This window comes from Grus americana, chromosome Z (genome assembly GCF_028858705.1).
Source record: "Grus americana isolate bGruAme1 chromosome Z, bGruAme1.mat, whole genome shotgun sequence".
NCBI lineage: Eukaryota > Metazoa > Chordata > Aves > Gruiformes > Gruidae > Grus > Grus americana.
The window spans coordinates 58,955,293-59,099,471 of record NC_072891.1 but is presented as its reverse complement, the minus strand read 5'-3'; the positions used below and the strand labels follow the sequence as shown (position 1 = coordinate 59,099,471).

At 38.3% G+C, this 144,179-nt stretch overlaps 1 protein-coding gene and 1 long non-coding RNA gene across 7 annotated transcripts; one reads left to right on the top strand and one right to left on the bottom strand.

Moving 5' to 3' along the window:
* Positions 1-26,342: 26,342 nt before the first annotated feature.
* Positions 26,343-79,098, bottom strand: LOC129199770 (uncharacterized). Of its 2 annotated transcripts, none has more exons than XR_008574738.1 (4): positions 78,934-79,098; positions 43,925-44,220; positions 29,553-29,599; positions 26,343-27,037 (listed from the first exon to the last, which is right to left on the bottom strand). It is a non-coding gene; the product is annotated as an uncharacterized LOC129199770 (long non-coding RNA). The 2 variants fall into 2 exon arrangements; XR_008574739.1 differs by lacking the exon at positions 78,934-79,098 and adding an exon at positions 47,812-47,925.
* A 505-nt stretch (positions 79,099-79,603) lies between these two features.
* On the top strand, positions 79,604-136,213 carry CHD1 (chromodomain helicase DNA binding protein 1). 5 transcript variants are annotated; one of them, XM_054810696.1, is made up of 38 exons: positions 79,604-79,906; positions 80,743-80,927; positions 81,882-82,087; positions 99,019-99,223; positions 100,206-100,310; positions 101,609-101,676; positions 103,747-103,896; positions 104,192-104,460; positions 106,005-106,230; positions 107,087-107,187; positions 107,448-107,626; positions 108,617-108,744; positions 109,294-109,510; positions 110,120-110,209; positions 111,052-111,242; positions 112,355-112,543; positions 112,862-113,024; positions 114,718-114,870; positions 115,339-115,410; positions 117,201-117,350; positions 117,944-118,092; positions 118,376-118,472; positions 118,550-118,645; positions 119,610-119,786; positions 119,994-120,154; positions 121,466-121,507; positions 122,210-122,340; positions 122,749-122,884; positions 123,615-123,765; positions 124,680-124,802; positions 125,218-125,355; positions 128,130-128,393; positions 128,817-128,957; positions 131,080-131,258; positions 132,970-133,066; positions 133,275-133,332; positions 134,239-134,449; positions 134,655-136,213. In XM_054810696.1, the coding sequence occupies exons 3-38, from the start codon at positions 82,035-82,037 to the stop codon at positions 135,013-135,015; spliced, it is 5,421 nt and encodes a 1,806-aa protein (XP_054666671.1). In that variant the 5' UTR covers positions 79,604-79,906; positions 80,743-80,927; positions 81,882-82,034; the 3' UTR covers positions 135,016-136,213. The 5 variants fall into 5 exon arrangements, with proteins under 5 accessions (XP_054666671.1, XP_054666668.1, XP_054666669.1 ...); XM_054810693.1 differs by having other exon boundaries at positions 122,746-122,884; XM_054810694.1 differs by lacking the exon at positions 80,743-80,927 and having other exon boundaries at positions 122,746-122,884.
* The last annotated feature ends 7,966 nt before the right edge of the window (positions 136,214-144,179 follow it).

The following is a 144,179-nucleotide window of genomic DNA, read 5'->3' as shown; positions in this document are numbered from 1 at the left end:
TCAGTACAGAGGTGCGGCGGTCTGTTTAGTTTTACCAAAGCAATGTCAAGCTGTGAAGGCTCCCGCTCACCCTAGGCGTCACTTAGTTGATTAAGGAGTAGACCCATCAGACACCACATCTTGTTAAGATGAACAAATCATCTTCTGCCCCTGATCAGGTCCGGTGCTTATCAGTGCAAGATAAGCAACTTGCTCAATCCCTGCTCTCGCCCAAGCTGGAATTCCCCCAGGACCCCTTCTGCTGGGTCATAATGGCCCTGTATTCGGCACCAACAAGCCTGGACTAGTCCATCATCCCACACAATGATAAGAATTTAATGTATTTCTGAGATACTAACACAAAATCCTGCAAATGAGATCTATCTGTGGCATATTGACTTAAGCTGCAACTCAGTGTATCTATCACATGCAAGAAAATATAGGCAATAACTCAAAATTAGCAACAGTCGATGAAGCTTTCAGTGTTTTGTCTAATGTGTACCTCTCAGCAGACATATAAATTATCTTTATTATGGAGCTACCTGGGATTGTATACTCATACAGATGTAAGTTGGTTCTTATGACCCGCAAATAAAATGTTAGCGCAGATATCAGAAAAGTCCTTGGAGTTCAAGTAATTTCAGATGAAATTTTGAATGATAACTGTTACATTTTCAATTTATGCTATTATGAGCTTGGGCAAGCATCCCACATTTTTAGGAAATTTACATTCATAAAATATGCATATGGCTATGTTCATCATATGTAAATTTACATAACTCTAAACCACAGTAATTTCAATAAGGTAGTCTAGTTAAGTCTAAAAAATGTGAATTTCGAAATGACATCTTTTTGTTAATCATAGAATCACAGAATCATAGAATGGTTTGGGTTGGAAGGGACCTCAAAGATCATCTAGTTCCAACCCCCCCGCTGCGGGCAGGGACACCCTCCACTAGACCACGTTGCCCAAAGCCTCATCCAACCTGGCCTTAAACACTTCCAGGGATGGAGCCTCCACAATCTCTCTGGGCAACCTGTTCCAGTACCTCACCACTCTAACAGTACAGAATTTCTTTCTAACATCTCATCTACATCGACCCTCCTTCAGCTTAAGGCCATTACCCCTTGTCCTGTCACTACACTCCCTCATAAACAGTCCCTCACCATCTTTCCCGTAGGCCCCCTTCAGGTACTGGAAGGCTGCAATTAGATCTCCCCAGAGCCTTCTTTTCTCCAGGCTGAACAATCCCAACTCTCTCAGCCTGTCCTCATAGGAGAGGTGCTCCAGCCCTCTGATCAGCTTCGTGGCCCTCCTCTGGACTCACTCCAAAAGCTCCATGTCTCTCCTGTGTACTGGGGCCCCCGGAGCTGGATGCAGTACTCCAGGTGGGGTCTCACCAGAGCAGAGTAGAGGGGCAGGATCACCTCCCTCGACCTGCTGGTCACCCTTCTTTTGATGCAGCCTGGGACACGGTTGGCTTTCTGGGCTGCAAGCGCACACTGCCGGCTCATGTTGAGCTTTTCATCAATCAATACCCCCAAGTCCTTCTCCTCAAGGCTGCTTTCAATCCATTCCTCGCCCAGTCTGTAGTTGTGCTTGGGATTGTGCCCCGACCCATGTGCAGGACCTTGCACTTGGCCTTGTTGAACTTCATGTAGTTCGCACGAGCCCACCTCTCCAGCCTGTCAAGGTCCCTCTGGATGGCATCCCTTCCCTCCAGCGTGTCGACCACAACACACAGCTTGGTGTCATCAGCAGACTTGCTGAGGGTGCACTCGATCCCACTGTATGGACTTTGTCACTGACAAAGATGTTGAACAGTGCCAGTCCCAGTACTCACCCCTGAGGAACGCCATTCATCACTGTTCTCCACTTGGACATTGAGCCGTTGACCACAACTCTTCGAGTGTGACCATCCAGCCAATTCCTTATCCACTGAGTGGTCCATCCGTCGAATCCATGTCTGTCCAATTTAGAGACAAGGATGTCATGCGGGACAGTGTCAAATGCCTTGCACAAGTCCAGGCAGATGATGTCAGTTGCCCTTCCCTTATCCACCAACGCTGTAACCCCATCATAAAAGGCCACCAAGTGTGTCTGGCACAATTTGCCCTTAGTGAAGCTGTGTTGGCTGTCACCAATCACCTCGTTATTTTCTGTGTGCCTGAGCATAGTCTCCAGGAGGGTCTGTTCCATGATCTTGCCAGGCACGGAAGTGAGACTGACCGGCCTGTAGTTCCCTGGGTCTTCCTTTTTGCAGTTCTTAAAAACGGAGGTTATGTTTCCCCTCTTCCAGTTGGTGGGAACTTTGCCGGACTGCCAGGACTTCTCAAATAAGATGGCCAGTGGCCTGGCCACTTCATCCGACAGTTCCCTCTAGACCCACTGATGCAACTCATCAGGTCCCATGGACTTGTGCACCGTCAGGTTCCTTAGATATTCTGGAACCTGATCTTCTCCTGCAGTGGGCGGTTCTGCATTCTCCCAGTCCCTGCCTTCTGTGACCTTGGCAGTGTGGCTCAAGCATTTGCCAGTGAAGACTGAGGCAAAGAGTAGTTGAGTATCTCAGCCTTCTCTATATCCTGCGTTATCAGGTTGCCCACTTCATTCCAGAGGGGACCCACATTTTCTCTTGTCGTCCTTTTATCACTAACATAACTACAGAAGCTTTTCTTGTTGTCCTTGACATCCCTGGCCTAATTTAATTCTGTCAGGGCTGTGGCTTTCCTAACCTGCCCCCTGGCTGCTCGGACAGTTTCTCTGTATTCTTCCCAGGCTGTCTGCCCTTGCTTCGACCCTCTGTAGGCTTCCTTTTTGTGTTTGACTTTGCCCAGGAGGTGCTTGTTCATCCACAGGGGCCTCTTGGTGGTTTTGCTTGACTTCCTCTTTGTTGGGATGCATCGCTCCTGAGCTTGAAGGAGGTGATCCCTGAATATTAGCCAGCTGTCTTGGGCCCCTCTTCCTTCCCGGGCTTTGTCCCATGGTATTCTACCAAGCAGATCCCTGATGAGGCCAAAGTCTGCTCTGCTGAAGTCCAGGGTAGTGAGCTTGTTGCTTGAAATAATTTCAACCATTTTCTCATATAAGTAAGTGCATGTTTTTAGTACTTTTTCTAAATTAAAATATAGTAAAAAAGTTCAGGTCTTCTTTCTAAATTATTAGTTATGTTTAGCTTGTTGCGTAAGTTAAGTTTCAAGGTAAATAGAAATTGGGCTGCATTACAAATGTCACAAAAAGAAGTGGTCTGATGGAAAAATACGTCATGGCCTGGGTAATACCAGCCAAGTTCGAAACAATGTTATAAATTGATGGTTTTTTTTAAAGACTGAAAGATATTTCAGCAGCAAAGCAAAATGACAACATAAAAAGTGTCATGTAGGATAAACATGAAGCAACTCTCCTTATGAGACAAATTATTTTTGGAATGTTATAATAATTCTCAGGGTTTTTTTTTTAACTCACATAGTGCGTAACTGGTAATTATTTAGAATAGTATGTTGTCCAATACATACTCACATAATATATTTCTCTTTTTCCTAAAAAAACTTGTGTTGTTCTCTGCATGCAATTTTCATTAACATGTAAACAGTCAGCTTAGCACCGCCCCTTCTCGTAGAGTTAAGAAACAAGGCAGAAGCAGGAAGTTTTCTCCGGTCTGGAGCAAAGGAACTATTTATATTTATATAGAAGCTAAACAACACATAGTTTCACTGTCGTGCACATGAAATGGAATAGATTGTCAAGAATTGATGTCATTCTGGAGGGAAATATAGACAATTCTAATTATCTAGTTACTTTTAAGAAACTTACATAAATTCTATATAACTATGTGATGCAGAAAAACACTGTTCATGGAAAAGGCCTAATTCAATACTTGTAGGTCAGAAACTATCAAAACATACCTTTTCCGTAATAAATATTATTTCAATGAATGTGCTCTGTCCTACAGTTTGGTCACAATAACTCCAGGCAATGTTAGAGCTTTGGGAAAGAGTGGAAGCAAAGCTGCCTAGTACCTAGGAGTATTTGTACGTAGCCAGCTGAATATTAGCCAGTGGCAAAGCTATGTAGACCAGAAGGCCAATGGCATCCTGGCTTGTATCAGAAACAGTGAGGGCAATAGGACTATGCAGTGATTGTTGTCATGTACTTGGTACTGTTGAGGGCAACTATCAAGTACTGTGTTCAGTTTTTGGCCCAAAACTACAAAAAAGATGTTCAGTTGCTGGAGCACGTGCGAACATCATTGAAAGTTCTAGAGCACAAGGCTTATGACGAGTGGCTGAGCAAAATGAGGCTGTTTAAACTGGAGAAGAGGATGTTGAGGGGAGAGCTTTGCCATAGCTATAATTACCTGAAACGAGGTTTTAGTGAGGTGGGAGTCAGTATCTCAAGTAACAACTCATAGTAAAAGGAGAAATAGTCTCAAGTTGCAGGAGGGGAGGTTTACATAGAGATTGAGGGAAAATTTCTTCACTGAAAGTATTAAACATTGCAACAGGCTGCCCAAGGAACTGCTTGAATCACCATCCCTGGAGGTATTTAAAAGACAGTTGGATATGGTACTTAGTTAAAAGCCTTAGTGGTTGGACTTGGCAGTACTAGGTTAACAGTTGGAGTCGATTTTACTTGTATTTTCCAACATAAACGATTCTGTGATTCTCTAATTGCACTAAAAATGAGAAATATCTTAATCTATATCGTCAGAGAAGGTTTGCTTTGCAGCAAGAAGACTGAGAATTTAAAATTATTTAAAATTTACAGGTGATACATTATGTGCGGAAGTTGGCCTTTGTCATTTTTTTGTTTCATTTACATAGGTTCTTCTTTCTATTCTATTCTTTCTACATATTCTATGACTTGTGTGAACTTACTTTTTTAGAGGTATATTTTTGCAGTTGTATTAAGTTCCTAACAATTGCCTCCACTACAAATCTGTTCACCACTTGCTTTGAGTTATCCATTAGATAACTGAAATTCTTACATGCCAGTTATGCTGGATCAGATTCACAGACTTTTTCTGAGTTACATCTGCAAAACCTCTGCTCCAATATTGCACAATATCATTGACTGAAAAATCTAGAAAAAACTGTAGTTAACTCAGTGTATTCAATATATTCTGAATGTCTTCTGATATCACTTTGGCTGAAAATAAATGTAAAGAAGATGATCCCTTTTGGCACATTTCACTCAGCCATTCATACAGAATAGAAAGTGTTAAAACCAATTTAAAATGCTGTCATTCCGCAACATGAATGAGAGCAAAACATTGTTGGCAAGAAAGGAAAAGTTATTGCATATAGTTTTGGTGTTAGACAATTTTGACTTTTAACTGACAAATTTTTTTGCTTCATCTCTGGCTTTTGAAATATTTTTTAGGTAGACTTTGAATTTATCATGTTCTATTTAGAGCCCATTTTAGAAAAGCTCTTTCCACTAACCTCCTACTAAAATAGCATAAATTGCATATCAGACAAAGCTGTCCTGGATTACTTTTCTGTATTGTTTCTCTTGAAATTGAAACAGGAGTCCTTATTTTATCTAAATATGACTTTTCAGGGAAGATTTTTGTGGTTTAGGAACAGTTAGATCGCTACAGTGATTTTATCTCCCTACTTCAAAAATATTAATTTAATGTCTTTCTGTCAGCCATAAATCATAATGCCTAGGAATAAAGGGAACAAAACTAAAACCAAAAAACGCAGCAACAGAAATGTGTCTCCAGTGTAAAAAAAAAAAATCCTTTCAGTTTCATGGTCTACAAAAAAGTTACTTATTCAGTGTAAAAAATAATTAAAACAAAAAAAACGAGTAAAAGAGAATCCAAAGCAAACAGAAGGACTCAAATTCTGATGTAGGAAAATGCTGCTTGTTGCCATTCATGTAAAGAAAATTGTTTCTCTTAGAAACTTTTCCTGCAAATCCAAAATAAATGTTTAATTTTTGCATATTAATGTGAACAGATCAAGCGTACATTAGTCCATTCTATATCTTCACTTTCAGTAAAACAATAACGTCCTTCTGAAACTTCCTACTTCCTCTAATATCAGTATCAGAATTGTGCATTGGCCATCACAGAACAAAGTAAGTGTTCTTTCCTCCTCTCTGCTACATAGTGTGTTTTGCTCTGCATTTCATACAACTCTTTTTCTGGAACCAGATTTTCTTTCATTGCACTGTAAGTAAGTACTCTACTCTTTGTCTCTCACCACTCTGACATAGGTATAAACTTTTAGCAAATGAATATCTGTGAGCTGATATGTACTCAGTATACCATAGCTTGATTGAGCTATTAAAATACACCATCACATCCTGGTTTTGGGCTAGAAGTGGATTTTGAGAGAAGTGAAAATGAAAAAAGGTAACTTTGCAGACTTTCTACATAGGTTCTAAAATTAACAGAGTCTGGTAAAATAATCCACTATTCCCTCATGTTTGGCCGTGACATAATTATAGTTACACCAAAAAAACCTCCCAAATTTTTAGCTGTCCTTCTGAAAGGTGGTTTTAGTGTACTAATGGAATTCTGCTTTGGAAAAATGACTTCACTAAAATTAGTAACATAAAATACCCTTTATTACGAAGCAATTGAACAATTTTTTTTGGCAAAAGTCTTCTTGTTTCATGAATAGTCATCCCAAATTTCTATTAACACATACTAAGACTATATGTTATACCAAAAACAGATATAAATACATTCCATATTTCAAAGTCTGTTCAACTGTTGTGGAAATTGTATCAAGACCATACAAATCTATTGCAGGATAGCTGAAGCAAACCAGAGAATGCCATATAGCATACTATATAATGTCAGACTCAGTACAAAAAGGGGCTCACTAGCGTGGTGGCATGGCATGCCAACTGTGTCCTGGGCTGCATCAAAAGACGTGTGACCAGCAGGTCGAGGGAGGTGATCTTGCCCCTCTACTCTGCTCTTGTGAAACTCCACCTGGAGTGCTGCATCCAGCTCTGGGGGCCCCAGAATAAGAAAGACATGGAGCTGTTGGAGAGAGTCCAGAAGAGGGCCACAAAGCTGATCAGAGGGCTGGAGCACCTCTCCTGTGAGGACAGGCTGAGAGAGTTGGGATTGTTCAGCCTGGAGAAAAGAAGGCTCCGGGGAGATATAATTGCGGCTTTCCAGTGCCTAAAGGGGGCCTACAGGAAAGCTGGAGAGGGACTGTTTATCAGGGAGTGTAGTGACAGGACAAGGGGTAATGGGTTTAAGCTGAAGGACGGTCGATTTAGATGAGATTTTAGGAAGAAATTCTTTACTGTGAGGGTGGTGAGGCACTGGAACAGCTTGCCCGGACAAGTTGTGGATTCCCCATCCCTGGAAGTGTTCAAGGCCAGGTTGGATGAGGCTTTGGGCAACGTGGTCTAGTGGAGGGTGTCCCTGCCCATGGCAGGGGAGTTGGAACTAGATCTTTGAGGTGTCTTCCAACCCAAACCGTTCTATGGTAGCTGCTCAGGGGCGGTCTAGGCGTTGGGCTCAAAGGCAGTGAAGAAATTGCTTTGCGCAACAGCTTCCTGTATATTTTTATAAAGTGTGCTGTTGTTGTTTTCCTTTTCCTTTGTTATGCTATTTATTTTCCTATGTTATGCTATTAAAGTGTCCTTATCCTAAAGCATGTCTTTATATTTTTTACCAATTCTCCAACAATTCCAGTGCACCGGGTGAGGTGGCATGAGAAAAGTGACTTTGTGCTGGCTGGAGTGAAACCACAACGAGGGCTTTCTGCCTTTCTGCATCCAACCTAGTGCTCAAAAGTTTGAAATAATGATGGATTTGACCACACTGTGTTTCCACAACGTTGTTATATGCATTCACGGAATTAGTCACTGCTTAGAAATGTGCTTTGTTCACCTAGTCTTATCACATTTGTTGACATCACTGGTCATAAAGTTAGACTGGTATTAGTATCTGGCACTGCTGTCATGCCAATACATTGGATGACATACCTTGGAATTTATTAATAATGGCACGAAATCTTGGGTAAGACTGGGAGATAATTTCTCCTCCCCTTTCAGGTGTGTTACAGCAGCATTTGAGAATTCTCAACTGGATTGTTCAAGTCAGCATGCTCCTGTTGCTATATCTCCTGAATGTATTTCACATCTTGTTTAGGGCTACACCAAATTGTTTTAAGAATGGCAACAATAGTCAAAAGTAGCATGGCATGTGCTAGAATATGGACAAGTATCTAGAGAATTTGTCACATCGGAAGCGTTGGAACGTCCCTGCCGAAGAACAAGTCTCTAACAAAGTGATAAATCTGAAAGCAACATGCTGTCACTTTTCCAAAGAGGTTCAAGTTTCTGCACTGTGCTTGGCAGTGGACACCATCTACCAAGCACTCACCAGTACTAGGAAGCACTCTCAGGGAAAGATAGACCAAGGAGTACTGTGGTATTCCAAGTCAGGCAACAGATACTATAGGTTATGAAAACGTTGAAACGGAACTGCAGCTGACCAAATAAAACAACTCATGTTGGTGTCACTTGTGGATATAAAGACGACAAAAATTCACGCATCCATCGCTTCCCTTACTAATGGAAGGCAACGACCAAGAGTCACAAGAATAGTAGAAACAGGCAGAACCAGAGCTACTCACATGGTGCCTGTGCCTGAGTGAGCTATGAGATAGGCAAGAAGATTTAATCCACCTTCCAGCTGAGTGTTCATTGCCTGGGTGCTCCGATGCTGACATAACAGACGAGAAACCTGGAACTAGAGGGTAGGGAGGACAAGCAGCTGGGATCCCTGTCTAGGGAAGAGTGCATTGACAAGTTGATGGGAAAAATACACATGCTGTCAGCTTCTGGACGCAATTTCTTTCAAGCATCAGGGAAAGATATACGTTCAGGGACTATATTTTCTGTTGTTCCAGCAAGAGAACAACCATGGAGAGTGGTGTCCAGTACATGAGGGTTTTATCTGTGGGGGCGATGATTGTTTCTTATGATACATACAATGCGCTCTTACCCACAGATCCTGATGAACTCCATTGTACCAGACCTGTGGTGTCCTTAGGAAGTCTTTGGCAGCAATGGACTGGAAAGCCAAAGAGGCATGAAGAGTGCATGAAGTGGCTGGCCAGCTCTAGCATAACAGAGTAACTCTGTCTTCCTCAGCTGTACAGGAATGACCTCAGAACGTCCAGCAATTTGAAAAAATCGTGTCCTTCGCCTCTATCACATAGACAATTATCTCAGCTATTAGGACTAAGTATTCCTCTGTTCTAGAGAGAGGATATAGAGATTAAACACCATGAGCCACACTGTAGTTTTACCTATGTAACCAGGAAGAACACATGGGAAAGTTGGATGGAAAAACCTACCTCAAACCTACAGGCAGGAGTAGATGGGTTGCAAGGCAAAGCAGTAACAAAAACAGATTGCTCCAGGAAAAATGATGCTGCAACTTCCAAAAGGCACTATCCCAGGCTAAGTCAAAGACCTGCTCGTACTTATGAGCCTCTCGAACGGAGTTATAATTAAGTCCTTTTGCAAGCAGTGAGGAGCAAATACGATGAGTCGGACTAGAGGAGCTCTTGCTCAATCCAGGTGGAGGAGAGGGAAAACTGTGATTACTGGACTGTGTAGATCCCACAGCCTGGCACAGCAGACTTACAGGAGTTTAAGGCTCTAGTGGATAGTGGTGCTAACGCCATCAAGCTTTGAAGTGTCTACACCCATCGGTATTTCTAGAGTGGCACAGCGAATCCCAAAAGGTCACTCTGCTGTAGGCTGAAGTGACAGGGACAATAGCGTATATTGGAGTGTGTATCCGATGGCCTGGCATATCAGACACACAGGAGTACAAGGTGCTAGTCGACAATGCTGCAGTGAACTTTAATGCCATCCAGCTATGAAAAGGTGGAACCCGTCTCTATTTCTGGTGTGAGACCTGCATGGTAAACAAAGTCGAATTGGGAATGACAGACTGCACCGTGACTGGCCCAGAGGCTCCGTGCATCATGGGCATAGAGTACAGCAGGAGATGGAATTTCAAGACCAAGAAGGATAACAGTGTGGTTTTAGTGTAGCAGCCTTTGTGTTGGAGGAAAGTGAAGAGTTACCTACTTTGCCTGATGCAGGACCCTTCTGTTGTTTGTTTGTTCAGGGTTTAAGAATAACAGGTTCCAATCAATAGGACAACAGTACACTGGCGATATATTTCACCAACCAAGACTCCTTGATTCCCATCCATAAGTTGTTTTACAAATTGGATCAGCCACGTCATTCTTAGATGTAGCCAGGCTGAAGCACAACAAAAGGACACCATGCTTGCAGTGGAGGAAGACTGTAAGGACACCTCCCCCTAAGGAGGAAGCAGAGATTGAAGTTGTGATGGACCAACTGCAACAACCGGTCCCCGTCCCCGGTGCAGTACAGGGAGGCGAGGTACAGAAAAACGGAACTTAACTTAAACATGGGAAGAAGCATGAGGTGCAGACGGTTTTATTTTTTGAAGTACTCTGATTTGATTGGTGATAAATTAATTTTTCCTCAAGTTGACTCTATTTTGTACATGATGGTAATTGGTGACTGATCTCCCAGTACTTATTTTGACCCACAGGCCATTCATTATGTTTTTCTCTCGCCTGTCCAGCTGAGAAGTTGGGGTGATAGAATGGCTTTGCTGTTTACCTGACATCTAGATAGGGTCAACTCCATTTATGCACTAACTTCCATTTGCCATAAGAAACAAAAGAGTCAGGATTCCCTTGTACTAGTGAGATTATTCACTAGTAATGCTACAAGTCTCACTCTTTCTCTGTTGTCACATGAAAGCACTATGACTTTCTGACAGACTTGATAGTGAGTTGAGGTTTTTGCATGGCTCTTGATGGAAACATAACTAATAAAGCTGGAATTAAGTGCCAATAGTCATGTGGATTGGATTTTCTCCTTCTCATAGTTTATTAGTATCTTATTGTCTATAGCAGACATGTAGTTTTGTTGTTACTGTACTGCATTTAAATTCTTTGATCATATGTATTACTACTTTGCCACGGTTTATGAAAGCTGCTATTCATTTTGGCCTACTTCGTTGATACAAAAGGGTGAATTCTATTATCCTGGCTTTAAAGAGGACTGTTAAAATAAAAACTTGCCAGTGTTCCTTGTTTTGGGAAAGACAAATCTTTATCACTAATCTTCGCATATTTTACTATTTAATCTTAAACTACTATTGATGTTTATATACTAGACATATTACTTTTCTGAGCTGAAACTTCTTTCTTTTTGAAGGAAGTTGCTCAAAATTACCAAATGTTTAAGAGGCTCAGGTTCAACTGATACAAAGACATTTTCAACTTGATAGTCATATTCCATGTCTAATAAAAGAATACAGGTTTTAAATAAGAAAACCACCCAGCTCCCGATACGTTTTGTACAGAGAAATTTCTACAAGATAGTCTTTTGTACTTTTCTGTTTAATTAGCAGCTGGATGATAATTTCTGATATATTGAATAAGACTAGATATCTTACACAATTGCACATGCAATGAGATTCTGCCTTTCAAAAATTCTATTCCTACTGGAAGAATATATTACTTCATTCCTTTCTAATCATAGTGCAGTCTCTGTAGAATCGCTATAGCTAACGATGTATAAAAATATGTACGTATATTTTCCTTGTAGCATGTCTCAGAATATACAACACTAATATTGCTAAACAGTTTCATGTCATTTTCAGCATTTTGACAACCTAAAAGGCTTGTGATTCAAGAAAAATAATAATTTTAAAAGCATTTCTTTTACATTTTTTCCTAAACAGTAGACCAAAAGATGAAGATGATCTTATGTCTTTGAAAATCATGGCAAAATTTCTGTCATCTATAGAAATGAATCCTACAGAGCCGGGAAGCAGCCCATCAGTGTATGTCAAAGTACTATAATGTGATCTGTGGCAAGGTCCTCAGAAACATCGCAGCTGAGAAAAAGATATATGTCTATCCGTTTCATGTGCATTGGAACTTGATACTGGTCACAGGAGGAAATGACTTTTCACACAGAGAAAACATATACGACCTTTCACTATGGAAGACCGAGTACAGCCAGATTAAGTAGCTACCTCATCCTCACAATAACAGTCATCTGCAAGCAACCCAAATCTCTTTGCCCGACAGTACTTAGGACAATAATAAGCATTAGGCTATTACACCTAAAATAAGGAGGCAGGGCCCCTCTAATCCTGCTCATCATATTCACTACTCACCTCTTGCAAAAGGGACTTAGAAGTTCCTTCAAGAGAATCACAAGTACGATCGGGCCTTTCACTTGGTTTGGGGGGGGCTTCCAGGTGGAAACTAGAGCAACATTTTTTCTGGAAGAGTCCCTTTGTCCAGCTGTCTTGCCTTGTAGCTCATGTACGCGTGCCCGCAGGGTTGAGGTAGGCTTCCCATCCCATTTCCTCATGTCTTCTCCATGGTCACGCAGATAAAACCACAGGATATCTCGTGGTGTGTATGCTCCCTATCTCCTCTCTGGAGCAGAAAAATGCTTACTTCTAACAGCTGAAATACAGGTCTGTGCAGGTGGGGAGTACGATATATCCTCTTTGAGTTGCCGGACTTCCTGGGAGGAAGAAAGGCTCTCTTCATATTGCCGGAGTCAGCCAGCCACTTTATCCATTGTGGGTGCCCCTTCACTTTTCCAGTCGATGACTGCCAGTGAGTTGGCGTATGATGATGGTGCACTTCGCACAAATTTTCGCCACATGGGTTGGGTCTGTGGGCAACTGTGCATTGTCCGGATCATAATAAACCATCTCCCACACAGCTAATTCCCTCAGATATTGGATACCTCTCTCCATGGTGGTCCACTTGCCTGGCCGGCATACGACATCTTCGCTGAAAGGATACCTTTCCCTCACACTTGACAGGAGTCGCCTCCAGAGGCTGAGGGCCTGTGCCTTCTTCCCAAAGGCCTTGTCAATGCCCCCTTCCCTAGACAAGGATCCCAGCTGTTTGGCCTCCCTGCCCTCCAGGTCCAGGCTACTGGCCCCGTTATCCCAGCAGCAGAGCAGCCAGGTAATAACGTGCTGCCCTGGAAGGCGGCTGAAGTCTTTCCGCATTATCTCGCGGCTCACTCAGGGACAGGGATCGGGTGATCACTTCTGGTTCTGGCTCTTCTTCTTGTTCTCATGATGGTCCCGATTCATCATCATCTTTCACTAGGCGAACCGATTTCCTTGTGTATTTCTTTTTGTGTATAGGGGCGACTGATACTGGTATGGGTTGATCTTTTGGCTCGGCTATAGTGCCTGTTGCAGGGGTTTGGGTAGCTGCAGTGCCTGTGGGTCTGCTCTCTCCCTCTGGATGGTGCTGTCTACTGTCAAGCAGTGTTTGATAGATTGTGGCCGGGGCCCAGCACAGCGCAGTAAGTTGTGTCTCCTTAGAATCCCCACAGCATTTTCCTTTCAAATATTCTACCATTTTATCAGGGTCTTGCAGGTGTTCGGGAGTGAAGCTCCCAAGTGTTCACGGAATCACAGGGTGATTCAGTAAATCAAAGATCTGCCAAAAAAAGGTAGAGAAAAGAAAAGGCAGGGGAAAGAAAAGGCAAGGGAAAGGGAAGGCGTGGGAAGGGAAGGGAAGGCGAGAGGCGAGAGGCGAGGCGCGAGGCACGGCAAGGCAAGGCAAGGCAAGGCAGGGCGCGGCGCGGCAAGGCGCGGCGCGGCGCGGCAAGGCAAGGCAAGGGAAGGCAAGGAAAGGCAAGGAAAGGCAAGGAAAGGCAAGGAAAGGCAAGGAAAGGCAAGGAAAGGAAAGGAAAGGAAAGGAAAGGAAAGGAAGCCTCAGGTTGGAAGCTACTGTTATTCAGCCATCTTAATCATAAAAACAATCTCATCTTTTTTTAGCCATCCCATGTTATTGGTAGAGACAGTATACTGCCCTGGGGTACATTACATTATAGTTCTCCCACTGCTAACTTTCAGCTATATGGCAGTTGGCAGTCCTTTCGTATGGAGAGTGTGGAGGCTCACTGAAGTCACTTAGTATCTTTATGATGATTTTATAACGTTCCTACCATTAAGCTCTCAGCAATGCACTCGTCTTCAAGTTACACTACAGCACCTTGAATACTTTGTTCTCTTCAAATGATATCTAGCTATGTAACCATTTGATTTCTAGATATAACAGATACTAAAGATTCATAATGCTGTTGCCATTTTAGAAGACAGCTACAGATCTTATCTGATGATTCAAATTCCTGTGAGCACTGCACAGAAGCATAAGTATAGTTCAGACTTTTTTCTCCCTTGCACGTGAGGATAATGTCATTATGCATATGATTCTAGACAGATATCCTCTGATGAAACATGGTCCCTTAAATTTCAGCTGGTTTGCTTTAGTTTCCTTCCTCTTGCTATTGCTATATTAAAAAAACACACAAAAAAAGTCTTAAGATAAAATGCAAGGATTATAAAAACACTATACAGAACAGTTAAAAACTTTCGGTTTCTCTTAGAGGAGAACAAAACTGGATGGCTTATTATCACCTTTTTATAATAAACTAAAAATCACTATTGTGTTAAATACAACATAGTTTTAGAGCAGTAATTCAGTATGTGCTATAATTAAACGCTATTGTTAATAGTCTTTAGAAATATTAATCTCAGTCTTGCCAGAAAATTTCTTGCCAACTAACAAACTTTTAATCTGCTGATGAAAAAATAAAAAGAACAATACACAGAGACTCAGCTCTCATCCACATTCGTCTCCTTCCTCTTTCTTTGTCTCCAGTCCCCTCATCACACACTGAACTCAGTCCCCTCACTGTGGTGATGCGTGGCACAGGGTACTGGGACCAGTGCTTAGTGACTCCTAGTGAATTCCATGGTCTCCTGCTCAGGTGGTTTCTTTTCTTGGGGCAGAGATTTTACATTCAGGCCTGCTGCGGCAGATAGTTTTGGTGGTGCCCTGCTCAAGCGGCTAGTTTTCTGAAAGGATTTTTTCCTGCTCTGCTGTTACTCCTGCCCTGGCATCCTTCTGGTTTCTCTGCCACTTCTTGTTGGTTTTCTCTGATTCTCTGGCATTGCTTCTTGTGTCTAGTCATCATTCCACATCGTTTGTCCTGAATCTCCCTTGTGACCCTCCTGCTCTGCCATTGCTTTCTCAGTGTTTAACACCCTTAACTAGGCGGTTTTGCAGAGGAGCTGTAAAGTGCTTTGATGCACTTTCTGTACACTATGCATTTTTTTTTTTCTCCTGTGGACCTTACCAGACAGGGTGTGACCAACTTGGGGGCACCCCGCACACTAGGTAGAGGCCACGCCTGAAGTCCCTGCTACATAAACAGTACCACTTATTACTGACACAACTTTGCCCTGAAGATTCATGCCCCAGCTATGCCCAGGAAGCCCTATAGGCACGCTGTTACTACTACTGAGCAGTCATTCGAATTGCTGTTAAGTACATAAATGCAGAGAATGGGGCAAACCATCCTGGGCTTTGCAATTGGACGGGGATGGACAGTATGCAACAGTGCTGAAGGAGAGCAAACATAAATTGCAGTTTTCCCCTAGAAATTTAAAATTGCAGTAATATTTTTTATAGAATACTTTTCTTTATACTTGTGAATAACTATTGAATAGTAGTGACTTTGATAGAAGTAATTAAACATTTTTGATTTTTATCCAAAACCCACACTTTTGTGGTAGTAGAACCTTTTAAACCTAAACTTTTGTTAATTAAAAACTTCTTAGAAGTCTCTAAATCTAAAGTAATAGAATACTATATTAAGTTGAGAGTATACATAAAATTTCATTGTCAGTTTTGTATATTTTTCTCAGTTCTGCTTAAATTAATTGCACAAAAATAAATTTTGAAAAATATCTTTTTGTGATGCTATTAATGAATTTTTTATTATTTTACTTGGGAAAAGGTTAATAAAAGTTTTATGAAAAACTTTCACAAAAGGGGAGCAAGGTGTACATTTCCGTACACAAGCTAGATGTACAGTTCTATTAAGAAATTATGAAAAGAAGTGTTATAACATAAAATGAGTCTACCAGAGAAATCCATTCTTCTCTTAATTAGTTCTTCTAAACAAGCCAAAGTATTCTGTGAGAATAAAAAACCCGAACCAGTTAAATATAATTGGACAACATTTTTTCACACCTATGCGAAGCGTTTTAGAGATAAGATATGCTGTTAGAGCACACAGACTAGTGATTTTTCTGCCAGATTAGGTATTTACATACAAAACAACATTTATATCTATTTATTGGAGGATAAAATTTGATCTGCAATTCGTACAGTTTAAATGGCAACTTCTTCTATAGTTTTCTCACATATGCTTCTGAAAATTCTTGGTACGACTTCCCTTAAGATTCTTTCAGTATTTTGTAGCGCTTATGAAAGGGACATTATTCTTTTTTTAAATACACATATGGAAACTAGGGAAACGAATAAATCAAAATAATCTTAAAAATCATGAGGATATTATGTTTTACAAACAGATCTGCCTGACTTGGCAATTTAATAATAGGTAGAGTCAATAGGCTTTCATTTTGAAAATTACGCAAACGTACACAGTTCACTTGAAGTAATGATACTAATAATGATATACTTATTATGGGGATACTTGATTAAAATAGCAGTACAGAGCTGGAGAGAAAAATACCTTAATTATTATATTCAAAACAAGTTGAAGAGAGGCAAGAAAAGACTGTAAAAGTGGAGCGAGAGGAGCAGGAATAGTGGAACGAGGGAATGCAAACCAGAGTAATATAAAACTCATCATTTTATACAAATTAAAAACTACTTTCGTTTTTAATGAGCAGTTACACTAGAATTGTCTATCTAAGTGCAATTGTTCAACATAAAAAAAATCAGTCTTCATTTATGTAGACTTTAGCTGAAGATTTCTATGCCAACAGTAACGTGTACATTTGACTTGAATGTCTATTTTTGTTTCACTATAGTAACAATAACAAAAAATCAAAAATGTGATAAATTAAATAAATTTTTTGTACTAATTTAAAAAGCCAGACAAACAGAATGGCAAAAAACCTCCAAAACATAAAAAATAATGGTGAAAGTTTGGAGCGTTTCTTTTTATTCTTCATTTTCTTTCTCTGCCATAAGTACGAAATGGTTTCACTCTACTTTGCACCTGCTGAACAGAGAGATAAGTGTTTCAGTTAGAACAGAGGTAAAAAACCATGAGAATGAGACAGATCTTAATCACCTGCAGATTGAGTAGCACTATGTTTAGTTAGGGAAAAAATAATTTATTTTGTGTTGAGAGTCACAGTACTTACTACAATCAGTAGCAGAACTTAGGATGATTTTGGAGGAGAGAAGAGTTAAAATACATATGGAGTCTTTCTGAAGTGGTTGAACAAGAAAAATCTGTCTCAGATTTATTGGTTATCTAGTGAAATTAAAGTTTTAACATGCACCCTTAGTGCAAAGAAAAATAAGTTTTATGGAGCTCATAAGTAAACCCTAGCAGACAGTGATGAAAAAGCAGTAGTTCTGCAACACATTTAATAGATAGTTAAACTAAGAAGAAGAGAATTGGTGCTTCTTTTGCAAATTCTGTATTAAATGTATATTTACCTTCCCTACCGTCATTAAGATAGAAGAAGAAAAGATTTTAGCACATTAGGTAGGGAGAAAATCATCGATGCCAAGTAAACAGTCAAATAATCATTATAGCTGCAAAGTGAAAAAGTTAAAAAGACAGAAATAGGGTATGACAATGTTTCCTGAGAGCACTAGAGACAGGGTGACTTCTTAGTTCATGCTATTTATGTTAACAGTGACATCTGGTGGGTGCCATGCCATTTGGGAGAACAAGAAAGAACACACACAGAAAAGATAAAAAAAGTCACTTGGCCTAGTAAGGGAGATCATGATGAAATACTTCTTTATCAAAAGAAAAGGTGGAAGAGGCAGAATGAGATGTAACCACTGAATCTGTGTCCCTGACCGAGTTGTGAGACAGGGAAAAGGATTTAAGATGCCTTCCAGCTTAGTGCCTCATTCCGTGGCTACTCTGATTCTGAGATAATGAGGTCAGTAGCGAGGCAGTAGACAGTGGAGAGGCCAAGCAGAGGGGATCCCTCTGTAGGGAAAGTGCAATGAGAAGAAAGTTGGGAAAAAGACAGAAGCTCTCAGCCTCTGGAGGCAGCACTTGTCAAGTGTGAGGGAAATGTATCACTTCAGTGAAAATATCTTATGTCAGGCAAGCAATTGGACAAGTATGGAGAGAGCTATTCCGTATCTAAGAAATTAGCTGCGCGGGACATGGTTTATTATGACTTAGACAATGTGTAGTTACCCAGAGATCCTGATGAAGTCCAATGTACTCAACAGATGGGGCAGATAGAGTGCACCATCGTCGAACGCCGACGCATTGACTGCAACGGACTGGAAAGGCACCAACCGTGAATGAAGTGGCTGGTCAGCTGTGCCAATACAAAGAAAGTCGGTCTTTCTCCCTCGTCTGAAATCTGGAGAACTGTTCCGGGAGTTAGAGCAATTGCCTCAAATCAGAGCCTTGCAGTGTCCTTTTGGGACCACGAAGAATTCATCAACTCGGAAAAAAATTTATCCCAGCATAGCAGATAAAATACCTTGATGTTCTATGATTCTGGTGAGTGCTTATTTCGTTTTGTTAAAAGTGTTAAAAGAACACAGGCCAGGATATATGCACCTCTGTCCTAGAGGAGGTGAGCAGTCTTGGAGGATCTGTGCTGCCAGGTGGAAGAGCTACAGCATGAAGTCAATAGGTATCACTAGAGAGGAAAAAGGGAGATAGAAAGGATATTTTTTCAGAGTCAACAACTTGAGTCTCCGAACCCATCTACACTGTCTACTCTGCTATCAAGGAAAGAGAAACTTCTGGAGAAGGGGAAGGGTGGAATCTGGTGAGTTCCTGCCCCATCCAAGACTTTGGATTGCAGAATACATTCACCACATTCAAAGTCAAACAGGAAGCAGAAGTAAATACAAGCAGAGGGCCTCACCCACCTAACGCCATGTAAGACTATCTGAAAAAATATTGCGTCATTGCAAAGTGTGACTATTTCATGCGGGGAATGAAGGCACACATTCGGCAAACTGAAAACCATCTACAGAGCTTTGCTGCCTGGCTGAAGCCTCATATCTGGCATGTTCTGGAGGGACTGCGAAAGTTCACTGTGCCTTATGACTACTGTCCCCTGCTTTTATTCATGCGAACATAAATGATACTGCCAGTGCAAAACTGTATAGTATTAAAAGTGAGTACAAAGCACTGAGACCCGTAGTCAAGTTAATGGGAGCCTAGGTGCTGTTCGCCTCAATTCTACTGGTGAGGGGAAAGGATGTGAAGATAAAGGCACTAATATAATGAATTAGTAATAAGTGCAGAACTGCTGTTAATGGTGGGCCTTTGGACCATGGGACACCATTTACAGACCACTGTCTGCTTGATAGAGATGGAAAGTATCTTAGTAAGCAGGGCAAAAGTATATTCACTAAAAGCATGGCTGACCTCATTCGGAGGAAGGGATAGGCCAACCAGCAGTCTTTTGAGGGACCGATCGACAGGATTGCTCAGCAGAGGACATAGGAAGGTGTGATGCAAAGGGATCACAAGATCAAAAAAATTGTTCGGCTGGTTCACCTCCAACACCTGCATGCCAGCAAAGCTGTACCTGCAAAGCATCATTGTGAATAAATCCCCCAAATTTACTCTGAGGTCTCAGCATGTGTGAGGTGCCACTCAATTTTCTGTATATAAATTGCGAAAAAACATGATGAATTAGACATCTGTGTGCACTTGCAGGGTTGTCATCTTGTTGGCATCATGGGCACATAGTGGTAAACCTCGTATGACTGGAATGTTGCAATGGATGTGTATAGGCTCTTTAGGAAGGACAGAAAGGGAAGACAAAAAGGAACTTGCCGTTTACGTGACAGCAATTGGAATGCACGAAGCTCTGCGTGGGGATGATGGGAAGACAGCAGAGAGTTTGTGGATAAGGATTAAAGAGAGAACAGGAAAATATGAAGTTATAATGGGTTTCTGATAGAGACTACCTCACTAGAAAGAAGAAGTGGATGAGGAAAACTCTCACGCTTGCAGGTTCTGGACCTCATGGGGGACTTAAGCCATGAGGCATTTGCTGGACAGAAAAAAAACCATAACCACTCCATGATATTTCTAGAATGCAGTGATGAGAACTTCCTCCTTGAAGGACAAGGAAACTAGCAGAGCAGGAGAGCTGGTAAGCAGGTCTTTATACTCAGCAACAAGATAGTGTTCATTTGGGATATGGAGATAAAAAGCAGCGTGGGCTGCAGTGACCACAAGATGTTAGAAGTCAGGATTCTGTGGGCCGGAAGGAAAGTGAAAAGCAAGCTCACATCGCCCAACTTCACGAGAGCAGACTTTCGCTACTTCAACGTTGTGCTTGTAAGACTCCCATGGGTAAGACCCTGGAAGGAAAAGGGGAACAAAGAAATCTAGTTAGTATTCAAGGCTCACCTCCTCCAAGTTCAAGAGAGCTCCATCCCAATGAAGAAGTCAGACATAAATGCCGGGACAACATTGTGTAAGAAAAACAAGTTCCTCACCTACATCAAACACAAAAAGGAAGTATGCAGATGGTGGAGGCAAGGATGGGTAATCAGGGAGGAATCCAGAAGCATTATCTGAGCATCTCGATATTAATTAGGAAAGTTAAAATGCAAAAGAAATTGAATCTGGCTAAGAGAATAACAAAGGCTTTTATGCTTGTGTAACCGTCAGATAGGGGCTGTGAAACAGAAAGTATAGAATCAGGTTGAGATAATTAGTTTGTAACCAAGGTAATAGGTAATGAAGCTAACTGACTATGGCAAGGTACAACGCTGCTATGTTCCATGTACAGTCCGTACCCAACCGAAAATAGGCCCGGGAATGTTAATCTTATGAAGTAAGGTGCAGCCACAGCAAGGATACTGCACATGCCCGCAAGAAGAGGGTCATCCAGCGGACAGGGGTGCGTGGCCACTGACGACCAGCAGAGACCCCTTGAAGATCACCGACTCCAATTACTTAGCATGCATGACGGGGAGTAGAATATGGAAATGGATTCTAAGAAATAATTATTTTAGGAATGTCCTTTCTGAGGCAATAGATGAATATGAAAAGGTGGATGTACTGAATATCTTTGCCTCCCATTTTATTAGGAAAACATGCGTTTGGAAAGCGCTGGTCCCAGAGATGGGGAACAGCTGGAGTAAGGAGGAAGTACTCTTGGTAGAGGAGGATGAGGTTACGGAACACTTAGGCAACGTGAACATTCATAAGTGCATGCACCTTGATGGTGACCCTAGGAGTGCTGAAGGAGCTCGCAGATGTCGTTGTGAGGTTACTTTTGATAGCCTTGGGCCAATTTTCATGACTGGGAAAATTGTCTGAAGAGTGCAGGAAAGCAAATATCACGCCTATTGTCAAGAAAGGTAAGAAAGAAGACCAAGGGAAGTGAAGGTCAGTGAGCTTCACCTCCATCCCTTGGAGCGCTGTGGACCATGGAAAGCATTTCCAGGAACATTAAGGACGACAACGAGAAGCAGTCAGCATGGTTTCCTCAAGGGAAAAATCATGCTCGAACAAGTTGGAAAACATTCTCTGATTAAGTGAATGGCCTGTAGATGAGGGGAGAGGAGTGGATCTTGGGTATGGAGACTCCAGTAAGTCCTTTGACAATAGATCACATAATATCCTGTTAGAGAACCTCTTTGTGTACTCTAGAGCAGCAGAGAGAGAAGTGCTCTAAAATTACCTCAATATATTGGCTGAGAGTGTGGTAGTCTAGCAGAAATGCAGTGACCAGCTCCGTAGGTCAGCGGTAAATACAGCGTCCTCTCCTGTTGAACATCTCCATTATTGATCTGGATGATGGGACAGAGCAAGTTTGCTTATGACACAAAGCGTGGAGGAGTGGCCAATAAGCTAGAGGGATATGCTGCCATACACAGGACTTCGAGAGCCTGCAGATTAGATAAATGCATTAGATAGATAGAACATGGCCAGACGGTCAAATGAGGTGATCCTTATCGTCTAGGCAGCAGTGGTGAGACCACACCTGTAGTACTATGAGCAGTTTTGAGCTAGTCAAGGGACCGGGCACCTCGCATATGAGGAAATGCTGAGAGAGTTGGGATTATTCAGCCTGGAGAAAAGCACAGTAATAACTGAAGGGAGGTTGCAAAGATGAGGGAAGTAAATTGTTTTCATTGGTGTCCAATGACAGGACAAGAGCAGTGGGCACAAACTGAAACACAAGAAATTCCCTCTGAATATCAGGAAACACTTTTTTTACACTGAGAGTAACTAAGCACTGGCGCAGGCTCCCCAGAGACTCTGTTAGAGATATTAACAGTCCTGAACAAGTAGCTCCAATTGACCTTCCTCAGATAGGGTCTTTGGACAAGGTAGCCTCCAGAAGTCCCTTCTAATCTCTGCCATTCCGTGATTCTGTGAAGGTTGCAGCCTGCAATTGTGATAATAACTTTGAAATTCCTAATTGATATTTCTTGTAAAAGAGGCTACAGAGTATTTTAAAAAGTCTATTTATAGAATTTAAAAACCTGTAATGGATATAAAAAAATTGCTATTAAAAAAGCCCCTCAGCACTTCACTGCACTGTATGGTATAGAAACAATTATAAAATGTCCCCTTACTTGCAAGGGACCTTAGTCTATAAAAAATGGTAAGAGAAATTTAACAAGAGCATGAAACATGAATACTTTTATTATGCATTTATTTCTAAATATGGCAGAGTGCCATCACTCATGTTTTGGAGCACTTGCTTTTCTTCCTTTTCTGAAGATGCAGATAGTCCTGTATAAAGACGGAAGGTGCCTGTTTACATAAAAACTAGACAATTACAGAAAAAATCCTGAAATTCTTGATAAGTGGCTTTAGTTAAGGAGACAATGACCTATGTCATCTGAGGTGGTTTAACACCAGCTGGCAGCTGAGGACCACACACTACTCACTCACCCCTCCTGTGGCGGGATGGGGAGACCAGGAAAACAAGGGCAAAGCGTGGAGCGTTGAGATAAGGGCTATTTACTTGCAGAGCAAGTGAGAGGGAACCAATCAACAACAGTAGTGGTAACAGATGTACGTCATAACAGAATGAAATGTTCTGAACCCACTACGGACGGACCCACCAGCTGGACGCTCAGCCCATCCCGCAGCCACAACGAACAAGACTCTACCACACTAGCCCCACTTTTATGGTGATCATGACATAACATTTTATGGAATATCCCCCTCGCGGGCTTGGGTCACCTGTCCTAGCTCCTTGTAAAATTAGCTCTAGCCATGACAGAACCAGGACAGGATCACACACCTTCTATAGGATGGAAAGGATGTCCTCCAAAACAGGATATAAACGCAGAAGACCTGACTCTCTACATGCAATTTTTAATGCTATCTGCTTCATGTGCCACAGCTCCAGTGTAGCCAAATAAATTTATTTAACATCACTGTGTTTTGTCATGCTTAAATAAAAAAATACTACTTTTATTTCCATTTTAGTTTTGTATTCATAGCCTTGAGTTATTATTCCCCAACAGCACTTGGCGTCATCTCACAAACTGTCTTTATGAAAATGTTAATCTTTTTGACAATAGGAGAATTGGAATTTAAGAATAACTTTAACGTGGACTGTCCAGCTGATACTTGTCCCTTGGGAGTGGGCTGATAATTGTATGAAAAGAATGTTTTAAGTATGATGCTGAAGCTATTATCTGTTAAAGATAATTCAAATATCTCATATCTTTGATATTGCATAGCATTTTCTTTTTTTATTTCTAGAAGCTGTATAAATAACAATATTAATAAAGTACGTTCTTAAATGACTTCCTGAACATGGCCACTAGCAATTGGCATTTAAGGACTAACCAGTAAAAAAACACATTCTAATTGTGTCCGACTTTTAGTAATTTTCCTACGTTCTTTCTAAGACATTGTAGTACTATCCACTGTCTCTGATTTAAATATTAGTTTCCCATACATTATCATATCAAATGCTTTACTGAAGCAAAAATAAATAACATCTTTGTAATGTCTCTTCTTTAAGTAATTTTCTAATGAAAGAAAAGAAAAGTAATACATTTGTGACAAAGTCAAAAGAACAAAATATCTGTATTAAATCTTTGGACAGGGAGTAAAAGATTTTTGGCTCACTGAAAGACGCAAAGCAAAACCTTCAAGTCAGAAACAAAAAATATAAAGCCATTTGAGGTGTGTGATTTCACGTTTTCATCAGAAACACTTTCGTAATTTAAGAAAAAGTATTTTCCGCTATTAGAGACTGTCTTTCAAGCAGTAGTAAGATGAATGCATATAACTTTTTTACATCAAAATACTACGGAATACGATCTAATTAATATTTTAATGTTCTATTACAAGTGCTTCAGCAATCTTTACAGTGAAAGGTCTACTTAACAATACTGCTATTGCTTTTAGTTTTGTCACCAAAAATTATATTTAAAATACTACTGTATGTAGTGTAAACTAGATACAAAAGAGAGGCACTGAAAACTTGTAAAGACTACAGTAATACCTATATAAAAACACTTTCCAGAGTCAAATTCACAGAAGTTAAAAATGCAAATGGACTATCTGGCCAATCTCAAAGGTTTCACGGCAGCAGAAAACTGTAAACTTGGCAATCTTAGTGAATTTTATCAGGTGTTTAACAACAACATTAATTGCAAAAAAAATCCCTTAAAAAGCACTGTGTGGAAGGGTAAAATTATTAAAGTGTAAATTACTGCAAGGCCAAGACTATTCATTTTATTCATCATCTTCTGAGTAGATTCATGGAATTTAATTTCAGAAATAGTTCTTTATGACTGAGAGTAGCAGGGTCAGACTCTAAGTGAGCAATACTTTTGAGGAGAAAGACAGTCTTGCCTTGAATATAAAATAAGTCCTTTTATGTTATGTCAAATGCAAATATGGAATGCCACTGGGTCAGCAATGCATATGTAATAACCCAGGAGGATTTAGAAAGCAAAGTGTTATATTTCTTTCTGAAGATGATGATAAAGCACTTTCATTCAGTACAAATTCTGGACAATATTTAACAGCCTCTATCAGAAATAGATTTTTTTTTTACAGTACCAGCACTATATAATATGCAAATAACAGTATTAAAAGACAGTGATGACAGGCATTCTGGGAGATTAATATTTATTTTCCATAAATATTTTAGACGACTGAAGGGAAACTAGTAAGCTCATATTTAAAGTGATCAAAGGAACACTACAGGTAAGTGATGGCAGAGCAAATTGGTTTTTTTTTTGCCTGACACCAAAAGGTATAATCATGTCTCCTTTGCAGGTTTTGGTTATGAAAAAGTAGGGCCACACAATAGAAGAAAATTTTAATTATTATGTATATCTGTGGAAAACAGATTATTTGTATTAACATTTTATGCATATGTAAAGAATAATTTATTTCATCAATGTAATTGTGTGAGATAAGTTAGATATACTGATATTAGCTCCTGAAAGACACTCATGTCACTTTATGAAATTGAAAGAATGCCGACTTACCATGGCTGTCGATACATTGATGACAAATTGGCTGCTAAGACTAGAGGTGTAACTATAGTCAAGGAACCAACAGGTAGTTCTAGTAGACTTCCATGTGGTCTTGTTCTTGAAGTGCAGTTCTGTAACATTTCTGTAAGTGAACGGGAGCCAAGATAATACCTGCTGAAGTATGTGGGTTTCTAAGGGAGAGACCATGGGTGGATTTCCTACTTCATGATCAGGAGACTCTCAGCCAGTACTGTGTGATTCTGCATTTATTTATGCCTCAGGGCTACTGGAGAAACTTGGATCTAGGATCCAGCAGTGCAGGCTGTGAAAACCGAGGTGCTGGAGCAGTGCACATTCTACATCTAGTGTAGCGATGTATATATTCTCACTGGTGGACCTCCAAAATATTTAGTCAGTGGGGGGGACAAGAAAGGCCATGATGCTATCTGCTTTTCTCTGAGCAGAATCTGTGTCTTATCTGTGCACCTTGCCAGGCATAGATGTGTTGTTACTGTGTGTTGACCTTGGCTAGCTGACAAGTAATCAGCAAGCCACTCAGTCACTGTCTCACCTCAACTGGACATGGCAGAGAAAATACAAAAAAACGCTCGTGGGTTGATCTAAGGACAAGTGAGACAAGAAAGCAAATACCTTCACACACTAAATACTTGACTTGGTGAAATTAATTTATTATGATTCAAAACTTGGAATAGGATACTGAGAAATAAAAACATATCTTAAAAGTCAAAACACCTGCACCCCTCCTTTCTTTCCAGGGTCAACTTCACCTCAAGTTCTCTACGTCAGCCCCCTCAGTGGTGCAGGGGATGGGGCATTGCCATCAGTAGCAGTCAGTTGAGTAGAGATTGTCTCTGCTGCTCCTCGCTGCACACAGACTTCCACTGTTCCAGCATGGGATGCCACTCATGGGAAAAAGTCCTTCAGGAATGAGGTGGTCCTCCACAAGGTCACAAGTGCTGCCACCAAACCTGCAGTAGCGTGCACTCCTCTCTCAAGTCCACAGGTCTTGCCAGAAGCCTGCTCCAACATCGGATTCCAACAGGGTCACACTCTCCTTTTGGCATGCACCGGCTTATGTGTGCAGCCTTCCACAGGGTGCAGGTGGACATCTGCGGCAACATTAACCTCCATGTATTGTGGGGGACAAGATGTGTCACTACACTTTTCACAATAAGCTGCAGGAGACTTTCTGCTTCTGTGCCTGGAGCACATCCTCCCCCTCATTCTTCACTGACCTTGGTGTCTGCAGACTTGTTTCTTGCACAGACTCTCTCTACTCTCCTGGCTGCTGCTCTTTAGCAGCTTTTGTCCGTTCTTAACTGTGTTCTCATAGACGCAGTACAACCATCACTGATAGGCTTTGCCTTGGCCAGCGCCATGTCCATCTTGGCGCTGATAGTAACTTGCTTTATCGCACATGACAGAATGTTGTGGCATCTTCCTAGAGAAACCGCTCCAGTAGACTTGCCAGTACCAACACCTTGACAAATAAATGCAAAATAGCTGTATATGTCTGTTTTCTATATACATGTTCATACTGCCAATAAATTTTTTTAGCCTTTCTTGGAGCAGTGGGCACAGAACTCAACAAAGTAACATGGAAAGTACCTTTTTTTACTACTAAAATGACATTGGGTCAATTCAAGCATGTACAACTCTGAAAACTCCTGAGAATTAAATGATACTACAGAGTAAATTCGAAGTTCACTAGCAGGATACTAGAAGTCATCATTAGTGAAGGTTTCCAAGTTTAAATGAGAAAGAACTGTAATATAGAGGATAGTCTACCAAAAAGAAAAGTAACCTTTAAAAGACTGTGACTATTATGCGCTGCCACAAACAGCAACATTGTCAACGGTGAACTGTTTTATCCTTCTCTAAATAGTAGTTTCAAGGGTGGTGAGCTATTTTTCTCCTTGTTACACAGAATAGAGACAAGATATTGAAGTATTTATTTATGTTTCTTTTCACATTTCTATTACAACTGAATTGTTAGAATCTAAACAAAAGTTAAAGTGTGAGTCACTAATCACAAAAGTCAATAAGTATATTTTCATTCTTAAAGACATTGAAAAAAACTAGTTACATTTATATATGAATAGCTAGGTTGTCTAGACAGATAATTTTCCCTGTCTTCTTACTTGCATAGAATTTTAATACGCCTCATATCATTCTTAACGAACAAAGTGTTTTGATAGCAATTTTTTTAAGCTTTTAGACTACAGCCTTTCAGCTCTTTCCCCATGACAGACAGGCACAATTTTGGTGGAAATCTCTGAAAGCAAGCAATCTGCCTAAAGGCATAGTCACTTGCAGATCAGTGTCTAACATCTTGTAAAGATTTAGTATAAATTAAAGGTAAAAACTAATGGGGAAAAATCACTGTGTTACAGTAAAAACATATGTGAAATGTGATATGAATCAAGTTGCCATGCACCTGAAGAAGCGAATTGTGTAGAGCTACCCTGCTTGTTAAAGACAGATAAGAACCATCTAAATTGTGTGCTATTGTCTGATCAGTAGGTTGTCAATGTTAAAATCTGACGTTTAACTAATAGATTACTAGTTCACTCACTAAACCATGAGGAATCATTTGGGCTTGGCGAAAAGTACCAGGAAAGTACAGGAAAGATAATTTTGGCTGGGAAGTGACAAGAAAATCATGCACCTCCTCCCTATTATAGCAGCTACTAAAAGATAAAGACAGACAAAAAAATGAGACTGCATTCTAGTTTACATGGTGGGCAAATAAAAGTAAACCAGTCATTTAATTGTACAACAATGAGCATGCATTAGAAACATTAATACGTTAATGATTTATGTGTAAATAACATAAAACCTTGGCCGCACATGCATGTCCTGTCATGTGCAAAAAAGCCATAAATGCACAAATATGCAATAAAACACCTATAATCTGTGAATATTCACGTATTGCACACAGGGTAAATGAATCCTCATTTTTTGCACAATAGCTCTTGAGCAGAAAGTGGAAACCGAAGTGTAAGGCGAGATTACGGTAAATCCAGTGTAGAGATTTAAGTCTGAGGAGCCTTTTCTACTTTAGGCGTACACACTCAATTGATATTTTATATTTTAAAAGTGTGTTAATCAGCAATTATAAAGAGAAAAAAGTTTACTGATGTAGACATAAGGGCAAACTAACAGGAACAAGTGTATTCAGCAACAAAAGCATTATGGTAAAAGTTCATTGAAGCAATCTGTATGAAAGAGATCATAGTTCAGAAAACTTGTCAAGCTGTATGTACTGTTGGAAAAAGTAAATTTCTAAATTCGTTTTGAACTAAAAATTCCCGTTATAACTGAAATAACTGTTCTACACTGCTGGATTCATAATAATCCCAAAAGAGAAAATTTTGCAAAGAGAGTAAAACTCTCTTTTGTGATTCAAATGCTTTTAACAATGGATTAAGTGCTGAATCAAAACTTCAGTGAACTGGGCATTTCCAGAAAGTGACTGAAAAGTCCATGCTGTACAAAAAGCTAAATACTAGGACTCTAGGACATCTATGTAGAGAATTCTGCGTGCTGGGAGATAATAATGTTTGTTCTTGTGAGTTCTGAAAAAAAATCTCCTTACACCTGTGTCAAAATATGCTTTCCAGTTCAACAGTGGAGTATAGAAGGTTTGGCGACATGTACATAGTATGTTTTTAAAAACTAGGCATATTCCTGACTTAGGCATGTTGCAGCAATGGGCAACAAGACATAGTTCTAAAATTAGTTTGGATGAATGCTGAGATACTATATTTCTTTGATTAAAAAAGCAAGCTAAAATTCCTCAGACGCACTTTTGCAAGTATCATGTTTATAGTTACTTTCAATTCAACCAAATATATTTCAAAAATATCTTCTTTTGTGATTTTTATTCCGGTTCAAAATAAAGAGGACAACATATATGTTAATGACTAGTGTTTACAGTATAAACTGTCGAGTTTAGTCCAGTTAATTGGATCTGCTAGTCAAATAACACTTACGTTATCTTAGCGATTATGCTCTCCAAGTCCATCGTAGTGAAAGTTTTCTAATGAAAAGATTAAAATTAATCATAGTATAAAGTTAAGATATAATCTATATTATGCTCATCTATTTCCTAATATTTGGAGAACAGATTGAATTCAGAAAATTACTCGTTAGGATTTATGGATAAGAAAGCGTAAAAGAAAACAAAGAATGCTGCAGTAGTGAAATACAGATTAGAAAGTCACAGGTTCATTCTGTGTCTGTGAGCAACTTTAAATTTAATTTCCCTTTCCTTCAATTTCATGTTGGAAGAATTAGCGGTCCTTTAACTCCAACCGACCACTACCTGCAAAAGATTTGAGAAATGAGCTGCACCTGAGATATCTGGAAAAAGAAATATGCTGCCTTTTGCTATTTAACTGCAGATAAAGGATTCCTACCCAGTAAGTATATTTATACAAATACAGTATAGAGGCATTCGACAATGAAATAAGCAAGACAAGGTATATAGGGTTCTTATTGCTTCAGAGTATCATAAAACTTAAGATAACTCAAGCAAACAGAATCATTAAACCGTATCTATCAATATAAAAAGAGCAGGGGAAATACACATTACCTAAACCAACTGTGTTCCACTGGCGTGGCATTCACAGCTTGTCATTCTCAGTAATACTAACCATAGAATGTATGGTAAGTTTTAGTTAGTGACACGTGCTCATTGGCACCTAAATCAATAAACTTACCAACACAGGTCTTCTTTCTGAATCTTAAATCAGAAACACTTGAAGTTCGACAGAAAAAGAAGACGGTGTCATGTTATTAAAAAACACCTGCTCCACATATTGTTGTCAGTTGATCAAGGCATTCCTGCTCACTGAAATATTTCACAATTTTATTTTTTTGAAATGGTTGAAAAGTGTTTTTAAAGGTAGGTATGAGAAATTCTAAATATTTGTTTATTTCTCTTAGGTCTTAGCTAACTGGTTAAAAAGAAAGAAAAGTAAATTATTTCAAATAAATTAAGTTGTTTGACTTAGCTCTTGACAAGAGCCACGAAAGCAAAAACTAAAAGGAACTTGTGAGTTTCAATCATAACTTTTGTTAAACTTCATTTCACAGTATGTATCCGTTTACCACAACATTTAAAATATAAACCACGATTTTTTCATACGTCAGTCCTTATCATTTCACTGTAGAAACTTGACTAGGAAATTCTTACAGTGATACTATTAAAATAGAGGAATCTGTTACTTCCACTCTGTGTTTTATATAAAATGATATAATCATCAGTATTTTAAGGTTACTATTGTGGTGAAGTTACAGACTGGCATTAAAAGAGGAAGGTTTCCCATTAAATGGAAATGTTACAGAATTTCGTTATCACTTCATTCAGAACTAGAAAAACTGTTTTTGGAAGCTTCATCTTTTCTGTATCATTTAATAGCTGGCTACACTATCATTAAATTGACATTGTAAACTATGCTGCTATGGTATAATAAGACCTTTACTCTCTATTCTACGCCTTTTTGCCATGCACAGATTTCAGTTCCAAGTTCAGGTGTTAGCAAACAGAGAAATGTTAACAGTTTTATATTTAACTTTTCATTTTTCATAGAATCATAGAATGGTTTGGATTGGAAAGGACTTTAAAGATCATCTAGTTCGAAATCCCTCCAGATATGGGCAGAGACAGCTGTACTAGACAATTTTGCGGAACGTCCCATCCAACCTGGCCTTGAACACATCCAGGGTGGGAGATATCAACAACTTCTTTAGGCAGCCTTTTCTATTGTCTCACTATTCTCACAGTAAAGTATTTCTTCCCAATATGTAACTCTTGCCGGTTTTAGCCATTACTCCTTTTCCTACCAGTACATATCCTTGTACACACTGCCTCTTCACCTTTCTTGTAGGCCTCTTTAGTACTGAAAGACTGGTATAAAGTCAGTCTTGAGCGTTGTCTTCTCCAGGCTGAACAACCCGTATTCTCTCAGCTTGTCTTCATAGGAGACGTTCTCTAGCTCCCTCATCAGCTTCGTGGCCCTCCTCTGGACTCGCTCCAACAGCTCTATGTCTTATGTTGAGAGCCTCAAAGCTGAATACAGTACACCACATGGACTATCATGAGAGCGGAACAGATTTCAATCCCTTGACATATTTGTCATGCTCCTTTTGACAACAGCGCAGGATATGTTTGGCGTTCTGGGCTGCAAGAGCACAGTGCCAGTTCACGTTCGGCGTCTCATCCACTAGTATCCTCAAGTCCTTCTGATCAGGGCTGCTTTCAATCTATTCTCTTCCCAGACTATAGTCGTGCTTGGGACAGTCCCAACCCACCTGCACGATCTTGCACTTGGCCTTCTTGAATTTCATGCAGTACAAATGGGCCCCCCTCTCCAAGCTCTCAAGGTCTCTCTGTATAGCGTTGTCTACTGTGTTGACAGCACAACATAGCGTGGTGTTGGTGGCAAACTTGCTAAGAGTGCATTCACTGCCACTGTCCCTTTTGCTGCCAAAGAAAACAGTGCTAGTCCCAATACCTAACCCTGAGGCGCACCACTTGTCACTGATCTCCACGTGGACATGCAGCTATTGACCAGAACTCTTTCACTGTGATCATCCATCCAATTCCTTATCCACTGTTTTCTTTTACCATGAACAGTGTCAAGAAGAATCATATTAAGAAAAGTAAATGCATACCTCCACACACAGATCATGTCAGTCCTCATACCAGTATCTACGTTGTGGTTTTAATTGTGAAGAGTCAAGGAGCCAACATTCCACTAGAGACCAAGAGAGCGAGTTCACTATAAGCAGTTCACTGTTGCTAGCCAACAGCAATTCGTCTAAAAAAATAAAGGTCTGTTGAATCATGTAAGAATTGGCATGATTTTTTTTATAAGCACAAAGGATGTTGCATCTCTATCTGGACAACAAAATAATATAGTGTTGTCAGTTGTTAGCAATAAATGTTTGAGGCTTTTTGAGTACAAGTAAAGACACAGTCATCAAAGATCAGAGGCCAGTACTGATCTTTCTTTTCTTTCCTATATTATTTCATTGCTAAGACTGTTCCTTATTCAGTGCCCTTACGTAGAATGTGGAAGAGAATAGTAGGAAAATGATGATTTTCATTCAGTAAAGAAATTCTTCCCCATGAAGATGGTCAAATGATGGAACAAGTGCTCAGAGAGGTTGTGGACTCCAGTCCTGGGTATTTTCAATACTTTATTAAGAAAGATGGTGGGCAGCATGATCTAACTTTGAGGTTAGATCTGCTCTGAGCAGATTGAGACAACAGGATTCCAAAGTTTTTGTTACAAGAGAAAAGGCTCATCTGCTTATGCCTGAGGGAACACTGGGGAACAAACCCTAGAGACTGAGAGGTCTTATTGCCTCGTGGTTTTGAACATATTTTAGTATGCAGGGGAAGAGCATAGTGTGTGCATCTCTGTGTGTCTGTTGCACTCTGTAATGGGTGTTTGCACTAGGAGCTGCAGTGGTCAGTGGCCTGGGGATTCATATATCTCTGTCCCAGCAGTTGGAGAGAGCTGAGATTGAGGCTATGCTATTGGGCAGATTGAGCACCTGAGTTGATTTTTTCAGTGATCCATACATGTATTTCTTACTAATATGTTAATCTGCCAGAGAGGAAGTCAGAATGAGGCCATTGATTTTTTTTTTGCTTTTACAAGAGTGCTGCATTTTCAGTCTACAATCCATGTGGCCTCCTGCACTTCTGTGGACTACATATGTCTATTTATGTGTGCCTGTTTGGAATGCATGCTCTGCATTGCTACTGGTTGGGCCTAGGGGCATGGAGCAGTATGGTACTGGATTCAGCAATACTGTAACATAATTTTTCCCTGATTCAATGAGTTCTGAAAGAATCTGAAGGAAAAATAGATGTCTGAAGTAAATGTCAGGGAAAGTGGTACAGATAGAAGTTAAAAATGGCAGCTTCTTCTTTTGGGATGAACAGAATAACCTCAAAAGAATTTCATACTCTTAAAAAGATGACTACATTTTAGGCACAAAAACTGTTGAAATTCAAGGCAGAAGAAGCTAGGCTGTGTAACATTTAAGATCAAAGACATTATAAGATGTTGTGTAATCAATTTTCTTCTTTTGGGAAGCAATATTTAATTTTTCCTATATGCATGTCTTTCTCTTGTCTGCCCTGATTCAACGGAGAAAGTTAGCCTTGTTAAAAAGTAGTACTTGACTTCTTTTACCTATAGACTTCAAAAGCAAAATTTAGTTCAAAATCTTTTTAAAGGTCCAATCTATAAATCAAACAAGGAAAAGTCCTTATTCCACAGGGACATTAACCATATTACAGCTCACTGTAATTTATGAAGTAGGGATGGAAAAAGGAACTTTGCAGTGAATTATGCTGCTCACTATAAAATATTTGTGAATAGTTTTCTTGTAGCTTTACACATCTAACACTGCATTAAATCTTTCTAGAACAAGGACAAAAAAGACACAAGGGTCTCTAGAGTTTTCTCATATATATAGTAAGTCTTTTGCTAACACTCTCATTCTCGTCAAAATCTTTGGTAATTTTAAATGGCTCCATACTCACTAATGAATAAATAAAATTTACATGATTCATTAGCAGCAAAGCAACCTTCTCACATCACGGGAGTCTAAAAGAAAAATCTGTCTTTTGCCTGTTACACGTGCTTTAAGTGACAGTATCATGACAACAGTTCATATGTAAGAGATATCTTTTTTTTTGTTTTAGACAGATGAACACAACAACTACATAAAACTAAGAGATTTAGCATTAAAATGACAGATGAAATTCACTGTAGTTAAATGCATTTTACATTGTTAAGGCTGTTAAATGAAGAGGAATGAATATGGGAAATAAAGCTGGCCTTACATTTAAATCAGATCTGTAAGATTGACTTTGCCATTAAGGAGTAAAATCTTGGAATCATGACACACAGTTCCATGATATCACCGCATTGCTATTCAGTAGAGGTCAGAAAGCAAGCCACAGATAAGGAAAAGAACAGAGAACAGAGCACACAATACTGTAATACCATGGTATAACTTAATGTTTCTTTTTAAATCCTACATGCATATGTACCCTCAACTCAAAAAGGATATATTGATACAAGAAAAGATTCACAAGAGGGTAAGAATATGTAGAGATTGCCTATATATGCGATCTGCCTGACAATGCTGGTACTCTTCTGTCCGGTAAAGAGCTAATCTAGTGATAAAATGCAAGCAATGGTATTGGAAAAAAATATCATTTTATTGCAGTATGAGTTCCAGGGAACTTCAAAAGAGATAACTGAGCTTTCAGATTCAAAGGAAATGAAAGGACAGGGATCAGCACTGCAGAAAAGCACAGAGAATGCTGTGGACGCAAAAAGTTTTTATGGGTTGAAAGGGACACAACGTCAATAAGTAAACTACCAATACAGCTGGCAATGGTCAGAGGCTGAAGAGCACTCAAAAGAAAAATCACATATGCCTGTTCCCTCCTTGGTCTTCCATGAGTGGTTTCCAATTGCCCTTGCTGGAAAAACACTCTGAGGGACAAAAATTGGTGTAAATCCGTACACCAACTCACATTGTTCCAGAGTGGGCCAGAGTAGCCATGCCACTCCCTTCCGCCATGCAGTGCGGTAGCCCAGTTAGAAATGTGCTATGTAATAGTTTGGTTACCTATAAAAAAAAAAGCAGCTTTGCATATGACCGATTGCACATTAGCACAAAAGTTTACTTTAAGGTCAGCTGACTAGAAAGAAAGAAAGTTTTCAAACTTTTATACAATTATTGCCTTCACTATATATAAAAATGTAGGTTACTTTGGCTATGCAGACACTAGTAATCAAAACTAAAATTAGTACTCACGACTAAATTAGCTCATAGAGTTGCATTACCACAGGTTCCTGCTCAGCTGGGACAGGATATTTATCCTACCTTGATTCTCTAAAAATTTTGTATCTATCTGCATTTTAGGTGAGCCAGATGAATATCCTCTTTCCACAGCTATCAGTAATAGTGCCTCTTTCTCCATGCAGCAAGTCAGCTAAATGTACTGATCTGTGGGAAAGCAAACCTTTTCCTTTTTTGGCTCAGCTCATTCTCAGCTAATGGAATGATTCTAGCAGACACAATGTGTCCACATACTTAATAAAGTTGATGTAAAATAGAGGATGACAAGGCTGTACCTATCAGTGACAGAAAGTCCTTAAAGCCCATTATTCTGACTGAACTTAGACATAGATTTAGTGTGTTTAATGTAGACAATCCCTTACTGATATGGTGGAATGAATAAATTTATTTCTCCAAATTAAAGCTTAAAGAGCATGAAAAATCCTTCCCAGTCAGGTTAGAGCATAATTTTATTCTTCTCCTGAAACTCATATGCAGGGAAGGAAAAATGGTAATTAAGAATATTTTTAGGCCCCTTTGAACGGGGAGCAGCACTCAGTGTATTAAAGTTGTCTTTCATGTCTTGCTTCTCTGAAATAACAAAAGAGTCAAAAATTGTAGGTGACTGAAAAACCTGTGATGTTATTAAAGCTTTATCAGAAGTGAGACAGCAGTTTCCATAAATGCTGAGTGGCATGGAAATAATTTTGTTAGAATATTTATAGATACAGGGAAAAAACAACCAAATATAAAAGTATTTTAAGACCTCTTAATTAGAAAAATATTGGAAAAAATTTTAATTATTATTCCAGGATTTATATGTCATCTCTTTTCCAGCACCCTGGCACTTGTCTCTAGTAATTTATTGAAATTGTATATGCAACAAAAAAAAATCTGATCAGGCATGGAAAGCCCAATGCCATAGATAAGAAGTTAAAGTGTGGTTGCATGCAGAAAAAAATTAAAAGAATCAAAGAGTTGAGTGTTAAGTCAAGTCTTTACACCACTGAATTAAAAGTGTGAGCTTTTTTTTAATTCATGTCATGCATGCATAATTCAGAAAAATATCTCCACAGTATGTAGTATTCAGCACGTAGAATTTGGAAACATTACATTTTTGGTCTATAAAAGCTGATAACGGATGGTGGTTTAGGAGGGTTGAGATCTAGAAAAAGGAAAAAATTCTCTCTGATACAAAGTAGTCCTACAAGAGATAGTCTGTGATGTGTGCTTTTTATATACTGTATGATACATAGGTAATATGTTTTCTTAAATACCAGAACACAACTGGTGTTTCGACTTTTTTAAAGGAAAATAAGTACACTCAAATACAATACTAATCACAAAACCACTACTTGGTTAGAAAGTTTAATACATCACTAAACGTCCAACTCTCTCCAAGTCAGTCACAGCCGGGAGGCAAGTTTGCAAGGCATCTCTCCATTGCTACTATAAGGTCTATCCTCCAGTGACGGCATCTGTAGCATAATTCTTGCACTTTTTAGACAATTTTCAGAACTCTACATGGATTCTTCTTAAGTTAGGTTCCTTTTAGGCTAAGGAATACTTTTTAGTAGCTACTACTTCATAGTTTGATATATTTGCACCGTCTTGCTTATTTTTTCTTCTTTATTCCTTTCAGTTTTATGCATAAAAATATCCCCTTGCATCGCACCTATTCATTTGGTTAGCCTTGCCCCGCCATTCAGGTCAGAATTTAAAAGCTTTCTGAAAATTAACAGACTTTTTATTTTCTTGACTTAATTGGAAACATGACATTCAGACTTCAAGTATTTATATACAGCATGATATCCTTCCATTCGCCATATTATCTTCCATTTAAGTAAGACATTTATTATTTCATCTGACCTCTGTGGTTGACTCTACTTGGTTTTTACCACAAAGGAAAATCACAACATATATCTGCATTGATAGCTAGCTAGATAGAAATTTTTTTAAATAAAACACTCAGGGTATAAAAAAAATTGAGAGTTTTTAAACATGTTCATCTGCTTTTATCTATGCAGTTATATGTCAGAACCCAGGATTTAAAGTCTTGATATACACAAACTGGAAGACTGCCTTTCTCCTCTGAGAAATTCCATTGGATAAAACACAGATAAGCCCTAGGACTGTAGCAAAATAGAAAATATAAATTGTGGTAAAAAAGTACTGAAATCTCTTGCCGTGATAACAAAATCCTAATTGCTTTTCCAAGAGGCGGCCAGGTCCTCAATAGAAATGAAAAGCCCAAGGAAGATAAAAATTTATGTTTCAGCTCAGTGGCTTTCTCACCTCCATGCCTGACAAGATTATGAAGCATACCCTCCTGGAGACTATGCTCAGGCACATCGTGATTGATTACTGCCAACATGGCTTCACTATTGTGCCTGACAAACTTGGTGGCCTTCTATGATGGGATTACAGCATCAGTGAATAAGGGACTAGCAACTGATGTCATCTACCTGGACTTGTGCAAGGCATTTGACACTGTCCCGCACGACATCCTTGCCTCTACATGGGAGAGACATGTATTCGATGGATGGACCACTCAGTGGATAAGGAATTAGCTGGATGGTCACACTCAAAGAGTTGTGGTCAACGGCTCAATGTCCAAGTGGAGAACGGTGAGGAGTGGTGTTCCTCAGGGGTCGGTACTGGGACGGGCACTGTTCAACATCTTTGTTGGTGATATGGACAATGGGATCGCGTGCACTCTCAGCAAGTTTGCCGACGACACCAAGCTGTGTGGTGTGGTTGACACGCTGGAGGGAAGGGATGCCATCCAGAGGGACCTTGACAGGCTGGAGAGGTGGGCCCATGCGAACTGCATCAAGTTCAACAAGGCCAAGTGCAAGGTCCTGCACAGGGGTCAGCACAATCCCAAGCACAACTACAGGCTGGGCGGGGAACGGATTGAGAGCAGCCCTGAGGAGGAGGACTCCAAGGTGCTGATTGATTTAAAAGCTCAACATGAGCCAGCAATGCGCTTGCAGCCCAGAAAGCCAACCGTGTCCCAGGCTGCATCAAAAGAAGGGTGACCAGCAGGTCGAGGGAGGTGATCCTGCCCCTCTACTCCGCTCTTGTGAGACCCCACCTGGAGTACTGCATCCAGCTGTGGGGGCCCCAGTACAGGAGAGGCATGGAGCTGTTGGAGAGAGTCCAGAGGAGGGCCACAAAGCTGATCGGAGGCCTGGAGCACCTCTCCTATGAGGACAGGCTGAGAGAGTTGGGGTTGTTCAGCCTGGAGAAAAGAAGGCTCTGGGGAGATCTAATTGCGGCCTTCAGGTACCTGAAGGGGGCCTCCAGGAAAGCTGGACAGGGACTGTTTATGAGGGAGTGTAGTGACAGGACAAGGGGTAATGGTTTTACGCTAAAGGAGGGTCCATTTAGATTAGGTGTTAGGAAGAAATTCTTTACTGTGAGGGTGGTGAGGCACTGGAACAGCTTGCCCGGACAAGTTGTGGATTCCCCATCCCTGGAAGTGTTCAAGGCCAGGTTGGATGAGGCTTTGTGCAACGTGGTCTAGTGGAGGCTGTCCTTGCCCATGGCGGGGGGGGGGTGGAACTAGATGATCTTTGATGTCCCTTCCAACCCATACCATTCTATGATTCCATGATTCTATGCCACAACTGATACAGCTAATGTATTTTTCTCAATCCCTTTGGCACCAGAGTGGAGACCACAGTTTGCCTTCCCTTGGAGGGGCGTCCAGTACACCTGGAATTGACTGCCCCAGGGGTGGAAACACAGCCCCACCATTTGCCATGGGCTGATCCAGACTGCACTGGAAAAGGGTGAAGCCCCAGAGCACCTGCAATACATTGATGACATCATTGTATGGGGCAACTCAGCAGAGGAAGTTTCTGAGAAAGGGAAGAAAATAATCCAAATCCTGCTGCAGGCTGGTTTTGCCATAAAACGAAGGAAGGTGAAGGGGCCTGCGCAAGAAATCCAGTTTTTAGAAATAAGGTGGCATGATGGGCGGCATCAGATCCCAATGGATCAGCCATGTCTCCACCAACCAACAAAAAGGAGACACAGGCCTTCTTAGGCATTGTGGGTTTCTGGAGAATGCACATTCCGAACTACAGTCTGATAGTAAGACTTCTCTACCACGTAACCTGGAAGAAGAATGATTTCAAATGGGGCCCTGAGCAACAACAAGCTTTTGAACAAATTAAACAAGAAATAGTTCGTGTCATAGCTCTTGGACCAGTCCGGGCAGGACCAGATGTAAAAAAAATGTGCTCTACACCACAGCCGGGGAGAATGGCCCTACCTGGAGTCTCTGGCACAAAACACCAGGGGAGACTCGAGGTCGACCCCTGGGGTTTTGGAGTTGGGGATACAGAGGATCCGAGGGCCACTACACTCCAACAGAAAAGGAGATATTGGCAGCCTATGAAGGGGTTCGAGCTGCTTCAGAGGTGATTGGCACTGAAGCACAGCTCCTCCTGACACCCCAACTGCTAGTGCTGGTTTGGATGTTCAAAGAGAGGGCTCCTTCTACACATCATGCAACCGATGCTACGTGGAGTAAGTGGGTTGCACTGATCACACAGCAGGCTCAAATAGGTAGCCCCAATTGTCCAGGAATTCTGGAAGTGATCACAGACTGGTCAGAAGGGAAAGATTTCGGAATGTCGCCAGAGGAGGAGGTGACACGTGCTGAAGAAGCCCCACCGTATAATAAACTAACAGAAGATGCGAAACCATATGCTCTCTTTTTGGAACAACCTCATAGACACCTGGGCCAAAGAGCATGGTATTGAGTGGGTGTATCACATCCCCTATCATGCACCAGCCTCTGGGAAAATTGAAAGGTACAATGGACTGCTAAAGACTACCCTGAGAGCAATGGGTGGTGGGACTCTCAAACACTGGGACACACATTTAGCAATGACCACCTGGTTAATTAACTGTAGGGGATCTGCCAATCGAGCTGGCCCTGCACAATCAAAATTTCCATGCCCAGTAGAAGGAGATAAAGTTCCTGTAGTGTGCATGAAAAACATGTTGGGTAAAACAGTTTGAGTTATCCCCGCTTCAGGCAAAGGCAAGCCCATCTGCGGGATTGCTTTTGCTCAGGGACCAGGGTGCACTTAGTGGGTGATGAGAAAAGATGGGGAAGTCCAGTGTGTACCCCAAGGGGATGTGATTTTTGGGTGAAAATAGCCAATAAATTGTATGATATTAATAGCTATGTACTGTATCAACGGTACGACCATAACAATCACCCAAAACTAATGGAAGGATGGACTTTGAAACTGAACAAAGTGCCATGATGATGGAACTAGAACTGGTGCCCAGGAACTTCATCGAAAATATAGCCTCTTTGACATCCAGACTGTGATCATGGCCCATACCAGATACACCAGCCGTAAAAAAACCCGAAAAACTCCGGTTGCAGCATGGAACAATCCAGCAGCTCACACCTTTGCTCCTGCTCTGAGAGATTGTAATGACAGATGGCAGCCAAAGCCATGAACTAAATGAAAAATGGATACCTGTAGACTAAGGACATGATATCTGTGTATCTGTATATATATCTCAAACACAGGGAATGTGGTGGTGATTAATTGACAAGTGTAGGATCTGGGCATGGTGTAGATGGTATGGAAAAAGGGGTGCAAAATATGCTGTGTTCTGCTGGTAAAGAATTAATTTTCACCTGAATGTGGGATGGGAGAGACCCAGGACAGGTGACCCGAACTAGTCAAACGGAATATTCCATACCTTATGACCTCATGCACAGTCTAAAGTGGGGAATAATTAGGGAGGAGTGCATGGTTCCAGAGCATGTCACTTGGGGACAGTCTGTCTTCAGGACGGGTCTGACCGTGCAGTATGATTTGTATGGTTGCTGGGCGAGAAACTGCATTGTGTATCACCAGCTTTGTATATTCTGTTAAGTACTGTTGTTATTTTCCTCTCCCTTTGCTGTAGCAGTAAACTGTCTTTATCCCAAAAACAGGAGTCTTTGCCTTTGTTTTCCCATTCTCCTCCCCACACCCCCCGGGGGGGTGAGGGTGTGAGCAAGTGGGCCCATTGTGCTTAGCTGCCAGCTGGGAATAAAATGATGAAAGAGAATTGTCCAGGAGAGAAACACTTTTCACTTCTGACAAGTTTCATCTGGGAGCAGGGCCTCGACCTTTTCAGTTTTGAACCTTGAAAGTGGTCAACAGCAAGAGAGATGATATGTCACTCCTTGGAGTGTTTTGTAGGCTAGATGAGCTGCAGCCTCAGTGTTAGTAAGGCTGTCAATGGGGTGATGAGGCTCATTTCAGGAAAGAAACATTTTTCGGTTCTGTCACCTTTTGTCTGGGAGCATGACATCACTTGTTTAGTTTTTCTACTGGATGTGGATATATATTGAGAACAAAAATTGGTCTTAGAAAAGTTTCATAGGCTGGTTTCAGGAAAGAAACACCTTTTGGGGCTGTCTCCTTTTGTCTGGGATCAGGGCCGGGAAATTTTCATTTTTAAATCTCGATGCTAACTGATGGCTAGTGAGATCATAAGTCTGTCCTCGGACCATTTCAATGATTACACAAGCCTGCAGCACCACCATCTGTAGCGCTGTGAATAGGCCAATGAGAGAAAGAGAGAGAGAGAGAGAGAGAGAGAGACTTTCAGTGCTGTCACCATTTGTCTTGAAGCAGGGCCAGGACATTTTTCAGTTTTTTTTCAGCTGGTTGCTGATAGACGCCGAGAGGGAGTTTAAGACTGCTTGGGCTTCCTTTGATGCCTAGACAGGCCTGCTCCCTCAGTGTTATTAGAACTGTGTGTGGAGTGATGAGACAGGTTTCAGGGAAAGAAACACCTTTCAGGACTGGCACCTATCATCTAAGACCAGAGCAAGGACATTTTCAATAGTTCAGCTGAATGGTGGTAAATGCTGAGAAAGAGGGTAAGTCACTCAGACTGTTTAGCTACATAGATAAGACAGCAGGCCCAGTGTTATTAGGGCTATGAATGGGGAAAGAAGACAGGTATCAGGTATGAAACACCTTTCAGGGCTGGTACTTTTCATTAGGGAGCAGGGCCAGGAGATTTTCAGTTTTTTGGCTGGTTGCTGGTAGACACCAAGGAAGACGGTAGTTATGTGCCTCGGACTATTTCAGTGATAACATGAACCTGCAGCCCTATTGTCAGTAGTGTGGTGAATGGGGCAATGAGACAGGTTTCAGAAAAGAAAGATCTACTGGTGGTTGAGCCTTCTGTCTGGGATGAGAGCCTGGACTATTTCAATTTTGAAGCTAGAAGCTGGTCGAAAGCAAGAGACAATGCTAAGTAGTTCATCAGAGTTTTTTCAGTGCCTAGGTAAGCTTACAGCCCTACCGTTAGCAGAACTGTGAATGGGACCATGAGGTATGTCTCAGAAAATACACAACTTTTGGCGGGTTATTACATTTTATCTGGGTCCAGGGCCTGAAGGTTTTCAGTTATTTTCGTTGGACGCTTGTTCACATCAAGAACAAAGGCAATTTGCTCCCAGAAGTCTTTCGGTGGCAGGGAGAGCCTTTAATCCCAGTGTTATCAGGGCTGTGAATAGATCAGTGAGGGAAGTTTCTTCTAAAAGTATCTTCTCTATGGCTGGTATTTCTGTTGTGCACTAAGGATCAAATCTTCCCAGCTGTGTGCTGGGGCTGGGCAACCCAGATGGTCGCAATGAGTATGAGGCTGGACATATTTTCTAGAAGAGCTGCATGTGTGGAAGGGCCAAGGCAGCTCTTCGTGTAGCAACTGAAGATGGGGCTGTGCCAAGGGCTCTGGATGGTGATGGTGTTGCCTTTGCTTGCATTCCAGTAGGAGCTGGCCAAGGAGGGAAACTCAGCGACTGCCACAGGCAGCAGCCTCCAACAAGGAACCGATGGTCCCTGTGTCAAGGAAGGATCCTACCAAGCAGTCAAATACAGGGCGCCCAACCAATAAACAGGGTAGGCGAGCCTGAAACCCCTCTGTTAGTTGGGTTGTAGATGGTGCAATGAGACAGGTTTCAGGAGAAAAGCACCTTTTGAGACTGGCAACCTGATAGGGATCAGGGTGTGGATGAGTAAATTTTTTTTGACTAGATGCTGGTACATGTCAAGAATGAAGGTAAGTAGCTCATACAAAACTTTGAAGCACTTTTCACGAGAGAGTCACCTTTCAAGGCCATCTGTTTTCATCTACTACTAGAGCCAGGGTGTATTGAGTATTTCAGCTGGCTGTTAGTAAACATTGAGAACAAAGGTAATTCGTCCCATAATATTTTTAGAGGCAGGTTTTTAGGAAAGACATACCTTTTGGGCCAAGAACATTTTGTCTGGAAGGTGGTCCATGACTTTTTTTCAGTTTTGAAGCTTGAAGTGGGCTAATTGCCAAAGGGAGATAGTATATGGATCCCTGAACTGTTTCAATGCCCAAGCGAGACTGCAATGATTGTATTATTAAGACTGTGAATGGGGCAATGAGACAGGTTTCAAGAAAAAACCCCCACCTTTCAGGGCTGGCAAAAGTCTTCTGTGAGCAGGGCTGAGATGTTTTCAGTTTTGAAGCTTGAAGCCTGTCAACGACCAGAGATATGCTGAGTTGCTCCTCGGAGTTTTTCAGGACCTCGGCCACTCTGCTGTGCCAGTGATAGTAGGGCAGTGAAGGCGGCAATGACACAGGTTTCAGATGAGTACGTACATTTTGGGGTTGGAACCTTTCTTCTGGGAGTGGGGCCAGGAAGTTTCCAGTATCTCAGCTTGATCCTGGTAGACACCAAGAATGAGGACAATTTTGGAGGGCAGGCTGTGAAGATAGTTGGTGCAAAATAATTAAAGGGACATTTCATGCTATAATGACATCTTTCTCAGTTTGTAAGGACCCTGGGGTAGAAGAAGGCCAGAGAGGGGGTAGCAGCAAATGGAATGATGCCATTTGTCTTTCAGCATTATTCTTAAACATGACAGAACCCTCCTTTCCTGGAGGTGGCTGAACACCTCTCTGTCCTTAGGAAGTAGTGAATTAATTCTTTGCTTTGCTTGTGCACCAGGCTTTTAATTTATGTATCAAACTGTGTTTATCCCAACTTACAGCTTTCCTCACTGTATCTTTTCCATTTGTCTGCCTCATCCAGATGGGGAATGAGCAAGCAGTTGTGTGGTGCCCGCTGCAGGTAAAACTAGCTCACACTTATGTGTTTTAATGTGTAGATCAAATTATTTTATTACAGCACTTTAAGATCTTCGTGACAAAAAAGAAAGCCCCATTGCAAAAGGGAGTCTTGAAGAGGCATTAACCTGTGATTTCAAAATAAGTAGGTGTGCAGGAAGATTGACATAAATCAAGCACAGGACTGCAGATAGATTTCTTTACTTAATTATTAAGCAGAAAAATAGCAACCTATAATATAATAGCGACCATGCATGGCTTCTGTTAACATAGTTCTTTGGACAGAGATTAGAATTAATTTTGAAGCGTCACTTCAAAGCTTTAGAATGCAATTTCCAAATTCAACCATGTGGAAAAAATCTTGAATATATCATTCATGAAGCTATAAATTTTTAAAGCTTGTGAGGAAATACTAGCACACTACAGGCTATTCAAGAGAATATACTGTTCCATTTTAAAGATAAAAGTTAAAACTAAAATTATAAAATTGATTTGTATACTATATTTATAATATATTTATATATGGTGCTTTTGAAAAAGATTATTAGTCCTCAGATATATGATCTACAGTTGAAAATTTTTATTTGATACTCCCTGTGACTCTGTTAGATGTACTTAATAAAGTCTTATCATCACTAGTACTGTTATAACAGACACAGTACGCAATGAGAGTAGAATTGATAATAAGTTTTCCTGAAACTTTGATCTCTATGAGTGAACTCAAATGCCACCTACTGAGCAGAAAGGAATGGTGTTGTTTTATGAAGGGCATTATACTATATGTGGTTCTACTGGCCAAGCACTGCTGTGAATTACTTACATCAGCTTTGGCAGAAGCTGCAAGTAAACTGAAGCGGCGGTATATATTTATTGCCCCTTTCCATGTTTCACTGATCTGGAATTCAAATTTTTTTAAGTTGTCCTATGCTATTATGGCAAGATATGCTTGTATTTATCTGTGGTACTTCACTGAAAATAGTTGCTTAATTGCTGTTATGGACATGTAGTTTTTATTTTTTCTTTCCAAGTCATTCACAGAAGAGTTACATTTTGGAAGTACATATAGACTCATTGGAAACCATTAGTTAGAAGAGATGCACACGGATCATTTATTCCAACTCCTTGGTCCTTACAAGAACACCTAAAACTAAACCATATATAGATTTATCTGAAGGGTGGGTGAAAAAAACACCAACTCGTGTCCACAATTAGCAAGGAGTTTACCTTACTTGATCAAATTAAAGAATCAGTAACATCTGAGTAAAAAAACCCAATGACTCCTGCTTTGCCTTTGAAGTACTTAATAGCATGGATTTCTTTGCTCAATGTGAACATCTAAGATGATAATTCTGTCCAAGGCATTTTAAGTAGATTATATGAAAACAGGTATTCAACAAATGAAAAAGAAGTCAAACTCTTTCTACACTGGGGATATCAAGTAGATGATTAATGCCCTCTGCAGAAATCAATTGATCAGAACTATGGGTAGCACAATGCTAGCATTTCCTCATTCTTTATGTAGCACTTTTTCGGTATTATAGTATCAAGCCTAAAGTGAAGGTTCTTTATGCTGCATTTGCAAAGTACTGGCAAAACTGTAAGAATCATTTCACTACTTATTTGTGCACTCCTGCTGAATTAAAATTGGTCAGAAAACCATATACAGTCTAATTGTTATTTTGTTAATGCTTATCAGCTACAGGCAACTTGATAAACAATTATTTGCAGCCTGACAAGCTGTTTCTCAGAGAGTTTTGATGACCATATACCATCAAAGTCCTTCCCAGCCTTTTCAGTCAGTACAGTTCATTTTATCCTCACAGTATCACTGCAAGCATAGAGAAATGATGTAATTTACTTACGGAAAAGAGAAGTATAGAAAGATTAAGGGACAGTTCAATGAAACAGAAAATTCTTTCAGTTTTCATGTGCGTAATCAGCAATCTAGACCTACTGCGTGCCTACACCTCAACCGTGCCTATACCTATTTGGATCAGTGGTTTTACTCTCTTATTTCAACATGCTGAAGAGCACCTCCTCTTTTAGAGCTATGTGAGGGAAATATAACAAGAAACAATGAGGAAAACCTCCCACTTCTTCCTCATTTCCCTATGTTCTATCTTCCTCTCTAGATGGTAGCACTACTTAATCTGTGTTCTCTGTGCAAAGTGCAAAAGTAAAGCGGTGTGAAGTATCCTGCCATTTCAATGGTGAAGTTCACTGAATGCTGATTTCAGGGAAGAAAAAAAAACCCCAGAATTTCCGCTTCTGTAACGGCAATTACATGTGGAGAACAGCGTCTCAAAATGTCAGTCATAAATCTGTTATGCTGTGCCTGACTGTTGAATATATTGTATGTGTGCTACACAACCATAGAAGGAGGGAAAAATATGGCAATTTAATCTCAGAGCAATAGAAAATACAATTTCTTTGAAAAAGCAAGCAGATACTTCACTCTAATAGAGCTGGTGTTGACTATTCTGCTGTGTATCCCATCAATGTTACTCTGAATCAAACCAGGACCAAGCTTCCTTTTTGCAATAAAAACATTTTTCCTATTAATTGTATTTTGCACTCATGGCTGAGAAGCTATAGAACAAAATTAGGACAACTACAAAAAAAAAAATCTCACTTTAATAACTAAGGCAGTTCTCCGAATAAAATCCAACCAAGGTTTTTAAAACATTAAACTCACGAGACAATAGAGAAATGCTAATACTCTACTTATTTTACACTGATATTCCTTTAGAGTTCTGCCACAGTGCAAATATATCGATATTTTAAAATTTATAGACACCTATAGGATGAGCTAAGCTAGTAAAGTGAACGGTAACTGTTTAATTCTCTGTAAGTAGAAAAAGATGAGTCATAATAATCTATCAGTTCAATTTCTCCTAAAACTCCCTTATATTATAGACATATCCAAAGTTTGCGTGTCTGCTTCCTATTGCCAATATAAATGACAGACTATTTCATTTTTACAATTTTTTAGTGAAAATAATCTTGTCTTGAATTCAGCTCTAATGATTTAGCCCATAAATTATAAACATTACATGAAGTCATTTGCTTCCAAACAGTTTTGAGCATAGATATAATATTTTATAGGAAAAATAGAAGTTATTTTGCTTCCTAGACCTTGCAGTTCTTTGGCTGTAATATTGTAAAACGTTAATGAAGCAACACTTAGAAAATTTTTTAAGTATTTTGTACTCTCCCCAGGCACATTACCTGCTCTAGCTGTGCTTTTCTTCAAAAGTCTCTCCTAATTATTCCTCATTGTCTATAGTACCAGGAAGAACACAATCCACCTTCAAGTTACAGGGGGGAAAAAAAAACCACAGGCAGCAGGGAATTGTCTGCTTACAAATTGGAAAAAAGGACTGTAGAGGACAGAAAATAAAGAAGACATATCAGTATAAGGCAAACGTACATTTTTTTTTTTAACCCATATCCCTAACCTGTCCCAGGTTCACTTGCTGCCAATTCTGTTTGCTGTTGTAGCAGAAGAATCGATCAAGTGGATTAAGCATCTGCTCAAGATTTTCATTATTTTTTTCAGATGTGTTACTTCTGAGCAGATGATAAAAGCTAAACAGTATGTGAAAGGAACAGCATCTCTGGCAAAGTGATAACCTGAAGTGAATAGCAAGCCATACAATGGATAAGAAATACAGTGAAGTCACAGAAGATTCCTTATGAAAGGATGGACATTATTAAGAATCCATCTTCTACTACTCTTACTGATAGCAGAAAAAATGGTATATCCCTACATTTGCCATTTCATTTCAATTTACTGGTCGTTGTCCATGTAAAAACGTGGACATCCCTTTTGAACTTGTTGCTGCTGTGTGTGTTTCTGTAATCTACTGTAGCAAAAGTTCACTGATAGTTTTGCAAAAAAATTACTTTGTTTTATAAGTTTTAAATAATTTTCTTAGTAGCTGTTTCCTGCTAGTTCATCAGGTTGGTCTAAACATAGTCTTGTAGGACATGGCAAAAATAGTACTTACCCATCATATTTATGACTTATGAGCCGTTATTATATTCCCCCAGTCTAGTAGTCAACAATACCTGTTCTACCTAGTCATTCAGTCTCTCCTTGCAGGGTAGTTGCCCCATGCTCTAAATTATAAGACAATAGCATGATACAGTGGAGAGACAGAAACCAGGTAAAACGCATCATTTCAGCTTTTTAAAAAAAAATCGATTTTTTCATATCTTTAACAGTACTTCATTCCAATTGGGGGCAGGAGGTTGGGAGTTTCTGTTTTGGGGAGAAAGAAAAGAATATTTCAGAAATCTTAGGTGTTTTGAAGTGTTCATTTAATGATAAATTTTATTGTATTAAAATATTGTGTTGAATCTATTGAAAAAAGAGTGGTGCTCTTGACAAACAGGAATAACTTTATATAATAATGAAACTAATCATAAAAATTAATATATTTCCTGCAGATCTAGAAGTTATTTTAATTTGCAACAGAAATCATATAGAAAAACCCAAGTGTCTTAAAATTGCCTTGCCACATAAGCAACAGGTTAATTAGAAAAAGAATATGGTAATATAGCAATTCCTTAATTAAGCACTATGCATTCTCTTCCAGTCCAGACAGTAAAACTTTTTCTTATGATAATGAGTGGAGATGCATTTAAATTACAGTGGATTCTGATATTTTTCATGTATGAAGCTACCAATCTGCTCATATCACTCATAATGGAAAAAAGGATACAAAAAGTCTTCCTGTGAAAAAGTGGAGGGACTGAATTTATCATAGCAACATACTTCTGGATATATGTCTAAAATTTTCTGCAAATGCAAAGAGGTAACTAGATGATGCATACATAGAAAGCCACAAAATAAAGACCACAGATGGAGATTGTCGTGGGAGGCAAGCTAGCATGAAGACAGGCTCTGAATAGGGAAATCAAGGAACATTGGCCCTTTCCATATTCAAGGAAAGGCTTAAGGTGAGACATTCTTTCATATAGCATACAACTTGAGATCAGCTCTCTCCCTTGCTTTCAGAACTGGAGTAGGCTGTTTAATCACTGGTTACTGCTGTCACTGCTCCTAGAGGAAAGGATTAGAGGAAGTAAATAAGCCCTGGTGAAGTAATCTTAATTGATCACTGCAGCTGAGGATACAGCCTAATGGTAGTTTAATCACATAATTCCACTCCAGAGAGGAAAGATGGCATAAAGGCAGCAGCTAAATGAAGACCGTATTCCGGAAGGATAAGGGCTCAAAAGTGCAGTTTGTTCTGAGTAATGCACAATGCAAAAGCACTAAACTTGGCAACAAGCTTAAATGACAAAAGCCAATGGTATTTATTGACTGGATGAGCTGTAAATTTCCTGAGGCACTTAGCTTTAGATATAGATTTACCTCCCTACACATGTCAATCATATAAAAAGCTACTCTTTCCATCATCTTTGACTCATAATAGTGCTTAAAAAAGAAATAATTTGCCCTTCATCTAAGTAGATAACATTCCCTGCTTCCATTGAATTTTTACTTTGGGTTTAACCATACATGGCTCCTTTGAAGTTCAAGATTTTAAATAGCTCTCCACGATTCAATTTTAGTCTCTTCCAATCTTTATTTTTTTGTTTGTCAGGCACTATTATTTCCCCACTGCAACCTCATTTGACAGGTAGCATTAACACTTGCTGCGCATATCCTATCTACTAGCTGGCCTTTGCAACACAAATTAAAAATATTCAGGTTTTTTTTAGAGTTATAAAAAATAGCTCAAAATTTATTAAAATTTATAAGTGGACCATCTGTATTTTCTTTCAGTGTGGTCAATTATAGGAAGCATATTACTCATGTGACTCGTTAATCACTAATCAGAGCTGTTATTTTTGTCCAATTGCTGTTTACTTGCAGTCATTATAAACAGCAGTAATTTTTCAACATGATTCTGTAATTCTAAGAAACAGCAGTTGTTAATATAATCTAGGTCTCATTTTATGAATCAAAGAAGAATATATATATATGATTAATGACTTATAGTATTCCAGATAGCCCAGGAATTATTACACTGTGAAAAAATATTGTATATTTGGTTATTCTGCATTGCCAAAATTTTCTCTTTTTTTCCTGAGCTGTACTGCTTTTAGTGTGTCTATCACAAACTCTGTTAGTTTCCTTGACATCATTTTAGCCCCTTGATTATGGAGAAAATTTTATCCAGGTGCACCACTGAAGTTACGAAATAACAGTGAAAAACTAATTTTATTTTCTGTAATGTTAACAGGCAAGTAAGGATTTGGGCTTTTGGACATGTTTCTTTATTAAACTTTTCATATTATTACAACACTGCCACAGAGAAAGCACATCAGAAAAGGTTTAACTAGTTTAAAAAAATACACTGTGGTATTTACTGAATTATTTACAATCTAGCTTCAATATAACACACAAAGATTTCATGATCTTCCCTCATTTCTATTATTTGAGAAAAATCTCACTTGTCAGAACAACGTTTTTTGTTGCATGTTTATAATCACTGACTACAAAAAATAAGTCTCCAACTTGAGTATAGTTTTCCACTGTCTTCTTTTGTATACTACTGTCAACAACTGTTATATGGTTGCTAAGCAGCAAGTACAAATTGCTCTTTTCAGGCAGAGTTTTCAATTGGACTACCATTTATTTCCTGCAAAATACGTTTCAGTTATTGACAAGAGTAATCAGTTTTCTGACAAACCCAAGCTTAAAATTCTGTCTCTCACCCAAAGAGAAATCCTACATAGACACTTCTGGTTTTGCACTCTTACTCCTGTTTGGTGCAGGAGAAAAGATAACAACTTCTTGGAAGCAGTGCCATGTCCCTACGTATACATAGATTATTATGTAAAGAAGTTCTAAGTTTTTCTGCTAGATACACATTTCTGTGCACTTGCGGGACACACAGTTTCATTAGCTGATGGTCACTCTACTTTTTTTAATTTGCGTACTTTTCCTTTCTGCCTGCTTGCCTTCCATCCATCCTGTGCCACAGTAGTCACAACACTAAAGTGTCTTATAAGGGTAATCGTCAGGGTTCATTCCCTTGAATAAAGTAGAGTGTAATAAAATCATAGAATCATAGAGTCATGGAATGGTTAGGATTGGAAGAAACCTCAAAGATCATCTAGTTCCAAACCACCCCCACCCCCCGTCATGGGCAGGGACACCCTGCACTAGACGACATTGCCCAAAGCCTCATCCAACCTGGTCTTAACCACTTCCAGGGATGGGGCATCCCCCCCTTCCAGTCGGCAGGAACTTTGCCGGACTGCCAGGACTTCTCAAATAAGATGGAGAGTGGCCTGGCCATTTCATCCGCCAGTTCCCTCAAGACCCACTGATGCAACTCATCAGGTCTCATGGACTTGTGCACTTTCATTTTCCTTAGATATTCTCAAACCTGATCTTCTCCTACAGTGGGCGGTTCTGCATTCTCCCAGTCCCTGCCTTCTGTGACCTGGACAAAGTGGCTCAAGGATTTGCCAGTGAAGACTGAGGCAAAGAAGTCGTTGAGTACCTCAGCCTCCTCCATATCCTGGGTAACCAGGTCACCCCTTTCATTCTGGAGGGGACCCACATTTTCCCTTGTCCCCCTTTTCTCACTGACATACCTATAGAAGCTTTTCTTGTTGTCCTTGACATCCCTAGCCAGACTGATTTCTATCAGGGCTGTGGCTTTCCTAACCTGCTCCCTGGCTGCTCAGACAGTTTCTCTGTATTCTTCCCAGGCTACCTGCCCTTGCTTCCACCCTCTGTAGGCTTCCTTTTTTTGTTTGACTTTGCCCAGGAGCTCCTTGTTCATCCATGGGGGCCTCTTGGTGGTTTTGCTTGACTTCCTCTTTGTTGGGATGCATTGCTCCTGAGCATGGAGGAGGTGACCCTTGAATATTAGCCAGCTGTCTTGGGCCCCTCTTCCTTCCAGGGCTTTGTCCCATGGTATTCTACCAAGCAGATCCCTGAAGAGGCCAAAGTCTGCTCTCCTGAAGTCCAGCTTATAGTTTATAAGGAAATTAATTAACTGCATTCCTATTCATTCAGCTTATATTCACTGGTGCACTTTTCATCAGTGCTGAAAAGACATGAAGCAAAATGCTATAAACTCATTAAACGAATGAAAGAATTAATACTGGTCTTAATCCCCTCCGTTACTCATACATATCTACAAGAAAGAAGCTGACACGCAACAGAGCATCAAGAAATCTTGTTCCCTGCTATTTCTGGTCTTGAGAGAGGCAAGAGATTGCTGTCATTCTTTTTTCTTCTGGTTTCCTTTGTTTTGGAAAAGTTGGTGCCAAGCAATAGCACACATTTTATTCTAGCATTTACTTCATTCTACTTTTCCCTCTTGTGTCCTCTGAACAATTAAGTGTTCAGAGTATTTGTGTTGAAGTTATTTTAGTGCACTGTGATACATCTTACAAAGGAAACCAAATTAACGACCAATTTATGTGACTTTTATGTACAAATACCCATAACTTCACAATTAAAGAAAAACCTGGGCACGTACTCAGAAAATATACATACCCTTCAAATATTCATCTCTTGGCATTAGTGTATGCCTTTGGGAAAACTTACAGTGAATTTAAGAGACTAGGTTTACTAGCGAGACATGTCAAGGAAAATAAACAGGAATATTCAGAAAAACAATTAATTTAGTCCTTCCTCCTGATCTTATTTTGTTTATATTTTTATTTTAAACTCTTCATGTTCTTGAATAATACAATGAAAGATATATATTGAGGTGGCTAATCATTGTATTTAAAAACACAGCCTATTTGGGAAAAAAATTGTTTAAAGTGTTCTTTTATTAAGTTCTAAATGGATTGGAGTGAAGAGAACAAAACACCCGATATTTTATATTTTCTTGAACTTTGCAAAAAATTGGAAGTGAAGTATTACTTTTCATGTCTTGATGTGACAAAAAAGTGCATGGACGAAAACAGAAATTTTAAACAAATCTTAACAAATTGCAAAAAAAAAATAGATTTCTTTTGCTCAAACAACATGAATTCTACCATCTTATGACTCCACAATTTTGACTAATTAGTAAAAAGTTTTGAAAGGTTGTTAGACTCCCTTTAAGCAAAGCTGTACCATCTAGGAGAAAGAAATACTTTAAACCACACTAAGAGAATTTGAATTCTGACAAGCTGTTCAACAGCTGAACATTTGACATCTGTAGTCACTTATCTTGTTCCAGTGTCAGAGCTATTATTCTCTCTTTAAACATTTTTTTTCTATATCCCTTAATTTTTCCTCTCTGAGTTTTTTCCTATTCCCCTCTCTTAAATATAAAAAAAAAAACAAACCAAGAAAGTTGATTTAAGGCTAACTAGAAACAGAGAAACAGAATAGGTGTACCCGGAGTCCACTTCTATCCAGAAATGGATTTATGTGGGTTTTTCTTATTGAATGCTCCTTCTTTGCTGCTCTCCACCTAATGCTTTTCTCTCCTTTTTTTTTTATTATTTTGAAAATTCACAATCACTTTAATACAAAAGGAGGACCTGTTTAAAAAAAATTAAAAAATAATCTGTCAATCAAGTGCTTAAAAATCAGCCTTTCTTTCTCTGTACTTGCACAGATATTTAAAAAAAATAAGTACCCTAAAGGAAAATTTAGAAATAGATGTCTTTATAGTTTAACAAATATCATCCAGTAGTGAAACTTATGTCAGCAAAGCCCTGCATTGATCCCCTTGTGTAGCACATCAACCTGCTACAATGCATTACTCAAACATCCTGGAATGATTTTTGGCTAAATGATGCAAGCTAATACATAACTTGAATGTTTATGCATTTTTTTCACTAGAGGGAGCCAAAATCTCTATGTATGTAGTTTTAAGTACCAATGGTTCCAAAGTTTTCAGTCCAGCCCTGTTAGCAGCTACTGTGGTAAAGCTAAACATGCTACTGCCATACTTTTTTATTATTGTTATTGTTATTGTTTTTTCTATTATTATTAACTGCAGGGTGAAAAGGAGGAAATTAAAAAGGTACCAGTTTAGTACTGCTGATACAACTATAAAGGAATTTAGACACCTGAACTTAGTCTTGGCATATAGCAACAAGTTATGCCTTTGTATCTTAGGACTAGTAAGGAAGTTACTTTAAGCATCTCATGTACTAATTGATGCTCAGAACAGAGTTGTCTCAGTGTCACTGTTTTCACTGACAGAGGATAATGCAGAACACATGCTAATTTTTGGGTTTTTTGATCATGGGTTGATCTGCACAAACCCAGGCCTGCTGGCAAAACATGTGATACACCTTTCTCAAAGGGGGAAAAGGATCTTTGTGCAGGAGTTAGCAGGGCTCATTGCAAGTGTTTTAAACTAGATTTGAAGCTGGAAGGAGATAAAACTAGGCTCTCTAGAGATAAGGCTGAGCACATCAATATTTGAGGGATACCGTGGAGATCAATGCAGCAGCAAAGTCGCGAGAGCTACTCATGTGTTGGAAACCACAGAAGTGCCTGAGAATGGTCATACAGTAATTAGGGCTTCACCCCCAAAAAAGGCAGGATCTACAGCCCAACTTAAGTTAACCTACACCAATGCACGCAGTATGGGCAACAAATAGGAGGAAGCCTTTGTGCAGCTGGAAAGCTATGATATAATTGCAATCACAGAAACATGGTGGAGTGACTCACACAACTGGAGTGCTGCAATTGATAGCTATAAACTCTCCAGTAGGGATAGGCAGGGAACCAGAGGCAGTAGGGTAGCCCTATATGTTAAGGAGTGGTTAGACTGTCTACAGCTTGATGATGGTGATGAAAGGATTGAGTGTTTACGGGTAAGAAATAAGGAAAAGGCCAACAAGGCAGGTACCATGGTGGGCGTCTGTTGGAGACCACCCAACCAGGATTAAGAGGCAGATGAAATATTGTATAAGCAGCTGGGAAAAGTCTCACAATTGCTAACCCTTGTTGTCATTGGGGATTTCGACTTACCAGGTATCTACTGGAAATACCATACAGTGGAGAAGAAATGGTCTAGGAGGTTCCTGGAGTGCATGGAAAATAATTTCCTGACAGAGTTGGTGAGTGAGCCAGCTAGGAAAGGTGCCCCACTTGGACCCGTTGTTTGCGAACAGAGAAGGACTTGTGGGTGATGTGATGGTTGGAGGCCGTCTTGGGCATAGAGATTGTGAAATGATAGAGTTTTCAATTCTTGGAGAAGTAAGGACAGGGAGTCAGCAGAACTGCTACCTTGGACTTCCGGAGGGCAGACTTTGGCCTGTTTAGGAGCGTGTGTGACCTTGGGAGCTAGTCCTGAAGGATGAAGGAGTCCAGGAAGGCTGGGCAACCTTCAAGAAGGAAATCTTAAAGTTGCAGGAGCAGGTCGTCCCAATGTGCCAAAAGACAAGCTGGCAGGGAAGAAGAGCAGCCTGGCTGAACAAAGAGCTTTGGCTGGAACTCAGGAAAGAAAGAGAGTTTATGTATGCTCTTTGGAAGAAGGGATAGGCAAGTCATGAAGACTACCAGGACATTGAGAGATTATTGCAGTTTAGGCACAGCTGGCAGCTGAGCAACATGCAGCTGCTTGCTCACTCCTCTGCCAGCGATGGGATGGGGAGGACAATCTGAAGAAAAAGATAGAACTCATAGCTTGGGGTAAAAACAGTTTATTTAGGACAGCAAAGGAAGAGGAAGATAACAACACTACTTATAATATACAAAACAGGTGATACACTATGCAATTTGGTCACCTAATGACTGCATACTCAGCTGTTCCAGAGGCGGTCCCAGACCCACACTGCCCTCCATGATTTGCCCCCTTTTATGCTGACCATTATGTCACATGGTATGGAATACCCCTTTGGCTAGTTTGGGTCACCTGTCCTGGCTGTGTCCCCACCCAGCTTCTTGTGAAAATTAACACTATGCTAGTTGAAAACCAGGACAGTTATACAGATAGAAAATTAGAAGAGCCAAAGTCAAAATAGAATTTAATTTGGCTACTGCAATAAAAAATAAACAGTTAAAAAATGTTTCCATAAATACATCAGCAACAAAAAGAGGGCTTAGGAGAATCTCTGTTCTTCTATTATGTGCAGAGGGAAACAGTGACAAAGGATGAGGAAAAGACTGAGGTGCCTAACACCATCTTTGCCTCAGTTTTCAATAGTAAGAATAACTGTTCTCATGGTACCCAACCCCCTGAAATGGAAGACAGGGAAGAGGAGCAGAATGAAGCCCCCATAATTCAAGGGGAAATGGTTAACAACCTGCTACACTACCCAGGCACACACAAGTCTATGGAGCCAGATGGGATCCACCTAACGGTACTGATGGAGCTGGTGGAAGTGCCAAATAAGCCACTTTCACAGATTCACAGATTTGTAGAAGTTGGAAGGGACATCTAGAGATGTAATCCCCCGCTACAGCAGGAACACCTAGAGCATTTTACACAGGATTGCATCCCGGCTAACCAGGGAGGTCCCAGTTGACTGAAAGTTAGGAAATGTGATGCCCATCTACAAGAAGGGCCAGAAGGAGGATCTGGGGATCTACAGGCCTGGCAGTTTGACCTTGGTGCCAGGGAAGGTTATGGAGCAGATCATCTTGAATGACATCACATGGCATGTACAGGACAACCAGGTGATCAGGTCTAGTCAGCACGGCTCTATGAACAGCAGGTCCTGCTTGATTAAACTGATGTCCTTCCAAGAAGACAAGGTGATGTGCCTAGTGGATGAGGGAAAGGCTGTAGGTGTTGTTTACTTGGCCTTTAGAAAAGCCTTTGACACCATTTCTGACAGCATTCTCCTGGAGAAACTGGCTCCTCATGGCTTGGACAGGCATATTCTTCACTGGGTAAAAAAGTGGCTTGCTGGCCAGGCCCAAAGATTTGTTGTCAATAAGTGGTGTTCCCCAGGACTCAGTACTGGGGCCAGTTCTTTTTAATATCTTTATCAATGATCTGGATGAGGGGATTGCATGATTACAGATGACATCAAGTTGGGTGGGAGTGTTGATCTGCTTGAGGGTAGGAAGGCCCTATAGAGGGACCCGGACAAGGTGAATTGATGGGCTAAAGCAAAGTGTTCAACAAGGCCAAGTGCCAAGTCTTGCACTTGGGTCAGAACAACCCCATGCAGCACTACAGACTTGTGGAAGAGTGGCTGGAAAGCTGCCTGGTGGAAAAAGGCCTGGGGGTGTTGGTTGACAGCTGGCTGAATATGAGCCAGCAGTGTGTCCAGGTGGCCAAGAAGGCCAGCAGCATCCTGGCTTGTATCAGAAATAGTGTGGCCAGCAGGAGCAGGGAAATGATTGTTCCTTTGTGCTCAGTGCTGGCAAGCCCACACCTCGAGTCCTGTGTTCAGTTTTGGGCCCCTCACTGCAAGAAAGACATTAAGGTGCAGGAGCATGTCCAAAGAAGGCAAAAAGCTGGTGAAGGGTCTAGAGGAGTGGCTGAGGGAAGTGGGGTTGTTTAGTCTGGCAAAAAGGAGACTCAATGGGAGACCTTATTACTCTCTAGAGCTATGTGGAAGGAGGTTGTAATGAGGTGGGTGTCAGTTTCTTCTCCCAAGTAACAAGTGATAGGACAAAAGGAAACAGCCTCAAGTTGCACTAGAGGAGGTTTAGATTGCAAATGATGGAAAAATTTCTTCACTGAAAGGGTTATCAAGTATTGGAACAGGCTTGAGTGGTTGAGTCACCATCCCTGGAGGTATTTAAAAGGCACATAGATATGGCACTTAGGGACATAGTTCAGTGGTTTGTCTTGGCAGTGCTAACGATTGGACCTGATGATCTTAAAGGTCTTTTCCAACCTAAGAGATTCTATGATTTTATGATTCTTTGTAGTGCATTTCTAATACTTGTTATTGGATATGTATATTTGAGACTCAATTTCTCTGAGGAGCCAAGGCAAAGCAGGGACAGTGATTATATGGAAGAAAAAGGGTAAGATTTGTTATACTGTAAGGACCAGTATAACAAACTAAGAGTTAGGGTAAGTCTTTCCTCATTCAACATTTGCCTTCCTTCTGACATAAAATCTTGTACAGTACCTCGGAGCAGATGAGGAACTGGAGAAAAAAATATCAGCCATGCTGTAATGTTAGTGCAGCTTAGTTGAGACGTAGAGTTTTGTAGTAATCCAAAGTCAGTATTCACCAAGCAAAGCACACAGGAAACTACAGAGCCAAACCTGACTTCAAAATATATATAAGATTACAGCTATAAAACATAGTACTTATTCTGAGTCTAAAAACGAGAATGCTCAAATGTGCCTTTAGGCTGAATAACTCATCTTCTCCATTGTTTTGACAGTGTGAAAAAGGTAAACTTTTTTCATATGGATCTATAATGACTCCAGTGATATTGCAATACTAAATTGGATTTCTGTTTGGCAAAATACTTCGTATAGAGAGTGAAGGAACTGGATTTGGGGACTTGGGAGTTTGGGGGGGTTTTTTTCCAGTGTTTTGTTTTTTTCTTAATACCTTCAGAATTATAAGGCCTATAAGTTAATGAAAAATAAATTTTACTTTTTCTTAGGTATGTAATCCTCTCTATCCCTCTAACCATATTTCATACAAGAGACTTTTCATTTGTTATGTACTTTGCTATGCTCTTCTGTTTCCTATTTGGCTTTGGCTGTTACCTACAATTTATCTAGGACTAAGAACAGCTCAGATCAATCATAATGTACATGGCACCATGCATTGCTCTTTCTTCAGATGATTTACCATATGAAAGGGACATAGAGGACATGAGAAAAAAAAAGAACAAAGAAGCTAGAAAAAGAAAATAGAAATTTTTTTTTAACCTAAATGAGTTTTTCCTTTCATCCAATCTTGTTGTCTAGGAGGGGGAAAAATGCAAGAGAGTAGGGAAAGTAATTATTCTTTACTAGGGGAAATGAATTCTCACAGATTTTCTACAGCATAGCTGCAACTAAAGTATTTTAAGTTAGAGTTCCTCAAAAACTGAAAGCAGACTTTGATGTCTAAATTGAACTGCATTTGTGCTTTGAACTTGCAGTCATGTATTTGCAAAGTTTTGATAAGATTTTAAGCTAGTTTCAAGAAATGCTTTAAATAATCTGCATGCAAAAATACAAATTTCCTACAGGTAATAGCAGTTAAGAATAAGTAAGATTTGTTTAAAATATTTTAAAACCCCAATTTTAATCATAGCACAAACAAAACTAAAACATAAATACATAATATTGGCTTCAGTATCTAAAAATCCCTTCACTTTTCAGACCAGAACAATGTGGAATTGTGAGTCCATAATCAGTGTCTGCATAATAAGTAACTACTAGTGCCAGCTTTAGCTCCTCTACCCTAATGATTTGTGACAGTCATTCTAACCCTTTTCCTCTATTAGTGAATTAAGAGCACTTTCTAACTGTCTCTGTTGTTTATACAGTTTCCTTGTCTAGAATATCTCTCCAAGGCACAACAGCAAAAGTGTTGTCTCCTCTATAACTCACCTTTGAACAATGTAAGGCTCATATAAACACAATGCACCTGGGGATAATTTCAAAGGAAGCTATCTCTGTGAAGAATACAGAAACTGGAACTTACTTTGCGTAACAGAAGTGTGCTTGAAAGCACTTTAGAGATCTAATGAAATTCTGTGTGTACACAGAACAGGAAGTAGGAACTAAGCCATAAAGATGTTAAGACTGTCTAATAAGTTGCACCATAAGAGTAGACTTATGCATTATGGTCCAAAAACATCACTTGGGAATAAATATATATTTGTACTGGGTCTGGTTGGCATAAAGTTAAATTTCTTCATAGCAGCCCATGTAGTGCTGTACTCTGCATTTGCGACCAAACCAGTCTTAACACCCCAGTGTTTTGGTTAATGCTGAATAGTGCTTGCACAGAGTCAAGGTCTTCTCTGTCCCATAGGACAGTAGGCTAGAGGTGAGCAAGAGTCTGGGAGGAGCCACAGTGAGGGCAGCTGACCAAACTGACCAAATGGAAATTCTATGCCATATAATGACATGCTCAGCAGTAAAAAACTGTGTGTGCAGTCTTTCCAAAGCAGGCAATGCTCAGAGACAACCTGGGCACAGAAATGCTGTTGGAGATGGTGAGTAACTGCCTTTGTATCACTTGTTCTTTTTTTCTCCTCTTTTCTTCACTTACTAAACTGTTGTTAACCCATAACTTTTTATTGGTTTTGTTTTTCTAATTCTGTACCCCATCCCACTGGAGGAAGGGAAGAGGTAAGTGGGAGAGTGAGTTGCTTGCTGGGTCCTTAGTTGCTGGCTTTTGTCAACACATCTTTATATAAAATATATAATTGTTAGCTTCTTGTATATAACTTCTTATGTGTTCGATGACTGATGACAAATTAATTCAAACAGCAAGAAGTACCTCTTTAACCAGCTTCCTTACTCAGTCCATAGATCATCTTCCAGTTTCTATTTCTTAGTGGTTTCAATGCACTAAATACTTCAAAATTAGTAATATCAGGAATAATTACAAGACTTGTCTAAATCACAAGGTAAGAACAGATGTTCAGCAGTGAATGCTAGCAATGGGAAAGCTCTAAAATATTATGCATTCACAGATCACGTGCTAAAACAGTTTTGCTGTGCCATCATTATGAAATCAACTGGGACAATAAAGCTTCTTATACAAATAATAGCATTCACTATTCCAGCAAATGTATGTAAACGATCCAGTATGTTTCGTATAAACCTTGGTTTAAGCCCTGGTTAGCAACTGCTTTGAGTCAAGCTGTGTGGAGATCAGCTGTCAGCCTTCCATACTTCTGAAGTCTTCAGCCATATAAAGAAAGAGTGGCAGTAATCACAGAATATTCTCTATTAACAAATCCATTCTGTAATTTCTGCAGTCCTTAAGATGATTTTTCTCTACATAACACAACCTAAGAAAACCAAAACAGGAATTCCTTTATGACTACAACTACTACTGTTATAGGGTCAAACAGGTTGGAATACTTGAGAGTGACATGAGATTACCACAGCATGTGAAACATTTGTTCTCCTGTTTGTAGATATTGTTACTGTCCTAAATCAGACCAATTACATTCTTACACTGATGAAATAATAATAAAAAATATGAATAGCGAATAATAGAGAAACACTCACACAGATATGGTGTTTTCCCCTCCAAACTAATTCCAGAGCATTTGGTAATTAATCATAAAAAACAATTTATATTGTATTTGTGTTACCACAAACAGCATCTCTAACTGTGGGAACAGACTCTAGTGCTTCTGCATACAGCCCGTGCTCTACCCAAACACCACTATACAGTAGAAAACAATCAGAAGAATTAATGATTTGATCTTCAAAATGGAGGACAGCAATCAGCTCATCGTGACATGAAAGCAAAGGAAGGCAAACTATGTGTAGCCACTGGAGGAAATCCCTTTTTGAGCAATAATGAAGCAGAAAGATCAAAGGAGAAAAAGTGGAATTTCCAGTTAATGAAGAGAGTTAAATAGTCCTTCAGAGCCAAGCTTTGGAACCCATAAATAATAAGCCATACAAAAATCCATCTACCCTGGAGGTCCTAAAATACTAAAACAGATATTTAAGACCAGTAAAGAACAATTTTGAGAATCTAGTCTGAAATTTTATGCCATACAGACCAAAAAAGCTGTAACCACCAGTGCAGAACCATCAAGTTTGTCATGTGTCTGAGCCTAGAACATTTGCAAGTAAGGCACCTTGCACATATATAGGCACTTCAACATCAGGAATCTTTACGTGATCCATTTATACTATGTTTCACTTGCTCTCAAAAAGCTACCCTATTTCTAGTCTGAAGGTCTAATTTCAGCCCCCCCAAAATGGTTTTCAAAATGCTTCTTTATCTTCAAGTGAATCTAAAGCTAGCTATTATCAGATATCCTTTCCTTAAGTATACATAGACCATAATTAAGATGCTTAAGCTAATCTTTAAAGAAATTGTATGTGTCTCTTCCTTCTAAACACAGCCATCAAACTTCCTGTCACTGTAACTTCATTTTGAATCCTTACCTGTATCATTCTCCTTCTAGGACACAAGCAGAGAAGGTTCACCTCAAAACACACTCTCCTGGAAGAGTGTGCTGAAGAGAGTGCTGCTTTCCTGTCTGCCAAAAACATTTCTGGCTGTTGCATACCACACTGGGCACATTTATACTATGAGAGGACTGACATAAATCCACTGACTCAGGATTTTTTTGCTTAAAACTTGTAATGGGACAACGGTTTCAATCATTAAATTAATAGTAAGAGACTGTTGATCACTTCTGTGGTTTTAATCAATTCTTAAGTGTCTCCTTAAAAAAATTTCCTTTGATCATGTATTTAATGAAATTTTTCACTAAGCTGTCACTTAAACAAAATTGAAGTACAATATTACAAACTCATTGAAAAATATTACACTTGTGATATTTCTAACTGCTGTATAAAATAACATTGATAAATCCCTATTTTGAACCTCATTCATAGCTCAGTGTGTATTTCCAGGTATGCAGAACTACAAATTTTGTAAAAGCTTTTACTTCAAGTAAAAAAAGTTATGTTAGAATTGTATCTAGAATTGCACTGTAGAAAGTCTAAGACTTTGCAAGCATGATGTAAAGTCATGAATAAGGAAACAAAGGTCCTCTACCTCATTAGCAACTCTGTACTTCCATTCAGCAAGTAAACTTTGCCCATAAATAATTTGAATAAAGGTAAAGCACTTGTTCATGACTATTACCTTGCATCTGGGAAGATCTCTGTTCCCTGAACCTGTACTAAGTATTCACAAGTCAAAACCATGCACTATGCCAAACTGCATATCAATAGTATATTTTTACATAGGAAATTACTAAAAGATCAAGACATACAGGGCCTAAGATGTCATTCATAGCTCATGAGCCTTTTCGATGCAATTCACACAAGCCTAATGAAGAAAGTTAAATTTCCACTTTGGCATAACTAGTATATGCAATTACTCTAAAACATTCACCAAGACTTATGCCTGCCCTGCAACTTGCACTTCCTACACACAGAAAATATTGGGTTACTTCATTAACAAATGCCTTTAAAAACAGAGAGAAGTTGCTTATGACTTACGAGAAAGAAGTTTTAAGACAATTGACCTGGTTTTGCTTAATAGAAGGATGCATTATCTCAATATTAAATCTGTTCTGAAGGTCACATTATTTCCATACTAAACCATAAAGAGATCTTTGCAAGCTTTTCTATTTTTATAGCATCATATTTTTTTGCAATTAAAGTAACACTAGTTTCTGCACTGGATGATATTTAATACAAAATTTCTAATATGGTGAAAATCATTTGCTCTCATTCACAACTCAGTAGAAAAGCTTTTCTACTGAAATTTGCTTTCATTCCTCCTAACTCAGGTCAGGGGCCAGATGGAGTGAGACTTTTCCAAAGGCAATGGAATCGTATCAACTCAAGTAGCAGGGACTAAAGAATGACATGCTCAGGAAGTAAAAATTTATTATCCTATGGGGGGTGGGATGTAATTATTTTTTAGATCAAATGAATATGCACCCTCTTCACATTTTCTTGGAAGAAAGAAATGAATGATTCAGAAAAGCTCTTTTCCCCACCTTTTATTCTGTTAAAAAAAGTTAACTAACACATTCAGTATGGCTAAGGCAGCAACAATTTTATAGGTATTAGTAGCTGGTAAATGTGAAAATTCTTGTTGAGTCTGACCTTGATTTCCAACATTTCTTAGAACTACACCTGTTTTAATCTAGGGTTTTTAAACATTACAAAATTATTTTCTTTCCTCAGGTAGACACAGAGAAGTTCCAATTTTCATGGTGTTTCTACAATTTTTGATAGCTCTGCTGAATTTATATATACCAAGTTGCTTAGTCCTCCAGAACCACATTTACTACTTCATCTGTACTCATAGTTTATTATTACAAAACTGTACTTTATAAAAGCCTTTTTCCTTCAGTTACTGCAGTAAAAGAAGAATTTCAAGCTGAAATTTTGACTGAAAGTAGCTTTATTTTAGAGATTTTAGGGAATATCCTTGCTCTACGATGTTTCTCACCTGAGGTACCAGTATTGGATCCTATGTTTCACCATAAGTAAGGACTTTCACTATCACTGGTTTTAAATTTATAATGGAAAAAAACCTCAGTGAGGTATCTTAGTCTCTAATAGAATAATTGAAGACTGCTTCTAACAAAATCCTTACACTTTTTTTCAGCACAGCTTTATGTAACAAATGCTATTTCAGAACACTACAAAGAAATTCCTTCCTCTACTGCAGAACTTGTAAAGAACATAAAACATACTCAGATTCTCCCCAGATAACTAATGATTTATTTATAGTCTTAATGCAACCTACATTTTAATATGTGATAGGGATGTTCTTTCCTATCACCAATTCACCCTGCTTAAGCAGTAATTGTCCAGAGCAAACTTTCTTTCAATCAAGAAATAGCATGATGACACTCTGAAAGAGGCAGTGTTAGTAAAATACATATTCCCAAATAAATCTACCATGATGTCCTCAATGATTAGGTATTTGCATTTTTTAAAATAAAATTATTTTTTCCTATTAGTGATCAATTTGCCCATTTCCCTATTCCTTTCCAGTCTCTGCTTTATCATACTAAGTACCAAAAAGATCAACAATGACAGATGTAGGATGATGGTCTTTATTTTTAGATTAGTTATTACACTTTAATGACAATATTTCTCAATTATCTGAACAGTTCATTCTTCCAGGAGGGAATATGATCTTCCAGTTTTTGTGTTAATGTAATAGTTACCCAAAACAATCTAGCAAAAAAAACCCCCAAACCAAAAAACCAAAAGGCAACTCATCAGTAGTGGTTTAGAGTTAGTGGACCTACATACTAGTTTAATATAATAAGTACCTTCTATAGAACAGCAACTGTGGGTTACTACAAGTCAATTATGACTACTTCAGGACTATAAAGATATGCAAAACTGACTCACACTTTAAAAGAATACTGAAGCTTCAATTATGTAATTGTATTGGGTCTGGCTGGGATTCTCACTAGTGCCCTACTGCACACTGGAAATCAGACAAAATCAAGTTTCAGCAAGAAAAACATAAGAATTATGTTAGTAATTTTCTCCAACTAGTACATTTAGTTTGAATAAAAATTCAACTACCAGTAGTATCTTACATTGTAACTCATCAATGTTGAAAATACTAGATGTAAAAAGTATTACAAAATATATTCCCATTATGTGAAAGTAATGGTTTGATGACAACGTGCCACTTTTCAATTCCTCTGTTCTTGGTCACTGAGCATTAACTGATACAATAATATTACAAACTGAGTTTTATTTCAATATATATGACAGTTTGGTGTGTCAGGTGTTGTTAAACACCTCACACATGTTTAACAGGTCAAAACCATAATCTTAGCATGAAATTTTTAAGTTGTTCCAACACAGTATGAACAGCATATAGCTCAGAGGAAAAAAATGCAGCTGTAAAGTGAGGCTCAAAGAAAAAAAAGGGGATTATATACACCAAAGAAGACTACCATCATAGTACTATAAACTATTAGCTATTATAAAATAGTGCAGATACTTTGCTAGTGCAAACTGTTCCACGTTTACAGAACTATACCAATTTAATAAATTTTATTAATTTATACCAATTTAATAATGTCCCTGGAGAACATCCATGGTTATAGTTTTGACAAATGCTGATTGTTCCACCTGTGGTTTTCTAGAGTTTGTTTCATAACAGCTGTAAATTATGTGCTTTTCCCCCTGAATTTTACTAATTTTTTGTAACACATACTATTTCAGACAAAAATAAACCCCCATACTACTTCCTAAACTCAAACTCAAACTCGGTAGTTACATACTTGAAAAAGAGTTTTAAAACATGGAGAAGCTGCCTACATGGAATCTGTTGCCAAGTAGAATTTCCACTGACGAACATGTTACTTCAAGAAGTAAGAAGGAAGGCTACTAATTAAAGAAAATTTACTGTATTAAAGAAGTTTGAGTTTTCATTTCAAATATTACTAACTACTAATTTTTACTAATGCAATGAATTAAGACTTTACATTTTATAGATCAATAACTGCATCTTAGACTGTGCACACACAGTTTTGCACAACAGCTACACAATAATCAAGAATCCCAAAGCAGAGAAGCATTATTTTTAATTTACCTGCAGCTTCCCAGAGTGGAACTACCGCACAATAGATTTATTTTTTTAATGTTGGGTAATTTTAGCCACTATAATAATCCTGTTTTCTTCTTAAGAATGACCAGAATAGTACAAACTGTAGAACTCAGAATAACTTACAGTACAAAGAAAGACACAATACAGGGACTACTCCATCTTGTTAGAGGCAATTTAAATTGGAAATGGAAGTCATGATCAGATGCTTACTTAGAGCTCCCATATAAGCATGAAATAGACAGTTCCCTAAGATTTTAAATGATAGCACTGCTTTTCTTAACGCATCAGAGATTGACTATTTAATTCCTTAACACAACCCTCGAAGTGACGGAAGTGATTACCTCTGTTTCTTATACAAAAATTCACTCTAGATGAGAGTTGAAGTCTCACAAGTTTCAGTTCACCCATTCTTTTATACCATTCTTCCTCAAATCTTTAACCATTCTTGGAAGGCTGAAGTATTCGCTAGGTGGAAAATACAATCCTCCTACTGTCCATGTCTCATTTTCTCCCCATGTGCATATTCTGACTCATTGAATTTTCTAGGAAAAAATAACCTTTTAGGATTCACTTCTTTAACCCAAAAGGAAGTTAAAATGTGAGCTCATAATGAATAAGTTAAATCTTACAAGAAAAGTCTATCAGAAATTAGATCTAACTGTTTCATGTCTAGATTTCCACACAAGAAAAATGCGTGTGCAAATCCTACTTCTGAATCGAGATGAAAGAATTAAACTGAAATTTTCAGTGTAAATCCAGGATCCAAACAATGGATTTACTACCTTTTCTGATGAGTCTTACCACTCTTTTTTTTTGCCCCTCCCCCAGCTGACTCCCTATGGTACATTCTTCTAAAAGGAAGAAACTATATCATATTGTAGTTCATTTTTAGTGAAGACGTGCTTTGTAAATACAAAGGAGAACCAGATTAATATCATCCTTTGCAAGTAACTTTCCACAATGGTCCCTTTTCTGTAATACAATTACTTCAGAATGCTAGATCTTTTAAAGATGTGAAAGAATTAGTGTGTACTGAAGGAAGCAACATGGATCCATATTATAATCTAGGCTTCTCTTAACACAGGTAGAGACATACATACCATCACTCTTATTTACAAGTTGTACACAGGCCCTAAGCTTTTCTTGAAGAGCTGATTATCAAAACAATTTTAAAAATACAAAACACCCCAAAAACACAGTACTTAATGGAAGAATGGCTGTAAGACATATTCATTTATTTATGAACAACCATTTATGACAAGGTGGTTCAATTCCTTGGTTTGCTTGTTATCTTCACTTTCCAACAGAAGAGTTAGTGTTTTGGAATCATCAGTCCTAAGAAGCTTTTTTCAGGTTTGACTTATCACACATGACTGTGATATACCAAGTAAAAAAGCAGTTTTAAAATAGACATTATTTTACAAATTAGTATGAGAAATCCTCAATTACATAATTTTGAAGGTAAATCTCTGCTGTGCGAAATAGGCTATCTCATCAAGCATAATCCATCGCTATTCCTGTATCCAAGAATGTTTTATTTAATTGCCAGATCTGTCTCACACAGTTGTGTGAGCAGGCAATTCACAATCACTATTTATATTCCCACTTTCATAAATGCAGCTCTGGAATTTTTTCATAGCAACAGAGTGTACCAAAGCAAGGCACACACACATACTTCTCTTTATATCTTGAGGGACTCTGTCTTCCTCACTAGTCTTAACATTCATCTCATTTTTGGAGCTCAGGAATAAAATTTAATAATATACAGACTATGGAAATAGTTTTCTCCCTTTGAATATGTATGCATGTGATTCCTTAATGTCAGCATATATTTTAAATGATTTATCAAATTGCTTGGTATATTACATGAAATCAAAATAAACTGAAGATAGAACTCTGTGCTATTCTACACAGCCTTGATATTTAATATTGCAAAAATATTTTCCTGTCTCATATTTATAGCCAAAGTCAACGTCCAATGTTAAGAGCACTATTGGATTTACATTTCCTGGATTTTTAAAACAGAAAATGCCATTTTTATCCTGATCTAAGATGTTCTTTATTTCTTCAATTAAAACTCAGTACTTTGTCTATTCCAAATTCAATAATCTGATTTTTTTTAAAAAAACCAAACTTTTGATATTTAACAGATGGAGAGAGGGGAAAGCAGAATCTCTGTATTTGAACTTTGTATAGAAAGATGTGGTAGAATTTCTTGTCTATGAAAGTATCTTCAATCACAGAAAAAAAAGCAGCATTTTGCATGAACAACTGAATTGAGGTGTGTCATTTAATATGAACTCTTTTTAATATCTGTAATAGTAGTGAAAATCATCATGAAACCATACACTGCCGCTAAAGATCAGGAGACAACTCATTGAGCACTAATAGTTTATTTCAAATGCAGACACCTTGTATCTTTCACCAATTTGGTCATATTATTTGGACATGTTATTCCCCATGTCTTCATTGCAAGGAAAAAAAAAAGAAAAAGAAATCAGTTACTTCAATAACAAAGTTTTGGGGTTTGAGTTTTTCTTTTTTAAATGGACACTCCAAAAATTGTAGGTGTATTTTTGCAGTAGGATTTCAATTTCATGTACTTGTGTATGTATTTCTCAACTAAAATATTTGATTAAGGCTGTCCATATATACCTGATCTGACATTTTCTAAATTTTAAGTTGTTTCTTTAAATTATTAAGGGCCTCTTAAAGACAGTCACACATTGAAATGACACAACACTGCTGCTTTACTCAGTATGCAGAGGAATGTTTGGTATCTATATCACTGACTGTTCAGCATTTAAAAACATGGAATGGCCAAATACACTCCTGCCATGAATACAAAGGTATTCATTTCCTCTGAGGCTTTTCTTTAACAAACAATATTATTGCATCTTCTTGTTTCATAATAATTTACTAACTTGATGAAAAGTCTCTGAGGTACAGCAAGATTTTTACTTCTGTTCTGTACCTGGAGAGCCATACTACAGAAACTTAGTGTCCTGGTTCTGGCAAGGACAGAGCTAATTTCCCAAAGAGCCAGGACAGGTGAGCCAAGCTGGCCGGGGGCTATTCCATACCATGTGACGTCATGCTCACCATAAAAGGCGGGGGGGGGGCTAGTTAGGCGGGGCCGGCGCGATTTCGGCGCGGTTCCAGGGCGGGCTGAGCGTCTGGTCGGTCATCCGGATCGGTAAATTGTTCTCTGTTATCACCCATTGTTAGTATCTGTTATCAGTACTGTTGTTGATTGTTTCCCTCTCCCTTGCTGTCCCAATAAACTGCCCTTATTCCAACCCTCGAGGCTTTGCCGTTGTTTTTCCGTTCTCCTTCCCAGCCCGCCGGGGGAGGGGTGAGCGACCAGCGCCTGGCGCTCTGCTGCCGGCTGGGCCTAAACCATGTCACCCAGACAAGATGTCCAGTAATTTTGCATGCCTAATTTGAAAAATCCAGGATCTGATCTGCCACTATCCCAACACATAAGTTTATTCATGTTGTTGTCTTGAATATCATGCTAAAAGCAAGCACATGCCCAATCTTACAAACATACATATAAAATCATACATGGTTCCCAGTTCCTTTCTGCCACCCCTTTTGGGACACTGTTTTAAATTTCAAACACTTGAGTCTTATTCTGAACCCTTCTGCCAGTTCCTTCCAGATCTTGCATGCCTTAAAGAAGGATGGGAAGTTCTGTTGTGGAGGTGCCAGTTGTTCCCAGCCTCCTCTGATGGAAGGACAGGCAGGGCATAGCTTGTGTTCACAGTCAGCTCCATACCTCCTGCTTTCTGCTGCTACAAAGCTTTTCACATTTTACACATGTAAATGCAAGGATATAAGAGTACAACTTCTTGCAATACAATACTGTGTTCTTATTTCCAGTCATCAGATCCCTCAAAGTCTTAACACACAGCTAGCAATTTACTAGGACTTCCTCAGGAAATGGAGGAGCATCTCAGTAAATTACTTTGTTAGGGCCATGAAAAGGAACAGATAATTGCTAAATCTCTGTTGCATAACCCATATCTTGATGCACACATGATTCGTGGCTGTCCATGGGACAAAAATCAGTCCTGAGGTGTGTCTCCCGAGCTCTGCTTGGAGGGACTATCCAGCCCTAGAACAAATACTACACACTCCCTTCAAGGTTTCAGGAGTGCTGCTATTACCTGAAAGCATATCCAGCTACTGTCAGCCACCAGAAAAAATACTCTCAGAATTTTGGAGTACCAGCTTTCAGGCAGCCTGAGCAGCTCAAGCAGGGGTACAGTATGAAGCCTTCTGGAAATAGTTTTTGGAGATAGTTTTTGGAGTTCTGGTTACTGTGAAAGTGAGCCAATATCCTAGTATATTGAGTCTACAAGGCAACATTTTGGTAGCTGGGGTGGTCTGCAAGGGCAGCCTCTGTGAGGAAAGGCTAGGCCTGTCCCATGCTGGACACAGCCGGTTCCAACCGGCTCCAATGGACCCACTGCAGGGCACAGCTGAGGCCCTCAGCAAAGATGGTGCTGCCTCTAGGAAAATTTATTTAAGAAATGGTAAAAAACCACTGCACAACAGTTGAGAGAGAGGAGTGAGAAATATGTGAAACAGCCCTGCAGACACCAGGGTCAGTGAAGGAGGGGAGGAGGTGCTCCAGGCACTGGACCAGAGATTCCCCTGCACCGTGTGGGAGAGACCTCAGTGGAAGTGTTATTCCCCTGCAGCCCATGGGCAGCCCATGCTGGCACAGGTTTATCCTGCTGGAAGAGTGGCCTGTGGACAATCCATGTTAGAGCGGTTTGTGATGGTTCTCCCATGAGGAGAACACGGCCTGGAACAGGGAAAGAGTGTGAGGAGGAAGGAGTGGCAGAGAGGAACTGTTATGGACTGATTCCTGCTCCCATTCTCCATATTCCTGCACTGCTTAGGGGGAGAAGGTAGAGTAGTCAGGAATGAAGTTGAGCCTGTGAAAAAGTAGGAGAGTGAAGGGAAGGTTGTTTAGATTTTTTTGTCTTTGTTTCTCACCATCTAACTCTATTTTAATTGGCAATAAAATTCATTTTTCCCAAGTGTAGTCTGTTTCCCCTGTGATGGTAATTAGTAAGTGATCTCAGTGTCTTTATCTCAACCCATGAGCTTTTAATCTTATTTTCTCCCCATCCTGCTGAGGAGGGGGAGCAAGAGAGCAGCTCTGTGGGCATCAGGCAGCCAGCCAAGGTCAACCCACCACACAGAGTGGAATTTGTAACCATGAAGAAACAGGAAAGTCAGATAAAAGTATTCAGTTTTATTGACAGACAGTAATACTTTCACATATGGCTTGGTATTTTCTAGCACACGATGTAAATCCTCTCTTCCTATATTATTGCCTCCTGTGATGAGACAATGGAGTCTTCAATAATAGCCTGACAGCAAAGTTATTTTTCTCACCATTCTTTAAGTTTTAGGGTTGACTTAGCCCTTTTCCACCTCAGTTAACAGATTCCTGGCCCTAAGGTGTTTCTTCCTGCTAAAGTGAATTCTCAGCTCTACTGTAATTAACTTCTATAAACTTTTGGTAGAAGAATTAAAACTCTGTATTGATAACTTCATGAAGAACTTTTAGCCCAATTTGTAGGTAAGACCCTAAGACAGAGATCTTTCAATATGTTACTTAACTGTCTTAGACAAGGCATCAAAAATTTCAGAAGGTCCCACTGCCCTTTTTTTACTTACATTAGCAGTAAATGAATTATGCAATTAGTGTCTTGAGAAAATAGATGCAGAGACAGTTATGTCTTTAGTGTCTTGCTGTATAGTCCCTGCAGATTAATATTTTGTAGACTTTTTTTTTCTGCTGCTATTGTATTATTTTAATTCTCATTGTTGTGTAAGTACTTTTAGTCTACATTTTCTTACTATAACCTGGGGTAACACTGCCTCACAGGACTAAAAGTAGTGAATTACTAAAAGACTACTCATTAGTATAACTGCTAGCATGACCTACCCATTATCGTGGTACAACTGAGAGAGAAAAACCCAGTCTTGTACAACTTGGACCAAGTCTTAGGCAACACACTATTTCAGTTGCTCTAGTGAGAATATTGCATTAGTCCAGTACGCAACAGGCACAGTCTTCAAGGTATTGGCCAAGTTTAGTTATACTAAACTAGTTACACTAGTGTAACATATATAGGTTTGTTAAAATTGATGGGTAAGAGTAGCCTTCTTGTAGCTGAAGGGAAGCTCCAAACGTGCATTTGTAAATGTTTGCAGTGTAAACTGTCAGGTTGAGATGGGGGGGCTTTTGACTGAAATAGCTGTGTAAACAAAAGCTCCAGGTGTAAATATAGGTTATATATAGCGGCATATAGTTATGCCACTTTAGGCCTCAACTTCCAGTGAATTATAAAGTCCAAGACTAAGTTACATGTTACAAAGAATGGACATTTTATGCATAAGGTCACATAACAATAATGCTTATCAAAGGAAAGCAGGTTCCCAGTAATACATGGTCACAGAGGAGGGCCTACAGCACAGAAAATGCCTTATGGTGGGAGTTCATTAAACAAAGGTCCACATTCCCTGGTGGCTGCCCAGTACCATGTCTTTTGCTGTGGCACTCCATCTGCCATATGTATCTGGCCAATGTTCTACCAAACAGGCCAGCTGGCCAGCCAGCTGAATTTGGGAGGACTATCAGGAAGGAAACCACTAGAATATACTAGCACGCACACAGGAAAAGCAAGAAAGGGGTCAGATGAACAAGACCTGTATGATATTACTGTTGCAAACCCTGAAAAAGGAAATCTACCCTAGACATAGTATAACAGCTCTATAAAAAAAGACTTATGATGGCTTAAATCTACAGGTAGGAGCTGACATTTTTTGATTGTTAAAGAGATGTTTTAAGTAACTTTAAACTCAGATTTTTAGGAGTGTTTTGCAAGTGGACAGGAGAGAGAGTCTTTGAAAGACTGGCTAGTTTCTTTCCCATGCATTACTGGCACTCTTCTTCTAGTAGAGCCTCCTAATGAAAAAAACCATATAGTTGCATTGACTCTATTCACTTTTTCATTCTATATCTTCTACAATAACTTTTGAAATCAGCTAGTAAGTTCAACCAAGTCTATCAAAAGTGCTGGGACTATGAAAATATAGTGTCTGTAGTTACAGAGATCTAAATGAAAGCTGCTGGTATCAGCTGGTATTTGACAAAGCTAAATTGGCCTCCTCCTGCCTTCCCCGTCCCTCACCCAACAGCACAGCACAGTTAGTGGACATGAAAAGGAACCTGAGGTGTTGAAAAGTGGGAAAGGGCAGGGAACATAACAGAGATTGAGATGGTGGTATATAGGGTGCAAGTTTGCAGAAGTAAAGATCTTAGTTAGCTGTTCCCAGAACACCTATTTGTTTTTCTTCCTTCAGGTACCTGGAGACTGCCAGGTACAGCGTGAACTTGCACAAAGGTAACTAGTCTGATTCTGTAAACAAGAAAAAGGTATCTACTAGCTGGTATGCTTATGGCTGGGTCTGCTCATGTCATCATGTTTTCTTTTCTAAAAATAGCCAGCTCTGTTTTTACATTCAAAGCCTGAATGATATTAAACCAAAAGCCTGAATGATTTTAACTCAAAGTGCTCTTTTGGAATAAGATACTGATTTTCAAACAATAGGTGAGAATCAAAATAAGCTGTATCCTGTCTTGGATGCTGCTACTGAACCCATATACTTTTCAGGGTAATCAAAGTGCTCAATAAACATTGCAAGAAAGTACAACCTGTCCTAAAGGAAAAATGGTGGCAAGTGGAAACATAGTCTGAAGGTACTGCTGTTGCTCAGCAATGGCTTACCACACGCACTGGAACTGCTCTGGTGTACAGGACTGTGAAACACAATTGCAGCATAACCATTGCTACAGGTACAGAAAAGGTATTACTAGACTGTTTACAGTGATGATTATCACATGCAAACCAAGTATCCTTAGAAAGGCTTGGATATTACAATATTTTGAAATTAGTTTTATTTAGCTGACTGTTCCTCTCCACTCTTCTTCAGCTTCTTGTGATTCCTTTGATCTTGGCCAAAACTTAGATATACCAATGACTTATTTGTTAATTTTTAATTTATGAGCTAATTGTCAACTAAAATTAGAACTAGAAAGCAAATTTAGAACACTTAAATCAGTTAATTGTGAATATAGTAACTTCAAAAAGACCTTTTGAAAGCAAATAATATCAGAGCCTCAAAGTGACACTTAACATACTGGAAAGATATTGGCCCATTTATAAAAGCTTCACTGATGTTACCTAGCTATTTAAAATCAGGCTTTATTATATTTAGCTCCACTATTAGTAGTGCACCAAAGAGCCTGCTAGTTGAAGTATAGGCTACTTCAAACATACGTCTTTACTGGGACTTGTTCATTTCACCTGGGCATTTACAGTATTTATTTTGGCTTTTAAAAGTTTTCTTGTAGACTAATTCAAAGCACATGTATGATAGACAGCTATAAGCCAGAACTTAGTAGATGTCATTGTTAGAACAGTTAAGATATGAATGCTGCTAAGATAGGAATGTAATGCATACTTTATTATGCTATCTGGGAAAGAAAGAATTGGTTAAAGACGCAAAACAAACAAGTTCTAATGGAAAGAATTGGTTAAAGATGCAATACAAACAAGTTCTAATGGGAAAGAAAGAATTGGTTAAAGACGCAATACAAACAAGTTCTAATGGGAAAGAAAAATCCGTATCTCAGAGGGATGTCGAGAAAGATCTCCAGATACTGTTGCAACAATTTCTAACCACTCTCATTGCTGCTACTATCTAACTGCACAAGGATCACTGTATGTGCAGCTGTATGGTGACCTAGTTCAGAAAGTTAAAGTGGCCAGAAAGCAAGCATTTTTGAGTGAGGCTAGTTTTTGGCTGGTATGGCAGACAAGAGGATGGAATCATAGCAGCTCTAACTCCAGTTAATTTAAACCATTGTGAAACCATACCTTTAAAGGGTATTTCCAAGGCAGCTGAGAAATTCTACCAAAAGAATCTAGGTGAAGGAAACTGAAGCATCTAAAGAGGCTATTAAGTAAAATATAACTAAAAATGTAGAATTTTTCCAAGTTTTGTAGTTAGGAATTCAATTCATATCCTGCTGAAACAGAAATTTATTCTGCTTGAATCTGAAGCCTGCCTCGTATTGCAGTGACTGCAAGTGAGATTACCAAATGTGAGGCACCTTCAGTTCTCAAACACAAATGAAAGGCCATATGCACATACATCCTGGGGAACAGCACTTTGGGACATACTTAGAAGACTTAGGGAATGAAGATTATCTCCTGCATTGCAGAGCGTAGGCTAGTATTTTTAACTGCTGTGTTCAGGAAACAATTCATATTAGTAAGCACATAGGCTAGCAAGTCTGCTACATACAGGAAGCAGAAAGACATCTCACACCTCTAACTAAATCATGCAACTGTAAAAAAAGATAAGGATTGCTCCTCATTGGAAAGGACGTGGGTTTAGCCTTATTAATTTGGATATTAAAACTACTGGTGTTGAAGTCCTGGGGAAAAAAATGAAAAGAAAAAAATAAAAAAGACTGTTTATAGTAGACTACCCAATAGTAACAGATAATGGTAAAGTTTACACATAAGTGCCTTTCTGGCAAAAGGGTGTTCATAGCAGGTGCAAGTATGTGTACTGCTTAATTAATTTAAACCAGCATTTCCTGCTCCAGAACCTTGTAGCAACCACAGGGCAGCTCTCCAAGGACATCTGACATACTGGGCTGCATGTAACTGTGAAGAGGATAAAGGTGCTCTGCATCTGTAAATGGAACCATATGTGACAACAATTTTACAATCTTCATTGTTCTGTTGGTAAAAGTCTCTAGCACTGACTGTGATTATTAATTTATGCTAATATTAATTTTGTCATATATTCATAGTTACTTTTAATAGCTAAAATAACCTATCACGAATATACTTAATGTAAGTACAATCACACCTTCCTACCATGCAGATAACCTTGCAGAACATGACCATCTTCATAATGAAGCAGAGGCCATAAACACTCGGAGAAATGCCTGGAAATTGTGCTCATATTTAAAATGTTTGAAGATTTGGGGCTTTAACTTGCAAAGGAAACTGTGTATGTGCAGTGTGACCAATATTTAAATGTAGAAACTGTCACAACAGTAGCTCTAACCATGCAAAAGATGAAGTAGTAGTTGCCACGTGAAATGGAAAACCGGGGCTTTCTCCCTGAATTCTTTTCCTGAAATAAGAGTTTTTGTTAATTCCTGTACTAATGGCTAAACCAACTTATTGGACTTACGGGAATACTGCTTTACTTTCATTTGGTAACAGAAGTTGATTACTATGGTTGATGTTACTACAAGTTAAAAATTAACACGTATCAAAGTGAAATTACTCATGACTTGAAGCAGCATCCTGGAAAAATATTTTCTAGCAGAATAAAACTACTTTCTAGACATGATTTCTTACAGAGGAGTGGGAAGGAGGAGAAACAAAGACAAGAGAAGGATGAAAATCACTTCATCTCTGTGAATAATTAGGAACTTGAAGAGAGAAAGTTGGATAGCAAAAATAGAGGAATTTGCCCTCTTTATTGATGTCTAGCTTTTTGGATGGTTAATAAGAATTGAGTGTATTCTGTATCTAAGCAACTGGAATTGCTGGAATTTATTTAGGTTGTGGGGTATTTTTGTTCCCATATCTCCTTTCTTCCCTGAGCATTATTTATATATCTCCAACTAGACAAAGTGTAGCAGTTTGTAAGAGAGATTCTGTAAACAGAAAGGTATGCTAAATTCATGCATTTCCTTTTTTTGTACTTAGGTGGTGGCATTATTGAATGTTTTACTGATCCTGTGGATCGCATTGACATTAAAGGAATAAATTACATATTTACATATCTATATGGACCTATGGGAGTTTTGCAAACAGCTCTAAAACCCACTGAAAACTGTTTTGTCATTTATCTACGTAACTCAAATTATTCGTCTGTGAAAGTGACATCAGTTGTACACCTAACACCTAGTATGTATCCGAATTATTAACTTGATCTTATCTCCTGCTTGCTGTAGGTAACTGCTTTAGTTCACAATTTCTGCACAAGGCCTATCCTTTCTGGTTGAACAAGGCAATGGCTTTCTACTGTTTCTTTCCTTAAAATTAACAAATCCCTAACAGTAATAAAAATCCTTCTACTAGGATCTGACATACCTTTGGTAAAGTGTTTTGGTATTAACTACCTTAATTTAAAAATTACTTCCACTTTGACACTCTTAAACTTATCTTCAGTCCATTAATCTTGCAGCACTCTTGTTTATCACAATAAAATATTCTCCCTTAAGCTGACTTAGGCAAACTTAAGTGCTTCAGTAAGGAACATAGTGTAATACAGCCTTCTTGTAAACTTTGTAGCTGTTTTCTTGTCTGAGCAATTCCTGGTGAATTTTTTTACCTCTAGGACAAAAAATTATTCTCTGCCATCAACCACTGAGGTTTTGGGGTACTTTCCTATATGGTGCTTGAGAGCTGGGCTAGTGTATATGCCTCATCTAGCCTCTGCTGCTCCTCGGACAGCAAGTCGCTGTGGGTGGCAGCCTGCCACAACCTGCTTGGTGGGCTGAAGGTGCAACTCTAGGAAACCTCAGCAACCCAGCCGAAGCGTGGCAGGTACGTTGGCTGCCCACTCTCCACTGAGTGCTGAGGCAACCAGCTTTGCTCACCCTAGAAGAGCAACCATGAGGTAACCTATAGACCCAAGAGGTCTCCAGCTGACTGACTGTGGCTCAGATGTTGGCTCATGGCCAACAACTCTTCAAGCTTGAATTGACTTGACTGCTACTGTAACCACCTTCCTCTAGTATATCCACACAGTGACTTGCTTCCTTCAAGCTTCTCTTAGTTGCTGAGCAAACTCTGCTTTCATGCTGATCATGACCTCTTGCAGGGTGCTAAACAAATAAATGTCCAAAGGTCTAGTGCCAGTTGTCAGTCAGTAATGACCTCACAATCTTCCTTTAGAGTGACAGAGCGTTAACAGCGTACGTGCCTCCGAAGGGGAGAAGGCAGGTAAGTTGCTTCCTCTTTCGGCAGTGTTTGGCTGTGACGTTGCGTTGTTTACAGCACACTCTTTCGCTCCAGTGCCACTACTTCCCTTGCCACTCTGGGAACATTTGGACACACAACTTACCTTTTTTCTTGTTGTGTTCCGTTCCCCGCCCCCAGTAACGAACATGAGGCACGTCGAACAAACGACTCACGTTAATCACTTTGAAAAAAGCGGCCGTTAGGTTCTGGAATGGAAGAGGAAATCAGCCCCCAGCTAGGGAATAGTCCTCTGAGAGACAAGCGTCCTCCCAGCAGCAGCGTGACAAGCTCTCCTAAATACGCCCCGGTACCACTTGTAACTGCGTAGTTAGACTATGAAACGCAGTCGTTTATCGCCGGGCTGTGATTTTACACCGAAATCCCCAGAACACAAAAAACCACACCGGACAGAACGGTAACGAGTGTCCCGCACCGGGCTGGCGGCCGCCCCGGTCCGGTCATGGCGCCCCTCCGGACCGGGCCACGCCCTGTGCCTTCACATGGGGATGGGAAGCTGCAGCCGCGCAGGCCCTCGCGCCCTTTCTGTGCGGCGAGCAGGGAGAGCGAGTACTGCCGTTAACCCTGTTGGCCCTCAGAGCGGCAAGCAGCACATCCTGCCTCCGCTGCCCCCCTCTAAGCTGCCTGGCGCTGCTGCCCGTCGCCCCCGGCCGTGACTCCTCCTCCTCTTGCTCGGTCCCAGGGCGCAGGGCTGACATCACGGCCCGGGGTTTCCATCCGACCGAGGGAGGGGGAGGCTGAACGGAGCGGCAGCGTGATGGCGGCGATCAGGAGGACTTAAGAAGCGGTGGCGGAGCAGAGCGGTGCAACGCCCACCCTGGTTCTCTTTGCGCCCCTCCCTGCCCAGTTCGGGGGTCCCATTGTTCGAGTCGGCGAGGGTGGCGGGCGAGCCCACCGCGCGGGGCTGCGAGGAGCCGGCGGCCAGCGGGAGGAGCGGCGGCCCAGGCCCCGCTGCGGCCCCGGGAGCAGCCCCCGACCCAGGGCTGTGGCACGAACCTCCCTGTGGGGCGTAGCGCAGTCCGGGGCGGCCCTGGGAAGGCCAGGCCGGTCGCGCGCAGGTAGGCAGAGGCCCGCCATTGCTTCTCTCCCTTTTGCCGGCTGGGAGTTGTGCGGCTTCTGAAGGTAGAAAGGGGGATGGGGCGGGCGGTGCTGAGGAGATGGGGCCCGCTGTCGACCAGGAGGGGACTGGATGCTCGGCGCGGGGCCGGGTTCTTGGGCCTTCTTGCTGTTTTTCGCGGAGGGAGGGAGCTGCAAGAGCCGAGACGGGCAGCGGGGTCGAGACGCTCTCGCTGGCTCCTGCGGGGGGAGCCAGTGTCGAGCCGCCCGGCAGGCAGGAGAGCGACCGTGGCTTTTCTCTGGCCATGGGGGGCGCCGGGAGAAGCGAGCATGGAGGGCAGCGGCGGCCTTGGAGACGCTGCCAGGGAGCCTTGGCTGGGAGCGGCGCCTGTGCAGGCCGCGTCGCTAGCGGAGGGCCGTCTCTGGGGGCGGGAGGCAGCCCTAGTCCAGGCTCCCGCGGGAGCGCCTTGGGTGCGGGTAGAGGGAGAGCGGCCGTGGGAGGGCGCGGGAGCACATTGCGGGCAGTCAGGGCTCGGGGGAGGACTGCCTTAGAGCAGGAAGCGAGCGGCAGGCAGCAAGTTTCGCCGCTGCTGAAGGTGTTTCCCAGGGTCCAGAGGGTGCCGGGCCCGGAGGTGGAGGGGGTGGTTGTCCGCGCGGGGGAGGGCAGGTGGCGGGGAGCATGCTGCCGGGTGGCGCAGAGCGCAGCCTCGCTGGGCAGCAGTGGCTGGGCCGTGGGGAGCCTCCCGGCTTGCCTCTGCCGCTGCGGGGTCCCTGTAGTCGCTTCGCGTCCCCTCCGGGGTTGCAGGGCTCTTTCTTATCACTTTCCTCTCCTTCATAGCCTTTGTTTGTTGACCGGAGTGGCCTGGGTGTCTGAGATGGTGCCGGAGCGCAGGGCATTCCCACCCCGGCGCGAGGCTTGCCCCCTGCGATGAGATCTGGGTTGGGCAGTTGACATTAGAGGAGAGCACCTCGGGGCAGGCAACCAGCAGGCAAGCCCCTAATCGCTTTCACACCACTAAATCTGTGAGAGGCGCTGCTCTTTATCTGATTATTACTGTGTTTATACTTGCAGTCCATTTACCGTGAGCCTAAACTTTCTCTAGCTGCATCGGATACTGCAGTGATCTGATTTAAGATGCTCTTGTACATGAAGTAATGATAATTTCATCTGTAGTATCTTGCTGGTTTGAATTAGTTGAGACAATTGTTTTAAATGGAACAGCCTTTACCTTCCTGCCTCTACCCACAACTGGATGGAAGCATTATGTGTGTATGTAGAAATGCTTCCATTATGTTTTCTGTATGAAATACATTTTACTAAGCAGATCTTAGCAGAACATTAATATCTATGGTTTTTACCTATGTGCTCAAGTAGGTGGTTTTTCCTTTAAAATTTTGATCTACTTTGTCCTGAAGTCGGTACTATGGCAAAAGTTAAGCCATGAGGTATAGTGCAGACATGCAGTAAGTTGTTCTTCTCACCCTGCAATGCTAAAAAGAATGTAATTTCCAAAACATTTCCTATTCTGCAGCTAGTGGTTCAGCAGAAATTGCCATTTTTATAGCACCATCAATGAAAAGTTGCATAAAGAAACATGTCTGTATGCTGGGACCCAACTGCAGTCAAGCAAAAAGCTGGGCAGGTCTTTACTTTCATGCGTTTGTGTATTTCATTTAGTTCTTTCGTATTTTTAAATGTAACTGATAAAAAGACCTGTTCTTCTCTTGAGAAGATTTTTTTTTTTTCTGGTTTTCAGAGACATCAGGAGAGATTTTAATTTTTTTCCAGACAAGAAAATAGTGATAAAATGATTGACCATGAATGGGTAACACATGAAAAGCTATTTTTCAGTTAAAAACATAATGTCAAACATGATGCCCCCTTTCAGTGTTAGCAGAAGACTAAGTTATTTTTGGTATCTTCTTAGTTGCAAACACACTTTCAAATTGTGTCAATGTTTTCCTTTACTATTTTAGGTATTTTGGGAAAAATCTTGAATACCCGCAGAGAACACCAGAGCAAACACATCACCTGGAAAACAGACAGAGTACCAAGAAGTGGATTCTTGATATCCACCTTGTAACTTGAGTGGACTTCTATTTCTATTTTTAAACTTCTTAATATTTACAATGAATGGGCACAGTGATGAAGAAAGCGTAAGAAACAGTAGTGGAGAGTCAAGGTAAGCACTTGGTCATTTCAGTTATTCTTGGCTATGCATTCTATTTTATTAAAACTGGTTTGTATTTGAACTTGATTCCAAAGCTTCCTGGTTAGCAAGAAAACCATAGTTAGGAGGACTAGATGTGCTTTCTTACAGGTGCTTAATCTGCTTATTACATTAACATCGCTTCAACTAAGAATTGTAATGTTCTTGCATAGGCCTTACATAATAAAGCTTAAATAATATTAAAACTGCATCAGCATCCAACAGAATAATATTACTCTTTTGAGGGGAAAAAATAAAGTCTAAAGTATCAAAAGCTCAAACATTGGATTAAAATGTTGAAATAAAGCTACTGTCTGTAAAGTGCAAGGCACACAAGGGTAATATGTGTTGTATAAAACCACAATTAGACTATCTCTAATGATGAGCAGTGGGCTATTCATTTTAGTTTTTGATAGAGGGTACTTCATGATTCTTCCCTCTTTAGAGCTGTCAGAGCAGTATAATTGAAGGTGTTAACTTTGTATTTTCTGAAGTGAAAGTACAGTTTTCCAGATATTTAATTAAAAAAAATCAGTCCTCTAGTGTTGAATGCTAGTCTTCTAGCATATGCAGAGTGTTCACATTTGGAAGAGCCTGATTAGAACTTCCCTGTATCCATGCAGGATGACAGCCAATTTGTAGTGGTGGAATTAAGTTCTATTTCGAGAACAATGCTAAGTTCAGAAAGTCCCTCCTGCACTAGAAAGTTTAGATTTCTAAACCTGGAAATATGAGGAATACTGAAGGTTTAAGAAGACAAAGTAAGCTTGCAAATAAAAAGTGGTTTTAGACCTCTCTTCTAAGAGGTCATTTTGACTGTGCTCTTAGTCTACCCATCTGTGTCTCTGATCACAGCCTGTTGAACTGGTGAGCTGATTCTGTCAGTCAGAGGGTCATGAAGAAAACTGTGTTCTGTGGACTTTATGGAAACTTACGGTTGTGTAGAGAGAGATCTAAATTATTGCCTCAAGTGAAGAAATGCAAGAAGAATTAATTGCCAGCTAATCAGTCAGCATGTGCTGGCCATTAAGCACAGTGTATGATGGAGTAGGAAGAAGGGGAAGAGGGGAAGTGTTTAGGTGACTTCAGGTGCACATTACAAGGAAATAAATGAACAGTAAAACCAAAAAACTTTAACTTTTGTGTATTTTTGTCAAGCTTTCTGTTATACAGAAGGAGTGTCCTAGAAAGATAGTAAGCTTTCAATCTTGTGAATAATTTGAAAGCTGTAATACATAATACTTTTTGAGGATTTCTGCTTCCAGTGAAGTTGATACTGTTTTGGTTAGCAAACAAATTTGGAGTTTCTTCTAGTAAGAGGCAAAATATTCCTTTAAATATTACTTTAAAAACAAACAAACAAAAACCCCAACAAAACTTGTCAGATGAGAAACATGAGCAAATAAAATGATGTGAGCAAGGCTAGTCTTCTGAACTATAAGACCTCCAGCAAACATGAACCTACCAGGGACAAGACTGATGGTTCTGTGCGTGAATTTTCTTACAACATGAAACAAGCCATCTTGCTAAAGATTATTTGGAAAAACTACTTTATATTGAACTGTGACTGCCCATAAATACCAGTATGACGAAGTTGTTTAAAAGCTGTAGCAATTCGTAAGCCTAAACCAGCTAAACGTCAGAAGTTCCCAGCAACTTCATTAAAAGTAACTATCAGGAGGATGCATTGTACTCAAAACTTTATACTTGCCTCTAAGATGAGTCTTTGTTCTTTATCTTAAATGTCCTTGTGTATACATCTTAAAGTTTTAAAAAGTATTAAAATGCTAAAAGTTTTTTTTCCTAGGCTTGTATCAATCATTAACTTCATAACCTAATTCCCAGCCTTGTCTTGGAAAGCTTATTTTCATGTTTGCCATGCATTGTCAGGAAATTGTTTTTGTAAATAGAAGGTAAAAGCTTTCCATTTTATATAATGGAACCCTTTGCTGTTTAGCCTAGTTCCATTATTAAAATAATTATTGTAAATGGAGTGTGACATGGAATATCTTTATATGACTTGCCCCCATTGTTTAGTCTTTTTTCTTTTTTTTCTCCTTTGTAAGTTTCTAGAACTCTAGATGGTTTTTACTCAGCGGGGAGTTGCCTTAGGAAGCTGCAGCTGCAGACGGATAGCTAACTAACTTTGGAAGTGTTGCTGTATTTAGCCTTCAAATCTGGAAACGTGAATTCTACAGAATGGAAGTAGAGATGAGTAACAAAATATGTTTACTAAGCTTCTAGTGGTCCTGTTCCATTCAGAATGCTAGGGAGGGAAGTAGAACAAGTGAAGAAAGCAACTGAGAATTGTTGCTGGGAATAAATTGCAAAGATGATCCTCCTCTCAAGAATTGGTATAAAAGAAGAGACAAAGGCAAATACAGTGATAATCTAAGCAGCAGCATTGGTGATAACTACAATAACTCTTTGAAAATTTGTGTCACTTTACAAATTTGACACGAGTGCAGTAAAGCCATTCACCTCCATTTGATGTCTGGTGTAAACTTCCATAGCTGTCATCCCAGACTAACAGTCTGGATAACAATTAAATATAGCCTGATGTAGGGGAGCTGCCATCATTACTTTAGAAAGTTGAGAAGCAGTGGATCAGGGCTGGATTTTACAAAAATAGGTAGGCCTCATGGATACTGCATTGTATTGTTTTACGGAAACACCATGACTTGCAAAAGTTGTGAAAGCCTCTAGTAATCTCAGCAGTAGGAGGGATGAAGAAGGGACTGATCATAAACCTTCAATTTTATGCGCTGGTCAGCATTGTGGTAAGGAATTGTAGCAGTCCTTTACTCCCTGTGACTGGCTGTGAAGGTGAATTATTTCTGAAGTGTGTGAAAGAAATGGCCAATTTGCCATGCTCCTGCACTGCTTTCTAGCATTACCTCTGTTTGTCTCGTAGATGAGCAGAACACTTCCCCTTGCTGCAGGTGTTGAGCCTGGAGTTCTGTTTTGCTACAGGTGGAGAAGTGCATCTCTTGTATTTTCATGGTTGAATAGCTGGCTGCACTGTTCAGACTTTCCTTGCCCTTTTCAGCAACCTCTGAAGCTATAAATCAGTACTAGAACCAAGCGTGATGGAAACTGCAGACTAGCATAAACACTATTACCCAATCTTGTTGCTTGATGTTGTGATTTCTGTCTAATAATTACAGTGGAGTCTACTCTCCAGATTCTTGTTTACTTGAATCACTGCTCTGGAATATTTTTAAACAGCTCAAGGTAAAATATCACAGATATTGTTCATCTGGACAGCAAGTGAATGTAGATACAAAAACTGTATCACAGTACTCTGAGAAGCTGAATCTTAAGTAGCACATCTTTCTGTAATGTTCTTGAAAGCATGCTTGCAAACTTGAATATGAGTAAATATGGTCTAGTTAGATAGTAATAAGAAAGCTTAATCGGCAAGGAAGGGCAGTTATACCTGAACTGCAAGACAAGCTCCAGGTAGAACAGGGACTGCAGAAGTGAAACATTGATGCTAGTTGAATAACAATCTGATTTCCCATCTCTTTGCTCTTCCTATGTTTCCTGCATAACTAGGTAGAGGAGACTTGAGCAAACCTTCCTTCTTTGTAGGTAAAAACAGATGTGCTCAGTTGAGCTTAACTGGAAAGTGGATGGCTAGAATGTATTGTACTCCCATTTTTGCAGTAAGCAGAAAGCAGCTGCTTACACCAAAGGCGTTTGCCATTCTTTACACACTTGAAAGCTGATATTAGTGGAAGATACTAATTTCAGTGCTTTGTGGATTGAGTAGTCTGTGGACCGCAAAACATACTTGAGTAAAGACTGAAGACTTTGTCAACAGGCTTCAATTTACTATGTAAATTCATACCTTCTGTAGGAGGTAAAAAAGACTTCTTGAAAGTGAGAACCTGAAGTTGTGGCTTTCAATTAATCTAAGTGGGGGTTAAAACAGAGATTCCCCAAGCATATTTGCAGAATTACTCCCATGCACTGGCTTCTTTTTGGTAGAAGTTTAATAGATAATACTAATAAAAATGTGTAAATAGCAGGAGAGAGCATATACATAAATTTAATGTGTAGATACATACTTAGATGTTAATGCACAGGAATTCTCAAATCAACAAAAGTCCCTGAAAGGTAAAGGAAACTGTTGGTAGCATTTCCTGTGGATGGCTAGTGGATAAAGCAAGCTCTTCACTTCCGTTAGCAGTAATTTTCTCTTTGGTTAGTAAGTTGCTATTCTATCAGGAATGATCTCTCACAGGACTAAGCATACTAAAAGCATGATAAGGTGTCCCAATCCAAGTTAAAAGCATCTTTTTGCTTTTCTTTGGAAGAGTTCAGATACACTATGTATCAAAACCCAGGTGTGTTTTGTCTAGAAACCTTTCCAACTGAAAGAGGATATGATAATTCATGATACAGCTTTATTGTGCCATATGGTCTCTAGTTTGGCAGTGGGACTCCTGGTTGCAGTCTTTGTCTAACCTAACTGGTTGGCATATACTTGTTCCATGTATTTTAGATTCAGTTCTGCCATTCTGAGAGTTGCAAAATTTTAGCTGATGAGAGCTTTTCAAATTCCTCAGGACAGAGTGAACTTTTGCGATACAGGCAGTGTATACACCAGACCTATCCAGATATGGCCCTTCAAGTGTTGTGGTTTTTTTTTTCTTTTTTTTAATTAAATTAATTTAATATGTTTTTTGCTGATGATCTACAGGGAGCTTCTGGTAAAGACACCGTGTTGCCCCTGGAACAAGCTGAACAACTTTGCGCTTTTAAGATGTGTGACATGTGGCTCTCAAATAAAAACTTGCAGTGTGGTTCATAGGGTCATGGAAGTTGATAGGTGATCAGTGTAGTTTTGATACCTCTGTTTTTGGGCAAGTTTATAGTAGTGGCAGCAGATAATAGTCTGCAGGACTGGAAATGCAATGCATCTCTTTAAGTTGTTAGCCCGTATCAGGAAAATTCAATTGAGTTCATACTTTGTAATAGCTGAGAACAGGAAATAACACTTGGCCTGAACTTTATACTTTTTCTTCCCTCTGCTTTTTACTGGTGGTGATAAATAAAATAAATATTCCTTATGCATCTAAATAAATAAAATAGTTAAGATTTCTTTAAAACTAAGACACTTAGTCTAGTTAGACTCATTTGTCTAAACAAGCTTACTTGTGAACTTGCAATTTTAAGAGCTTGGCATTTAGCATGTGTTACCTCTGCACTTTTTGAATGGGCTCTTCATATTCAAATGCTTGCCTTCTTTCAACTTCTGCTATATTTTAAAAACAAAACAAACAAAAAATCCCCAAGAAACCAAACAGGCTGCTGTCATCTCAGATGCTTTTCAAAGACCCTGCAGAAAGCAATCTTTTTTTTGTGTGTGCATGTTGCTCATATTGGTATTCTTTCCTGCTGTTGTTAAACCCGAAGATTCTTAAGGTAGCTTAACCTAATGAATGCACCTGAAATCAGTGGTGATAAATTATCTGCTCTTGGATCCCTTACTAACCTAGACCTTACACAGGAGTCTTGTGTAGTTTTCCGTCTTAGGATTTCTCTTCCTAGTGCCTTGTGTAAATTAGCAGACTTTCTCATTGTGTGATCCTGTCAGGGCACCTTGTTTTAAGGGGTAAGCTAGTGAAGCTAAACTTAAGGCTGTTGAAAAGAACTGATGATTCTGTGACAGGATACTTACTTTTAATGTGTTTCAGTGATCTGTCTCTTTAAGCCTGTCATGTCCCCAAAGCATTCTCCGGTTTCATCGCATAGGTATTTGTTGAGTGTGTGTGTGTTTGAAAAATTAAAAGTTAAAACCAAATGTGAAAAATTATCTCCTTTCATACTTTCATTAAGCTATGTTGCTTTACTTGCAAAATAGTTTGTAAATAAATACTGCATTCAGGCATAAATTCCTCTTGAATATGTAGGGAGTATCCAGGGGCAGTGTTTATAAAAAAAAAAAGAACGGACAAATTACTTCAGTGTGTCAAACTTCCATACCAAATCAGATTTGACATGTGCTGTTGTACAAATGCAACTACTCGACTCAAGGACTAGGGCTGAGAGGGGTTTTTGACTACATATCTTGGAAGGTGCTCTTTGTAGACTTCATCTCAGTTTGTCAACATGTGTGAAACTATACCTTTTCATGTAGAAATCACATCCTGAGAACATGCTACTTGTTTTTAGCATATACTCTTGTGTGCCTGCTACTGCAAGTTATTATTGACAGCTAACTTTGTCATCACTGCTTTGGTTTGTTTTCATGGAGAGAAATAGTCTCACTCCAACAGTACCGAAGAGATCATTATTATTGCTTTATCCATCATGTTTGTTTCCATTTCCATGGTCTTAACGATACTTCACTGTTTTGTACAGTCTTGTGTATTGCTGTCTTTGTTTAGTTTTGTGGGTTTTTTTTCAGTTGAACAAAGTATAGTGAATATAATGTAAGGTTTCTTATTCAGGAACACCTTTAAACACATAATGCTGCTTTCATTTTACTGATTTTTTTTTTTTTTTTGAATAATATATATAATTTGCTTGGAGCTGGAGGAGGAAAGAAGGCTTATGTGACACATTCTTAGAAGAGGGACTTAAAAAAAGCAGGAATTCAATTTTGAGTAATGGAATTAAGTGCCTAAAAGAGCACAAATGGTCTTCAACAGTTAATGTTAGCAAATATTGTATTTCTGTATATGCTATATTAACAACGTCTCTAATATGTAGCTTAACTTGCTTTCTCTGTTTCTATCTACACTTCTTATTCTAGCCTTGATAGAGTTTATAATTTCTGTTGGCATTTGGTTTCTTGGAAGCCCATTCATCGGTGAAGAAGGTAGGAAAAAATGCAAGTTACACCACAAAATAGAGTTGGTTAGAAGAGGTCAGCAATACAAGACCAGAGCAAAGGGAAGATGTAATATGACTTGGTGGAATAGGGTAAATTTGACAAACACAGGTGAATAGTTAACTGAGAATGAAATCTTTCATGCTGACTGTTTCTTTGATTATGTTTAAAGTGTGTAGGACTTTTCTACCAGAAGAGTTGGACAAAGAAGGTAGGCTCCAGCTCTGGATTGTCCTGCAGAGAGACTATCTTGACTGTGTTCAGAAAGGGTGAGGGGAAGACAGATGGTCCTAATTTATGCTAACTGCCTGAAAATAGCAGAGATTTTTATCTTACTTTCCAGTTTTAATTAGGATTTTCTGGAAGAAGGAGAAAAGAGGATACAGATGCACTGGCATCTGTACAGGCTGGTTATGTTGTACTCAAACTCTCTTACTCTACCTCAAATGTCCACAGCATGGTGGGTATGGTGTCCACTTTTGAGTTTTGCTGAACTGTTTCCAGTAAAAGCATCTTAAGCAAAGGCAATGACCCTGGCATGTACAGGAAGAGAAGGTGGCAAGAAATAAAGCACTTTGCCTCTCCTTTTCTGTAAGGGGAACTCTGAAGAGCAGGGGACCAAAATTGCTGCTCCTGAGATAATATTTATGTAATGACATTAGACAGCAGGTGACACGTAATCGTGACAGTATTCTAATCCTTGGTTGAGGAAATATTTAATGTTCCTTGAATCCTACCCCTAGAAATATGATACCAGAATTTCAGTAATTAGTAGTGCCAGTTCAGGTGATTAATTTTGTGGAGGTCAGTGGTGCTTTGCACTAATGGGCATTACTCTTGCAAGAAAAGTTAGTCAAAGTACGGACCATAGCTAGACTACATCAGATAATACTTAAAGCTCTTTAGAGAATGAATTGCTTATAGACCATGCCTCAAAAAAGGCAGAAAAAATTAAAAAGCCTCACGGGCAAAGGAGTAAAATAAAGTGACCAAGAATATTAAGGCTACCTCGCAGCTATTATCTCCCTGAATTTATGTTTTAACATATTTATTACAGAACTTAGGTTCTCTTTAATGCAAGCAAACTGTGTTGCTTATCAGATGAGGTTTTCTTGTCTTTTTTTTTTTTTTAAATGCAGCAATATTTTTAAAAGTCAAATTTCAGTACAGCATGAAATGCTCTCACTTGTCATTTGGTTTGTAATGGTAGCTTTCATTGATTATTGATTATTTATAGAAAGTATACTTGTTTTCTCCTTTATTTTTCTCCTGAGCTACTAGAAATCTTTATGAATCTTCTGTATCCCTTGTGTCTTTTCCTATGAACTTCAAGAACTCAATTAATTACGTTTTAAAAACTCTGGCAAACAAGCTCTCTAAATTTCCAGTGATGCTGGTAGACACTGCAGTGTAGTAATAGTTCTGCATGCCGTTGCCCTTTTTCTTGGTCACATCAGCAATGCTGTGCTCCATGGGAAAGGGGAGAAGGTATGATACCACATAGCAGTTTACACACTTGGAAAAATGACTTGCAGTATGTCCTGGTGTAGTATGGAATGTGTATGTACTAAAATTGAAAAACTACCAAAAAAACCCTTTTTCATTTGAAATCTATTTAATTTTTTTTCTGAACTCTGTATTGATTTGCAGTGTTTTATACATCAGTTTCAGGACAGCAGTCTTAAGAAATACTGCCTGTTCTCTTGCTTGTTTGTTCCGCTTCATTGGCCCTTTAGAATGTTTTCAAAACCAGGCTGTTTTAAAAAGCTGAATCTGTTCCCTCTATGGATGGTACTGACACCATAGTGTGGATTGGAGAGGGCAGAAATGACAATGTCAGAAGTTATTCTTGTAGAATCCTCAACAACAGATGAATGTATTGGTGAAGACTGAGAGTGTTTCTGAAGTTTGGTAGCTCATACTACTGCTTGTACCATTGCTTGAATTGTGTGGAAATTGCTGAAACTCAAAGCAAAGCTAGGAGCAGTTAAAAGGAAACTTAAGTTCATTGTTCCTGAATTCCACCTTTACTCTGAGGAGACAACAGATGTAAATTTTCTTCTTGAATGCATGTGTGTGTAAATATGCGTTCCTTAAATAATTTCATCTTTAATCTGAGGGTTAGCATCTAGCACACTAGGATTTAATATGAAGTACTGCTCATGTGAAAGAGGGCCATAGGTAATCTTGTGGAAGGGATTACAGATTTATGTTCATTTTTAGTAGCCAAGGCTTGTTTAATGTGTCTGGGTTAGGGAGAAAGGAAGACTTCTCTCCATTTCATTGTGTTTTGGGTTTTTATCCCTTAGTGCAGTGGGCTCCAAAATTTTTGTTTGTGCACTCCTATGACTAAAAAAAAATATTTGAGCACACACCTCCAGTGAATGTATATTCATTTATAAATTATATACATGTATTACTATACTAATACCTACATTATAAAACATACACAAGAAATAGAAACTTTAAAAGGATAAGGTAAAGATTAAATAATACTTGATAATATTTTACTTTGTTAATGGCAAACCCCCACTTTTTTGTGCTCACTAAAAATTATCATAAATGTGCTTATTTATTATTTTATGGTACAGTGTTTTGAGGGTATGGTTCTAAATTCTGTTTATGTTGGTACTTGGTTTTAATGGCTGGTGCAGCTATAAAGATACCTCACAAAGATATGTGGATTCAAATGGTAGAAGTACATTGTTGACTGCACATACTAAATCATGATACTAATTTTTTTCAATCCTATCCACTAGTTATACAAAGGTTTTTCTTAAAATTTGGCTAGTAGATTTCCATCTGTCCTAGTATCGATCAGTTCTTGCAAATAAAACTGCAACCCCTTCTGATTAATGTTTTAAACAAATGGTTCAAACCCCATTGAAACTCTTGGGAACATTTTTAAACAGGTTAGAAATTCATGTTTCCAACTTTTTAAGTGTACAGATAGGATAGGTTTTATAGGTGACAAGCAATAAAATAACATAATGATGGAAACCTTTCCAAACATCTGTTTTCAGAATGCTCTCTCCATAGCATGAGTTTCTTTTGGAAAGCAGTTGCTTTCTCATTGTTAAAATGTCACCTTCATCTGGAAGGCATACATTAAGTGTGGTATGGTTTTTGTTTTGTTTCGTTTTCCCTGAAACTATGCTAGGTAGCATCCTCCACTTCTTTTCACAGAAAAGGCCAGCAAATTTGGAACATGTTTTTTTTTAAAAAAAAAAAAATAAAACCCCCAGACTCCACCAAAAACTAATCTTCAAGGTCAGCAATGCTTTTAAGCAGTGAACCTCTCTTGGTATGAAACATTTTTATGCTCACTACCCATCTCATTACAAAGTATTGTAAAAAACCTTAATATTTAATGGTCTTGTTTTCATAAAGTTAATCACATTGACATTCTTTAACATTTTGGACACTTGTGGCTCCAGATTGTTTACTGCAATAGCTTGCCTATGGTTGCTGCAGTGATTGAATGTAACGTGTGTTGCTATCTCTGTCACCCTTACCAGAATCAATTTTTTCTTCCAGTCAAAGCAGCTACTCCATCAGTGGTTACACTTGCACAGTTTTCCATAAAACTTTTTTTTTTTTTTTAAATTAAAGAAATCGTTTACTGTTGAGAACATGTCTTCTCTGGTAGGTCTTTAGTGGCTCACAAAAAGGTAGTGCTTTGTGTATGTCATCATTGAAACAGAATCTGGCAAATACCGTAAGTTGGGACATGTTAGAAACATCTCTACTTTCATCCAGCCATAGAGCAAACCTCCTACAGTGCATGATTGATTCTAATACTTGTTTCTTCAGGTCTTCACCAATGCTTTTTATGTGCTTTTCAGCAGTGTTTGCCAACAAAGAAATGCATTTTGGTTTGTCAATATTGTTTTTTCCATGCATTGTTTTAGCTATTATTATAATAGCAAGAAGTAAATTCTCTAATGACATGTGGCATTTTTGTCCTTTGCTCTTAAGTAAAAGAACCTCAAAAGAGGCTTCTAAACATTTACACTAAATTTAATGAAATTTTGTAAAGTACAGAAGTGAGTATAGCATGATTTGAAGCATTGCTGGAAAAAACAGAGGTTTGTCTTTTTGTTCTGGATGGTTAGTTTTCAAATGTCTTGCTGTTTGGGTTGGCTTCATAATACCATTAGCTAATATTTCAAGGCACTGTATACACTTAGGATGAGGCTAATGGTTAACAATAGTGGATGTAAATATGTATTTTGAATAGTCTTGATAATTCCAGGTTTTTTTGGTCCAACTTGTCAGATGCTATTAGATTGTCACTGGTTTTTACGTTCACAATGTGGCTGACAAAAAGCTTGTACTAGGAGTAGGAGATATGTCAGCTCTTCTGTTTTCGTGTTGTTTGCTTGCGTTCACAGTATTAGTGTTACCTTCAGTCCATTGTTTCTTTGCAGGAATCTTTTTAAACCATTTCTCAATTTTGTGAGGGTTAGTTTGGTTAAAACTACATAATATAATCCATAAATCCACCTAACCAGGTAGGTGCAAACTGCAGTATGTTGCAGCGCACAGAAAGGGAATTGAAGGAGTGATTGCTCCAGCGTCACCCCTCTGTATTGTGGAGCACAGACTTCTCCCAGGACACCTCACCTACTGTATGTGACAGAGGACCCTCAGACATATGGACTGAGTAAGATTGCCAGTGTCAATCTCTATATTAAAAGTTTGTAAAGTTGAAACTGTGTGGTTTTGGTTGGGTTTTTTGTTTTTTATAAATTAAGTTCCAATATTTTTTTCCACATACCCCCATGAGTTGTCTTGTGCACCTCCTGGGTGTGTGCGCCCCTCTCTGGAGACCACTGCCTGCCTGTGCTAGTAGTTTTGTCTCGACAATGAAGTGTGGTGAGACTGGGAGAGAAGACAGTTGTAGTCTTTCACGAACACCTTAGGGCAAATACTACAGCTAAAAGATTGGCTTCTTAGGGGATGGTAAAGCCTTTAGTTAAATCCCAGTATTCCTCACATCAGTTAGCAGAAGTATGGATTGTCTTTCTCACTAGGGAGGCTGGCTTTCAGAGGTATGTTTCTCAGTTAAGTCCTGAGGCAGAGTGACTCTGTGTCCTGCTCTTGTGATAATGAGAGGTGATAACTTGTTAAATTTTGTCTAGGTCAGCGCTACACATGAAACAAAAATAAAAAGCCAAGTACAGGTAATGTCCCAGTGATTTTACATCTGCAGAGGCAAAGTACTAGAAAAGGTTGGTCTCTGGATGTGGAAGTGTTATGGTGTAGCAAACTGCTTGTATCTGTGCTGAATAGAAGTTGAAACTGAAAAGAACTGCTACAGTAGTTTTTCATAAGACTTAATTTTTAATACCCCATTTTTCATTATGGACACTGCTAAAGAGACATGGCTAGAAGATGCCACAGAAACATTTAGTTTCCCATTTGTTGAGAGGAAAGGTAGTTCTTTATTGTCTTCTTTATGTAACACTTCTTCCTTTGTTCCAAGCAAGTCTTTGAATATTTTGAGTGGCTTGATTGATTTTTTTTTTTAATTATTTATTTTATTTTTTTTTTAGAAAACATTAGGTAGGTCTATGTTTTTACTTCATTGCTGTTGCTTTCTTAGACTTACTATTTAAAAAACATGTAAGGTGCTTCTTTGTATCAGAAGTTGATTGGTGGTCTGGCAAGTTGGTATTCTGGTCTGATGATGGTCTAAAACTCCCGTGAGAGATTAATAAAACCAAGAAAAAAGCCAGTTAGTAGTCAAGTCTGTTCTTTCTGTCTGTCTTGTAGATACTTACCTTTAGAGATAATTAATGGCTTAGGCTGAAAATTTCCAGTCAATTTCTGTATGAATAGGTAGCTAGTCCTGTTAGGCAACGGGGCGGGGGGCAGGGAGTGTGTGTTTGGTGTTGATACAAAAAGGTTTTCTTTTAATTACTAGTATTTACAAGTAGTTTGGTTAGGGAATGAGTTTCTGGGTTTTTTCTTCTAGTTTAAGAAAAGATTTCTGTGAAAGCAGAGGCAGTGACTTTGATAGAGAGAATGGCTGAAATAAGTTCCTTGTTCTTCAGCCTTCTCATGATGACACCTATGTTAGTGTAAAATTTCTTGGGATTAGCTAGTAATAAGTTTTTTTCTTTTAAAAAATAATCAATATCATAGTTTGAAATGATATATTAGTGTTACACGTTGGGAAAAGAAAGGACACAGTCTGCCTCCAGAAACGTGTGGTATTTTGATCTTGTTATAAACATGTTCTCATTTGGATCTTTCACTGCAGTGACTTAAGTGATAAAAAGAAAAATACCAATTTTCTCTCTAATTTTGAAAATATTTTTTATCCTGAGAACTGAGCACTTAACCTGTAGCTGTTACTGTATGGTGCGTACTTTTATGTACACACTGTTGAAGCTATTGGGGAATGATGGGTATTAAATGTCACACAGTGTTGCTCAGTACTGTCTCGATGATATGCAATGTGTCTTTATTGCATGTGTTTACACAGAACTTACTCATGTATTATCCCATTTCCTACCTCATATTTGTGCACAAGAGCTTTAGATTTCTGGGTTACAGCACTGTCTTTGTAGAGGTTTTGCCTCCAAGTCAGTGTTCTGCTGAAGCTCGGGTTGAAACGTGTGAAAGGACACAGTGAAATAAACATGCATTGGTAGTCCTCAGACCCTGTCAGTTACTTGTCCTGCGGCCAGTGAACAGGAAAGTTTCTCACAATTTGCTAGAAATGAAGTCACATCTGTTAATCTTACCTATTTTTTTGTATGCGCTGTAGTTGCATCAAGACTTCTGGGAGGGAGTACGCGGTGCACAAGTAGGTATACAGGTAGAGCCTGTAATGTAGTTTCACACATCTGTATTAATTTGGACGATTAGAACTGAAGTAAGCTCTGCCCAACATTGACTAGTTTTGTGTGTATGAACTCTTACAGTGCTTGTTTAACTAGTTAATTTCAAACTCTTTTTAAGCATGTATGAATACTGCCATAGCATCTTAAGATTTGATAAATGTTTTAGCAAGTCCTTGCTGTTTCCCTAGGTTGAAAATTACTTGCTGCTACTCAGTTTGTTTTTTCCCATTTCCTTGTGCTGATCTAACACTGCGGGCTAAGAAAGCTTAATAAGATGTTATTGATTCTACGGCCTTTAAATTTTATTTTTCTGTTTTTCTCTGTTCTGTGTACCAATTACCATTTAGTCTACGGTAGCGATCCTGCATTGTCCTTCATACATGATATCATTAGGGCAGCCCTAAATCAGTTGTGGTGAATGTTATTATTAGTTCTTATTGGTTTTTGTAACTTCCTTTGTCCCCCCCATCCCTTTTACTTCTACCTGCAGGTTTGTTTTGTAGTCTTGCATTTATTAGTAACATGGTTGGATATTGACTTTGAGATTTTTACTCTTGTCAGATGTTACTATTAGTTGATATACAGTTGTGTTGTGTTAGTCTGCTTTTGTCCAAATTAGGCCAATTTATTTTGAGAAGCACAGTTTATGAAGTACCTCTTACTTTGCTGGTCCTGCTCATAAGCCTGATGGGAATTCATTCCCAGACTTCCAGCTTTATTGAGAGCTGGTTGGCAAGATAATCTATGTGTTTTGTCTGAATATTAAATTTTGTATGATCCGTATCTGTTGATGGGTTAGCATTACTTAACAGAAACCTTAGATGATAGCTAGTTGACCTCTTCATAAAGAAAAAAGATTTGGAACTAGTTGGGATTTTGGTATCCAGCCCCAGAGCAACTCGCATTATCTACTAGACTTTTTTTTTTGTTTGTTTAATTTTCCTTAGTGCCTTTGTTTTTTAACTTACGACTTAATTCCTGTGTTGAAGAACATCAAACTGCTTAAAATTTCCCATAAACTGTGAAGCTGACTGACATGATTTTTGCTTACTTAGATAAGTAAACTGGAATTTTGTTCTTCTTCAGCCTGCCCCTCCCCGCCCTTGGTCTCTCCACCATTCTCTCCTGTAGCTGGTTTACATGTTTCTCATAATGTTGGCAAGTTATTTGACCAAGATAGCTTATTCCAGTGTCAGTTTCCCCATGCTACCTTGGAAAAGAGGTACTTTGTTTTGGTTGCCTCTGGCTCTGTGTGAATTGAATCAATATATTAGCACTGTATTAGTGTGTATGAAATATTTTACTGTTGTATGGAAAGCTAATTTAATTACCATCCTTATGGCTTAGTGTTTTGCATCTTTTTTTAGACTTGGTAATCCACATTATTATTGCTCTCTTTAATCAAGCCTTGTCCTACATGGAAGTATTTGATTCCCTTCCCCTTCTCTGAAGTTATGTAGGATTTAGACATTTTTGGTGGCTTTTTGTCACCAGAACTTATCTGGCTGATATTTACTTGTGTCTCAAGGTTTCTCCATGCTGAATTTTCTTATGTTTCTCTTAATTTATAGTTAGTACTGACTTCCACAGTCCCCCGATGTTTACTTATTGCACTTAGCTATGCTGAGAAATGCTGTTGTTTTATAATGGTCTGAATTACCCAACATTAAAGGTAAGATAACATTTGTGTACAAGAATACTATTACAATTAAAATATCTTCAGAAGATCGTCATGGAGTGCCATCAATTTGGTAAACAGTTTAAACTCGGGTCATATTCTGTAGCGGTTGCCCTGCTTTATTTGGTGAGTGAGGTTAGTGTAATAGCACCATGCTTGAAGTAAGCCTTTGATGACAGAAGTAGGAAGTTTGGGAGCAGCCTTGCCGTTTCCAATTTTCATCTTGGCATGTGCAAGGAAACCCAACAGTAGTGTGTTTCTTCATATCTCCCCCTTCAGAACAAGGAAGCTTCTCCATGGTCTGTTTGTTTCTTTCAAAGTTGAAAGATGCAGATGGCTGATTGAGGTGCAGTCTACAGGAGTCTGCTTATGAATAGCTTCATTTCTTCTTTACTGATATGGTTTTGTTGGTGTTAGCAAAAACTGAAAGAAGAGCAATTTTGCTTTGTTTTGTGATTTTAATATGTCGTCAAGTATGTTCTAGGGCAGAGGATCATCAGTCTGCCTTCTCCCTGTCCCATTCTCTCCCCACCCCTTCCAGCTGACTGTCAGTCAGATGAATTGTGCTAGCAGAGATCAGCTAGATTTTGATACCAGCTTTTGGTTTTATCATTTTCGATTCTGGCTTCATGTTGACTCTGGTTTTTAAGTGTTTGCAGTCAACATTATACATAACTTGGAATTGTTTAGTTCTGTGGTAGTGTGATTCCAATGTTTGGTGTTTTCCTCGGAGTGTATTTGAAATATGGTAGTATTAATCTAATGAGGAATCTTATTAAAGTTTTAACTTGGCTACTTTGTGAAGTTGTAGAAAACCAAATGCTTCTAAGTTGTTGAGTGGTCCTAAAATAAATATTTATCTTTAAATATTGTGCTTTCAGTATGCTAAATCTGGTGTAAAATGAATATACAGGTGGAATAATCTGGCAGCTCAAGTATATGCTAAGGAAGGCACCTTGGCACAAATCATACTGTCAGTGACAAATTCAGAGTTATCTGCATGGGGAATTTTACTACTGTTATTTCAACAGGAAAACACGGTCTGCGTAGCTGGTTTGTTGGAGATACATGCTTCTGAATTTTTTTAAGGACTACTGATCTATCAGGATTGAAAACAATCTTTTATATTTTAGTTGGACGGGTCTTTGTGGAGTAGACTTAACAGTTAAGAGGTGTGTATGTATATGTGGGCTTTGGAGCTAAACAAGGATTTTGGAGGAGGGTGAGGGTGAAAAGTTTGTGTGGCTTTTATTTCCTTTGGTTGACTCCTCCATATTAATTTGAGTATTCTTGCTTCATCTTGGTTTTTTTAGGCTTCACAAAGAGTATCTGATTACACTCTGAATTCTCATTTCTTGTTTATTTTTAGCTTTATTCATCTCAACTTATTTAATCGACTGCATCCATTTGTGTGCTATACATTTGCCTGATCTAACTAAATTGATTTACAGGTGAAGCTAAGGCAACTTTTTTCTGTTTTCCTGTTACCTTGGCAATTGTGTAATATCCTACTAACTTCTCATTGCAGCCAATCAGATGACGATTCTGGGTCAGCATCAGGTTCTGGATCTGGTTCAAGCTCTGGAAGCAGTAGTGGTGGAAGCAGCAGCCAGTCAGGCAGCAGTGACTCTGACTCTGGTTCAGAGTCAGGCACTCAGTCAGAATCAGAGTCTGACACATCTAGGGAGAAGAAACAGATTCAAGCTAAACCACCAAAAGTTGACGAATCTGAGGTAAACAAATATAAGTGAACCCTTTGAGGGGGAATTATTTGAAAAAATCATTCTGTGCTGTTAGTTCCAAGAGCAGCTTTCATTTAAGAAAATAAAAAGAGGTAAGGAATTGTTTTTAATTAGATTTTAATTTGGATGGGTTAGTGAATGCATGTGCTTAGCTGTCTTAAGCATTGGGCTAAGTTTTCATGGATAAGTACTTGAATTAATGCTTTTAAAATTCTCACATTTTAAGTATTCTGAGTTAAATGCTTACCTAAATTTCATCATGCAGAAGCACACACTAATTTAGTGGAAGGCAAAAACACGCTTAATGTTGTTATTTCTGAAATTCTGTTTTTTACATGGTTTCTCTAATGCTTAGGTTCCTTGTAGCAGTAAATGATTGTATAAAAATTTCAAGCTTAAATACAGTTGGCTTTCTTTATCAGTCAGCTAAATTCAGGGAAAAGTGGTGTTTAGAAATACCTTAAATTCAGTGGGCGAAAATTATCCGTACTCTCCTGTGTTGTGTGGACTTAATTTGGGTGGCAGACCATATATAGGAAAGGTAGTTGTGTATTAGTTATCACAAGAATTGAAGCCTGTTAAGGATTCTCTGTTATTTTTGTTCATGTACATCTGTGTTACTGTATGAAGCAAAAACATATCAGCTGAGTGGTCTGAAAGTATATATCTGTGTCAGTTTCAAAATGTACTTTATAAAATATTTTACCTTAACAATACCTACACAACTATCGTTACACATGCTGTAGAAATTATCCTGGCAATTACTATATAACAGTCTGTTTTGCAGCAATCTTACTACTTTATAAAGCTATCTGATGTTATTAGTACATGCAGTATTTTGTGGTGAATTTTTTTTAATTGATGAAATTTAAGATCAGTGTTAATAGTGATGCTATTCAGGAAAAGTAAATATGTGGTAAACTGGAGACTTTCAGTATGTTTAACTGACTCTTGCATCTCCATTCCTGTTCAGTTTTGGAAGTCTAGTCCAAGTATACTTGCTGTGCAAAGATCAGCAGTGCTCAAGAAACAACAGCAACAACAAAAGGCAACCTCATCAGACAGTGGTTCAGAAGAGGTAAATAACATAATTTGGATTTTTAAAATGTAAACATGCCTGTTTCATTGTCTCATATGTTAGAATAAAATTACGTAGAGCCAAGTTATATTCCTTAAGTGTGTGTAAAGTCTAGTTTTAGTCTATAAAAGTAACATTCCAATAACTGACATTTTTATAACACAAAGTAAAAATATCTCTGGTTTCTTGTTTTCAAGTGAGTTGTGCTAGATTTATAGCAGCCTTGATTATGTGGTATTTTTAGGTAGATACTCTGTGATGTACAGACAAAATTTTCAAGCCACATAGTACTGTCTTCCATTGTATTTTTGGCTTCTTGAGTTTTGTAAAGACAGTTAAAATGATAAAAGATTATTTTCTACTTGTTTCTGTATAAAGGTAGCCGCTGTAGTTTAAAAAAATTCTGTATGGAGCAGAAAACTACATTCTTGCAAATTTTGTAACAGTTACTATAAAAGAATTCTTGTATTTTAAGAACGACACCTGTATTCTAGGTATTTTAAAACCTAAATCATCGGCTCAGGAAATGTTGACTTTGTGCAGTAGGCACATCTTTTAAGGACACTAGTGACTATGAAATGGAATTTATTTATAAAGCAGACTTTTCTTCTCCATCATTACAAAAACTGTGCAGTGTAGTCACACTCATTCGGTTGGATTTCTGGTTTAGCATCTCATCATTAAAACTTAAACACAGAACTTAATCACCTATCATTAAAACATTAATTTACAGCTGTTAAGTACGCTCTTTCTGAAGGATGCTTTTCAGGATAAAACTTAATCTAAACCTAATCCCGATGAGATTGGTTTTAGGAAAAATCTAATTTTAAGAGGGTTCATGTTTTTCTTCTTTGCGCATAGAGAAAGAAGAAAACATGCTACTCTTAAAATTTTCTTAAACTGGTGTTTAAATGTGAAAGAATATGGAAGATGAGAAAGCTCCTGAGGACAGGAGATTTTATTAGGAGTTTGATAGAACCATCATCTTGATTAACTTGGAGCACCTTAAACCGTGACACTTTTTATGTAAGCACAATGGTTATTTTTTAAGATGGGGTTTTTCGTGATGTTTTCTAGAGTTGTGCTGGCACAATGTATTCATAGATGGATAAATACAAAAACAACAGCAGTCCTTATCTCATTCTGCATTAACAGCTACACTGCAGGGGACGGAGAGGGTAAAACATGAATAATATGCCTCCAATTTGAAAGTGGGAGCTGCTTTATCTTTTTAATGTTAGAAGTGCTTAATTCTTTTTTGTGATAATGAATTGTTGTGGTTTTTTCTTCACCTGCAGGACTCATCAAGTAGTGAAGATTCTGCAGATGACTCATCCAGTGAAACGAAGAAGAAAAAGCATAAGGAGTAAGATGTTTTTATAAGTAATATCACATGATTTTTTGTCATAGTGACATATACTCACAACTCATGCTTCATTTCTCCACACTTGAAATGCTTAAGTTCCCTTTTTAATTCATCTTGATCTTGTGTTTCCAATTTTGATAAATGTTTTGGAATATTTAAAATAAACTCTAAGGAACATACATATTAATTTATGAGCAAAAAAGTCTGCAGTATTGTTCAACAACATTCATCAGTGCTTTTATTTTTAAAATACTATGTTGCAGTTTATTTTTGAGCTGAGGGCCATTCCTAAAAATTCTTGTAGAAATGGGAAACTACTTAAGTAGGTTGTCTCACAACGAATTTAAGTTAGAAGCCCTTAGTTAACGCCAAATTGTTTTTGGGGGGTTTTTTGTTTGTTTGTTTTCCCTCTGACATGTTTAAAAGTTGTTATAGTTCTGACACTAATTATCTTTATTGACTAGCAAAGAATTTTAACTGAAAATAAGCTCCTTCTAAGGGATAAATCAAAAAGTTTGTGAAAAGGATTTTACATTGTTATTGTGGCAGTGACCTGTGTTTTTATGAATGGTGTGTAGAAATGGAACTGGTTTATCATTCCTCTTCTCCCCATTCATAAATCTCCTTGGTGTTCAGGGTTGCCAGTATAATACCTTAAAGAAATAGTAGTTGGGGAAAAAAAAAAAAGGTTAAAAAAAAAAAAGTGCTAACTATGCACAATGATACTTTCCTAGCAACAAGCTGTCTTTTGTTAGTTAAGAATTTGATTGTGTCTAATATCATACTCTGTTACGGGAACAATATTTAAGTTTAGGAACCCATAACCAAATCACTTCATACATCCAGTGCTTCAATTTTTGTCTTATGGCTCTTCTGAACAAGTATGTCTGCAGTTATCTGACATGCAGATCAGAGATTTGGTACATGATCAAGCTATAGGGGGTGGTGCTTTATATCTGTGTTTTGTGTTTCCAGATAAATACAGGTGATGGATTTATGTTGGTTTTTTTATTTACTGTTTGTAGAAAAAGTATTTTAATAAGAAATTCTGTACCATCTGTACAATAGACACATTGATGTATTTGTCTTGGATGACTGGAACAATGGGAATGTAATTACCTCCAGGACACTGGGTCCTGGAAGACAGGAAGGAGAGAGGGATCAAAGCACTGATTCCTAGGCTTCCTGATTGGAAATTTAAGGAAGAGATTTCTTGGTAATATTCCAGCTTTGATGAACTTTACTACTACTGTAGCACCTTGGTCAAGTAAACCTAAACCTGATGTTAGTATAAAGATTTAGCAATATTTTAATAATGCATACCAGATTTTTCATCCTTTCCTCACAAGATACTGTTCATCATTGGGTATTGGGTACATCTGTCCTGTTGCAAAGTAGATCTTCTCAGCTAGGCAGGAACAAGAAGATCCTGCTGCTCAGTCACATATGTCTTACTCATACTATCTTGCCTGGTTGTGAAGTGCTGATGTGGGAGCTCAGTGGGAGCTTTTGGGAGCCAGTGCCACTCATATGTTGCTACAATTGAAGGTTTTCTGGGCTTTTCTCAAATTTACCTCTATATTTTTTTGATTCCTGTGCCAAAGTTGCTGATTCTTCACATGGGCCACAGGGACCGTAGGCATTAGACAATATGGGGCTCTCCAGAATATAACATGACAGGGCTTTATGATTTGAGGATGTATAAGTTCTGAAAAATACCTATCTTTCTGGTTAGACTTGTTAAGTGCTTTGGTTTCTTAATGTCATGTTAACTCATTTCTTCGTGCTGAAATTTATATAGAAATCCAGATTTTTGTTTTATTTTGGATTTTAAATCTGCCTCTTGATAACAGAAAACTTAGTCTAAATTCCTTTGAAGCCATTGGGCATTTTTATTTATCTGGTATTCACTGATGACAATTTTCTGTCTCATCAACTGAAATAACTGTTACAAGATTTTTATTTCTGTGAAGAATTTTGAAATTACAGCAGATACCCTGTGGATGAATACCTGATTTTTTTTTTTTTTTTTAAAAGTAAGTTACTCTTTTTGTCTTTCAATATCTACAGTGAAGACTGGCAAATGTCAGAATCAGGGTCAGTATCGGGAACTGGTTCTGATTCTGAATCAGAGGAAGATAGAGAGAAAAGCAGTTGTGAAGAGAGTGAATCTGACTATGAGCCAAAAAACAAGGTCAAGAGTCGGAAACCTCCAAGCAGGTAGGAAGTCATACATTTGAATACTCTGGTACTATTTCTAATAAGCAATTGAGTATTTACCACTATACATGCAAATGAATGCATTAATGCGTATTAAAATAATTTCAGTATTTTCAAAGCTATGTAAGATGTTACTATATTAATGCTTTCTAGTGAATACCTTTTCCTATCTGCTTTAACTGAAAGTGGAGCAACTGAGCATTCATGAAATAAATGTATTCAGAAAGCGATACAGAAGACTTATAGTTGTCCCTGTTGCAACATCATTGTCATATCATATCTTACTGTCTTCAAGAATTAAGCCAAAAAGTGGGAAAAAGAGTGCAGGACTGAAAAAGAGGCAACTTGATTCATCGGAGGATGAGGAGGAGGAGGATGATGATTATGATAAGAGAGGATCTCGTCGCCAGGCAACAGTAAACATTAGTTACAAAGAAGCTGAAGAAACCAAGACAGATTCTGATGATTTGCTGGAAGTTTGTGGAGAAGATGTCCCACAAACTGAAGAAGATGAATTTGAAACTATAGAGAAGTTCATGGACAGTCGAATTGGCCGAAAAGGAGGTAATTTTTTTTTTTTTTTTTTGTATTCTTAAGATCCTGGAGTGCATTGTGGTGCACCTTCAGCAAATGTTCTTAGCTGTATGTCACCTGTGAGGTTTATAAATAGCAATAACTTTAAAGTTACCAAAAAGTCATCTTGTTTTGTCTTTCGTATTCATTAGGGTGTTCTTTTTTAAAGTCCCTTTTAAGTGTTGCAAAGTAAAATGTAGAATAATTGCTCACCTAAGTAGAAAGTAAAAATGAAGTGGAAGATAACTCCGTATTGCATAAATGCCTACCATTTTTTTTACATCACTGTTTGTATAGTTTAGTGATACTTGATCAGTATAAATTATACACAGTGGAGTAGAGAAAGTGGACTACATAAGAAAGCTGACTAGTAACTTGACCCCTGAAAGATGGTGTTGGCAAGGCTGAACCACTGAGGTTACGATTTCAGTTATTGCTGTATAAATTGTCTCAATACAGTGCAATGTGTGGAATGACTACAAAATGCGTCTAAAATTTCAGTGGTGCATTTGCATGTGAACTCTTAAAAGTATTTTGTGAATAGTGGTAGGCATGTCATATTTCCCGCAATAATGCAATGCAGTATCTAGCAGTTTTGCTTATGTGTTTGAGCCTGCAGATTAAGATTCTGATCATGAAAACAAACACACAAAAAAACCCCCAGACCCTGGGCTCCTTGCACTTCAGAGCTACCTTTCTCCATTAGTTATACCCAATCTCTAAAGTTTCTCACCCACCTCAGAACTTGCACTCTTCTTCCTCTTAACTTTGTTCTCCCATGCTGTCCCAAATTCTAGCATATACTGCTCCAGTGCGCAGTGCTATTGCTGTGGTCAAAGCCTTTGGAGCTAAGCTTCTTATATTCTCCTTGCCCAGAGGATGTGGCCGCTTGTGCTGTATTTTGCTGTTGCCACTTTCTGTTGCTTTATCTGGCCCCTGCAGCTTGCTGGGCTCATTTCCTTACCTGGCTGTCCTCACAGAAATAAGCCTGTTTCCTCCTGCTAGTATGCTTCAGCTGTGATACAGACTGTACTTAATTAAATATTTTCCCAGGTAAGATAACAAAGGCAGAAAAAGTAGTAAAACTTGTTTAGGGAGACATAGATTTATAGTATCCCTAGTAGTAGGTTATTGCTGTCTCAAAGGCTGACCAAGCATAATGTCAGATATCTCTTGTATGCTCAGTCGAGAGTAATATAACAAAGATGATGACAAGCAACGTTAGTGGAGCATTCCCTGGTGATCACGTTAAAAACTAGGAATGCAAAGAAAATTCTCATGAGAAAAGATACAATATTGTATGTTAGATGCAGAAGTTTGGGTTGCTTTTTTGATTCTCTTGACTACTTGTGCATGTGTTAGCATATCTACGTCATAATTGTTCAAATAAGAGTAATGACATGAGAGCTGTAGATACTAGTCAAGTATGTGCTCATCTAAAATTATCACTAAATGCTTTCTACACTACATTTCTTATAGGTTAACTTATGACAATGCACACTTAATTAAAGCTTATGATGTGGTTTCTTTCTCAGCCACGGGTGCTGCAACCACCATCTATGCAGTTGAGGCAGATGGTGACCCAAATGCTGGGTTTGAAAAGTCAAAGGAGACAGGGGAAATACAGTATCTTATTAAATGGAAAGGTTGGTCACACATCCATAACACTTGGGAAACTGAGGAAACGCTGAAGCAACAAAATGTTAAAGGAATGAAGAAACTGGACAACTATAAGAAAAAGGATCAGGAAACAAAACGATGGTGAATATTTTTATGTAGACTTCCACAATACTTTTGTAACAATTTAGTAACTATGTAGATGTTCTTTTGTGGTTTTGAGACCTGCTGCCTCTTTTTGAGGGCATAATTTCAAATGTCTATGCAACAGGAAGACAAAAACTTTAAAAGTTGAAGCCTCCTTAACATATCGCTGTAAGATAATTTTCTGGACCTGATTTTCATAGAATTGTATGATTTCAGTGTGTGTATAAATAGAGTTTTAACAAGATTGGTAGTGTTTAAAAATAAATAATAGATTGTGCCTTTTACTAAGTGTTGTTATACTTTGATCAGAGTTCTTCAGGAATCACTGTAGAGATTAATGTTTCCTTGGTGCATTAACCATTTTGGATTACTTTGAAGGATTCCGTTTTATTGGCTCAAGCCTGAGAACAAAAACCTGAAGAAATTAATATTTTTAAGGTCACCTTTCTGGTCTTCAGTTTTATTGGTGTGTTTAATACAATCAATGAATATTGGTGGGATTTTTAGCAACTTAATCATGAGACAGATTCTTAAGAGAATGAGCGACCCTGAATTCCATGAAAATACTTTGTAAAGTACACTACTTACTGTTGAGATTGAGTGTTCTGAATCTGGTCCATGACTGTACCACCTGTAGAGTTGTGTCTCTTGATAAGTGTTCTCAGTCATTAATGATGAGGCACCTAGGCCAGGTGCAACAATTTTGTACCAGGAATATCCAAGTTGTCCTTTCAAAGAAGCTCTCTAAGCAACATTCCTGTGATGCTTACATTCAGAGCTTTACAGTTGCCAAATTTTCTTACTTTTAGAACTATACAGTGTATTAAGTGTTGTAAATTAATTCCCATTACAGGCTGAAAAATGCTTCTCCAGAAGATGTGGAATATTACAACTGCCAGCAGGAGCTTACAGATGATCTACACAAACAATACCAGATTGTGGAAAGAGTAATTGGTATGTTACAACCTTGCAGACAGAAAACAGTGTTGAGAATTCTGTATGTTCGCTGCTTATATGTTGCATTTGTAGTTAAGAAATTTATAATGTTAGTATAACTAACTTTGTAATCCAACCCAAAACTTCAGGTAAAGAGAAAAGTTGTCATAACGTCTGTGCTATGAAGATAACTTACGTTGTATTATTGCCTAAAACAAGTGTTTTCATAAGATACAGATGTAAAATGCTGATCAGATATCTCTGGTATATTTCTGCAGCTCATTCAAATCAGAAATCAGCGGCTGGTTATCCAGACTACTATTGCAAATGGCAGGGTCTGCCTTATTCAGAATGTAGCTGGGAAGATGGTGCTCTTATTGCCAAAAAGTTTCAGGCACGCATTGATGAGTATTTTAGCAGAAATCAGTCCAAGACCACTCCCTTTAAGGATTGTAAGGTGAGTATGTAATTTACAATGGATTTATAATCAGTTGTACTGGGTCTGGCTGGGATGGAGTTGGTTTTCTTCATAGCAGCCTGTATGGTCCGTGTTTTAGATTTGGGACCTAAACAGTGTTTATAGCATCAGCCAAAACATTGGTGTGCTGAACAGTGCTTGCACAGTGTGAAGGCCTTCTCTGTTTCTTGCTGTGCCCTCCCCTCTATGAGTAGGCTGGGAGTTGGCAAGGGGCTGGAGGGAACACAGCTGACTCCAACTAACTGAAGAGATACTCCATGCCATTTAATGTCATGCTGGGTGGGCTGAGCAGAGGGTTCAAAGGAGGCTGTTGCTTGGAGACTTGCTGGGCATTGGTGTGCTGGTAAGTTAATGTGTGACTCCATTTCTGTCACTTGTGGGTTTTTGTTTTGATTGGTTGGGTTTTTTCTTTCACCCAGTAAACTTTTTATTTTGACCTACAACTCTCTCTCACTTTTGCCCTTTCAATTCTTTCCCCTGTCCTGCTGGGGTAGGGAGTGAGTGAGCAACTGGGTGGTGGCTTAAGAGCTGGCCAGGTTCAAGCCACCATGTCAGTTGTGATGGTAAAAAAGTGAATCTTCTATGAATCCAGAGATGCATGCTATGAAATATTTTTTGAAAATTGTTCAGAATAGTAGTATATATAGTACTATATATGGAAAATATCTCTACTAAAAGTCGCTTGTTGTAGATATCATTCCCCTGCTTTTCAACTGGTATTCAAAGATGGGCTTGTTTAGTATTGTAGTTTATTTTAAAAGTAAACTTCAAATAAGTTAATGTCACTCCCATTGTGAAATTTAGATTACTAATCAAACTAATTTCAACTTATAAATTGTTCGGTGTTTTTATATGGCCTAGCTTTCATCAATGATGACCCAGTAGATCCCTACTGCTATTTTTTCTATAGGAAGACATTTTGGTAACTTCAGTCAGTAATAGGACTGATGATCAATTTACTTTTGACAGGTTCTAAAACAGAGGCCAAGGTTTGTTGCACTAAAGAAGCAGCCATCTTACATAGGAGGACATGAAAGTTTAGAGTTAAGAGATTATCAGTTAAATGGATTGAATTGGCTTGCTCACTCATGGTGCAAGTAAGTATGGTCTGAAATGAGTTTTTCTGTTTGTAAATTGTAAGTATTTGTAAAACTTTGATTTTTCTGTATTTTTTTGAAGGTGGAGGGTTTCATACAGTAAGCTCAAAGTAGAGTGGGTTTGCTCTGATTAGTACCAAAGCTTATCATTCTATGGCTATTCTGAAAAAACAGCTAAGGTCTGTTGTTGCTTTGCTTTTAATTTCATATGCGGATAAGTCCTATTTTTAAAAAACAAACCTAAACCAGTTAAACCAGAAAACCCAAAGCAAACTCTTCAGAAATGTCAAATTAGTGTTACACTCTGAAAATTAGACTACTGAGGAATACTTGCAAGCTTGTTGTCAATATTGTTAATTTAATTCAAGTATTAAATGGGGTGTCTGTGTGTGGAAATTGTTTTTGTGGATAAACTTCTTCAAGATGTGTAACTGCAAAATCTTGGAAGCTTGTATGAGTGTTTTTTATGCCTAAAAGTTAATAATATCATGTTGTCCAATTCCTCCCCCTCTTTACACCCTTCTAATTTTTTAATTTTTTTTATTTTAGAGGGAATAGCTGTATTCTTGCAGATGAAATGGGTCTGGGGAAAACAATACAAACAATTTCTTTTCTGAACTACTTGTTTCATGAACATCAATTGTATGGGCCTTTCTTGCTGGTTGTGCCACTTTCTACCTTGACATCTTGGCAAAGAGAGATTCAAACTTGGGCTCCTCAGATGAATGCTGTGGTTTACTTAGGAGATATAACTAGCAGAAATATGGTGAGTATTTCTCTTTATCATTGGAAAGGCTTGTGTATAAACAAGACTCACATCATATTCCTGTACTCTGCTAATCTCCAGTATTTTGGTTAGCACTGAGCAAATACTGAAACACTATTTAAGATGCAAAATTGAAAGCTTAGATTTTGATCTCGTATAAGTGTGAGTGAAAGGTTTTCTTCCTACTTAATAGCGAACAGGATTAAGAATTTAGTCTTGCATTTGAAAACAAATTACCTTCTGCCATATGATTATTTAGGTGGATATAGTAAAAATAAATCTGTAAGCAAACCAGTTGTGATCTTAATTTAGTTTCTGAAAGGTTGTTGATTTTGTTTTCTTAATGTTTTCTGATTGTTAGCAGTCTTATCCATTAAAGTAAAAATGTTTTGTAGAAATTCTTTGCTATTTATTCAGAAGTTTAAGCAAAACATTTTTGGAATGCTTAGGTTGGAAGTTTAGTCTTGTGTATGTTAATATGTTGTGCTTCTGTTTTGTGATCATATTGTTGTATGTCATTAAACATTTACATTGCTGCAGTACTTAAATTCATCCCAGTCAACAAGAGCTTTTTTATCTAGCTTATAGTTCACTTGATTCTCTTTGTAGATTAGAACTCATGAATGGATGCATCCACAGACCAAACGATTAAAATTTAACATACTTCTAACAACATATGAAATTTTGCTGAAGGATAAGGTAATCACGCTTCTTCAGGGAGATAAAAATAATTTATCCAGTGTAGAACTTTCTTTAGACTTGCATGTATTTGGATTGTGTGTCATTAAATTTATGGAGAGTGAGATAGCTTTTGCTTTTGGAAGTATGACAGTGCGTGGCTTGGGTTTTGGGGGTTCTTTTGTGTGGGGGATTTTTTTTAATGCTTTTATATTTTCTGTATGTGTGGTGAGGCTTTCAGCCTTTTTCCATTTCATTAAGCGGGTAACACTTCTCTTTCTCCAGTTTGCTTGGGATTCTCGTTACTGCAATAATCTCCCATCTTCAAGAGCTCTACTTCTTTGCAGACCACCATCAAGGAACTGAAAAAGAACCCAACCCCTAGCCCCAAACATGATACGGAACTCTGAAATCCCATATAGTTTTTCTTTGTGCATATAGTAGTATGAGTACACGTATTAATAATGTCCCCATAGTGCGAGCACACAGAGTTATTGTTAATCCTTCTAACAATATATGGAAACTTTCATAGATGGTCAAGAAGCAGAACGTTTTTACTTCATTTATTTGTACATGATGGGAAGAAGAGTTCAATAGTGATTTTTTTCTGTCATGTAAAACTTAATGTGGGTCAAACTTTTGGCCATTTTTTTTAATTTATACTTTCTTGGGATGCTTACACAGCCTTTCACTGAATCTGGCAAACATAAAAATCATAATTAGTACTAAAATCATATAGCTGTCCATATTTTATTAAAATAAACCAAAAAGGTGATGGTGTTTATAGTTCGATTATAAACTGTGGGAAATTATGCAATGTGTTTATTTGTATAATGTTCCTTCCCCTTCTCCATTTCTTTAAGTCATTCCTTGGTGGTCTGAATTGGGCGTTCATAGGAGTTGATGAAGCTCATCGTTTAAAAAATGACGACTCTCTTCTGTACAAGACATTAATAGACTTTAAGTCTAACCATCGTCTTCTCATTACTGGAACCCCTCTGCAAAACTCCCTCAAAGAACTTTGGTCTTTGTTACACTTCATCATGCCAGAAAAGTAAGGAAGAGTTTTACATGATTCTCTTTAACATTTTTTTTTTGTCAAGTTTCTTATTGTGAAGTATTGTAGTGATTTTTGAAAATCAATGGATGTAAAGAATCATACTGAAAGATAATTTAAGTATTCTATATAAAGTAGATGCATGTATTTTTTCATGCTGTTCCTGATAAGTAACGCTGGTAGCAGTTGTCACATTTTTCTATTCTAGCAGTCCAGAAAAATGATGGATTAATGTGTGGGTCAGAACCTGGAAAAAAGTCTTCATCTTAGCCTAATAGGAAAACCGTATGGATTTGCTCTGGAGAAATAGAAAGGAATCTTTTCAGTGTTAGTACTGTTAATGGAAACAAATTTGCACCAAATGCCTAATATCCTGTAGTTCAGTCAGCTGGTTTTCCCATGTGGTTTGCATACAGTAAGCTGACTGTGCTGACCTTATTTTGTACTGACCTCTGTTTATACCTAAGATAAATTAGAGCTCGTGTGAGAGCACCTATTTCTGTCTGACATTATGTAAATGCCAAGCACCATAGTTCCATTTAGTTTGAGCTATGGATTGTATTGACTTCTTCAGAACCTTAGAAGCAAAGCATTTATGGTCTGGTACCCGTTCTTCATTTGGTCATAAAGAGTCTTCTCCTGGTCTGTAAGCACAGAGGATAGTTAGACTTCAGCTAGACCATATAAGCTGAAAAAATTACATTAAATAGTCTCTTGTTCTCTTGCACACCATCAAGCCATGCAGCTGGTTTTTTTGTGTTGCTTTTGATAAATGTAATAATGTTATTTCGGCAACCATCTAGTTGAGTATCCGTGCAGAAAAAGAAAAATGTTGGGTTTCCATTGAGGAAGTTAAAATGCAGTAGTTTTCATTCTGTAAATATTTTTTGAAAGTTCCATTCTTCTATTTACAGGCAAAGTATTTGGAATTTCTTGTGCGGTGAAAATTCAGAAATTGGATAAATTAAACAGAAGGGAGTAGGGAAGAAATTCAAATATGTGTGTGCTGTTGTCATATATTTATACACATTCTGTAAAATCCTGAATTTTGCTTTTTCGGGTCATTCTCAGTATGTCACTATTTTGCCTCATTCTTTATTATGTTGAAGGTTTTCCTCCTGGGAAGATTTTGAAGAGGAGCACGGCAAAGGGAGAGAGTATGGTTATGCCAGTCTTCACAAAGAACTTGAACCATTCCTGCTGAGAAGAGTTAAAAAAGATGTAGAAAAGTCTTTACCTGCTAAAGTTGAGCAAATTTTGAGGATGGAAATGAGTGCATTGCAGAAGCAATATTACAAGTAAGTAACAACACATTTTAAATTGTCCTGTTTTAGTGTTATGTCTACATGCAATTTACTGAAGTATAGTAGTTTTTATAATGCAATTTGAACCCGAGGCTTCTAGGGTTTCACAGCACTAAAATTCTGCGAAGCAAGGGCTCAAGAATTACACTGGTCTGATGTCTATTCATGCAGCTTCTTTTGTTTGGCATGTTAGTATGTTCTTTTGGGAGATGCTTTTTTTTTTCTTTAGCTTGGTTATATTTTGAGAGCTTACCTCTGTCTTGCTTTCACATATGGTTAGAATTTACTGACATTGTACATCTTATATCACAGGTGGATTTTAACCAGGAATTATAAAGCCCTCAGTAAAGGTTCAAAAGGCAGTACCTCAGGCTTTTTGAACATCATGATGGAACTCAAGAAGTGTTGTAACCATTGCTACCTCATTAAACCACCAGATGATAATGAATTCTATAATAAACAGGAGGCCTTACAGGTAATGTCACTTCTAATTAAGAAAAACATTAAAATTAAAAATTTTAATTTAAAAATTGATTAATTTTTTAAAAAAAAAACATATGTAATATTCACACAATTTTATAGTGCTCTGGCAGTTTTTGTTAATTCTTATTGCAGTATATTAAGAAAAAACAGGTTCTCTGGAAAATGTGCATCCTGGGTTTTACAGGTAAGTGAATTGATTCTCATTTCTTAATTGGAAGTGAATAATTGACTAAATAAAATATCCCTGCTTTTAATTACAATCAAAGTAAAAAGGAAATAGTTTGAAACAAGCTGTGTATTTTCATGCAAAACAAAATTGAGACTTATTTTAAACCTAAGTAAAATAAAGCAGCTAAGCAGGTAAATGTAATGTGAGTGGAAATGCATGTGACTGGCAGTGATACACCAGCAGTCTCTGTGACAGCAGAAGGTGATCTGCAGGATGCTTTTAAGCCTTTTTTTATAATTGGATGCCTTTCTTTGTATGCTTGCAAACGACCAAAGTCAAAGGAAATAAAAGTAACAAGTATTTAAAGCTCGGTGCGATTTTGCTGTTGTAACAGATAAAAATAATTATTGTCACTACCAAAGATAGTATGTTTTTCTGTTTCTCTTTTTTTTTTTTTTTTTAAGGTTAATTAATATTTGTACCAAAAGTGTTGAGAAGCACAGCAGCAGCTAAGACTGTTGGTGTTGATGCAGTTTGTACCAGCATAAATGTTTCTAAAGATTTTTTTTTTTCTCTAAGCTTTCAAATTGATAATTTAAATACCTTCCCAAAAGGTATTTAGTTTGTGCAGTGGCAAATACCCTTCTCCTTTCTGGCATAAAGAATAAAAGTACCTAACTCAGAATTTAGCATTTCCTGAGATTCTGTCCCAAGTGTCCTCTCCTAAAGAGGCCTAATGTTTTCAACATTAAATTTCACATCTGCTTGAGTTCCTGTTCTAGTAATTCCCAATGGAGCTGAGAAGGCTTAACAGGCTTTAGGTGGGTTACAATGTGAGGCACCATAAACAAGATTCCTCTCACTTTATCTTGCCTGAGAAACTTGATTGATAAGCTTTGCTTAAAAACACTTGGAGAGTTAAGCAGCAGTACTTACTCTTTTAAAAAGAGAGGAAGCAAAGAGAAAGTAGTACTAATATAGTTTTTTCTCCATTGTACTTTTTATTGATTACCAAATTTTAATATTTTACTTGACAGAAAATAACTTGAGCCTGCATCACAACTGCTTACATTTTTAAGCCCATATATTTACTTCATGTTTTGATGAGATGTTAAGATATGACTTTGAAAGGGAACTGAACAGTATTTTTCCTTCAAAAATAAGAGAGTTAATAATCATGTTGATTCCAGTTAGAATCAACTAAACTAAAATCAGCATAAACTTTTGTGTTCACTTAATCCTGCATACTAGTAAATTTATATAGCGGTGTTATTTTATGGTCACATGACTTTGGTGTTTTGATGTGGTTTTGGGGGTTTTTTAGTTCTAGGAGACTATATATAGTCTATGCACGTTTTAAACTGTAAAATTCTTAAGGAGTGTCATAATTTCCCCTTTTTTCCTTCCTGCAGCAATAGAAAGAAAAGCAAACCTCAAATGAATGTCTAACCAACTGCAGTGTGTATTAGTGCTGAGATGAACTTATTTTGTAATATGTATTTCTTGGGTTTTGTAGCATTTAATACGTAGCAGTGGGAAACTAATCCTTCTTGACAAGCTACTGATTCGTCTGCGAGAGCGTGGCAACAGAGTTCTGATTTTCTCACAGATGGTGAGGATGCTCGACATCCTAGCAGAATATCTGAAATATCGTCAGTTTCCCTTTCAGGTAAGAATCTAGCCAAGAAGCTTTGGTCTTGAATATAAGAAAAATATTTTCTTTACTCTGAGGGTGACTGGAGCACTGGAACAAGTTGTCTAGAGGTTATGGAATCTCCATCCTCTGTGACATTCAGAAGCTACGTGGATGTGACCTTGGGCAACCTGCTTTAGCTGTCCCTGCCTGAGAGACAAGATGACCTCCAGAGGTCCCTTCCCACTTCAACGGTTTTATGATTATGTGTTCTTTACTGCTTTGTTTAAGGAAAGATGTGAGAAAAAGTGTCGTTTTTCTAGAAAGATTAGCATATAGCAATTGCCAAACAGTATTTTGAAATTAAACTGATAGATTAAAACATTCTGAAGTGTCATGTTACTCTTTTCTTTCACTTAGTTTTGGCAGTTGAAAATTCAAGTTGCTCTCATTTTGCATATAGTATAAGTATTACTTTTTAACTATAGTATTCAATCTCTTTAGAGACTTGATGGATCAATAAAAGGAGAATTGAGGAAACAAGCACTGGATCATTTTAATGCAGAAGGATCAGAGGTATGGTATTTTTTTCCTAAGGAATCTGCTTTATTTTTTTCCCAAGAAATAAAAAATACATTGCACAAAAAATGACGTCTGAGAAAAGTGAGGAATATATCAAGAAGGTTGAAAATTTACTGTTACTGCCTAGACTATAAAGTTTACATCTGCTAATTTATTTTTTGATCTCTAAGAAAAGATTAAGTAAACACATAACTTATGAAAATGGTATTTAATCAGTTGTGGGCCTAAATTTTTTTTCCTTATGCTCTTTATGAAAGCAATTTTAATTACTGTATAAATGCTGCAGAAATTTAACCTCAGCCTTGTTGCTGTGAGAATTTAACCCAACAATGTTTACAAGACCATTGAACTTACACAAGCACTTAGCATCAAAAACATCCTTTGGCAATGTGTATATCCTTTCATGAACAACCATCTTTAATTGTTTTAAATCTGGCTCGTTATCTTCATTTGGTGCCACCTACTTACTTGCCCTGGAAGAAATAGTGAAGAACTGATTTCTAACCATTCTGTGAGAAACCTGTGAATATATGGGTGTCTGTTACAGGTTGCGTATTTCCTTAGTTGGAAGATTTGAACCTTGTTTAGCATTCCTAATATGCAAGCCATTCTATACCTTTGATCAGCTTAAATCTTTTGTCCTACACTGGCACATTTGGGGGAGGGGAGCTTGTTTTTTGTTTGGGGTTTTTGTTTGGTGATTGGTTTTGGGTTTTTTTTAAAATCAGTAATTGAAGGATAGCATTTGTCAGTTGCTGCTGAACTTGTTTCTGCTATGATGGAGGGAGAAGGACTTAACTCAGCAATGTAAATTTTAGATATTTTGTTAAATACAGAAGTTAATTCTGTTTCGAATTTCTAGCATAGACATTGTTGCCTTTCTCTGGAATCTTTGCAGTTACACTGTACATTTTTTGAGATGAAAAGGAATTTAAACTTCATGCATTTCAAAAGTGGAAGCAAGCTATGCATTTGTGCAGCAACAAAATTAGGTTCTCAGTTTTATTTTTTACTTGTTCCCTAAAAATTCAAAACATTCCACATAGTTTTTGCCATTACTGAGCTAAATTCTACATGGAAATTTCTAACACAGTTCTCAGGACTCATTCCTGAGTGTAATGGCTTGTTTTTTCCTGGAACTGTACTGAAAATTGGGAATTTTTTTTTAACCTGTTTTACTTTGTCTTGAATTTCATATGTTGTTTTATTTATTGCATGTCTCAAGATCCTTCTGCAGTCCTTCATAGTTGTCTCTGAATTAATAATTCTATATCCTCTTCAGACTTTTTCACCTCATTGCTTATTCCATTTTCATATTGTTCATGAATATGTTGAACAGCACTGAACCTGGCAGAAGACTTTTGCTTCCTGTCTCTCAACCAGTTACCTGTAGATTCAAGCATCTTCCCTGCTCTGACATGGCTGCTTAGTCTTCCGGGGCTTGGGGCAGGGGATGTGGGAGAGGGACTATGTAACACACAAGGCTTTAACAGTAGGGCTTTTGTACCTTTTGGACAGTCTTTTGTTGGGATTTTTTGGTTGGTGATCACCACCTAGGACCCTGCTTCCTTTAAACTGTTGAGAAGCCAGTAACTATTTATGAAAGAAATTGGTATCAGTGTTTGCTTGATACTTAAAGTTGTTTTAACTATAGAGTAGTTACAGAATTGGTAGTATATGATTTTATAGTTGTGTCACAGACTGCATAAACAAGTGTCATATTGGTTCCTTTAAGAATATTAAAACTATTGTATATAAAACTGTGTCTTATTTTCTGATTTCAGGACTTCTGCTTTTTACTGTCTACTAGAGCTGGAGGATTAGGTATCAACTTGGCATCTGCTGACACTGTAGTTATATTTGATTCTGACTGGAATCCACAGAACGACCTGCAAGCACAGGCTAGAGCACATAGGATTGGACAGAAGAAACAGGTACGCACATCCAGCTTTAAGCTCCACACCTGAAGGAAGGTTCCATACAGTAGCTGTTCACTCAATCTGCACTGTTCAGTCTGCATGTATTTTTAAGAATAACTAATATTTGCTGCATATGTCCAAAATGTTAGTAATGGTCATTTAACTCTCTGTTTTTTTAAATCTTCCTTATATGGAGAGATACGTGAGCTGTGATGTATGGATGGGAAAGGGAGAAGAGTTGTGGGCTTGTCTGCCCTGCATTCGTGGGCTTCACATCATTCTAGAAAATAACTACTACATCAGCCATATCCCCCTTGCTTAAGTATTTCTTGGTTCTCTTCAGGTTTCTTTCTTGCAGAAAACATACAGTAATAACTGGAAATATGACAGTTTTGCCTGTGGCAATGCTTGTACCAAATCATTGAAGTTTAAAAAAGCCAGGTCCAAGAGTTTATTTCTCTGTCTTTTTAAAATACTTATGTAAAGACTGTGGTAACATGATTGAACTAGTATTTCATATTTGAAACTAGTCAAAACATTCAGAAGACGTGTAGTGAAGAGTGAGATTTCTCCTTGTTGTTTCTTACTTCTTTTAAAAATATACATAGGTTAATATTTATCGCCTAGTCACAAAAGGATCAGTAGAAGAAGATATCCTTGAAAGAGCCAAGAAAAAGATGGTGTTAGATCATTTAGTAATTCAGAGAATGGACACTACAGGGAAAACCGTACTGCATACAGGCTCTACTCCTTCAAGGTATATTTGTATTTATTTCCGTATCAATTTATCCTTAGGTATATTTGACAAGTAAGTAAAAATGTAAGTTATTTTACTTGGTTAATGAAAGGCAAAATAAGGTTAAATAAGTAAAGATGCAAAGTATATAGTCTTTGTAGATTTTTATTTGCATATTAAATATATATTAAAAATATATAGTTTTTATTTGACAGTAAAAAGAAAGCTTAATTGACTCATGATTATAGATAATTTTTCAAGTTACTAAGATAAAATGTTTTTCGTGAAACATCCTTTATTTCAGCTCAACACCTTTTAATAAGGAGGAGTTATCAGCTATTTTGAAGTTTGGTGCTGAGGAACTTTTTAAGGAACCTGAAGGGGAAGAACAGGAGCCCCAGGTAAGTAGTGTTTCTGGACTAGAACAAGCAAACATATGTATGAATTATTTCATTGTAAAGAGAAACTTCTTTTTTAGGAAATGGATATAGATGAAATCTTGAAGAGGGCTGAAACTCGGGAAAATGAGCCTGGGCCATTAACTGTGGGAGATGAGTTACTTTCACAGTTCAAGGTATTGCTCTGTTCCCTCCCTCCTGCCATAATTACACTTTCCTTTGTAAATGATACTGTTTTTCTTTTGTACCTATCCATCTCTTCATTGTTACAAAATAGATGCCTCAGTCAACTCTGTATCTCTAATAAAATGTCTTTTCACCTATACAGGATACCTACTAACAGTTTAAACATTTAAAAATCCATGATGTATTTTGCTAATAAACTAAGAGCTATTTATGAATGTGTTAATGATTATAATTCTAGGTAGTTTTGTTTTTTATTTACTGCCTCTGTTGTTAACCAGCTGTGATATCGTTGAACACAAAATATAAAGTTTGCGTTTCTTAGTCAAGGACTTCTAGAAATAGCTTTTAGCCCTCAAGTAAACTTGAATGCCAGATATTTTAAGTAGTTTCAGTTAAACATATTATAATTTGGGTGCAAAAAAATGCAGAGCATGATACATTTGTTTAGATCATCAGATTATTAAATAGGTGTCTTGGTGGTTCATTTGCAACTTATTTTGTTTTCTACAGTGTATTAATGCTTGGTTAGTTTTATATTATTATAGTTTCACATTAACTTGGGTACTCAAATATTGTTAGCCTTATTTTGAAGGAAGTGTAAACAACAATCATACAGCTACTGGGGACATGTTTCATTATGCATCTGTATTAGTCAACTTGTAAAAGAAGGAAAAGATCCTTATCTTTTCTCATCTTAGCCCATATTGTATGGAGTCTGTGTCTGTTTCATAAATGGATAAAAATACTTTTGTTAGAGACAGTGTTTCATAAAGCATTTTGCATGTATAGATTTTGTATGTATTATAAAGCAATAACATATGTAAATACATAAAATATATAAATGCATAAAAATATGCCATCTAGAACTTTGTTTTCCTAAAATATTAGTTGCTCAGTCTTTTTCAAATAGTCATGTATTGATTTGATGAAAATACCTATATTCTGATATACAAGGTGGCCAACTTTTCCAATATGGATGAAGATGATATTGAGTTGGAACCAGAAAGAAATTCAAGAAATTGGGAAGAAATAATTCCAGAAGTCCAGCGGCGAAGAATAGAAGAGGAGGAAAGACAAAAAGAACTTGAAGAAATATACATGCTCCCAAGGATGAGAAACTGTGCAAAACAGGTGTCTCTTGATTCTGACTGGCTTATACTTTTATGTTGCTGTTGGTTTAGTTTGTTTGTTGGGGATTGTTGTCGGGTTTTGCATTGGGTGTGGGTTGGGTTTGGGGTTTTTGTCCCTTTTCTGAACACATATTTTTGACAGGCTAGGAAAAGCTTTACTTACATATGTTAATCATGTAGCTTTGAACTACTTATTCTGAAATTCCAGATCAGCTTTAATGGAAGTGAAGGGAGGCGCAGTAGAAGCAGAAGATACTCTGGGTCTGATAGTGACTCCATCTCAGAAAGAAAACGGCCAAAAAAACGTGGAAGACCACGAACTATTCCTCGAGAAAATATTAAAGGATTTAGTGATGCAGAGATCAGGCGGTAAGATATGGAGAAACATGCATGTTCAAAGACTATTATTAGTATTTTTATTAGCATTATTATTAAGCTTGAAAGTTCAGAAGGCAGTTTATTTTCCCTGAATTTATTTGAATTTTTTTTGTTTTGGGCAGTTAACGTTTTACTTTGTGTACCTTGTGGTGCTGACATAATGAACTATCATGGCAAGAATTTAAACCCATGTTAGTGAGGGAGAAAATTAGGTTTGAAAAATATTCTTGATTGTTTTAAATTTGTTAGTTCCTGCGACTCATGAAGACAGTGATTTAAAAAAAAAAAGTTGTTACAATGAGTGAGCTTATTTTTTAACATACAAGCAAAATAATTTGATTCCCTTCTTTTTATCTAAAAACTGCAGTGCTGAAAGGATACGTAAATCTTTTTGGTGACAACTATAAAAATTCTGAGTGGATTTTGTTTTCTTTTTAAACTTTTTGGCACTAATTGGATTAATGTTATATCCTGCTTTTTTAAACTAAGAAGTATAAAATCCTATTTGAGTCTTGTTCAGCAGGTCCCTTCAATATTTGGTGCTAAAAGATTTTTTTATTTGGAGGAGGAGGAGTTTTGTTTTACCTTTTTGGGTTTGTGAAATGCTATTTTGCTTCTGAAATTTAAGAATGCATGTTTCTAAAAGGCTGTAAAGCTTTCAAAATATTTTTGGTTAGAGAAATAACTTCAAAGATCCTTTTTGCCTTTCCATTTCATCTAACAACACAGTGAATTGGTACTTTTTTTTCCAGGCTATTCTCATGCTTGCACTAGCAATTTGAGGCCTTGATTGTTGAGGAAATTTTATTACTTTTTTAAAAATTATTTTTATTTCTTTTATTTTTATTTCATTTCCTTACTATCCCGGGTATCTCAAGTTTCTTTCCATCACTTACATATTCCTACAGAGAGTATCTTTCATGTCATATTTTCCAAAATCTTCAACTCATCTGTTGCAGATTGCTCCTTTTACTATATAAGTACTGTCTGAATCTCCACGTACTGTAAATCCACATTAAATTAGGCACATTTAGCTGCTGAATCTTCTGTCCTGTGAAGTTAATAAAGCAATTTCTGAAATAAATTGTACCTCTTATTGTTTTATTTACATCAGTCCTTAATAAAACTCTGACTTTCAGTTATCTGGATATACTATGCTGCCCTACTTTTTCTGCCTTTTTTTTTTTTTTTCCATTATCCGTATAGCATTATACTAAGATTAATAATTGTATTAATACAATTTTAAATCCACTGTAGTTAGTTAAGCATACATTTAAATGCAAAATTATTTTCTTTTACTAGGTTTATCAAGAGTTACAAGAAATTTGGTGGCCCTCTTGAAAGGTAAATCTGTTTGATTATTACTTGTGTAGCAACTTGGAACCTTGTTTTTATAAAAATTAGAACAATATACCAAGAAATCTTAGGCTGAAGAGAAAATACAGTGTCTAGTCTTTTGCCTTGACTATAATATGACTTTAGCTTAACATCTTCCCTTTCTGCATGTATGGTTTGTATGCAGACAGCCACACATCAAACCGTACAATTTGCAGCACTACTTTCTTTCTTTATATTTTACCTGTTGTCTTGTTTAATCTTTATTGGTGATAATCATGCAGTTGTCTTTGCTAGCCTGTTGAAAGCGTATCAGTTTATCCACTATGACTGTCGAAGTTAGTTTTGAATTTTCCTTATTGTCAGTTCTTATTTTTAAGCTTTAGTATTCCATATTTTTTAAAAAACTTCCCAACCTTATTTTCCTTAAAAATATAGTCCATATGAACATATTATATATAATGATTCCTTTTATTATTTTAGAGATGTACAGTAATTTAAATCAAAACTGTAGGGTTAGGATCCTTTACAGTTCTTGTTGTATTGTCCTCTGATGCCATAATCACTTTTTCTTGGATCAAAATTGTACACAGCATAGCAAATGCAGATGACTCGTAATCTATATGAATATTTCTCTAGTTTCAAAGTCTGAAGGAGTCATTCACAATTATAGTTTCACAGCTATAAAAATGTGTACTTTTTTTATTACAGGTTAGATGCTGTAGCTAGAGATGCTGAGCTAGTTGATAAATCAGAGACAGATCTTAGACGTTTGGGAGAGCTTGTACATAATGGATGCATTAAAGCTTTAAAGGACAATTCATCTGGACAAGAAAGAGCAGGTACAATTGAGGGGCAATAAAAAATGCCAAGTCTGAATTATTCTTGAACTCTGATCATAATAGGAAACAGTTTTATTGGAGTAAAATATAAACAAAAATGTTGGCATGCTGGGTGATTTTTAAAAAATATTATAGTAAGATGGCTGGTTTTGTTTTGTTTTTTTTTTTTTCCTCTTTCTGTGTGTGAATTGTCATTGGAGGATGTTTTGCTTCACTGTGAAATTTAAAAGTAATCTGTTATTATCTGGAAGACCTTTTGACTCTGGAGCTTAATTCAAGCAGTTAGAAAAAGTCATTTGATATAATTGAAAGTTTGCTGCTGTAGCATCAATCTTGTTTTCTTTACATTTTTCAAATGATACTTGTAAAGGTAAATATTTTAATAGTTTTGTCATTTATTCTAAGCAGGTAGGCTTGGGAAAGTTAAAGGCCCAACATTCCGAATCTCAGGAGTGCAAGTGAATGCAAAGCTAGTCATTTCTCATGAAGAAGAGTTGGCACCATTGCACAAATCCATTCCTGCAGATCCAGAAGAAAGAAAAAGGTATTGATTTTTTTTTTTTTTTAGGGAAGAAGTAATGTAGAAAACTGTTAAAATTTTGTTAGCTTTTTTCAGGCAGCTTTGACTCAAAGCACACTGTGATAGTATTATCCCTCTATGCCATGTAAGGACTGGGAGCAGTAACTTGCTCCACATCTGTTCTTCTTTCTTCCCTTGCCATAGAAGCCAGTACCAGCTTTGGCTTTCTCAATTATGTTCACTGGGGACTGTGGTCAATTACTAGTAACAGCTAGGACTAGAATTCAGGCTTGCTGGGGAGCTGCTGTACATCATCTCTGCTTGAGGGGAAAGCAGTATCTGTCAAAGTACAGCAGTAGTTATTTCTACCCTCTGAACTTTTTCCTTTGGCACCTTGTGTATCACAAACCCTAAACTATCCACTTAGTTCACAGTTACACTTGAATGATGATTTATGCTTGTATTCATGGTTAGCCAACTCTGACGCAGCTCATGGCCACAGAGAGATGTCTGTTGGTCTTCATATTTTAGTCTTGATCAGCTTTAAAACACATTTCAGTGCTGATTTCGATAAATATTTTATAGAAATGTTAAGAAAATATAACAATAAATAATTGGATTTATTTGTTAAATATACCAGCATCTTACCAATGAAAATTAATCTTGTTACATAGCTTTTAGTATGTTCCCTTCCCCCTTGCTAAGCTTCAGAAGTAAAAATCCCTTATTTGTCTTTCTAATTTATTTCTGCTAGATATGTCATCCCATGCCACACCAAGGCTGCTCATTTTGATATAGATTGGGGTAAGGAAGATGATTCCAATCTGTTAATAGGCATCTATGAATATGGCTATGGCAGCTGGGAAATGATAAAAATGGATCCTGATCTTAGTTTGACACAGAAGGTATGTCATCTACAACATTTCATCAAAGACTCTTTTTGTTTAGGTAGTAACGCTACTAAGAACAGTTACTGAGAGAGTTTATTTTATGATAACTGAAATTGGAGAGACATATGTCAGTTGTACTTCTTAGGATCCTTCTTGTGATGTATTAGTAGATTTTAAGGTCTTGTGTATTTGGCTAATGTATGCCTCCTTGCAGTCAGTTATGTTGCTGTATTTCCATGTACTTGGACCCCTGCTATTTCAATTTTTCTTTTCAGTCTTTTCCTTCTGTATTAAATGTTCTAGTTTTGTCCATTTTGTGTTCTTGAACTTTTGGAAGGGAAGTTTTTCTAGAGATTTGATTTGGTTTCCCCATTGCCACTTGCATTGAGGGAAAGACTAGGGTAAAGTAAAGTTTGTGGCAGTGCCAACAACCTGTAGTTTCGGGATTTGAGGACCCAGAGTTGTGTCCTAATTCGTTTAATAATGATTCCTACTCCACCTTCTGTTAATTTGCCTGGCTTTTGAAACCATTTATATTTTTGGCATCTGCAATATCCTGTAGCGAATTCTGCATTTAGAAGATGAATTGAGGCAGAGCCAGGAGTTCTGTGGATGACTGGTACAGGAACGCAGAATTTTATAGATAAACTATCAGAGTGGAAAAGAAATCTAAGGCTGGTTTCTTGAGTTTGTTTTAAACTGTGAGGCAATTTCCTAGACTCTGCATTGGCTGTGTGATTGGAGAGAAATTAAAACATTTAAGAAATTTTCCATTGCTTCAGACATGCTAGCATATTTGCTAGGTATAGTTGAAGTGGATTGTTTTCCATCTTCTACACAGCTTTTTCTGCTCTGTGTGCTCCAGGCTAGCATCTTTCAAAGTTGATAATATGTACTCATAGCTGTGATACTACCGTTGTTCTCCTCAGATTTTGCCTGACGATCCAGATAAGAAACCCCAGGCAAAGCAGTTACAGACCCGTGCAGACTACCTCATTAAATTACTGAATAAAGACCTTGCAAGGAAGGAAGCACAAAGGCTTGCTGGTGCAGTAAGTAAAATTTGTCATTCATTAGTGAGATAAGAAAATATACTTACGGGCATGTCAGCTGATCCTTTTTCTTTTTTAGTTCTGCTCTTTTTTTTTCTTTGTGTAGTATTACTCTATTGCTAATCATGTTACAGGAGACTAACTCGTGATACTGATCATGAATTTCATACTGTATTACTATTTGTATGTATTCTTTACTGTTGCACTGTGCTCTGTCTCCAGTCTTGAGAAAAGTGGTGGTCATTAGTGGCAATAAATAAAATAAAATGAACCTTCTATTTGATGTGAAACAAAAAAAAAATCACCACCAGAAAACCCCAACAACAAACCAACAACCAAACCTATACTTGTTTTTGCAACTGTGGTGCAAAGGTGCTTGTCAGTAGACATATTAAAGAGACCAATTTGCATTCAGGGCAATTCAAAGAGGAGGAAAACAAGAATGAAGAAGAATAAGGTGATAAAGGCTGCAAAAATAAAAGAAGAAATAAAAAGTGATTCTTCACCACAACCCTCGGAAAAATCTGATGAAGATGATGATGAGGATAACAAGGTAAATATCTTTCATCTGGTAAAGATGGCTATTTAGTTCTTCCTATTAGTATCATTTTCTATTTTATCTTCTGCTTGACTTATTAAAATTGAAGCAACTGAATGTCGTCCTTTTCCTGTGGCACTACAGTTGATGTTGCATCTGTACAAGTACATGGAAGACTGCGTCTAATTTAATTTAATGATAAACCAGAAACTAAGGAATTATGAATAGTTTACCAAATTATAATATAAAAAAAGTTGTGCTCTAATTACAAGTGGCATTGCTCAGTTTCAGCACTTGTTAAAGACTTCAGCACTATATCTGCTAGAAATTGAAACCTAATATAACACACAATTATAAAACTACTGTTTGTGGCTAATGTGTTATTACTACTGATAGTGATTCTTCAGGTAAATTTTTTTATTCAGCCTCAGGAAAAAAACATCAAGCTCAGTTAGAATGAGCAGCATAAATAAATGGTATTTCAGGACTTGCATATGAAAACTCCTGTATATGGCATGGTTTTCTTTACCCAAAAAGACTATTTAACTGACTATTTAACTGACTATTTATCCTTGTGTTCTGTTCTGATGTGTTCCTTTGGGCCTGTGCTTTTTTGGATCTCTTTATTTCTAACATCACACAGCAAAAAACACTAGCGATAAAAATTTCGGTAAAGTTTAGGGTCATATCACACCTAATTTTATTACTTTGGAAGTAGTCAAAATAAATCAGTGCAAATCTATATGTATCATTAAAATACTACTTGGTTTAAAATAAACTAAATTTCAAGTGTCTTACATAACCATTTTAAACTATTACAAAGCATTGTAATTGTCTACTCACACTAGAGGAAAAAATACTTGTGTGAATACATAGTTAAAACTGAGTCAGCCTTAGAAGAACCATGATACATCAGTAAAAACCAGTAATGTTTAACTAAAGCATTCCTGTATGTATTTAAATTGTACTATGAACAATAAAATGTAAAGCCAGAAAAAAACCCCAAAAATCCAATTTTGAAGGTAGACTGGCTTATGTTTATAGATAGAAAAACTTATCAGAATGTAAGACTAATAACTGTAAGTGTTGTCACAGTTCCTGGTAAACTAACATGGGCAACTGAACCCTAAAACTAAGCAAATTAAGCATTCAGACTACTTAAGAGTGTTAGACTTCATTCCACTCAAAATGGAAGACACCGACAGTCAGTTGAATGACTTTTTATCTTTTGGGAAAGTGCCTAGAATGTTGTCCCCTTTTGTATATTTAATAACAGATATCCATCACTTTGATACTTTTGGACACAGACTAACAATTGCACTTCTGAAAACTGGACTGTATACAAAAATGAGCTTTAACCACCTAAACTGTTGGCTTTAGCTGCTTAGCTGCCATACTGTGTACAGTATTTAAAACTTACCTGTTTAACTGTTAGAACATTCAGGAAACTCTTGAAGTCATTGTATTTTTGCTGGGAAGTTTCCATGATATCTAACTCAAGTGCTGGTCCAGCTGATTACTTGAAACCTCATCCAAGTAACTTGTTTGGATTCATGTATTAGGTATTCTTTCATCTGTTTTTCTGCAATGGATTCTATATATGCCTTCCCAGGGTATACTTCAAATCAATTCATAGAATCATCTAATGGTTTAGGTTGGAAAGATCATCTAGTTCCAGCCTCCGCTAGACCAGATTGCCCAAAGCCCCATCCAACCTGGCCTTGAACGCTTCCAGGGAGGGGGCATCCACAACTTCTGTAGGAAACCTGTTCCAGTGTCTCACCACCCTCACAGTAAAGAATTTTTTTCCTCATATCTAATGTAAATCTACCCTCCTTTAGTTTAAAGCCATTACCCTTTGTCCTATCACTACACTCCCTGATACACAGTCCCTCTCCAGCTTTTCTTTAGGCCCCCTTTAGGTACTAGAAGGCTGCAATTATATCTCCCTGGAGCTTCTCTTCTCCAGGCTGAACAACCCCAACTCTCTTAGCCTTTCTTCAGAGGAGAGGTGCTCCGGCCCTCTTATCATCTTCATGGCCCTCCTCTGGACTTGCTCCAACAGGTCCATGTCTTTCTTGTACTGGGGACCCCAGACCTGGATGATTCAAAGGTGATAATGATTCTTGCAGCTGTACATAGTACTTTTGTTGTTACTTAGAGGGGTTTTCTATGTCTGAAAGGATTTGAGTTTCCATCTCAAACCTTATAAGTGAATATTATGAAGACTGGTAAGAGTGGTATTTTGTTCATCTTCAAATAATTAAATGGGCCCCTATCAGACAATCTGTAGCTAAGACTTTTTTTTTTTTTAAGCCTAGTAAAAACAACATCTCTGGAAGAGAGAAAGTTGAGACTCTTTTACCTTCTTCTGTGAACGTTTAATGTGGGATTGGTAAAAAGTCACAAAGCTAACTAGAACAGAGGTCTTCCATCATCCCTATCACTTGACTGTCCTCACCAATCATTCAGTTTTGTGACACCTACTTCCTTACACTTTTTAGTTTTTCAGATCCTAACTGCCTTTTACAGGGACAGAATTCTAAGTTAATTCTAAGTTAAATGGACATAATTTCTCACCCCCGCTACCAGTGCCAAATCAGTACTTGGTTTGTCACATCACAGGAGTGAGTGAGTGTTCTCATCTTTCTGTACAACTGCATTCAGTTCTATTTGATAGGTGTTAAATCTATGTCCAAAAAAGAAAAAAGTGCACATTTTAATCTGATGGTTAGAAAACTCATATAGATAGGAACTCAGTTTGTGACATATATGCTTGCATATTGCAGGATGAGATTGTTTCAGTGAAACATCCGCATAAAAAAATTAAAGCAGAAAAAGAAAATGAAGAAAAGCCTGAGCCAGATATTGGTATAAAGAAGGAAGCTGAAGAAAAAAGAGAGACAAAAGAAAAGGAAAATAAGAGGGATTTGAAAAGGGAGAAAAAAGAAAAAGAGGATAAGAAAGAATTAAAAGAAAAAGATATTAAAGAAAAGAGAGAAAACAAAGTAAAAGAATCCACACAGAAAGAAAAAGAAGTAAAGGAAGAGAAGGTAACTAGGTTTACTTATCTTACATAGCACTAGAAAAGGCCACTAGGTTTTTTCAATAATTTTGAGATAAAAAGATATTTTGGATCTGATCAGTTGTCATCTCACTGAAGTCTTTTACATCATTTGAAGTTTTTTCTACCTGAAACCATGAGGACAGGCATATAAAATGGGAAAATATGTCTTCAATGATATGTGTCTTAGTTGGACTGAGAGTACAAATGTGTGCAAGAAATTGTTTTATTCCTTTTCCATTCTCCTTTTCCATCCCACAGTGAAAGTAAAATGTACTGTCAATGAATGTCAGCATAGTGTTTATTCTTCTTATTGAAGAGAATGCGGTAGTTAAAGGGATTGTCATATATTATAGGATAATTCCAGAGCCAAAATAAATTTTACTTAAATATTTTTATATCTTGTTCTTAGGTAAATGAAATCAAATCTGAAAATAAAGAAAAAACTAAAAAAATTCCATTGTTGGATACTCCAGTTCATATTACTGCAACTAGTGAACCAGTTCCTATATCTGAAGAATCTGAAGAACTAGATCAGAAAACTTTTAGTGTGGTAAGTCCCTTTTTGATAAGTTAGTGTTTATACTTGATAGTCTAAATGAAGACAATTTCTGATATTCTTGATTCTGTTGCTGGGCACAGTAACACAGGTGATCTTTTGCTAGTAAAGTCTCAGATAAATGAATGTTAATTGACACTGTACTAAAATAATTTGTTTTCATTCCAGCAGTTTTACTTTGTCATTTACTGTATTTATGTAGAATAGTAGGAAAACTTATCCAGTGGTCTGTGTGCTAAATAGATGTATAATATAGACTGTAAAGATATATGCTCAAGAATAACTTGTGTATCCTGCTTCTTAAAGAGCAGACATGAGTGAACTTCAATGCAATTGCTGCAGTCTCTGGCTTCACCTTATCATATATGCCTTTCTTCTTTGAAGAGAAGAGATACTAAGTTTTGGCAATTCCCTCGTGAAGTATTGCAGACTTAAATTAGTAGACACAGGAAGGAACAAAGGCCAAAGCCCTTAGAAATACCTTGTTGGAGTAACCTCTCTGTCACCAATAGAATTCCATTTAGTCACTACTTCTGACTTAGAATCAATATTAGAGGAAAAAAGGTACATACACACAAATTAGAAATTTTATAGGTCGTCTGGGGCCTTTGGAAAGGTATCAATGAGTTACTTTGAGTAGCTACTCTCCTGTGGGTGTTCCATCATTCAGAGTTGGAGTTGTTTGTTTCTACCAGCCAGGTTTACTGGGGCTGTTGTGGGTGCTGGCTGTGACATGCAAGTAAGACTGTCTTGAGTATGACAGTGGCTGGTCTACGTATGGTTTTATTCTAAACATTCCAAGTAACTCACCTGTGATGTCCAGGATGAGCCTTAAGTGATTCTGGTGGATATGTTTGTGTGGCTGAGTGACAGAAAATCACTTGATTTCCATGTACAGTTTTATTTTTTTCTAATCACTTCTATACTTAAAGCAGTGCACTCTGCAAGCTGTTAAAGGCTGCTTTATGCTGTGGCTAGTGCAATATGTAATGCAGCTGTTTAATTACGTAGAGGCGTGAGCTTGCAATGGATAGCTCCCCTGATTTTTCTGAGTTGTCCCTAGATGCTTACATGGTAATGGTGATATTCCAATTCATTCCATTCCAAACATTTGTTTTGTTTTTCAAATTTGATTTTATTTTTTTAATCTACAGAGTTCCTTTTGTTCTTACTGGGAGTAATTCTAGGTTGGGTCTCTGTATAGAACAACATTTTTTTTGTCCAGGCTTTTTGTTCTGGAATGTATGTTTATCATTATGCCATAGTCAGATGCAGTCTAATTAGCATATTTAACTACACTTTCAAATGGAAATTACTACTGTAGGTTGTTCAGACTTAACTAATTTGGTTCTTTGTGACAAGGAGAATACGCATTTCATATGCTCACCATGCCATTGTAGTTAGGATGGTATTCCTAAGGAAGTGTCTGTAACTTAAATCATGCTAACTGTTCTTGTCTAGATTTATTAGTAATACATTTGATTCAAAGTGTGAAAATTCAAGAACGCATATATGACATACACGTGTTGCCATCACTGTCATTACTAATCTAAGCATACCCAAACTAGCGTCACTCAAGATAACTCAAGTTTTGCTAGTATCTGCACAGGACTGAAGTTTAAAAACTGCTCAGAGAAGAAATGTTGATCCTCTGCTGAATGCCAGGTTTAATTGTTACAGAAAGCATCTGTTAAAAATGTACTGAACACTCTCATATTTTATTTTGACGTTGAGTTTGTATAGCTTTTGGGGTGCTAAAAAGTATAAGTCTTGTCCTACGTGCTTGTGCTGAAAGTTATGATTGTAAAACCCAGTTGTAATGAGTCTACTTCCTCAGAAAATCCCTTATATTAAATTAGTGCTTCCTTAAATCCTCGATATCTGTATTTTATACAATCTAATGCTTTCATAGACGAGTAAATTTCCAACTGAGTTTAAAATACGTGTAAAACATTTTACGAGCTGTGAGCGTCTTGTGTTTCATTTGCCTCGTAACAATATTGTCTTTGTGTGTGTGTGTATATATGCCTATTTCTCACAGTAAAGGGTGAGTTATGTTTTAGAATTCTTTTTTTTTCCCCTTGAATTAATACATTCCTTTTTTTCCATTTCACAGTGCAAAGAAAGAATGAGGCCTGTCAAAGCAGCATTGAAACAGCTGGATCGACCAGAGAAGGGCCTTTCTGAAAGAGAGCAGCTGGAACATACTAGACAGTGTCTAATCAAAATTGGGGATCACATTACTGAATGTCTAAAGGAGTACACAAATCCTGAACAAATTAAACAGTGGAGAAAGTAAGTTATTCTCCTTCCTTTTTCTTGAAAAAGGAAAATCTACAATTGCTTCTATTAAGCAGAATAGGTTTTAATTATTTCTGTCATTTCTTATTCTCCCTTTCTTGTATCTTTCTGCTGTTTTAAGTAGGAATCTATAAAAAGATGATTATAGATTGTACTGACTTTAATGGATTGACTTTTTCATACTGCATAGCAATGCATTTTGTCCAGTAGGTGGAGTCATCTCACTTCTTATAACTGAAAGGAAACACTGGATAACTTGTTACTTAAGACTGTTTAGTGGAAAGACAGGCTAACCTTTAAGGATCTGGTTTTTTCAACTTTGGTTTGGTTTGGATTTTTTTAAATAACTGCTAAAAGTAGGCAATACTAAATTTGTGTTGAACTTCATATGATTTTTGAATTGTGGAATACCAGAAAAACTGTTCCTTTGTAAACCTCTTAGATTTCATTTTTCTGTTCTTAATGCAATTTGAGTTACCTTTATCAGAATGTGTACTTTAACCTTTTATGGTTGAAAATACATCCTGCACTTGTATACACAAAAGTCTGTTAAGTGTTTCATTTGCTTGAAGACTTTTGTTAGTGTAGAATGCTTCTGCTGTTTTTACTTGCTTTACTTCAAACTATTAAGGTGATCTGAGATACAAAACCAAGATCCATGTCTTACATTTTGGTAATTGTTGTATTTCTTTAAGTGGAAACTTGTAATAGAGCTATTATTTTAATAATTTACATATAATGTAACATTACTATGAATATGTATTTCAGCTATCTTTGATAAGAAGTGTAGTTAAGCTACTTAGCTTATACAAAGTTATACAGGTGTCAATAGGCACACCATTGACTGGTTGTCTACTTTTGCAAACCTCTAGACTAAAATTCTAATGTTTAAATAATTACAGTGAAGGAACAGACTGTTGCTTCCTGTGTATGCATGCTTCAGATGCTTCTGAACACTAGTATTCTGTTGTGTCTTTTAAGCATTCCACCTTTAAATTTGACTAAAAGAATTCAGGGCTTTAGATCATACCTGTGATCATAGAAGCAAATATTTTCTTTAGGGTTTTGGCATCTTGACAGCAAAAAACTTGATTTATTGTTCTTTCATTCCTTTGAGCACAGATGAGGCATAAATTTGTTGTCATGACACTTCCATCCTCTTTCACGCTTCTCACTTGATTTCAAAAGCTTTGACCAGGCTTTGGAATTCTGTGGAAAAATTCTCTCACTCATATTTTTGTGAAGTAAGGCTTTTAGGTCAAATGTCTTACACTGTAAGAGACTCCCAGGGTTTTTTTTTTACTTACTTGACTTACCAGTCAGTAAATAGAAAATTTAAGTAAAATATTCAAAATTCAAACAAATTTTCAGAAGACATACTGGTAGCTACATTTTTAAGCAGTTTCACAAATCATTCTGTTAACACAGTTGTTACTAGTAGTACTTTCCATGCACTTTGCACTCTGAAGTACTTTGATAAATATTGCACTGTGATAAATTGTTAAAGGAATTAATCTTTCAAATGTTTTGAAATATAGCTAGGTAATGTTTGCTGTGCAGCTAGGCAATACTGTGTAAATTTTATAGTGTTTCTGGTTTACTGAAGTACTGTTCAAATAATTTCAGTTAAATCCATGTTCTGTTGCATAATACAAGAAAAACAAATGTATAGAAGAATTACAATTTCTCTTTTTTTCTTCCTCAGAAATTTGTGGATTTTTGTTTCTAAGTTTACAGAATTTGATGCCAGAAAGCTGCACAAACTGTATAAACATGCAATCAAAAAACGCCAAGAGTCTCAGGTAATGTTTTCAGACTCTTTCTAAATACACAAATACATATTTTAAGTATTAGAACTCTTGTATTAGATTTAAAGGATTATAAGAAACACAGAAATACACTTAAAGTAGTATTTGTGGTTTTAGTAGTCTCTTTTGTTAAGATACTTTTCTAATGAATTCAGGTGAACTTTGGGATTTAGCAATGAGTTTTTGTACTTATCTCTTTTAGCAACACAATGACCAGAATATTAGCAGCAATGTGAATACACATGTAATTAGAAATCCAGGTAAGAAACCTTTGGTATATTCTTGTGTTAGGTATCTTAGTTTTCATATTTATTTCATTTAACATGTCTCCTAGATCTGTCTCCCATGCTGCTAAGTATCATAGAGGTAGGTTGATTAGCAAAACTTTACTAGTTTGCTGATGAAATCCAGCTGAGTGCAGACTGAAGCTGGTGCTTACTGGTTGTAGTAGCAAATTATTTGGCCATCCTTTTAAAAGAAACTTTGGAAATATTTTTCATGTTTGTCTGCTCAAACCCTGTAAATTTCTTCGAAATTCTGTGCCTCTTTGTAGCTGTTGTAATGTCACTACCTTGTAAGAAAGCAAGGTATTCCTCAAAGTCATGGTTTGTAATTAGTTACACGAGCTGTCTTTTATTGTTGACAATAACACTGATTCTTCTGTGCTCCGACACTTGCCACCTTGTAATACTTGCTTTTATCTGGCATTATGTAACAGTTTGAGTATATTTTCCTGGACTTTAAATCAACATATTGTACTTTAGGAATACCACTGAAATTCTTTTATTAACAAGGTGTGCCTTTTCATGTTAAGGCCATCCCTCCTTTAGAGAGGAAGTTGCTACCATTCTGTCTAAAATTGCTTCACTAAAGGCACCTCTGCTCACTGCTCATTTGGACCACACTTAGCTTCACAGTCTGAATGGAGAGTTTGAAAAGTTTAGTTTCAAGTCCAGTACATCTACATTCTAGCTTGCTTGCCTCTTCTGGGTTTCTTTCGGTTCACTCACATTAGTGTATTTGACTTTCAACTATTTAGGTCTTGTTTCTGTCAAATTGTAATGTCACTTTCATACTCCTTTACATATGACAGGTAGAATTGCTGTTTGAATTAGGTGAAGAAAAGATTTCTGAGACTTCCTTTTAACCTATGCTTTATTAAACAGATGTGGAAAGACTGAAGGAGAACACAAACCATGATGACAGTAGCAGGGACAGTTATTCTTCTGATAGACATTTTTCACAATATCACGATCATCATAAAGACAGGCATCAGGGAGAAGCTTACAAGAAAAATGACTCTAGGAAAAGGCCCTATTCAGCCTTCAGTAATGGAAAAGATCACAGGGACTGGGATCACTACAAACAAGACAGTAGGTGAGTTTCTTCAGCAATTTTAAAATCTGTTCAGAATTCGCTTCCTGTTTATGTAGTATGCTTGTAGCAAGCACCAAAACATCCTTTTTGAGTAATGCAGAATTGCAAAGATGATACATCTGTAGTGCAGTTCTGTTGATTTGACATAATTGTGGCTCTTAATGTGTGTTCAGTAACACTAATACAAATAATTTCTATTTTTTAGATATTACAGTGATAGTAAACATAGAAAGTTAGATGACTACAGGAGCAGAGACCACAGGTCAAACCTGGAAGGAAGTTTAAAAGACAGCCGGGCTCATTCAGATCACCGTTCCCATTCAGAGCACAGGATACATTCAGATCACCGGTCCACTTCAGAGTACAGCCATCATAAATCTAGAGATTATAGGTACCACTCAGACTGGCAAATGGACCACAGAGCTTCAGGTAGCGGCCCAAGGTCACCATTAGATCAGAGGTCTCCTTATGGTTCAAGATCTCCCCTAGGACACAGATCTCCATTTGAACATTCATCAGATCACAAAAATACACCTGAACATACATGGAGTAGCCGGAAAACATAACAAAGACTGACATTTTCTGGACCTTCTTTTAGCCATATACAGTAAACTAACACAGTAATTGCCTTACATGACTTGAAAGATACGGACTGGATATTCTATCAGTAGCAGTATTGTTACTACTTTCCAGGATGCAAGGTCTATTATCCCAACAGAAGAAAAATATTTTTGTATTTAAAGTTTATGCTGCACTGTGCTGCAAATGTTGTGGCACTCTTTTTTAAGAAATGGAAGATGTTTACTTTTACAGGGACCTCAACACTGCCCCTTTCAGACTGGATCTTACTATAAAACTCTTCATGTCTAAGTGGTTTTAGGCTGAACACATTTTAAATTATGTTTGTAAATGAACTTCTAAACACTGATCTGTGCTCATATTTCAGGAAGGAATGAGGAGTTTATTTTCTTTTGTTTCTTAGTAAAGAATTCTCAAGGACTTTGTTCACTTTCCAAAGCTACTTGTTTACATTGTACACTGCGACCACCTTGCCGCTTTTCATCACAAGCTTGAATATTTAAATTCTGTACCTATAACTGTAAAAAAGCCAGGATTTCTCCTGTTTGTGATCAGTTATAATGCCTTTTTACAAAACAAATAATAAAAAAGAAAGAAAACACACAAACAAATGGCTGTAAATTATTGTAAATTAATTAAATGAGCTTTTTTCCCTCTCAGGCTTTTTCTGACTGCTCCTTTCCCCACCAACTCAGGCCTTCTTGTGACAAGTATGAAACAAAATCAGTGTACTTACATGTTTTAATAACATATCTTGATGAAATCACTGTTCAGAATGTAAAAATGGGGAAAGGGAATATTTTATTAAATTTAGTGCGCCTTTTTTATTGGATACTTTGGGTACATGTTTTGGGTTGTCTTTTGGTTTTGTTTTGGTTTTTTTTTCCTATTAAACTGTCAGTGTTGTGATTGTTTGTAATGAAATGGTAAGAAATACCCAGCTAAACCTGGGAAGGTTTTTTCAGGTGCATTGATTTTAAAGGAGGAGTGTTAAATATCTGAACACTTAAGAATCCAAATCAGCCAAAATTTACTGTAAATCCATTTGTGTTCCCTCTTCAACATAGGCAATAATGTCAATTGTGCTATGCAGTCAGTTAATATTTTAGAAGATTTGAATGACTTTATTGACAGAATTGTTACAATACACACTGATTGTACATAGATAACTTCTATCTGACAAATTAAATTTAAACTAAAAGGATATGTGGGCTCTTGTAGTTTTCTGCTGTGTTTTTCTCTACAGCATTACTTTTTCTCAGGTTTACCCATAAAAACATTAAACTCTAAGTACTAAATTTTAATATGCAATGTGATAATTAGAGAAGATATCTTACCTAGTGTCATGTGGCTGGAGTTACATCTGTTACTCCAATTTTTCACTGCTCTTGGAATGTTGAGCATTTTTTCTAATTAAACAGGTTTATATGAAAGCATTAATATAGAACCAAAATCTCTCCACAGAGTATCTGTTAGGATCTTACTGTAGGCATAGTTGCTGCACATTAATTTTTAAGTTCATTTAATGTAGGCTGGGACTCATCTAATTACTGCTGTTTCATTTCTTAACTGTCCTGGTTTCAGCTGAGAGGATTGATTTTCTTCATAGCAGCTAGTATGGGGCTATGTTTTGGATTTGTGCTGGAAACAGTGTTGAAAATATAGAGATGTTTTTGTTATAGAGACCTATTGTTGTTGAGCAGAGCTTACACAGAGTCAAGGCCTTTTCTGCTTCTCGCACTGCCCTGCCAGCGGGATGGCTGGGGGTGCACAAGAAGTTGGGAGGGGACACAGAGAGGACAGCTCACCTAAACTGACCAAAGGGATACTCCATACCATACGATGTCATGCTCAGTTTATAAGGGGCTTGGGGGAGAGGAACGGCGGGGAGGGGTGGCATTTGGAGTGATGGCGTTGTCTTCCCACATAACCATTACGCATGACAGAGCCCTGCTTTCCTGGAGGTGGCTGAACACCTGCCTGCCCATGGGAAGTGCTGAATGAATTCCTTGCTTTGCTTGTGCACATGGCTTTTGCTTTACCTATTAAACTGTCTCTATCTCAACCCATAAGTTTTCTTATTTTCACTCTTCCAATTCTCTCTCCCATCCCACTGGGGCGGGGAGCGAGCAAGTGTCTGCATGGTGCTCAGCTGCTGGCTGGGGTAAAAACCACAACATTAACTCTTCATCTTCTCAGGATCTGGAACGCTTTGAGTTGTTCTGCTTTTGAGCTTAACTACTGAAGCAGTTTTTAGGCAGTGGAACGGTGTCCGATAAGGTTGTGCATGTATGCTGTGCATCTTCCAATGGTGAAAATCTAGAAGTTGGAGTATCTCCAAGCACTGACTGTTTCTTGCAGCTTGGGTAGCGCATAGATCAACCAACAGAGCATAGAGAGAGCAGTCCCACTAAGTCTGGTTCACCATCGTTGTAGCTGTATTACGGCATCGTGGCTGAACGTGTCTAATGTGACATGGTTAGTCTACATCCATTTTTGTTAAAGGTATCTCAGGTGTTTGAAATAAGCAAGACAGAAAATACTTACCTGGTGGCCTTGATGATTAGGATCTTTGGCAATTAGTCTGCTTAAGCTGTGTTAACTTTTATTCAGTCATACTTACGGATTTACAAAGCACATTTGCAACAGTTAAATTTTTCCCCTCTGGTATAAAGTTTGATGGTGGAAATAGCCTCCATTGTGTATGAGGCTCACTGTTACAGTGTATCTTACTATCTAGAAGAATCCTATATCCTCTGCAAATAAGCCACTTATAATTCCTTCTTCATGTATGTAGATTTGATCGTTTTTTTCATTTGTAATGGAAAGTCTTCAAGGAGTGTGTCCAGTTCCAAAGCATCCATCAGATACTAATGTTGCTGGTCCATAAGAGGTTTTGGGAAGTAAGAATTCTGGTGACTGCAAGGGAATTCCTTGTATGGCTGTTGGTAAAGATTCAGGTGTTCCCTGTACCATGCATTGAAGTCTAAGATTTCTGTCTTAATCCTGTTACATATGTCTAGTCTACCATTCCCATTGCTACCTATAAAAAGTAGATTGTTGGTCAGTCTCAAAAACTACATTAAAAAAATGTATTGCTTCTATGACTTAAGGTTAGAGAAACGCATGCTCTGACTGGTTGCCACTAGTTCATCAGCTGCTGTGTTGGCATCATCATTTACCTGCTCGCAGTCACTCTGTGTTTTCCCCATCTTGATCTCCAGTGCAGATGTTTTGGTGTCTGAGTGGTACTCTGACAGCTTCTGGTTTCTAAGAGCCTTTCACTACTATCAAGAACAGGACCTGAAAAGGATTCAAGCACCAACCACAAAAGAATGGCAGTTTCTACAGAAACATGATGCTCCTATGAAAGGAGTGTGCCCCAATTGCCTTTTGAGACATGGACAGCACAGTGACCTAGAGCACTGATTGCCTAGCCTGAATACCTTTGATGTCCATCTTCCTTCTTTTTGAAGCTTGTTTGTTTTTAGTCCCTGTATGATGTTCTGTCATCAACAAATAGATCTTGTCACTTCCACAGCCCTCACTGTTTAGTTGCGGGTTTCTCACTTAAAGCGTAAAATCCCAGTGAAGTACTCTTGTAGCAATGTATTTTAAGGAGCTGTTTCAGTCTCCAGTATTATGCTTAGTGTTGTGTTCAGTGACAACTCTTTTTTTTTTTTTTTTTTTTTTGGTAGGAAATTACCTCACCACTAGTTGGAAAGGTGGGCAAGACTAAGACAGAAAAGGATATCTTCCTGATAGAGCTTTTCTTCCTGATGAGACCTTTTATTGCAAGTTTCTCCATGATCAAGTTTTATTTCAACAGCCAATTAATTAAATCCTAGCTTCTTTTCAGTACTGTGGCTGAAATGAGATTCTTTCATTTTTACCTTTACAGAAATAAACGTAGACAATCTCTTGCTTCTATTAGAGAGTAGTAAAGACTATTAAAATAGGTAACAGGTGGTATGAGTCATCCACTTGTACTGATCAAGGTTTGTTTTACTGAACTGTGTTGGGCCAGATGTGTAGTGCTGTCACTTGTATCTCGTCATTCTTCCAACATGCTACTATGGTTGCACCTGAAATTTAGGCTTTGTTCTTAAAACTTTTTGCTGAAGCTTTTATTTGTGAAACACTCCAGAAGCAGTAGCTAAGAAATACAATTGTGTGAGATCCTGCTAGGAGGAGAAAGAAGAGGAGGTTCATGGAATTCATTAATTGTTTCTTATCCTTTTCATTTTTCTCTATAGTCTAATTATTATTCTTAAAATCAAGAGTGAAAGAGTAATGGGGAGCACATTCTGGTCCATCCATCCCTATACTCTCACACCATATGGGGTCACTGAAAGATCTTCCTTTGGATATGGCCAGTACTAAAACAAAGAATGTTTCTAGCATGTATTTTCTAACCCCCTAGCCCTATGTAAGGCCCTGATAACACGTGAATGTCACAAACATCCATCTTGACCCTAGCAGGGATAAACTGATAATGAGGGAATGTAGGGGGAATGGCACAGACATCCATCTTGGCCAAGGACAGAAACTGCGGAGGCAGGATACTGTCTTGTAAGCTCCTTCCCCTATTCCTGAAACAGGTAGACAAAAGACAAAAGTCCTTGTGCGTGCGTGCCTGTGAAAGGCCATCACTCAGTCAACCCTGAAGAGGGGGCACAGTGAGACCCCCAAGACCCCCACAACCCACTGACTCATTTCTGGAACATTCCTGAGCACAGTGATGACAGACCCCCGCCTATGCGGAGCATTTTGGGTTATAAAAAGGAGAAACACAAGCTCTCGGCATGCGCCTACCACCTGAGGACTACAACTACAAGCATAGAACATAGCTGGATCCAAGGGTGGTGATATCTTTTCTCTCTCTCTCTTTCTTTCTCTCTTTTCCTCTCCATCACTCTCTTTGTCTCTAACTTGATTTTTGGCACATTAAGACAGTATCATCACAAGTTTTGCTAAGCCATTACCTTTTATAGTTCTGCTGAGTTTTAAGTATTGTCATAACTTTTGCCAAGCCACTATCTTTTGTAGTTCTGCTGAGTTTTAAGTAAATTTGTGATTTGTTTGAACCTCTAGAGTAATTGTCATTACTCCTGGGTACCACGCAGAGAATTAAAAGGTTAACCTCATCCTAGCCCACCAAGTGGAATGGGACACCCTACCAATTAATTGGTAACTATTTTACTGTTTTATTTTCAAAACTTTTTAAGAAGTGAAAAATTGCTTTGGGGTAAATAATAACATTTAATGATGATTGTTAATTTGCATGAAAGAGTAAGAATTGCTATTGGCCTGTTGAAAAGAAAATAACTATTTCTAGACTTAACATACAAAGAAAAATAATTCTGCCTTTTTAATTATTTGTAGCATCTTCATAAACCTATTGCGGAAGCTGCTTGCTTTGTTTTACACTAAAGCTAAGTCTGCATTAGGCTTTTAATTTATATCAATATTATTCCCACTTAAAATATAGCAGCAGAATACATTTTTTAAAAAATCTTATATATTTGTATTCTGTATGATATTTAAAAAAAATTGAATGAGGGTCTTTTACAGAAAGGTGGTAAGTCCTGGTCAAGGGTGTAATTTTCAGTTTACTCCAAAGCATCATTATTTACATGAACTAAGAAATACAGAAAATTTGTGTGCATTTATTGTGGATTATCATGATTGTATTTCAAATTTGTTTTCTTACATTGTATAATACTTATCTTCATGAATCTTAATCATTCACAGAAAGATAACTGAGCAACAGTCCTTTGAGATACATAAGTGCTATCTGGATTTTATAAAAGAAACTTAAAAGTGATTATAGGTCTCAGGTGTTGACTAAACATAGAACTAACTGTAACCACACACTACTTAGTCCAAGCTTGATTCATTACAGTACTTTTTTTATTCTAGCTGTAAGCAAAATGGAGGCATGTAATGGTCTACAATAATCTATATAAATTGTATGTAAGGTAGTTGCTCTCTGAACCTTGTTAGCTTCTTAGTCTTACTCTAACAAGTGACCCACAGCCTTTAGCCACAGCAAGTAATATGGCCTTGTATGGAAATTCTGTGCACCTGCACCTCTCTTCCATTATGGGACTAACATAGAAGATACCTGTTATGCATGTCATGGATGTAGTAATAGTCAGGCAGTGGTGGTCTATTTGACCTAACCCTCCCTGAGTGTTTCCTTGGCAGCATATGTTATCTGTTACATGATTGATCAATATCTTCTTTATATTCAGTTTGCTTCCCACCGCATGGCCACAAAGGACCCTGCAGCACTTTGAGAAAAGGACAGCAGGACACAGACTGCCAGAACAATTCAGGTCAGTCTTGGGCCACATTTGAAGGGCCTCTGATAAAGAAGTTTGCAAGGACTGGGTTCTGGGCCAGATCCGGTTCGCAAACCACAGCATGGACACATTCTTACTGAGAAAATGAATCTAGCTGTACCAGCTCTATTCTGGAATTAATTTGCAAACTTTTAATGCAACATAGTGCCTTTTTGTGTGAAGGTTGTAAATGAAAACCAGTGAAAATACACACTACTGATTAAAGCCATATGACATATTTTTCTGTTTAGGATTTTCTGCCAAAAATATTAATCCTAAAATTGAGCAAATTGATATAACTGGTGTAATTGTGAGAGCTGGGCATTACCACAGTTGATCCTGTATAGTTAGAAGTATCATGTTTGCACCAACAAAAAGGAGGGCATTGCTGGAATGATGACAGTCTTACAGCTGTGTGTGGGGTGCCTGGCTACACTTTGTGAGGAAGAGGAGTGTCAGGTGAGTGTGTATTTCTTGGGTGCCAGCTAAGTGATCATTGGGGACATGGTACCCCAGGGTACTGCCAGTCCCTCTGACCCCTGCTATTCAAACCTGAAGTATCCAAGCACAGCTGATGTCCATGATTTTCCCAGCCCAAATTCCCACCCCACAGCTTCACCCTTGGTGTTTCACTGTGTTGCATTTTTGTCAACCTACCCCGGAGACAAGGAAGGGAAAAGCCTTTCTCTCAACCTTCCTTTCCCCCTCACTACTACTCTGGTTCTGAATCCACCTTCCCAAATATATTCCAGCTTTTTCTACCAATGCCCTTAACCGCACTCTCCAATCAATTTGTTTTCTACAGGGCCTCAAACTTCATGCACTTGTGTATGTAGCCTGCAGCCTCTCTACAGCTGAATTTTTTTAAAGTGTGCTGTTTTTATTGCTAGCCAACACCCACCTTCACTCTTGACTGGCTGTTGCAGTTAGCGAAGCTTGTGCATCCCTGTTAAATCAAAGCTTGAATTCACAGATTGGTAGGGGTTGGAAGGGACCTCTAGAGATCATCTAGTCCAACCCCACTGCTAGAGCAGGATCACCTACATCATGTTGCATAGGTTTGCATCCAGTCGGGTTTTGAATATCTCCGGAGGAGAGCGTTCCAGTGCTCTGGAACCCTGAGAGTAAAGTTTTTTTTCTCATGTTCAGATGGACCTTCCTGTGTTTCAGTTTGTGCCCATTGCCCCTTGTCCTGTCACTGGGCACCATTGAGAAGAGTCTAGCCCCTTTTTCTAGACATCCACCCTTTAGCTAGTTATAAATGTTGATAAATCCCCTCTCAGTCTTCTCCAGGCTAAACAGACACAGCTCCCTCAGCCTTTCCTCATATGAGAGACACTCCAGTCCCCTAATCATCTTTGTAGCTCTCCGCTGGACTCTCTCCAGTAGTTCCCTGTCTTTCTTGAACTGGGGTGTCCAGAACTGGACACAGTGCTCCAGATGTGGTCTCATCAGGGCAGAGTAGAGGGGGAGGATAGCCTCCCTCGACCTGCTGGCCACACTCTTCTTAATGCACCCCAGGATACCATTGGCCTTCTTGGCTACGAGGGCACATTGCTGGCTCATGGAGGGCTTGTTGTCTACCAGGACTCCCAGGTCCTTCTCCGCAGACCTGCTTCCCAGCAGGTCAGCCTCTAACCTTTACTGGTGTCTGGGGTTTTGCAGAACCCTGCATTTGCCCTTAGTGAATTTTATATGGTTCCTCTTTGCCCAGTTCTCTATCAAGATCTCACTGAATGGCAGTGCAGCCTTCTGGTGTATTGGCCACTCCTCCTTTAGTATCATCAGCAAATTTGCTGAGGGTACACTCCATCCCCTCATCCAGGTCACTGACAAATATGTTGAATAAGACCAGACCAAGCACTGACCCTTAGGGCACGCCACTAGATACTGGCCTCCAAATAGACTCTGTGCTGCTTATCACAACTTTCTGAGCTCTGCCATTCAGCCAGTTCTCAACCCACTTCACTGTCCTCTCATCTAATCCACACTTCCCAAGCTTGAGGATGTTATGGGAGATGATGTCAAAAGCCTTATGAAGTCAAGGTCGACAACATCCACTGCTCTCCCTTCATCCACTCAGCCAGTCACACCATCATAGAAAGCTATCAGATTGGTCAGGCATGATGAAACCATGTTGACCATTCCTGATAATCTTCTTCTCCTCTACATGTTTATTGATAATCCCCAGAATAAGTTGTTCTGTCATCTTCCCAGGGATGGAGGTGAGGCTGACTGGCCTGTAGTTTCCTGGGTCCTCCTTCTTGCCCTTTTTGAAGACTGGAGGGACACTGGTTTTCCTCTAGTCCTCAGACACCTTTCTGATCTCCATACCTTTCAAAGCTGATCAAGAGCAGCCTAGCAGTAATATCTGCCAGCTCCCTGAGCAGTCGTGGGTGCATCCCATCAGGGCCCATAGATATGTGGATGTTGAGTTTGCCTAGATGTCATCCTTGACCAAGGGAAGGTCTTCCTTTCACAAGATGAATGTAGGCAGGAGATTTCATTGAGCTGCTTGGACCTTTGCAGCCTAGGGTTAGTGTGGTTGTGTGATCAGAAGCAGAAGTTTAGAAAGGCAGTAAATTTTACCATAGAAAACTGAGGTCCTTCAGGTATTATCAGATTAGGTGATAGCTGTGTGCAGGCTCTGAGGACTGCAGTATTGAATCTAGGTGTCTAAATTCTTCGGTGATTAAAGGCTGTAATCCCTGTAAATTAACAAGATCCTATTTTTGCAGATGAACCTAGATTTCGAACATCCACAAATCCATGGGACCTGACAAGATGCATCCCAAGATTCTGAA

Coding starts and splice junctions, on each gene's coding strand:
- CHD1 (XM_054810694.1), top strand. CDS start 82,035: ATGAATGGGCACAGTGATGAAGAAAGCGTAAGAAACAGTAGTGGAGAG. Junction 115,411..117,200: donor TTAATGCAGAAGGATCAGAG/GTATGGTATTTT, acceptor TTCTGATTTCAG/GACTTCTGCTTTTTACTGTC. Junction 124,803..125,217: donor CACAAAGGCTTGCTGGTGCA/GTAAGTAAAATT, acceptor ATTTGCATTCAG/GGCAATTCAAAGAGGAGGAA.